The sequence below is a fragment of the Falco biarmicus genome, chromosome 5 (assembly GCF_023638135.1).
Source record: "Falco biarmicus isolate bFalBia1 chromosome 5, bFalBia1.pri, whole genome shotgun sequence".
NCBI classification, from domain to species: Eukaryota; Metazoa; Chordata; class Aves; order Falconiformes; family Falconidae; genus Falco; species Falco biarmicus.
In genome coordinates, this window is record NC_079292.1 from 50137085 (window position 1) to 50281263 (window position 144179).

Consider the following 144179-nt stretch of genomic DNA (forward strand, 5'->3'; position numbering starts at 1 on the left):
ACCAGATGTCATTCACCAGGCAACTCAAGGATAAAATAGCTCAGCTGGTACATGTGAATTGCAGCCTTTGAATTAGAAGTGCCAGAGTGTCTGTGGTCTGGAAGGGGACAGATGCAATGCCAGTGTTTAAAATGGGTTCCAGGACAGACCCAATGAGCTTGGGACTAGTAAATTTATTGTCTGTACTGGATAAACTGGTGGTAATCACAACAAAACAGAATCAGCAGACACATGAACAAGTACAATATACTGCAGAAGAGTGCAAGACATTATTGGGAAAGGAGGCTTTGCTTTACAAGTCTCCTGGCATTTTTTGAAGGCGGTAACAAGCTTGTTTGCAGGGGACATACAGCTTGTACTGGTTTTAGCTGTGGTAGAGTTAATTTTCTCCATAGTAACTAGTATGGGGCTCTGTTTTGGATTTGTGCTGGAAACGGCGTTGATAATACAGGGATATTTTCATCACTGCTGAGCAGTGCTCACAGCATCAAGGCCTTTTCTGTTTCTTACACTGCTCCACCAACAAGTAGGCTGGAGGATGTACAAGAGGTTGGGAGGAGGCACAACTGGACACCAGGTGACAAAAGGGCTATGCCATGCCATATGATGTCATGCTCAGCAATAAATCTAGGGGGAAGGTTAGCCAGGGGGCCGCTGCCCAGGGACTGGCTAAGCATGTTGGTGGTGTCCAATTCTTTTCCATTGCATCACTTGTCTTTCTTGGGTTTTATTTCTCTGTTATTTTTCTTTTCATTACTACTTCTACTACTTTATTTATTGTCATTATTATTATATTTCAATTATTAAACTGTTCTCATCTCAGTGCATGAATTTTCTTACTTTTACCCTTACAGTTCTCTTCCCCCCTGCATCCTGCTGTGGGGGAATGAGCAAGCAGCTGTGTGGTGCTTAGTTGCCAGCTGGGGTTAAACCACGACACAGCTGCTGATTCCAAACAGCATCCAACAAGCTGCTTCATCAAAAGCTTTTGTGGGGACTTAGAATGAGAGAGAAAAATTACTCATGAATTAAAGACAGGATAAAAATAGGAAGCACTGGTTAGAATTCATTTGATCCCTGGAAGAAGGTCTACCTGTACGCATGCTGGGACTGTGCTGCTCCAAATTGTAGAAAATAGCAAGGTGACAGTGCTTCCTGTGACTATTACATTATTAAAGGATAGTAAAGACAAGAATCAGCTATGAGGTGTAGAAGGAAAGCATGAGATAGATATTAAAATGGTGAATAAGATTCAGTGAAGATAAAGTGCTGCACAACAGAAAAAAAAAAAAAGCAAAAGCTAATGGACCAGTACCCCACAGGAATGAGCCCAAGGATTATAGTAGGTGTTCCTGTGCTCAGTACTCAGTAACTATCAGAGAAACAGTGTTTAAAAATTGTTAAGAAGAAAACAGATAGCATCGTTATGCCACTGTATAGACTGTACCCTCATTCTTCCAATAGAAGGAGTAGGAGTCATGAAATAAAACCGGTGATTGTCTGAGTCAAAATAAACAAGGTAACACAGCTTAATTATGACGCTTTTTGCCACAAAATTTTCAAAGAGTTAATGAAAGACAAAATGATCAAGGGCTATTATAAAAAGTCATCATTCCTGAAACAGAAAATTAGGCACTAAGCCACAAATTCCTGGAAGTCAGGAGAGTATTCTGTGTAACTAATACTGTAGGCTTTCTCTATTTCTGTATTTATTGTCACGGAGAAGACAATACTTAGGACAGACCCAGTTGAAGTCTTCCAGTACCTAAGAAGAGGCTACTGAGAAGATGAAGGTTGGACTAGAGGTCTTCTGATGTCTCCTCCAACCTGAATGATTTTGTAATTCTATGATTCATTAAGTTTCAGCACTGCTGGGGACAGGCTATTAGGGTAGCTGGTCTTTGGTCCAATCCAGTATACCAATTCTCATTTTATGCAAGGTGTGCATTAGAACATAGTTAGAACCTCAAGGTCAAATTCAAGCTCAGTAGCAGCGCACCATATCTGCAAACCAAATGATGCAAGTGTCACTTATATTTGCAGCTTCAAGTAATTGGTTTTCTGAGTTTTACTTTCATGCTTTCAAAAAGAAAAAAAACATTGAATTCCTCACGGATAATACAGATTCAAATATCATATTTGAGTCCTTTAAGAGAAAACCAGTATTAGAGAGAAACTCATTCATAAAATGAATGTTTATTGGGTTTTGGTATATAAGGAAGACAGCAGTTTAATTGGTCATTTAAAAGCCAGCCACAGGACTGACATTACTGCCAAAAATGTCAATGTTCAGGAAGACCAAGCAAGGAAAAATGGGATAAGACACTTTAAATTAAGACTGCTATACGTTGTATAGATTTACAAAATGTTAGAAGTGTATTATCTGATATATAGGAAGAGCTGAGAAGCTGAATGCAAGAATGTTCAGAAATGAAAGTAAGAGAAAAAAGAATATCTATGTTGTCAGGACATGAGACTACAATAGCTACTTCCATTTGAAAGAACTTTTTTTACCCAGACTCTCCAGTGAGATAGTGCAATACACTCAGGCATGCATTTTTATCTCGGAAGCAGAGGGAATTATTAGGGGGCTACTGCTTTAGAGGAGACTAACAGATAGAGGAAGTGGTTGAGAATATGAAAATGGACAATCATTGCACACAGCTCATCAGAAAATACTGCAGTACCACTCTAAAAGGAGCAAGGAAGGGAAGGAGTGAAAGCATCCAGATAATGACAATAAGACAGATAGAATGTGTGGGTTTGATCTCCTGGGAAGGTACAGGAAGGGGAAAGTAAAGCAGGGAAACAAGTACTTACTGAAAGAAACCTTATCAAACACACAATTAGTCTGAGAGAAAGAATGAGAGGAGGAATGGCTTTTGCTTCATTAGCTGCAATTGAAGCAGAAATGAATCATACAACGGGTGGAACACGACAAAAGGCACATCAGAAAGAACCAGTATAAAGGAACAGCATAAGTGCATGGGTTAAATCAAATGTTATTGTTAAGACGTTTAGGAGCAGCAGGTGAAGAGAGCTGGACGAGAACAGAAAGGAGTTAGCAGGAGTGCTAAAAGACAGAACAGCGTGGTGTTAAAGCAAGGTCAGCAGAGGACTGCCTGAGTTTCAATCCCATAACCCCCAATCCTACAGAAAATTGTGTGTGCAGAATTAGAGCTGGGTTGGGAAAATACTCAGAAGCTGTGTAGAAACAGCAGACCTGGGCCATATTAAGGATATGCTGCTTTTCTGCCATTTCAGGCATTTCTGCCATTTTTTCCAGAAAGAGAATCCAGTCAGACTTGATGACTATAAGGCACAGTATATTAAATAATCTGGCTAGAGTTCTGTTGAATAGTTATCTGCTGAAAGTATCTGGACTGATGAGTGCCTAGAAGGGTATGTTTGTCACAGAAATTATTGCGCTGCCTGATGAGCCTTTTGGGCCTTTCCTGGCTGAAGGCTGGAGCCCCCCGGAATGACAACAGCATAGCTACAATGATGTGATTTCCACTCACATGTTGAAGAACATATGTACTGCCACATCACAGCAGAAAGCAGACATTTCTGTACACACGTATGGCTTCTACAGGAAAGTCACACAACTCAGTTATGCAGCAGTACTGCATCTAGAGTTACTCCAGCCCAGTACAAGAACGACTCAAAATCCAGTGGCCTTTATTTTGTTTCTACCTGCAGTACTATTAATTATGGGGCTTTTTTGCAGACTGATATTCATATCCATGAATATGATTCAGTAATGTGTAGGCACATACAAGTCTTTCATTCACATTTTGTTTATGGAAGTTGAGTATTTTTTGAAATCTTGAATACCTCCTTGATATGTCTGAAGATAGCTATTGAAATGTTTCAATGTGTAAAATCTTAACTTATTGTGTAAAATCATTACTCTGCCTTCCAGGTCTTTTAAATATAAAATTTGCAGTACTGTATACACTTTTTTAGGAAAAGAAAGGCTTCTGGTCTTGTCAGCGTCAGGCGCTCTTAGTCCTTGCCTTTTCTGAGCTCTCTAATAACATTTAAAAATACAGGAATCAGAGTATTGTCAAAAACTTTGGTCAACATTTATAACTCAAGTTTGTAGCTATTTCTCTTTTTTGTAATTAATTTCATAATTAATGCTAATTATGAATAATTATCTTGCTTAAATGCTTTTTTAAAAACACTCTTGACAAAATCTATCAAATCTGAGTTTGTGTAAAAAATAATTTGATATAAAAGAACATTAAAGTATTAAGCCTTTTTACTTAGAACTTAGAAATAAAGATATACAGTTCTTTTTCTATAATGTAATTTCTCTGCAGTCTTTCTATTACTGTAGTGATAATTTAAAAAAATTAAAGAGTTGTCTTACCTCTCGGCTAGAACTCTATTGAGAATGAAAATGTGCAACAAGTAGGACTCCAGTAGTTTCACCTGCCTTAATGTGGCCCTCGTGACTGTGTATCCAGTTCTGGAAGGCATACTAATGTATGCATGTCACCAGCATCAAAGAGTGCTTCTCTTCAAAAGGAAAGTGAAATATTCACCATGACCTAAACCCAAAGCCTTATCCATAAGGAGTTTACATTGAGGGTTACACTTGCACTGAGTGGTCAAGTGATGGAGAATGTTACCAGGGAATTCACCAGCTTCTTCATAAACTCAAAAATTGCATTACTTTGGATAAATCCGCATAGTAAATGTTCAAATAGAGAAAGCAATAATGCATTGGAATACAGCTCTTCTGTTTCCAGTGAGTTAGGTGTTCATAGATAGCATTCATGTTCTCTTGCTCATTTCACAAAAAACACCAGATGCTGTCAAACACTATGAAAAACATGCAAGAGCAGTACCTCTTTTCCCCAAATGATTGACTGTTCTAGGGACACAGTGAGATTTTTCCATTGAAACAGATTACAAAAGGCTTGTGATATTCAGATCACTATGAAGTTGCTATCAAAAAGATCCATTTAGAGGAAACACAATTTGCTGGGCTATAGTCATGTCACTGGTTGAAATTTTATGCCATATGTGATACATGGCATTACAGTATGTGATTCTCTTCTCATCTGTGTGTAGATTGTAATGATGAAAATTATATAAAACATTGCCTAATTATATGCACATCATAGTGTGAGAAATAAGTGGGATGAATGTGAAAACATTTGCAATTCATTCACTGGATACAAGAGAAAATCAAAACAAACAAAAAAAAAGAAGAAAATTAAAAAGAGTAAATTTATTCTTTCCCCATCTGCGTGTCATATCTTTTTTTTTTTTTTTTTTCTTTTATGGGCTATGCAATCAAAATTTTATAAAATAATTGTAACAGAAATAATGTAAGCAAAAAATTCTATTTGCTTGTCCTGCATATGTTTAATACATTTGTATAACATTAAATATAATTACTTTCTAGATGAAGATAGAAAAATGGCATTACTCATATAACTGTTCAGGAGTGAAGCACCAGAGTTATTCAGGAACCACACAGCAGAGTCTAATTATCCAGTCAATAGAAAAATTGTCTTAGAACTTATTGTCTTTTATATTCTGTGACATTAATTTCTTCACTTCCATTGAGCTCAACCAATAAACAATATTCAAAAGGTACATAAAGTCTATGCCTCTAAGCTCTGTATTCCCACTGGCAAGTTCAAGAACTGATTAAAGTTAGAGCTCCAATTATGCAATGACGGAAGAGTGTCTAAAAATGCATCTGTTTTGTGGAGTGCTTTTTGCTTCCCAGGAAATGGTTGCATGAAGCATGCATTCCCGCCAAACAACTCTATAAAATATAAGCCTCTAGGTGTTCCCACAGACATCATCTACCACAGACTATTTAGCCTGTTCTCCTTCTAGCTCTGAGCTAGTTTCATAGAAGGTCTTAAGAGCCCATAAATCTCTCCTCATGAAGCTAAGGCTATATCTACATTAACATGCAACTCAGCAAACAAAAGCAGATTAGCAGACTGAAGCTGCTGATGCCTCTGCATTCACATTACGTGTTTCAGGGCTTGTCCTTCAGACTAGGTCTGACCTGATGCCTTAAACTGAACATCATCATGAACATAATTCATAGCTGCTCCAAGGACTAGTCAGTGGTTTGGACCCCCACTAGGGGTTAGAGCACATCTGTAATCTCCTGGATAAATGCTTCTGGTTTAATTTCACACAGGTAGAAACTAGCACAAATGCACTAAAGGTGCTCTAGAAACCAAGTCAATGTGCACTAAGTGGGAGTGACTGAGGGTTAGTTTCAAAACTACACTACTGCACTGAATCAACACATTCAGACACATGAAGCCTACGTTCAATACAGAAGTGTCAATGGTCCTTTCATCTGACTGTACACAAAGTAAAATTTCTGTTGGTAAAAACTAGCTCAAAACTTTCAGCTGTGGAAGTAAAACCAAATTCTACCTTCATCTTCAGAGCTTCACAGCAGCGAAATTTATCTTCATATGAGAAACGGACATACTCTGTTAGCACTGCCCTGCTGGGAGAGTGGAGGCTAAACCCTGCTGAAAGGGCTGGCGTGGCGCAATGCAGTCATCTGCAGGGGAGGAGAAGGGGAGAGGGATTATGAGCAGTAATCACCTGGCCTCCCACACCTCATGTTCCTCCTCCCACTGCTGGCACTCCCCACCTTTGCATGGCCTCCCCGCCGGTACAGAGAGGACAGTGTAGAAGTGAGTGATCAAACAAGTGCCAGATCATCCCTGCAAGCAGCAGGGCTATGGCTGCCTGAGACTGGAACAAGAAAAGTCACTTGGTCCTTTTTAAGGAGGACAATATCTGCAGAATCACTCCACTGTAGCAAGCCATAATACTTTTCTTCTATTAGCTAGAGCCCTAAAACCACTGGAAGGGTGTCCCCTGTTCTCCTTAACTTATTGTGTGATACAATTCTGTGCTTCTTGGACTGCAGAAGTCACCTTACAGAGAGCTGCCTATGCCAAGGAAACAAGGCACAGTCAGAATTAATCTGGGTGTCGTGGTTTAACCCCAGCCAGCAACCAAGCCCCACACAGTCGCTTGCTCACTCCCTCCACAGTGGGATGGGGAGAGGACCGGGAGAGTAAAAGTGAGAAAACTCATGGGTTGAGGTAGAAACAGTTTAATAGGTAAAGCAAAAGCCACACATGCAAGCAAAGCAAAACAAGGAATTCATTCACTGCTCCCCATCAGCAGGCAGGTGTTCAGCCATTCCCAGGGAAGCCAGGCTCCAGCACATGTAATGGTTGGGAAGACAAATGTCATAATTCTGGATGTTCCCCCCTTCTTTCTTCTTCCCCCAGCTTACATACTCAGCATTGTGTCAGAATATCCCTTTGGCTAGTTTGGGTCAGCTCTCCTGGCTATGCCCCCTCCAGCCCTCTTGCTGGCAGGGCTCGAGAAACTGAAAAGTCCTTGACTCAGTGTAAACATCACCCAGCAGCAACCAAAGCCATCTGTGTGTAAGAAAAAAATTAATTCTATCCCAGCTGAAACGAGGACACTGGGGTACAACTGATCCTAGCCAAGCAGGATTGTCTTGGAAATCAAGAGGACAATTTAAATGCTCTACAAGATAATGAAGTGAAAGCCCCAAATCTCCAAGTCAGATAACTCATCATGTGTTAATGGCCAATAAAAATTGTCAAGACACATACACTGCCACTGTCAAGGAAGACAGGCGGGTGCTAAAGGCCAGCTGTGTGATAAAATGATTATAACTGTTAGACTTGATGGAATGAAAGATAGGAGAGGGAAAGACAGCATAGTCATAGAGCAGTTCTGTTTCTCAGGGTGAGTATCGTGATTAGATAAACTTAGAATTTATCTGTGAATCTTTTTCCAGGTCAACTGCTCTAATGCTTTTTTCACTTACAGCCTTATTTAGACAGTAATAACATAAACACCAAAATGTCTTTCTCAGTATATGACTTCCTCTATTCCCCTGTGCAAAGTCAGCTTAACACTTACTTGTCTATCCTTGGCTAAAATGAAATTGGAGGAGGTCTCAGAAGAAAAAGAAAAAAGTGAGACCATTGTTACTCCAATCAAAGTGCTTAACACTGGCCTAAACTATTTTTAAAGCACTTGTTTAAATTTTAAAGCAGTAAGGGATTAAGAACAAACACAGGCATTTCTCATCTCCCTTGCATGTAAGTAAAAGGTCAAGCACAGCTTTTTTGCTTCCTGAAAAAGCTCTCTGCATTTTTGAAAGTTAGAAAACACAGGACAGATAATCAGTGAATGTAAATCAGCAGAGATCTATCACAGTCAATATAGGAGGCCAATTTACACTGGCTGAGGTTCTGGCTGCTGTTTTGTAAAATTCCAGGAGAAAAAGATTACAATGTTTTTAAAGAAATACATTCTGAAAGAGGAGATGCAGATTTCCCTGCTTGAGTCTCTGCCAGAGGGAATGAACTCCTAAGCACTATAAATCAACACAATGAAAACAGGCAGTTAAAGCCCAGTTCTTGCGATGACAGGTATACTGTTTCTTTAACTTTGGAACAGAAAGCCAGGATGTGCATGCAGGAGCTCTCTACTGAGGCACAAAGAGCACCATAGCTTGATGATGCCATTCCATTAATTCCAGTAAGCGTCTTGACAGAAGCAGCAAGTCAGCAGCTTGGAGTTCCTAAGAACTAAATCAGAAGTTTCCTAAAGCTGACTTTAGAACATGACACTAATTACACTGTTTCCATCATAGCATGTACAAAGTGTTTCTTTCAGAATATCAGAGAGGAGGTTTTTCACTTTTTAAAAAAAGTTAAAATACACCTCTGAAGTGTCTTTTTGCTGATTCTTGCCATGATGGTGAAAAAAGAGCAGAGTGGTATTCCAGAGCTCTCCTTCCAGATCTGCAGCTAGCACAGATCTGAAAGCTGCTTAAGACCTGATCCAAAGGCCAGTCAAATCAGAGACATACATGATCACTAGAGCAAGCAAAATCAGTATTATCAGCCTAATCCTGCTTCCATGGAAGTCAAGGAAGTAAATTTTCAATGGAAACAGCATCAAATACTTGGGCTTCATTTTAGTCCTTAAATGAATATTTCTAAAGTAATTTCAGTAGGAACTATTTAATTTAAAATTCCTCATGAATAAAGCATCTTGCAAGGCAGATTGAACAAAATTAGTAGCTCCTTATTATAAAATTCTGCGAATAAAATCAGGCTTTTATTCATTTTCCCAGTACTTCACAAGAATACATTTGCAGATCTATGAGAAGTATTGCTGAATCTGCCTTTTCTTCTCCACTCCCATGCTGTAATCACTGCAGAGTTTAAAGAGCATATTCATGTGAGAACACTTTATTTTCTAAATACGGACAACTGGTGTGTTCAGGTGATTATTTTCTGAGTGAATTTCTGAAAAGATATGATCCTTCTCAGAAGGTCTGATATTATAGGCTTAAGTCAAAAGAAACATGTTTTCCTTCACCTTCGCTTTCCCATCACAGTGCATGTAAATAACAGCTAGGTTGTAGTAAGTTTTTAATTTACTTCTATTCCAGAACTGACTTGTAATCACAATTCAAGGATCTAACACAATAAACACTTATGTGATTACTCTTAACATAAGCTGAATAGTAACAAAAGAGTACAAAAATATTACTCCCAATGGATAAAAGTTGAGAAGTATAGGGACAAATACCCATACCCCATTCCTGACTGTCTGAGAGGTTTCTAATTCCAAATTTAACAGCAAGCAGGGCCAAGCATTTAGCTGGCTTATACCTCACATATAATGAGTCTTTCCTAGTAGATAAGCACTCTGAGATATGCATGAGGCTGGGTACTGGAATTTAGGCCATGTGAATGTAAGCCCTGAATAGAGTTCATTAAAATGTCAGGTTTTATTATTTTACATTACATAGGATTCAAAAAACAAAGATATGAGTATCAACATACAAGCAAGACTTAAGATATATCAGTTTAATGATCTTTTGCAAAAGAGCACTCCTGTGCTCAGGATGCATTTCAAACTCCATTTGACATACAAGGCAATTAACTCCTTTCGGTGCATTTATGTTCTCATATTCTGCTCTTTGACACCCAATGTGGTAAAAATGCTGCTAGTTTCAAAATTTATAAAATTATGGAACTTAGCTTTCCTTCCTGGGGATACCTATTCTAAGGTGACTGTTTTCCTCTCCTCCTTTGTTTTCACTCTGTTCGAAACCACTAATATATCTGTGCGATAATTAACATACTTGAACTTTTTGTTTGTAGTGAGTGATACACACTTAAAGACTGGATTAAATATTATGAATACACACAGAGAGAGGCAAACTATGTTCTGGGTGAATCATCTTTATTATCTCTGCTCCCTCAAGAAACACTAATATAAAGTGTCACTATATAAGGAACCTCCAGAATTATACAGCTTGAGTTATCTTTTTAAACTATATGCAGAGATTACAGCTGTTCTGGCATACATTTTGGAGCCTATGAAATACTAAACCCAATGATATCCTGATTATATGAAAATATTTTTAGGATGCAAAAGCAAGGACTAAGAATCTGAGGAAATGCCAAATTAATGTGTAGTTGTGCACTGGTTAGTCAGGGCATTTTATCTCTTTATGAACCTGCCCCAGACATTAAATGAAAGGAGAAACAGTAGACGGACATATAATTGGACATTCAGTTTAATTAATTCATCAAATACATGTAAGTGTGCTTTTAATAGACACAGTATATGTATCATTTATTAAATTCTGGAACATTTATACAATATGGTCTAACACACTTTCTGTAGAGGATTTCCTACGTTTTTTAAAAAAGGGGGAGGGGGTAGAGATTTTTCTGATTTGCAAATTAAGTAACATGTTCAAGGAAAATCCCTAAAAATTCTTCAGTATAGAAGCAGAACTGAGCTTGAGCTGCCAAATTCCTTTGAATGGCTAGCAGCTAAGGCCAGCTTTTATTCCACAGCAGAAAATAAGCTGCCATCACCACCAGTGTTCCAGAAAGCCAAGTCTGTCCTGTTTCCATTTCTTTTGCATCAGTAGAAGCTTGTGCTTTGCTGAGTCTAGAAAGCAGAGACATTATATCTATCTTTCTCCTTCACCTTCCACTTCCACTGTCATGGCTTGGAAAGCTTTAGGGCATTTGCAGTTCTGCATGTACATCTACAGAGCAGAACAGGTTCACTCTCAGCTTGTTCACATTCAGCTAGTATTTTAGCAGATTGATAGTTTTTCTGGGGAATACAAGTCCCAGAACAGAAACTGCACTTTTTTTCAGCTTCTAATTTAGACAAACTCAGAGTTTCATAACACAAAGGAAAACATGTTTTTCTAGGCTAAATTGTTGATTTGTAGCAGCCTTTGACGAGGTATTAGAACATTTAACAGATTAAAAAAAATGCAAAATGAAAATGGAACATATTAGGCAATGAGGCTGTTTCCAGCTCCCTGTATAATTATGATAAACCTGTTTCCACTCATCCTGTAGATGTTCTGTATGTCTGGAGACAGAGCGGAGCCTCCTTCCAGTATGCAAGTTCCCCTTGTGTATGATTCCTTTTCGGTCAAGTAAGAAACCTAAAGACCTAAAGTGGTTACTGGATGCTTACGTGGGCCCAGAATTCCAGAAGTGAATGCTGCCATTTGTCTCTTCCTAATTACCATGAATTCTTCCTTTGTGCATTCAATGGAGGTTGGATTAATGCAACTATTCTGTTTAAAAATCAAACCTCAGCATCATCACTTGCAGTGCTCTAGTAGCTAAATTTATAGTATCTTATCTTGCCGAGGAATCTTTGCTGTGTTCCAGGGCCATTTGTTAATGTCAGCACAGCCATTGAAATGGCACAAGTTCATTATATTGTTATTGTACGTAAAGCATAACAAAAAACTAAACAGAAGGTCAAATTCTGATCATGTGACTATGTATATAAATCAAGAATATTTCCACTGAGTAAAATGAAATCGTTGGAATAGCTGGCCAAAGACCTAATCTATTATTGTGGCACACAAAAATAGCAATTAGAAATAAATACACAGACATACATACAGTGAATAGAATATTAATATTATCTCTCTGTACATTTAGATTTCTCTTAAAAAGCAAATGGGAAAAGATGAAGAATATGAAGGATTTTTCCACTGGTTTACCATACGTGAAAATCCAATATGGAGCCTGAACTGCTTGAAATAAGAACTTCAGTTGGCTAAAGGAATTTTTCAATAAGAGGAGTATATTTTGCTTTAACCCATTCAGTTTTGCAGCCTTTTTTCACTACTCCACTTACCTCAGGGAAACTGGCAACTGTGAAAACAGATTTCTTAAAATTGCGTGCATTCCTTTTTAATCCCATGTTTTGGCCAAGAGTTAGTGCACATTTTGTAAAATCTGTCCCATAACATTCCCCGCCCCCACCTCAGGCTTAGATGTAGGATCTGTTTCCAAGACCATTCTTAGTTCTGTTTCTAGTACCCTTCCACCCTTTCAGGGCACTGAGATAGGCAGGCCTGCCTGAGGATATCTGAACATGCCTGAAACGTCCAAAGTCTGACACGTCATATTTCCCCAAGATAAAGGGAAAGCATAGAGAGAAGGGTTTTCAAGTGCTGAGAATCTAGCTTACATCACAGCATCAGCCAAGGACCAGTCTCTCTTATTATAAATGTATGAACACATTCATACATGTTTTGACAGATCACTCCTTGTTGGAATTATTGTTTTGTAAAAAGACAAGTTTAAGATATTCCCAATTCCTTCCAACATAACATATTCCATCTGTAGCTTACCCTTCCTATGTAATGAGGTCTTTTCCCTGATTCACAGCATGGTAACACATGACTTATGAAGAACTTACAGCATCTACTTGCAACACCCTTACTGTAATGAAGAGATGTGCCACTACCTTGTGCAGGCTAGGGAAAACTCTTTTTGTCCTCATCTCCTTTGTATCACCCACTATATCCCACACAAAAATTATGTCAGGTGGTTCTATGGCTGAAAGAATAAACAGGATATTATAAAGGACATCGGTGACAATTCTTGAGAGGGAAATGTTTCTCATCATCGGAGACAGGAACTACATACCTGTCTATAGGGGCATACTTGGACATTCATTTGTTGGGAAAACCAGAGATTAAAGAATTTCATGCATTACCATTCACCAGACAGTTAGGATTACTATCCCCCTTCTGACAGGACAGCAAAAGATGGCCTTGGTCTCCAGCTCTTACTACTTGCTATTCTCTCCTACAAGCACAATGCATTATCCCCTTCATACACTGACTAAACTCCATGCATGTACTTCCCCCTTCTCCTTTCGGAAGTCTGATCCAGAATATCAGTCACGTGTGGTTTGCTCTTTTCCAGGTTAAGGTGGCTATTGGCCAGTTTATATCTACACATCCTTGTGTGAATATTACTAACTTATTGTTCCTGCCTTATCTCTTTATTTCCTTGACATCCACCAAAAAGTACATCTCAGCCTTATGCCTACCAGCCCAAGAAAACCAAGACCTTTTTATCCTTTTCCACGAAATAGACTCCATCCTCCAAAATAATCCTTCTTTCCTGGTGTTAAAAATTAATAATCTTTTCTTAAACCAGGGTTAACAGAATTCTTCATCCATTGTTACAGGTGAGAACTTGAGAAGGGTCTTGTGCCTTGACACTTCTCTATTGTGCAGGGTGTATTGTGGACCAACTACCATATCTACCTTTTCCACAGGTACAAGTGTCTCTGGAATATTAAAAAACACAGCTGATCTTGCTTTATTTCATTTGCAAAGCTTCTTTTCACTGAAGAAGCGTTATTTCAAACACTAAAGAAAACCACTGTTTTCCACATTTGTGATTTCTGCCTTTTAGAACAGGATTTACTATTTCATTTTAGAAAGAAAATGAATGTGTTGAGAAAGTTAATGTATTGGAGAAGATGAAGCAGCCAGCTTGAAGCTGTCTATTTGACACTAGTGGCAGCATACAGCTATTAGAGCTCCAGGATCACACACTGCCAGGGCAACAGCAACTAACATCAGGGCCAGGAGGCAAGAAGTTGGCAAGGATACACCCCTACTTCTCCTGCACAGACAAACAAATGTACAGGGAAGGAGAGATGGCTAAGACTCACTCTAAGAAAGGAGGGGGAAGGGCTATCTAAGCACAGAAAGCAAAGCTCCTGGGGAAAGGCTGCCATTAGACACAGCAGAATCTGCTGATGGCAATTTTTAGCAGCTGGATCCCGTCAGATTTAACCACATCATTTCCAGTACCAGCCTGAAGTGTGCTAGCCACATCACTACATAAGCTCAGCTCCTGTCCATCAGAACAAACACCGTCTTTCAATCTCTTTTTAACAGGGTGAGCTATGATAAAAGGTAGGAAGTAGAATTTATCTAAGTCTTAAGATTTTCCTATAAAAAGGCACTAAAAAAGTTAAATTATTAGCCTAGAGAAAAGACAAGCAAACATGTGTTAGATATGTAACAAATAATGAAGCACCAAAAAGTATGCTAAGTACTCTTTTGTAAATTCTACAATAATTAAAGAACACAAGTTAACCAAATCATATTGAAAGGCAGTTTGTTTAAAATAAAAAAGTATTTATATTTTACAAGATGTATAGTTAGATTGTGAAATTTATAGCAATAAAATAACTGAGGAATAACTTGAGAAATGTAAATAAGACTAGGAAAAGAGTTGTCACATAAATCTGTACTTCTAAAAACAATACTTTGAATTCATATTATTTCATAAATTAAAACAGACTGAACTACATTTCCTTTTTATATCTACTCTTTAAAGCTAGTGAATGACAATAGATTGAATATATGAAATGAAAATCACCACTGTTTACAAAATCTTGAGGAAAAAAGAACAGGAAAATACATCATCCTTTCACCGTACAGGTGGCACTTTTCTCATGTCTGGTCGAAGAGCAATGTAGTGGTTAACCCACATGAAACTGGTCTGATGAATGACTCGGGCTTATGTATGTGCCACAGCGCTCTGTTTTGGATTACTTCCAAAGCTGGGAGGCAGGGGGAAATCAAATCTTCATGTTCCTTGATTATCTATCCTGTCAGAGCTCAGGGCTTGTACATGGATTGGTACTGCCATTTTAATGAAATTGAAAATCAAAGCAAAATAGTTTAATCCTGTATTGTCTTATGCAAGTAAATGCACAGCAAAGTAAACTGAAGAGTCAGTTGGGGAATTTAAACTATCACACAAATCTATTTTCAAACATTTGTTATCATTCTAACCAGGACTCCTGTTCTGAACGGGGCCTCTCTCTACAGCTGCATTGAAAAAAACCCAGTTACACCAAGTCCTTTTCAATGGGGAAAAATAACTTTCTACCTTTTCTCTCTCTTTATCTTTAAAGTGGTATCTAAAGCAAATCCACGGTCTCCTGCAAAAGGTCTGGACTCACTGCCTGGTCTCCCCATCCTCCCCTTTTCAGCGGTTTAAAAGCTTTGGCTGAGTGTTTCTCTGCACTAATACATCGGGCTAACAAGAACAGAATTTCTCACTGCACCATGGCCTCTTGTTAATGAGATCTCACTCCCTTGGTGAACTCCAAGTGCAATGGACCTTCTAGTCAAGGAAAGAATACTTCAGCTTGAGGTAATTTCTGCATTCTACCTTTTTTTAATATTAATAGAATGCTTTGATTGAATTTCCAAACCTCCAAAGGGAGGAAATTCCAGAATTAATGTTGACTTTTACTGCGCAGGTGCTGTGGTTGGGTATTTCCTGAACACCTGTTTTATTAACACCACACCACCCCACCCCACCCCCAGTATAATTTTCAAATCCTATTTTTAGTGTGTGCATTAAAAAAGGGAATTCAAACCACAGCTTTAGGCCTGGACCCATTTTCTTGCCCCTGGGTAAGGGCAGAGGATGGTTTACATCCATGCAGCAAAACTCTCTTCCTTCCCCAGCACAGGGGGTGACTGCCTGCTGGAAGCAGGTCCTGGCTCGTACTCTTCCTCTGGCTAAGCTCAGGCCTGGAGAACACCAGTTGCCTAGACCAAAACCATGCCAAACCAAGTGCTAAAACTGAAACTCCAGAGACCATTGTATGCTAGTACTTGAGCTCTTCCTTCATCTCTTGTTTATTTTATTAGTGTACATATTGCCAGCAGGTTAGGCAGGAGGATCAAAAAGCAAAAGGGAAAGAGCTATTTATGGTAATGGATAACTTCGGCCCAGGAACAAACCTGTATAAATTAACAATGAATATATTAAGCCTCAAATTAAAAGAAGGTTTCCAGCTATGAAGTGAGCCAAATTCAAAAATTAGATTCTCACAGAAGAGCAGGAGTAAGAAACTTAACTCAGTTTATGCTGGAAATAAAGAAACCTTCAGAAGGATTGAATGATAGTTTCTGTTGATGGCAGGGTGCTCAGCTGAGGAAGTCCTTTTACCCCTATCTATGTTTTAGTCCTTTCTACACTCCTAATGCAATCAGACTTCATCAAACAAAGTGAAAAATGATGACATAATATGATTCTGTAGTCACTGTACCTGATACTGTACCTCTCCCTTTCTTCAGATTAAATGCACTATTAAAAAAAAAAAAATCACATTTTTTCATTCAACAAGAATAGTCTCAGTTTTCCCTGTAAACAGTGAATATTTATATCCAGTCCTACTTACACAGCATTTTGTTTTCAGATGAACCTGTTTTATCATGAAACTCCCTAGGGTTGTAATTACTGTGATTAGAATGACATAGACTGATGCAAATCGAGAGACAACAAATCTGGGAACAGAAATATTTATTTCTTATACATTTATCAACCCTAAATTACTGGAATCAAAATATGAACATAAGAAGAAGCTGTTTAAATATGGTAAAAATCGTAAGCTGTTATGTTCTTTGGAAATAGAATTGTACAAGCAAGATAACATGGAGGGTTTTGAGCTTCTATAGTTAATACATTAGTCTACAGAAACTGATCTCATGACAGGCAAAAAAAAATAATTTTAGACATAATAACTGGTGGTTGCTTTGTCCTGTAATAAACATCTAGTTGTACTGTAGTTGCTCAAGATGATGTGTCAGCTTGAATCTGCCTACCTTCAAAGCTGCCTGGCTTGGTGACTGTAGTGTATAATTATCTGCTTTTTCTCCCAAAGTGGAAAACTGGACAAGTGAGGAAAGTAAAAAAATCATATGAATGTTGGGGAAATAATGATTATTTAATACAGTAACTATAATACCTTGTAATGCTGTAGGCAGTGCATTTTACACTGTCTGTGAATGTGCTCCTTGGAAGCATGAGCTCTAGTACTTTTGAGTAGTCATGCCAGTGCCTCTGGTATTCCTGTTTAAGAAGTAATGAAAAATCTCCCTGTTACTTCATGACTGGAAGCCTGTGGATACTGAAATATCTCCTGGTATAAATGTGGGGATAGAATTTCATCCCTAGAAGTCATACCAACTACAGGATCTTGAAGAAAACAAGTAGGCTAAATGACTGCCCTTTTCTCATCCAACATGTCAGGCATCACTTCATAGTAGGTGACTGGTGGACTTCAGGAAAAGAGTATTCTTCAGAGTTAGGACTACTAATTGCATCTGCTGAACAGAGCGTTGAGCACTGCTCTCCAACCCTCCAACCAAACCCAGTGAAGAAACCTCTGCAAATAGGAGGAAATTGTCCTCGTGGGCTGGGTATTCCATCGCTTCAGAAGCAGGACCAAGTGTTGTTTGGACTCTGGTAAATTTAACCATGCTGAACACTGCTGAACATAACCACTAGCAACTACCACAGCATGGTAACATGCAAACTCAGGGCTTGGAGAACAGCCAAATTGTCCATCCCAATATATACTCTGGTCTCTTTCTAACTGTATGCCAAGACCAGAGTTGGATGACCACAATTTATCCCTACAACCTCCCTCACAATAGAAGGAAACAGAGGCATGCCATCAGAGTAATCACAGTGCACTCCAGCAGGTCTCCCTGATCTGGACAACCGAGTTGAAGATCACACATGTAAGTAATTCCTGCAAAGCAGACGTAGTGGTTTTGAGTACAATCCCAGATGAATCAGACCCCTCAGCACACATGAAAAAAAAGTGAGTTATGACCAAAAAACAATCTTTGAATCGCTTCTGTCCTCTGATCTTCTTAGAATCTTAGTGGCTGCAAAACATTACAGAGTTTCAAGGAGCCTCACATTTCTATTAATGTCTGTTAACATCGAGAGGGTCACCAGAAGCCAAAGGGGGATTGCCAAGACAGAACTCCAGCAGCACCAGTGCTTCCCAAGTTATGTTTTCCATGTACCGGTTTTTTCTAGCTGAGAATTCCCTCATGACAGTGAGATCTTCAGATGCTCATTTTAGATATCTTTAAAACTGTATTAATTGAAAGAATAGTAGAAAGAAGCTTTCATGTAAGTCAAGAAATGGACATTTACTTTTTAGCAGCTGTAACTATTTTTTACAGGCTCTAATCAAGGTTCAACAGCATCAGTTCAACTTCCTATTTTGGGCTTGTCTTCCTTGCCAAAAACTTTTCTTAGTAAAACAGAGTATCTTTTGCATGTTAATTATCCTGCTGTAAAATCCCAATGGAAATAAAATTGTCATTTTACTGCAAAGTAAACCAGCAAAGACACTAATAGAAGATATTTTAGGCTTTCAGTAAAAAATCTGTCATTCCTTCTCTCCATCCATATTTCGGACCAGGATGGCAGTCAGATGAACAAAGCTCACTTTGCTTCCGTGAAAACAAAGGCCACACTCTAGCTTTGTCTACTTGCTTGTCTCCATAGCTCCTTCTGGGCAAATGGATTCCACACACAACATTATAACTCTAGTCTCCTTTACTGGCACTTCTTGAACAGATTTTCAGTAGTCTGAAGCCACCTGACTCTATGCTGCACTGCTTGTTTCTTTTTCCTGTATCTCGATGGCTTTTGGAATGCACAGATTTTAAAGGGAGCATCATAATGAGTTACTGAGCTACTTCTGTTGCCATTTCAATAAATAATTGAACTTCAATTTGATTGATTTTTCTTTAATTTGGAGATATCTCTGTTCATCCAGAACATTGCGTTACCCCCAGCTGATCTGCCAATCAGTCTGCCAAATGAACTGGCCAGTTAGTGATTTTCTCACATAACAACTTTATCCCTAAAATCTCAGTCTGTGCTAACATATTACGGAGAATCAGTTACACAGAAACTACTTTTTGCAATTAATCCTTAGAGCCAGACTCTGTGAATGAAAAAACTGCACCTGAATCCTGTGTTCTTATGAAATAAAAGTGGCTCCACAGTAGTGTAGGTGTCCTTGTGGGCCTAAGTCTTGATTGAGTCATTCACTTACTTGCTGATTAGTAATACTGAATAACCACAAATATTCTCCTTGTCATTTGTATAAAGCACAAAGGATGCCTGGCGCTTAAAAGAAACCGACAGTCACTTTGGTAACAGTTAAGCATAAGAAGGCTCAATTAGAAATTCAAAATATGTACTTTGATCCAATATTAAAGAATTAATACTCAGTTGTGGTTGTGCTCCAAGATTAGAATATATGAATTCTCAATCACAAAATAACACCTAGTACATTTTGTGGTATCGAAGATAGGGAAGGCCTCTTAAGGAGATAGTTATCTCAATGTACTTTCTCAATATCAAAGTAATTAGTACAATTTTCTGTAGAACTTGCAAGCATGCAAGGTTGTGGGTTTTTTTTTTCAGAGAATTGATTCCTCTATGATCAAGTACTTTTGTAAATAAAACCTAAAGAAGCTTGAGGGCACCTTTTGAGTTTCTTGGCTCTATATATCATAATTTTAACTCTTTTATTTCTGTGTGCCTGGAGTAGGTTAAGAAACCTTGCACCTATTACTCTGTGTCCTTAGGAAGATCAGGGGGAGAGGACTTAACTAAGCGAATGCCACAGACTGGGTCTCTGTGCCATCAAAGGCCTCCACATGCTCAGAGTCTGTAAGAGATGAGGTGGAATGAGTGTGTTATCTTTCTAATATGTACACACCAGTGCTTGCCTTCACAGCTTAGAGGCTTTCATAGGAGAAATTTTAAAATTTTCCAAGCTGGTGCAGAGCACTTTTTAACCCAGGAACCTCAGTGGTTGAGGCTGGATCTCATTCTGCATATTCCCGAACCCCAGCTGTTCCAGCCAGCAGCCAAGATGTCGACATTGCTGAGTGGGGTCATTCTCCTCCCAGCTGGAGCTATAGAAAGCACAGCAGATATTCCATAAAATTCCAGAATAAACAGTAATTTTTCACCTGCAGAAGATGGTGAGACTCTTCTGTTCACACTAGACTGGAAAGATATCATTTATGCTTCAATGGTTGCTGTTTCCATATATGCAAAACAGTACTCCGTGTGAAGGACAATCCTGCTGAGTGGGTCGAACCAAATCCTGTGAACAGCTGGGATGACCAATACTATTTTCCATAGCTTCCCTGTGAAGAAACAGGTTTTCACAGAACTATGACAGGAGCCTATGTTCACCCTCAAGCATTTACAAATGCAAATGAGGTAGGCCATAAAAGACTGAATGTGGTTTGAAGTTGTGCTTTGGAAACCTATCACTCAATGCGCTAACGGTCCATGGCTAACCAGTTCTCATCTGGTAAATCAGAAGGTAGTACTATGCTAGAAATGGGCAAGACTAATAAAAACGTGCTTTCTTACAGGTTATGGACACAGTTTATTAAAGAGTTTTAAATATTAAACTCGGAATTTCATAGAAAAGACTTCCTAAACCATAGTGAGGTCAATGTCAGCAGCACTACATGTGCAAAATGCCAGTGTAAAGGAAGAGATGAAAAGGGCATTACTCCCCTACAGCTGGGCTAGCTTAAACACAAGGGCAGGTTCAAGAACTCAGATCAGGGATAGACAGAAAAGGTGCACAGTGCCAGCGTGGTAAAGAAACTTAATTAGGCCCAAGAGTCTTATCTTTTCTGCACAACTATCAGTAAGGTAACTGGACACAGGGCATCCACTAAATCTTTCCTGTCGCATCTAATGGTGGACTGTGACAGAGCTTAAGGCAAAGGAAGACCAGAAGTGTTTTCCATAAGGTAAGTAACTGCTATGACAGACTGCTCTTTCACACTTTCCTGGGCCTCTCCCCAGGAGACTAAACCTATCATCTGTTCTAAGGAGGAAATATGCCATAACATTTTAATTTCCTGGCCCTGTTTGCTAAATGGGTAGACTGTAGAAGCAGCTTTGGTTAATCACCGCTAGGTGATACACAAACTATCTTTTCAGTAAGTGTGGTCCTTGGATTTTTTTGTTGTTACAGACTTCCTCCCTTTCACTGCTTGTCTATTGCTCGAATCATAACCTGTTAGAGGAAAAGACTATGACTATATGCTTGTAAAACAGTCTGACAAAGCTCAGAGAGTAACACAAGAACTCCAAGGTAATTCAGCATGGTAATAATCAAGAAATGCAAAAATACTGCAAGGAATTCATCAGCTGTGTCATGCTGCAAAAGAAAACTATCAACCCATTTTTCTGGACTGGATGCAGAGGCACAAAAAGATTATATGTTTATCTGGCCCACACTGAAACCCAAATGTAAAGTGGAGTTGGGGATCTGTTCAAAATCTTTCTGTACCTGAACAGCTCACCTTTACTTTGGTAAAAATCTAGCCTTTCAAAAATTTACCATTAATTCTAGGTTAAAACCACACAAACTTTTCTAATGAAGTATCTTACTGTGTACTCCCAGCATATCTAATATCCCTTAGGAAATGACCGTTGACATGGACAGACTATTCTTTCTTCATTCCATGGTGACGTGCTTTTTAATTTTCATCAAAGATTGCTCTCTTGGGAAATGCTAGTTCCATAAACAGCTTTTCTTTCCATTTAATGCACACTCCAAGATTCAGTCTGTAATAACCTGACAGCTGTCTTCATTGAAGAGGACTCAAATGCTGTCACTACGGCTGGGGTGGATTTGCCAGGAGGACTCCAAGCAGTAAAAATCAAGCATCGTTTTTCTGTGCCCAAGACTAAACACGGTGTTTACACAGGATGCAAAAGGTAGTAGCGTGTTAAAAGTAAAAAACCTGCAGGATCACCTTTGCAGAAGCATTAGGAGGCACTGCTCAACAACTTTTCTGTGGCTTCAGCAGGTAAAGGCAGTTTTCAAGCTCTGGCTGAAATACAATCGCCGATTATGGAAAGGCAGCGCTGCAATGGAAACGGCAACGCCGGAGCTGCCTGCCGGGCGTGCCCGCCGCCGCCGCTGCTAGGTGCTGCGCTGAAAATACCGGGCACCGGCTGGGCGCGTTGCCAGAGCGCCGAGCCCGCTGCCTTCCCCGCCGCGGGCCCAGGCGGCGCCCCGGCCCCCCACTTCTCACCGGCGTGGGTGGGGGGACCCAACCCAAGGGCCTGGCTCAGCGCCGGCTGCCCGACCGACCTTGGCTGCCGTGGCGGCGGGAGGCGTGTGCCGACCGGCCAGAGCTCACCGCGGAGGAGGCCGGAGACCCCCGCCCCGCCGCGCCCCGGCGGGCCGGGCTCGCCTCTCTCGGTCGCGGCCGAGCCCCCGGGCACCGGGAGGGAGGAGCCCTCCGCCCCAGCCCCCCGTGGCCGGCCCCTGGCGCCCCGCATTCCCCCCCGCATCCCGGCCCGCCGCTCCCCCCGAGGCAGGCAGCGCCCGGGACGCCGCCGGCCCCGCGGCAGGAGCGGCTCCCTCCTGCGCTGGCGAGGGGCAGGCTCGGCTTGTTCCTGCCTCCAACTTCCCCGAAGTTAACTCGGGTTTCCCCCTCCCTGCGGGTCTGCCAGGGCTCCCGGTCCTCCAGGAGGGCGGGAGGGAGGGGAAAGGCGTGTCTTGCCTGGGCTGCCGCCGCCGCTGCTGGAGGCAGATCGGAGATATAAAAGACCTGGCCGGACGGCGGCTGCGGCTCCAGTCCGTGCGGGCGTTCACGCCGTGGGGAGAGAGGCGCAGCGGGGCGCGCAGGGCGGCGGTGGAAGAGGAGGGCAACCCCAATGCGTGGACTATCCGCTGCTGCATTATGCTGGAGCTACAGTTCCGCTGAAGGGGGTTTGCACACCGCCGGCTGGGCTGGACTGCAGCGCTGCCGTTCCTTATGAAGAAGGCACAAGTGAGTGAGGCGGGGCGGCGGGGGCGGCGGGCGTCCCGACCTACCTGCCGGTCAGGGCTGGATCGCGGCTCCCCGGCGGAGGGCCCGCTGCGGGCGGGGGGCTGCTGGAGCGGAGTGCGCGGGTCGGGGCCGCCGCCGGGCGGGGAGCGCGCGCCCGTGGGGATGCCCCAGAGGTGAGGGGCGCCGGGGATGGGAACCGCTGCCCTTGATGAGCCGTTCGGAGAAGCGGGAGAGGGGGGGTGGGGGCAAAAAAATCACCGCCCGGTCTCGCCCTCGGCGACCGCAGCCCGTGGAAAAGTTGCAGCGAGAGGACGGATGGGCGGCTGAGCCGTGGGAGATCTCGGGAGGCACTTGGGAAAATCGCCATAGTAAATCAGTTGCCTGCGTTACACCGACGAGCTGAGTGCGAAAACGTGAAACGATCGGGGGCAGCAGTGCCGCGGCTGCCGCGCTCAGTGGCTCCATTCAAGCCGCTCCGGCGTGCGGCGCCGGGCGGGTGTTGCGGGTCATCCCCGGCATTCCGCCCCTCGCCCTCCCTCACCCCGCCCTGCAAAGCCGCTCGGTACCGTTGCGGGGGTCCCTGCCGTTATTGCTCCAAGTTCTGTAAAGATTGCGGTCGTTGTGCAGTGCATTTTTTTGAAAGGAGGGATGGGGACAGACACGTAGGAAAATCGTCTTGTAACGAGAAGCAGCTCAGGAAAACTTTAAAGAGAGGAAGTTTAAGGCTTGCCTTTGCCAGGTGCCGGTGCCCTCCGTCCTGGCCGGGCGCCGAGGGGGCCGGGCTGCGCAGCGCCGAGGCCGGGCTTTGCGACAGCAGCGCCGGGAGGCGCGCAGCGCTGGCCCCGCGCGGGGGCTTTGCCTGCCCCTCCGCCCCTTCGTTAGAAGCAAGATACTTTTTGCCTTCGTCTGTTCCTTGGTGGTTGCCGGGTCACCCACACACCAGTAGCTTGAGGACACTTCAGCCTACACTCATTGGAGCAGCGTAAAATATATTTTTAAAAAGGGAAAGACCTTACTGAAGTCTTCTGGGCAGTTACATAGTTTTTCAGGAGATGACAGGAATTAGAAATACTCTGAAATATTTGACTCTCGGCTGGCAAAGCACTGGAGAATGTACCCATGCTTAAGAAGTTAAAGCTTGGAGACTTAATTTTTGTGATGCTGAAGTACAGTGAGGTATTAACTATCAGTTCTGAATTCTAACAGCGTCTGTCCATTGCTGTGACTCCCTTTAGATGACTGAAGATGCCTTGCACCTCAAAGCTGTTGTTTCAGACCTTATAGACAAAACTTGGTCAAATATGCTGAATAGGTTATGAGTTGGGAAGGGTCTCTTAAAGTGTAAGAGCCATATTTATGTGTGCTTTAGTTATATGCTTTAATTTTATACTGGAGTGGATAGCAATAAAGTCACAAGATGTTATTCTAGCTCATGGAAGCATACATATAAGGCTGTTTCTTCAGAGAAGCAAAAAATGTTCAGCAAACAAATGAGGATTTATGGGTGCAAGCGGTCAAGTGTTTTGCTTCATATGAACTGTAAACTTCTAAAACCAGCAGAGTACTTTCACAAATTCAGAGCAAAGCAGAACAATCCCTCTCTCCCAATAAACTGGGAAAGACAGGCAGTCTTGGCATTCAGGACCATATGGCTTGACTCAGGGGCTCATGAGCTGTAGCCTGTGGAACAACTTCTTGTCATGGTGGTGAAGCATCTGTCAGCCTTCAGGCATTTGTGCTTCCTGCTTTTTGGAGGCAGTGACAGACTCCTAGCTCTCCAAAGCATTGTTTCATATATTTTAAGGATTAGCAAACAAATGTGATCCCAAACCATTAATCATTTTGAGGGGATCAGAGAGAAGCAGATACTTCAAGAAAGATTTTTCCACTGAAACCATGAAGACCCTTGTGCAAAGAGAGAGCAAGTAAAGCGAATGCAAGAAGGAGGACTTAAGCATATTGGGGCGCTCCGTGCACTAAAGTAAATTTTAATCTATATGCTCTCCTGTGGCTACTTTTGCCATTGTCTAGACTGGTAACTGACATAGTGAAAAGGACAGGAATGGGAATCCAGGAGAGAAGTTAATGTTTCTTACAATAAAATATTCTACTATAGACATAGTACAGAAAGTGAGAACGACTACATCACTGAGCCTTGAAAACACTTGGTAATACCTGGATAGTGCTTAAAATAAATTGGGGATTTTGATGTTTGAGGTAATGTTACACAGGGATAATACATAACTAGTGCAGCTGAAGGAGTAGCTGAGTCATACGTCAGTGCAGCGGCAGTGCTGAAAAAGAAGAGTCATGCTAAACGCTAGACTCAAAGTGAGCAGGTTGGTCAGTTTATTTAAAACAGTCGTAACCTGAGAAACTACAAGAACTGTAGAAGCATGTTGCCCAACAGTGTTAATCCTAAAAGGATTGTTTCTGAAACTACAGAGTTTGATAAGTATCTAACCCCCTGTTTTAAATTTACCAACAGCTCCTGGGTATTTTTTTATTCTAAGTAATAATGCTTTTTAAAATGTGATTAAGCATTTAGGTCCAGTCATACAAATCCTTTTTCAATGGGACTATTTCCATAAATTAATCTCATCAAAGGATTACTTGTGTGAGAAGATTTGCAGGCTTATATACTTAGTAATTAAAACTGTTATCAGAAGAGAGTTTCTGTGATTTTGCATGATGATATTGCAACAAAATATCACTGATATCTGGACAGACTTTTACATTTTAAATAACAGGATGAGCAGTGCTAGTGTGATACAATCTTGCAAAAATGTAGCAGATTTCTGATTTGCTTGTTCTTTGTTTGAAGACAATCTAAACAGGATTAAGTTACTAAGAAATATGCTGCAAGGAGGGGTCACCCATGGGGTTAGCTGACAAGGCTGCTGTTAAGGTATCACAGATAGTTGGTTCAGGCACTTGATCTTCAGCAGTGGGTGAGATGCACAACCTCTTAGAAACCTCAGTATCAGGAGAGTCTTGGATCTCAGCTCAGCTTTTCACCTCTGAGCGTGCACACTATTACTGGTAGTTAAATGACCTTCTCAAGTTGTCCTATCATAGTATGTTTGTGTCACTGAAGTGGAGCCTTTGTAGAGATTATTATGGAACAGTACCTGGAAAAAGCATTAGTACAGAATTGCCCATTCCAGTCTCATATCAGAAGGCTAATTCAGAAATGCAAAGCATATCTGATACCTTGGTGCGAGCTTGCAGAGTCATTATTTTAGGGGAAACTGTGAGCTCTGATCTCCAATCTTTCTTGCTCATTCTCCAAAAAAAAAACAAAAAACCCAAACCAAAAAAACCAGAAAAACCCCCAAAACAAAAAACCAACAAAACCCAAAAACCCAAAAACAAAACACTAGGCACTTGAAGACATTTGGAGCTCATGATGAGTATACATCTGCTACTCATCAGACAGAAAAAGAGAACTTGCTGGAGCCAAAAAGATGTTGTGCTATTCACATCAAGCAATGGACTAAGGTGCCTTTCTCTTTCCCCCTGGTTCTGACTCAGCTTAGGGGAAGCCAGGTTGCAAGTACTGCAGCTGGAAAGAACACCCTGGAATGAAGTGTCATATGGAGAATAAACACAGATGACCTGGAAGACTCTAGGGTGGGGGAGCAGTTTGTAAGGCATGTTTAGTGATCTTTTTATTACTTTTTTTCCCTTTGCCTGCTTGTGTTGCGCTCCTGTAAGTCTTTATCTCTGTGAACTATGCGGCACTTGGCTTTGTAGTTTAAACTGAGGCCTCTAACCCAGTCTGCTTCTGACCCAGTTCTGTCGTCGCACTGAAATCTAGTTTCTCCTTTTGTGCACTGCATGTCAGTTGTTCAGGTACAGTTCTGCAAGCTGACAGTGCCATTCTCCAAGTTTTGTTATGTGACTTAATGGTATGCTGGCTCATGTAATCGCCATATTGTACGAAAGTTAAGAGTTGGCAAGATGCAGCCCTTGGCTTCGAGTGGGCAATGCTCAGTATGCAGTATGTAAACACAACACCCATTTATTTGAGGCAAGGCAGGAAAAATCTCCCTACGCAATTCCATTTGAGTGGTGTGGGAGCTGACAGATGAAAACGAAAGCGTTTGTTCTCGCCCTGGTCTTTGGTATGCCAAACCTGAGGTTAGTCAGCCTTTTAAACACACTGCGAATCCGCTTGTTTTTTGTTTTGCTTTGTTTTATTTTCCCCCGTGCACTTGCAGAAAAAGGAGATGGATGAACGCAAGGTGAGTGGAGGGGGGTAGTGCTCCTCTTTATTTTTGTTGATTGGCCCATGTTTGCATTGCATACTGAGTCATATGTAAAACTGCAAAACTGATGTTCGTAAATATTACCGATGCTGAAATAAGTGACTGTGGGGAGCATGCAAAATACAGATTTATTTGCTGGATGGTTTTAGTTAATGAAAAAATGTATATAACATCAGACGTTTAATAGTAGGAGAATGAAAATATGTTACAAGTGGAGAAAAAAATAGTGTTAAATATTTTATTTGATTAAAGCTGGTAGCATGCATAATATTGGAGGTCAATGGAAGTAGAATCGCTAATGAAGACATTATTTCTGCTGTATGTCTAAATAAAAGCCAGTTTAGGAGTTCAGATTAATGGACACTTTTATTCACAGTAATGTAGGAAATAAATTATCGTCTAATTTCCTATTGTTATCTAATAACCACTGCGTGAATGATTGTCTGTTGTTCCTGCTTAAACAATGTTTAAATTATACAAGTTAGGTGGATGCAATAACCATTTTGAGTCTGAATAGGTAATTTCTATGTTATTCATATTTTTGCTTTATCGTTGCTGCATGGAGCAGACCTAAGTTTGGGTGCAAGGCGAAAATAGCATAGGGTGTAAAATGTCACTGCAGGTATTGCCTGAACGAGGCCCTTGTGGTACTCACTGCTTTGCAGCCATGCTTTGGAGCACACTCTTTTGCAAAGTGGGTGAGTCCTGAGCTTCCGGCTATTCCATCACCACTTGAAGTGACACTAGTGAGACCAGGTGGTTCATGCTTGGGGGGCCAAGTGCAGGCTCCCCCCTTGGAGGGTCAATAGTTGACCACTAGCTGACAGTTGTCAATACTCCTGGAAGGATCTTTCAAGCAGGTCAGCTGCAGAACCACCTTTCAGATGCCTCCTAGCACCAAATCTTCACCGCTGTTAAAGAGCACTTGTAAGCATGCAAGGACTGCCATACTTGAGTATTTTTCTTTTCCTTCGTCATTGCTGCAAAACCTACTGGATAGAGAAGATCAGGTTCAGGAGTAACCCACAAGATCATATTTAGCCCAGCCTCAAGAGCTACCTCTTCTCCCATCTGTGACTTGACACCTGTATAAGAACCATTCACATGATATTTCTTAATGTTCCAGTGAAGAGTTTCTAGGAGTCAGACTGGGTATGTTAGTACTCCCTCACTTCCACTTGCTTCTCACTGATTTGGGGCAGCAGAGCTGGGAAGTCAGAGAATGGTGTGTGCTGGTGGTCTTGGTGTTTCGTGCCACAAGTTCAAATTCACAGATTGTGAATTGTGCCACCCTCTGAAGTTCCATTCAGAGGTGTACAAACGAGAGTCTGAAAACATCACTCTGCCAGTCCTATCTATTTGTGTACAGGGCCAATCCCACATGGCTGAACCTGGCTTCAATGCAATCATATTAACTGTTCCAGTGACAATAAAACTGCATCCAGTGTCTTTTTCAGCTGATGTCCTGCCTTTCATTTGTTCTGCTGCCATCAGCTCCAGGGACATCAGTTCACTGACAGTTAAGGCCAAGGATAAGTTTAGTCCAGTTAGCTCTACTATCTTTTCTTTAGATGTACCTTTAGGAGTTTCTGGAAGCACTCTAAATACAGCTTTAGAAATACGGTAAGTATATGCAGTCTATTTCTTGTGTGATAGGACCTACATTCTGCCTTTGATTTGGCTGGAATCTGTCTACTTGATGTAGGCAGGATCACTTGTACTGATAGCCTTCCAGTCTTTATCCTCCTAAATGAATTACACTATTTTAATTATTATTTTTTTCCCTTGCAACTAATAGACGTTGAGAAGGAATCCAAATATCTCACCCCACTGAATCAGTGTCATACATACGGAGGAATACACACCGTGCAAAACCAGCTGTGCATATCCAGTATTCTTTATCTGGATGCTAGCTTATGTTTGTGCACAGAATTGCATGCACTGAAGGTCCTAAGCATGGTGGGCAAGCTTTCTGGTTGAGAGGTTTGAAAAACTGTATGTAACATGGTCACAGCTGAGCCACGGGAATGTCCAGTTTCAGCCTCGAATAACGTGCACAGAAATATGTGCCAATGGTGTGTGTTTCCTTTACGGTAGAGACATAATCTGTGTGTGAGTTCACACCATGCTTTATCATGAAAGAATTAAGGCTGAGGCTAGCACAATAGAACCTCCTTGGAATAAAGGCTTATCTGTGTCCTGTGCAGGATGATCTTAAACCTTTCTTGTGAAATGGATCTATAGCTTTTTCTTTGTGCATTTTTGTTCTTCACTCTGAAACTCGGAATTCAGTGAAAGGTAGAGTTAATTCCTTGGTTTTTGAGGAAGAACTTAATAATGTTCAATTATTTTTTTTTGAAAGGAGTTTTATGATGATATGTGATAAGTATATATATTTTATATGAATTTGGAAATATGAGAAAAAAATATAAAATCTTCCTTGCTACCTTGTTCTTGCTTGGTAGCAGCAGACCAATATGTCTTCCATTTGTTTGCCATATGATATGTCATTGCTGGATGGATTCTCTGGTCTGTTTAGTAACACATGACCTCTAATTACTGTTGGAAAAAAAGTTATTCTGGCAATATAAGTCAGACTGTAAAACTAAGTTGTGCAAGTCCTGACAAACTATTTCTGTTTAGAAAAGAAAACTAACTCTGTGCAAATCATACAGCAACTTTTTTTTTTTTTTGTAAGAGTTGCTCCTGGACAAGAGAATGTACTTAGCTATGTCTACAGCACATACTGAAAATGTGGAGTAATAGTGATATACAAGGTTCATCATTTTTAAGTGTTATTTTTAAACAGTGCCTGTAAATGTGGAGGGCTTGAAGTGTGTAGGGAAGTTTGTTCCTCTGTTTCACGTTGATGAAATCTCCATACACAGAGAGGAATTTTTTTCATAACTGTGTATAAAATGGGAGTAGGATACCAAGGTGCAGACTTTTGTGGTCTAACTGAAGTGATGGACTGAGGTAAGGCAGTGAGGAGTCAGGCACGATACATTTAAATTAATAATATGCTGCTTATGTGCAAAATAATTCGCTAAATGAAAAGAAGTGCTTAGAAATTTAGGGAGGTTGAAATTTAAACAGGCTAATGGTTTATTGTAAAGAAGGCCTAATTTGCAGCCCTCTAATTACCAGCCTCCATTTGCTTGTTATTAAGTGAACTCAGCAAAATTTGTCTTTTGCATTAAATGGCAAGCAGACAATATTATGCATTATGTCTTTAAGCTGATATAGATCTGAATGTCAGTTCTTCCTCAGATTTGTTTTTCTTTTACTACTTTGAAGCATACAGGAATAGGAACATTAATCAGCCAAATGAATTTAGGAAGCTTGTATAACACTGCTTGGCACACTCTTTCGTTTGGATTAAAAAATATGTTCCTGAATAAACAGAGCTTTTTGGTGGTTATTTTAAAAAGGAGGAAAAAGTATATCTCAAATAGTCATAACTGCTGTCTTTTTCAAATTACTGTGGTTCTGTAGTGTGTGGATTGCATTTCCATTCTAATATCAAAAACTATCAGTGCTGTATTTGACACCAGTTTAAATGGTTGTGATGAGTATTGCTTTATTTTCAAGAAGATACGAACCTTATTTATAAACTGTAAGTTTAAATACTGTCATTGAAGCAGCTTTGATCTTCTGTATTATAATCCTTGGCAAGGAATGCGCCCTAGATTTGCCATGCAGTCTCTAAATCTATGTCCTTTAAAAATTCTGACCATAATCATAGTCTGTTCCAAACTGTTTAGACAAATTTCTTCAATATTTGTTCCTTTAATAGCATAACGCTGGGTAGTGAAAGCTCTTTTTTTCAGGCTACTAAAATCACTGAAGATCTTGCTTTTTTTTTTAAAATTAGACTCCATTCTCAAGCCAGTTGGTGTTCATAATCCCCCATCGATTTTCTTCTGCCAGGGGTGTGGGAGGATTTTGTTTCCCCCCATGTCTGTGACCAAAATTTCTGGATTTGTTTATTTTCTATCACCATGTCCCAAGCCCACATCTAAAAATGATTGTTCATCCTCCAACGTTCTCTCTCCTCTCCTGATTCAGACAGAAAACAACCTTCATTTCTTTGTGCACCTTTCCTGGCCACTAGTGTGTTTAAGTCAGCAACCTCACCTCTGACAACAAAACTTCAGCACTTTTAGCATCCAAAATACTGATTCTAGCATCCAAAGTACTGAAGGTGTGTCTGTCACCATCCTGTTGCCTGCCACACAATCTAAGCTTCATCTCTGTTGAATTTTTTCTACATTTTTTGGTAGTAGTTTTTCCAGTGGCCATTTTAATTTCCTATTACCTTTTTGAGGCCCACCTCAAATATTAATCTTGAAAAACCTGTTTTAACTGTATTTTGTCTCATTTTTAAAAACAGTGTCTCAGGATTAGAATGAATCCACTGTTCTGTGGAATGGGTTGTTTATTTATACGATGACACTCGTAAGCTTACAGTTATGAAGAGCCCTCTGAAATAGTGGTCTGCCATGTATAGAAGTGACAATACCTTCTCCTCTGTAACTTTCTTAACGCATTAAGAAATTCCTTGCTGCTTTTTTTTTTTTTTTTTTAAGGGTCAAATACTTATTTAAAACAAAAGAAATCCTTTTAGGAGTAATTGTTATTGCTTTCTCCTGTCTCTCTCAGCTTTGTTACCTAACCAAGCTAGAAATACCTGGTTTGGGGTTTCCATTTGGCCTTTACAAAACTTCTGGCCTAAAATGTTCTTAAAATCAACTGGAGTGAATTTCCTGTCTTTTTTCTATTTCTCCTCAGCAGATTAAAAAACAAATCTCTTCTCACATATAGGTTTTAGGGATTTACTAGATATTTGCCAGTAATAGTCAGGCTGTCTACAGTACTTTTGGTCATTTCCCATTGTAACAGAATGTTGTTGACATTTACAAATGGTCTGAGATGTATGTGAAGTTAATTTTATTTTAGCCTACTGATTTATTTCTATCAAAATGAGTTCCCACTTGCTTTGCATCCAAGAACATTATGTCAGTTACTGTTGAATTTGTACCTGTTTAAAGTGCTAATTGTTAAACTATGATGTGCTTTTTGGCTTTCACTATGATAGATTCTTCTTCTTAACATGCACACTCCGTTACTTATTTCAGAGTAAATGGTACAATTCTTAAAAAACTGGGAAGAATTTTTTTCCTGTACAAGTTGACAAGTATCACTTAAGTAAACATGTGAAACAACTGCATCACTTATGAAAATACCTAACTAGTCTTACTGGAATTTTAGACTGCAGACATTGAAAAGTGTATGCTCTGAGGAGATTTGGACTAATCTTCCCAATGGGTTATATTTTCTGTGAGATTAACTATGGAAGCCAAAGAAATTTCATGATAGGCCAGGAAACGTAAATGTGTCTTCTTTAAGAAGAGCAATCCTATATAAATTTTGAGAACTAGATGTAAAAATAATCCAAGAAATCATATTATATTCTGTCAATATTTGCATGAGTTTCTGTATTAGCCTACCCGTAACAAGCGTGCTGTTGAACACATACCAAAATAGTTTCACTACTGACAGCTAGGGTTCTTTCTAATTCACATGAATACTTGTGACCAAATGTGAAGCTCTATAGGGTGTAAACACATTACACATAATTTACAACCACATTTTTTAATAAGTAACTCCCATGAAAATCATCAGTAAAATTAGAGTAAAATAGATGTTCTTTTCGAAGTTTTGCGTTCTGTTGTTTCATTGCAGATATTGTGAGGATACCTAACATTTTTTATCAGTTCTTTAATAAACTCAAAGTACTGCATTACTGGTATCTTTAGAATTATATTTTGTAGGCACCTAGGCATTTGTATTTATTCCAAATTGTGCAGACTTGGGGAGCTTTTTTTCTCTAATTATTTTGCTCCCAGTTGTATCTGCATCTCCATCATACCGAGCTACAAATGAACTGACTCAATTCCTTCTTTCAGTATGTTTATCCCATAATTTCTGCAATTTTTAAGGAAAGCTGCAAGTGGACCTTTAGATTTAAGTTTAGATATTTACATAGGATGTACCCCATGTCTCTGCTTTAAGCTGAGAACACTTGCATGTTGATATATATCATGGGAATATTCCTATTCTTCCTGGAAACATAGAGGAATTATGGGGAAACACTGAAGTACTAGAAACACTTTGAGGGAGTTTGTAGTTGTTAGGCTATAGAAATCCCAATCAAACCCAAAAAACAAACAAAAAAACCACCTCACCCCCACCCCCCTAAACCCACCCACAAACAAGCAGGATATTAGAGTTACAGTTTGTGTGCACAGGACTACAGTTCAGGGCAGGATATAAACTGTAGATCAGGTTAATTTTACAATAAAGGCAACATTGTATAACTTGACAAAAATAGATGATCGTGGTGTTTCCTCTATTTTCTTAAATATATGATAAGTCTTAACACATTTACTCGTAATTCTTGTCTTTAGAGTTAATGAATATGTCCAGAGTTTAAAAAAGAATTTTTCTTAACAGCTTGCCTCTATTGTTGTGTTGTCAGCAGATCTTGCTGTCTTTAAATTGGTTGGTAGAAGGAAGGCGGGAACTCCAATGAAAGGAATAGAAAAGCCCAGCTCCTGTAAAAGAAATGCTTTCAATCTACTAAAACTCTTTGTGTTTCAAAATGGATGGATAAGGAAAAAATATTGAAATTACCTATTTAGATTAAATTAATAAAAGTATAAGAAAAAACCTAAGTAGCCCTGTATTGGATCTCCCTTATCATAACAATTTGAGGAGACAAAGTATTTAGAGACAGAAAGTGAAGTGTAGGAATAAGTCATTAATTTGTTAACACAGCAAAAACCTAAGAGGTAATGTTCTCTAATTGTCAGCAACCTCACATAGTTCAGTCTGGTAAGAGGGTTCACAGATTGATGGCAGCATGTGCAAGCTACATAAATTACTCAGGTTAATTGAAACTAAAAGAGATTCTGGGGAACTTTGTAAAGGTTTAGAGAAGATAGGAGAACAGATGGCATGATGGCAAGTGGAGTTTGTTGTGTTGAAGAGCAAGGGGGATGCATTTTGGAAGAAACGTTTTGAACTCATTGTAACTACATTAATAACAGCAGTTTTAATTAGTTATAAAAGCTACTTATAAGCTTTTTAAAAATGTTCTGGTAACAATACTTGGTCAGGAAAAATGGATGAAAGATCCCTGTATTCTACCTGTAGTAGAACAAATCAACCAACATACTGGGATGCAGTAAGAGCAGAAAGAGAAGTGTAAAAGGAGAATGCTTTTATGATGGTGATAATCAGCCATCTTGGAAAAAAGTCCTGGTTTTCCCATTGGAAAAAAGAATATAACAGAAACAGTGGTCCTAAAATAGGCAAAAAAATTATGTGGAAACAATGTGCTTATGAAGGGGGACTGAAAACGGAGGGCAAGAAACTACTGAGGGATATGCGAGAAGTAGTAGAGAGAATGATTACTGGACACTACTGATCCTTTCTTGGTAGAAGAGCAAAGAAATATTTAACACAATTGAAAGTCAGAGGATACTAAAACAGGCAACGTTCACACACAGTTACCAGTCTGGAAAGGTTTTTGACACTACGTATAATATGGCTTAAAATACAGCTTGATATATGTTAGTGTGAGCCCAAAAGGTCACTTCCACCGAAAGGGGTAGCCCTAGTCTTCTCATCCTTGCACATCTCTCCTCCACCTCCACTCATTCCTCAGGGATTAGTTTTCTGTCTCTGAGCTGAACTAGCTAGTCACTGTTTATGAATTTACTGACTTGCTGAGAGGTCAGGTGAATGTCAAAGGGAGGGAAGCTGCAGAGAAGGAAATGCTGAGATTTCTCTCTTAGCAGCAGGGAGCTGTTAGATTGCTTCAGACCATCTCGTTAACCTCGACTGAAGAAGAAAGGATTATACACGTAAGTAAGTAAAAGGCCATGGTTACTTTAGTTTACACCCTGAGCATGAAAGGTTGCTTATCTTCTGATTCATGCAATTAGGAAGAAATTTTCATATAGATGGTGTATTTTATAAGTGCGAATGATCAGCTTGCTTCAGTTTTCTGTGGCTATCAGACTGATCATGTACCGTTCTGGCACTTCTTATTTTCCAAGTCTTCATTGCCTTAATTACACAAGTCAGATTTGGCCTAATTATAAACTCAGATTCATATACAGCCATCTGCCAAAATTACCATCTGTAACAATTCAGCCTTTAGTTTTGAGAAAAGGAAAACACTTTAAAATATATTGTAGCTGAACTCCAATTACATGTGAAAGTAATGACAGCTGAGACATTTATACTGAAAGATCTTTCATTTAGCATGTGAGTATGAATGGTTAGAGTGCATAAAATTTTATGCAATGTTGACATGTTGCATAGTTCTAGCCACTGAAAGACAGTGGAGTTTCCATGGGCCACCCCTGAAACATACTCTTGTACAGTACTTCAGTATCAACAGGAAAAGGCACTTAAAAGTATGTCTTCCCCTTTTAGGGGTGCATAGGAATTCAAAATATACTTGAGTTTCTGATGTAGTTATGCAGTCTCTGGCTTTTTATGTTATGGGAAACATTCTGATCAGTCCCGTCTCATTTTTGCCATCTTCAACTTACGTTGTCCTGGAACAACCTTATACATAGCTTCAAGTTCCTAAAATGGCCATTCTGGCAATTTGCTTTCTTTTAAAACAAAATAATGCATATGTCTTGAAAATAATTTCAGAAGGAGCTTTTAAAACTAACAATGGCACAATGCATTTTAGTAAATCTTGAAAAAGGACTTGGTGTTCGTTTTCTATGGTAAAAAAATGTGCATTTGGAATAATTATAATCACTAAGGTATTTTTGACATATGAAAATGTTTTCAATTTAGATCAAAAACTTGATTAAAAATATAGTTAATTTTTTTTCTTACTCGTATACCAACATAATTGCTGTAAGACAAGGCATAATATACTTGTAATTCCAGCTTGCTGAGGTAAATGGCTTATTGCCTGCCCAGTATGTTGTCTTGCAAGCATACTTAAATGTTTTGAAGATTAGTTTCTAATTTGATGTCATTTACCTGATTTGTCTGCAGTCCCACAAGCTGTAACTTCAAGGCATTTGAAATTAATCTCATCGCTCACTCTATCACTTTGTATAAATACTCTTTCCACAAAAAAAATATAGATCCATTCTTAATGTAACTGTCTTCTAATAACAGTGTAAATCTAAGATTGTGCTATTCTTTCACAGTTCATTACCTGAAAGCTAAATTGTTCACTTTGGTTTTGAGTATGGATAAGAAGGCATGCAATTAAAATTGTGTAGGAAATAAAATGTTGTCTAAGAGCTTAGAGCATTTTTTTGGAAGTAAAATTATTCACTGGGTATCTTTCATAAATAAGTATGAGAGAACTGAGTTGAAATCAGGATCTGGAAAAAGTTGTTTGGTTTTTTCCCAGTCAGAAAACAACTTCAATCTGATTTTGTTTTACTCTGTTATTTAGAAACAGCTGACAGAAACTACCATTATTCTCGCAAACATATCTATTACATACAGCTCAGCTTGTCAGGTATGGTGATAAGAAGTACAAAATCAAGATCTAGTGAAGTCTTGAAAATTAATAGTTTCAAATAGGGTTTAGGAGAATGTAAGCCTAGCAATGTTGTTTCTGATGGGCTCATTGAAACTTCATTTGATTATTGACAAATGTCACGTATGACAAGTTTTTGAATGGTAAAGTTTAAACTCATATTTCCCAGGGAAATACTGTGACTGACCTTCTGGTCAGCATTCTAACTACTGTATGAAGAAACACTATGTGAATGAGCACAGGACAATAGAGCTTTTATTGTTACAAATAAGTCCAACGTGCTGGAAGTCCTCAGGGTTTTTCCTGCGTCTCCTGATAAAGGAAGATGAAAACCTAGTACCAAAACCATTTTTCAATTTTGTCGGGTTTTTTTAGTATTCTGGCTTTTAAATGGCTTGCCTGTAGGTGATTTTAATCTTTTCCCCTGAAAAACTGTCTTCCAGAATCCTCCTACAGTTTTTGTAAAAATTTACTATAGATTATTTTTACAATGTCTGCGGTGGCTGTTTAGGGGACCAGAAGCTGACTTTACTGCCTAACAACATGTGTTTTGTTGGAAACAGAACATGATGTGGAAAGGGCTATATATTTCTTTTAAAAATCAAACCTTCTAACAAACGAGGCACTGTTACATTAGATTTTCTTCTGAATGTTCACTTACGGCATGTACTAGGTCTTCTATTGACTTAGCATAGTGTTTTGTATACAAGATGCCTGTAAAACACTGCTTTAAATCTGTAAATCCGCATTTCTAAATCATGAATGGTATACAGGCACATCATTAATAGACATTGTTTCCTCTATAGTAAATATCTCGAAATGAAAAATAGTGAGAAGGAGCAGAAACTCAAGCTTCACTATGGAAGACCATGACCTGGGCCAGTTTCTGCAGCTACGTTGTGTAATGGCACACTTTCATCCTACAGTAGAGCAGTGTGTGAAGAATAGTTTCCATCCCTGTTACATAATCCAAGGTAATAATGTAGCTTTAGAATAGTGCTTATAACGGTATCTTTTAGATTCTGAAAGAATGAGTAACAGCTTTTATACTTATGTTCAAAATGTTAGGTGTCACTACAGATGATGGAAGGAAACCTAAAATATCCATGAAGTATTTCCAAAAGATCCAAGATTTAAAGATGCTTGAATGACCTTTCTTCAGTGTTGTAGTTCATGTTGAAAACTTTGACCATAGGCTTGGCTAAATATCTGGTTGTTTTGGTTTTTTTTAAACATCATTCTCCTGGTTTTAGTTGGGTTAGAGTTAATTTTCTTCCTAGTAGTTGTTACAGTGCTTTGGTTTGGATTTAGTATGAGAATAATGTTGATAACACACTGATGGTTTTAGTTGTTGCTAAGTAGTGTTTATACTAAGTCAAGGACTTTTCAGTTTCTTACAGCAAGAGGGCTGGAGGGGCACAGAAATTGGGAGGGGACACAGCCAGAACAGCTGACACAAACTGGCCAAATGGATATTCCATACCATATGACATCATATTTAATATATAAACTTGGGGGGAAGCTGGCTGGTGGCTGCTGCTGCTCAGGAACTGGCAGGGCAGCGGTTGGCAAGTGGTGGGTAATTACATTGTGCATCTCTTATTTTGTATATTCTAATTATTATCATTATTTTCATCCTTTTCTGGCCCATTAAACTGTCTTTATCTTATACCATGAGTTTTCTCACTTTTACTCATGCAATTCTGTCCCCCATCCCACAGCGGGTGGAGAGATGGGGGGTGGGAGTGAGCAAGCAGCTCTGTGAGACTTAGTTGCCAGCTGAGGTTAAACCATGACACTCTTCAAAATACAAAATCACTTTCCTCACCAACATTTTACATAAGGAAAATACGTGGAACAACATAATTTGAAAAGTTATCAACTGAGGTTTTGGGGGATCAGAGTGAAATCTCAGTTCTGGTGCATTGAAATTTCATGTTCAAGCCTTTTTAAGCTGATGCAATTGCTATTGTCTGGGATATATCCAGAGAAACAGCTTTTGTGAGAGCAAATTGGGAATATCTTTTATGTCAGCTGTTATTTATCAATGGAAGGAACTGCTCTGACTAATGAGGAGCCATCCCATTCAAAAGTTGCATGACTTAAAGTCTTGATTTTAAGTTGTGAGCTCTTCTTCGCTTCAAAAGCAACCACCTAGCTGGATACTGCATCCATTGTAACAGCTGCAACAATGCTCACTGAGAGGTAGGGTAATCCTCTATTTACATTTGCTGGAGAGGAGAACCTGTGTAACTAAGGTACTATAGAGGATAAATAAATACGATTTGTAATCTGAGAGGAGGTAAGAGAAAGGGAATGCTTTGTTTCTCTTCCATGAGTTTTTGGGGGTTTATGTTGTTTCTATGTCATGAAGCACTGGGAGTCAGATAGGCTTTTTAATTAGGCATAACGAAGACTCAGACAGGAGGCTTGATCTCCATAAATACATCAAGAGAACAAACCAGAAAGATGGGAGTATATCTACATAAGCAAATGAGCAGTGTTGCCATGAGAGTACATTGATATAAACTGCTATCAGTACACTTAGGCTGGACAGTACAAGAAGACTTCTAACCATCAGAACAGTGAAGATCTGTAATAATTTCCCAAGACTCCCCTTGAACGCTGTGTTCTGTTTTGGGCCCCTCAATACAAGAAAGACATTGAGGTGTTGGAGCGTGTCCGGAGATGGGCAACAAAGCTGGTGAAGGCTCTGGAGATCAAGTCTTATGAGTAGCGGCGGAGGGAACTGGGGTTGTTTAGCTTTGAGAAAAAGGCTGAAGAGGGGCCTTCTCACTCTCTGCAGCTACCTGAAAGGAGATTGTAGCTAGGCGGGTGTCAGTCTCTTCTACCAGGCAGCAAATCATAGGACAAGAGGAAATGGCCTCAAGTTGTGTCAGGGAAGGTTTAGATTTGATACAAGGAAAAACTTTTTCACCAAAAGGGTTGTCAAGTACTGGACCAGGCTGCCCAGGGAAGTGGTTAGAGGTGCCACCCTGGAGGTATTCGGAAGACGTGTAGACGTGGCACTTAGGGGTGGCTTAGTGGTGGACTTGGCAGCGTTAGATTTACTGTTGGACTTGATGATCTTAAGGATCCTTTCCAACTTAAATGATTCAACAATTATTCCCTCCATTCCCATTTATTACTTCCATTCTCACTTTTCGACTCTTTCTATTTGGTTTTATCCAGTCTCGTTACAAACGTAAGCTGTCTGTGACTTCAGAAGAGTGGGATATAACAGAACTGTTATATGGAGCCTACCTATTCCAGGGGTTACCTGAAGCCCACAGTGACTTTGAAAGCTGATACTTGCTGTGGAATAGGGCAAATAACGTCAGTCAAGAGATTTATGCTCCAGAAACACCAGTGTTTTGCCTGTTGAGGAGGACTGCCTAGATCCATCCCTGTATGATGGAATTTAGGTTATTGATATAATTTGCCTTAGTAGTAGATGATGCCACAGCTTTTCTGGGTGGACTGCAGAGTACCACATTTGCCTGATGTTGGTCATGAGATATTCACAATGGCAGAGGGACTGAGGAAAGCTGCTGAAGCTCAATCCCATGATCTTTATCATGATGCAAACCATATCGTTTATCCAATGTCTATTTTTCACCTCATCCTGGGTGCTTTTGTAAATCACCGATGCAGACAGCAGCTGTGAAAACTCAGGAAATTAATAGTCTCACAGTATATAGTACAATACCGATGTAAAAAAATATCCTTCAGCACCATTAAAGCTTCTGCTGGTGTTGGCATATCCAAGAGATCCAAACAGTGTTCTTTAATCACATCTAAGCTTGTAATTGTAAGGATGTAATACAATTAAGGTAGGTGGATGAAACACACTTAATCTCGACTGTACTGGCATCTAGTTTTAGTCTGTGTTCAGCAATTATCCTTTTGTAATTAAATCTCTCATATCGAGCAGGTCAGAAAAAAATAGTTCTGAATATATATCCCTATAAAGATAAAGGACCTAACAGGGATGTTATCAAAGAAATTCAGAGTTCAGACAGAACAGTGTTTTTCTTGAGGACTTGTCTTTGGTTTAAGACCAAATTGACCAGTCTGTGATTTATATTACAAAAATCATCCTCTGCTTGTACAAGAAAGTATAAAAGGATTGACAAGAAAAAAGAAAAGAAAAAGGTCTAAAAATCTATTAATTTGGTGTAAGAATATTTTTTCCTGATGTTCTCTTTCCAGAGGGTCAAGCAAGAACTGAAAAATCTTCAGATTTATGATACAGTTTACTTTCTAGCAAAGTTTATGTGCACAAAAGAGTAAGAATACACTTAGCCTGTTTTACTTCACACTACAAATGAATTACTAGGGAGGACAGAGACATTTCATCATGTACATGAGTTTCATTTTATGGCAAGTAGCAAAATAGCTGACGTTTTCGCTGTTCCTGATTAATTATTATTATTCTTATTAAATTTTATCAGTGCAATAGTTCTCCCAACCCAAATTCCATGTACTTTATAGTAGATGGCAAGAATTAAAGATCCAGTACAGAATTTCTGTAGCAACTCTTACTCTGTTTCCTTTACTGGTGCTTGAAGGTCTAAGATTAAAAAAGTGTGGCTCTATATACATTTTCATTATAATTCAGAGGAATATTCAACACAGTAGCTTTTTTTTTTTTTGCACAAACTTGGCAAACAAGCAAGACATCTGAAACAGATCTTTAAAAATAATCTTTAATTAAGTATTTTACTTAAGAGAATGTCTTTTCATTCCCTGAAGAAGTCAGATCATCCACCTCCATACAGTGTGAGAATCTTGTCCTCCATGGCAAGATAATCTGCCTTCCCCTTTCAATTACTTAAAAATGCCTTTGGATTTATGCTAGAAAACTCTTTTGTAAGTTCCCAGGAGGGGGTGTGGGGGGAAAAAAAAAAAAAAAAAAAAAGAGAACTTACTTCCTTTTTGGAGTTTGTGGGAGGTTTTGTTGAGTCAACTGTAGTCTAGTCTTCTGCGTATTTCCATTTTTATTGTGTAGGTATTTTAGATCTCAGTGTCTCGCTTAGCAGAACAACTAAATATTGGTCTTTGTCACTCTGGAGTGGGATAGAAAAATGTAAAATTGCAATGCCAATTCTGGATGATTGTAATGGAACTTTACAAGGAGGGGAAAAAATATCTCCTGCCAGTACAGATATCCTAAGAAGACAGTGCTAAGTGCAGGACCTCTGAAGGTCCTTGTTACCTCTGTTTATGACTGAACAGGAAGTTTTCTTTCAAAATATGTGGGGTTTTTATTTTTAACCTTTCTTCCAATTGAAATGTTTCTGTCCATAAAACTCCTGGTTCTTTGCAGAAGCTGAATGCCCCCTGATGAGTGGTTATCAGTAAATATTCATTTGGATGCCATTAACACAAGTTCCAGAGGCAACATCCATATATAATTACCTGTCTCTTGGTAACTTCACTTCCCAGCGTCTGGGAACTGAACAAACTGGCTGTCATCCAGGACAGATTTAGGATGCATGGAAACTGCCTGAATCCCTGATTGTCAAGTGAGATTAAAGAGTGGACAAAATTTATTATGGATCAGATAACATTTTTAAGAAGCCAAAGCCAAGATTTTTAGAACAGCCAAATATTATACATTGGTATCCTTACAGGGATGGAAAAAAAGACAATTCACACATTAAATCCACTTTTTTGTAGTTTACTGAATGTAACTACAAAGTACCTGCATTACATTGAGTTGCAAGGCAATCTCTATATCAATTTGCACTACTTCTTGCTTATCATGTTCATTGTGGTTCCAGCTGAAACATGCAAACCAAACACAGCAGGAGTTTGGTTAGACCTTACCAAGTGCAACAATAGCACATTGGCTGGAGCAGACTGCTGCTTCTGTATCTGTCAAGGAGAGCTGGAAGGGGTAGAGGATGATAGCAGTTGGCCTGAGGGTGCATGAAATGAAGTTGGCATATAGTCTAAGCAGCTTCTTAGTTTTCCCAAGAGCCGGATGGTGGGAAAGAATAGTATGATTCATCATTTTCTCAGCACAGTAAGACCATGTATCTCAAACTTTTCTGCCTCAGGAAAAAGATGTGCACAACTCGGCAGAACTAGAGAATGGTTTTTCCTTCCAGCTGAAGAAAAAGTAGTGAAGAAAACATAGTTCTGCATTAGCATTTAACAGGTTTGGGACTATTTCTATCCACTGACCTGAACAGAGTTATTTCTGATTGATTAACAGCATACCTTAGAAGGAAACATGGTCTATAAGCATCAGGATACAGCACAATTGGCTTTTCATTTGCACACGTGGCTTCTGGAGTCCAGCAAGTACTGTTTTAGCATTCTGCCACCAAATGGACAATTAGCTGAAAAATCCTGTTCCTGTAAGTTGTCATTAGGCATTCCAGAAGTCCCCCATGGGAAAGCAAGCAAGTGTGCAAAGGTTAGGGGGGAGAGGTTTTAGGGTTGGGATCATCATGGAAAGGCAAATACAGAATTGTCACAAAAATATCAAACAGCTGTGAAAGCAGCTTGCATGTTGAACTCATTTGAATGTAAGGGGCAACGGCACCTTTCCTTGCTTATGTTTGTAACAATAACTCAGCAATTTCCTTCCCCTTTACCCCAAGAAGTACCCTTGTATTATATATTTTAGATATTATATGCAGAACTGGGTAGAAGAGTATTCTGCATTTTGTAAATATCTGAATACATGTTCAAATAATTCATGTCTAAAGCACTCCAAATTTTAATCTGTAAGTGACCAGCATTTCTGTAGTCTTTGTTTAAATCAGAATCCAAATAAATCACTCTGATACTCCCTGACTAATTTTGTTTACTTTTATCATCCTTCTCCCTACTACTCATCATTGTTAAAAAAAAAAAAGAAGAATAGTACCAGTCACTAGAAAAGTATGCATCTGCTTTTTGTAATCATAACAAAGCATGTAGGGTGTGATCCAGAGACTTTATGTGTTTCTCCCTGGCAGGGTGACTCACTGAACTGGAGTTAGACTCCATTTTGTTCAATGGACTGCCAAAAGGTTGTTCAGGAAAACTCACATGACGACTGGGGAGCTTCCCAGAAGTTAGGGTGCCCAGATGGAGGAGCATGTGCAAGAGGAGGATACACATAAATGTTCTGATGCCTGTGCAGTGAGCATGTTGGGGTATTTTTCCTCTACATAGTGGCTCGCCAGTGTAAAATGCATAGATGTTCTGCAAAATAAGGGTCAGGAATACCAGTGTACCCCCATTTCGTCTCTTCTGGCCAGGAAGCCATCATAGATGGGAAAGTACCTCTGGTGATAATTACAAGGTTGATGTCAGAGGAACAGATCCCAAGTCCCATGAGTTGGAATTACCTTGGTTAGAGGAAATTTAACCCCTGTCTGTCACTTGTTGACGAACACCCTAGCTGATAGGCTGTTGTATTTAGTGAGACTGGTGCTAGTCTTTTGAAGGACAGTGATGGGTGTACACTGGACTTAATGCTCCCACTACGTGTTATTCAGGGTTCACACAGTGGTTCCTCCAGCTACAATGAAGTTATTTCCTGAGAGCATGTAGGGACCTTTCCATTTCCAAATGTGCTTGCCAAAATACTTCACTGCTTCCAGAACTAGGTGGTCATGGGTGGGTGACTTTTCTTCCAAACTTGACTCAAAAATTTTTTGGAACTTGAGCAATATTTAGCATTTGAGCAGTATTTAGGCACAGCCATGTGGAATACTAAAGTTAATGCTGTCATTTGCATGGGTGAAGGTATCACTAAATACCATGAAAATGGGAATTGGATTACATTCTGTACAAATGGTCTTTCATTTTAAGATTTTTCTATGCTGACGTAGGTTTTTTAATTGGCTAAAGACAATTCTTCCATGATTTTAATAATCTAGTTAGTTATTTAGCTGTGATAGAGATAATTAGACATATGAAAGAATTATTGTGCTTTTATGCTTCTCAAGGCTTTGTGGTTCAAAAAAATAATGCAAGAAATATCTTTTGTTGATACTTTTGTTTTCTTGAATCTTCTTACAAAAGACTTTTTAAAGCTTAAGTATGAACATTAAGTTAGCTATCCATGACTGTCCAGCTAATGTTGTCTATGGCAGAAGTCCACAAGCTGTGCCTCAGCAAAGCAGCATGCAAACACTGCCTGAGGAGCCAATATTGAGAGATGTTCCTATGCCAGCATTAGCAGAAGTGAAAGACAGATTTGGGAAGTCTGGCCCAGGGTGAATATTGTTCCACATTGCCAGGTAGCTCTGCTGCAGCCATGGCTTGGTTGTGGTTAATTGGATGATTTTCTCAAGAAACTGGGCTGAAAAGTTCCGTGGCTAACATGACTTGGATACAAGAAGTTTTGTAATGGAGAACTCATTCATCTGTGTAGTTACTATCTCTCCCTATGCTTGATGGCTGTTTGTGTTTTATTATTTGCCTTCCCCCACCCCCGGATAATTTCTCCCCACTTATGATTAGAATTCTTATCAGTACAATCTAGGTATTTGGAAATGTCCAGACTTTCCAATATTTGGCTTCTTTAGCAATGTGGTATTCCCCTTGCTGCTTTCCATTTGAGGAATTAGCTGCACATTAACAAACATGATAGAGTATCTTTGATAGCATACTGTGAAAAAGATGCTAAAGCATTCATTCAGCAGCCTTTGTCAACACTCCAGATCATGAAGAACATAAATGAAAAAGTTGTTGATTTACAACTGAGAGGGTGGCCTTGAGCACATTGGATTGCTAGCTAAGCCTCTAAAATGGCGATAACTGAAATTATAGATGGTGGTTTATAAGCAATAGTAAGAATCATTTGCACAATGATTAAAAGTGTATCATTGAAATCTTTAATTTGAATTGTCCTTTCCAGTTTAGTGATTATTTTTTTTCTCCCTTTCACAAAAGCAACTTAAATATTCATTATTTAAGAGACTTCAGAATATAAACCCAATTGAATAATTTCTGAGGCAAAAATAGGAAGCAGTCCTTTGCTATACAGGTCTGCCATATATCTTCAATTTAATGCTAGTAGATGGTATGTGAATAAATCCTGTGGCCAGCTTTGAAAATCCCGTTTTAGCTTTGAAGTAATTATATATGGAAATTTGTTACGAGTGCTGTGTGGGTTTTGTTTATGCTTAGTAAAGTGTAAAACTGGAATCTCTATTTATGAAGCTGTTGTTTAAGTTTCCCTTTTGTTCTGTCCTTGATTTAATTCAGTCTATTCGAGTTTTGCTCAAACAGCAGGTTTGGTCATTAATAAATAACACAAAAATAGCTTAGCTCTTTGATCTATACAGTCTTTATGTACAATGTGCCTGTAGGCTTGTGTGATATAAATATTTTGTAAGTGCAAATAATTAAAAGATTTTGGATAATAGGCATGTTGAAGCTAGCAGTATTTTAAAGATTTTCACTTCCTGTTGGATCACACAAGGAACAAATAAGCAAGAAAACCCTCACATAATTTCAAAATTTACAAATCATTTGTTTTTAATAGCAGTTATAAAACTTACTATCCTTTTAAATACCATTATTTACATAGGAAAAAGTCTAATCTTACTGATTTTCATAATTATAAAATGTGTAGTGATGTTAAGCTTCATATATGGGTTCTCTTTAGATCCAGACGTATGAAAACTGACAAGATGCATCAGAGTTCTGGTTTTATTTGGAATGTGCTTCTGCTTTTATTAATATTTACTCGGCTGGTTTGGCAAAAAAGTATTTTCAGTTAAACAGTTTTGTAACTTTTTGGATGACTAGAGTATTAGGTTAAACATTATCCTATTGACTGTGACACAAGTAGGAGAACAAGTCCCATCTTCCTTTACATACTAGTCAATATTGAGGAACCCAATGAAGAAACCAGTGGTTTCTGGTGTGGACTCCATCTCCAAAGGACACGTCAGGGAAATGTCCCTGAACCCCAATGAGTGTAATTGCTAGTATACTGTTTAACTTTGAGGTTAGAATTTTTTAATTTTTTTTTTAGTTCTTGAAAGCAGTATAATTAGTCCATTTTGGAGCTCATTGTCAACTTCTTGCCTTTTTTATAACAATTTTGTTTCAAAAATTGCAGTGGAGAAGTAGTCTGTTAACTTGAGGTCCCCTTTGATTTCCTTTGGAGCTTAAGTTAGGAGAGGGAGATGTTTTTCTGATCACTTAAAGCTAGTTCTTAAATAACTTTGAACTCTTATACACTGCAAGAAGCTCTCAAAGGTGCTTTCAGAGACCAGCAGCATCTTTGTTGCATCTCCCCAGAGCTTCATATATTTGTAACTGCAAAGCTTTTTGTGGCATAATATACAGAGGTTTTATAAGTACCTAATGTCAAGTTAAGTACTTATTCTCTGTTCTTCACACAGGTAATAAATTATTCTCAATAATTATTTGTACAAATATTAAATCAAAAGTATTTCTAAATGCTGGTTATGTTGAATCAAGAGGCATTCTCAGAAGATGTGCTGCACCTTGGATATGTACTTAGAATATTTTTGATTTCTTTTTGTGTTAGTCTACCCATCATCATGATCCTGTGGTGTCTGACAGTACAGTTTAGGGAAAGTCAAGTGCAGGCGCCACTGAATCAGGCAGTCCTGGCTTGTCCCATCTGTAATGGGACATTTCTGCTGTCTCAGAAAGCTGGTCTGCCTGAAAAATAGCACAGGAAAACAAAAATGGAGTTTATCTGCCTGGTACAGCTGACTGAACCGTCTCACCAGTGCCAGTGCAAGAGGCAGGGGAAGGAGGCTTTCAGCAGCAGCACGCACAGGTTTTACATGAATGAGTCAGGAAGACATATTCTAAGAAAGCAAATGAGCAGTTTTACTTGAAATGTAAGCTACATACAAGATTTAAGAGACAGGAGATACGAGAGAGGTTTACTTGTCATTTAACAGCTCTAGGTAGAGTGCCCAGCATTGTTCTGTCATGTTTATGTAGCTCCCAAGTGTTCTTTTTCATCATGCTTTCTTAGCCCCTCTAGGTTACTATAATGATACTTAATCTTTTAAATCTGTGATTTTTCTCTCTCTGCTTTCCTAGAGAGCTTCGTCTATGTTGTTTGATTTGCTTTGGTCTTAAATTGAAAGGTTGGATATCTTTTGAAGGCAAGGCTGGAGACAGGAGCACTCTACCTGTCACAGGGGAACAGACGGGGCTGAGATGCACCTTGATTTGTGCAAACGCAAATTCTGATCTCAGTCCCACCCTCGTGGAGGCTCAGGAGCCTGCACAGGCAAATTCCATACTTGCACTAAATGTACATTGTCATCGGCTCTTGCTGACAGTCAGCTGGCACAAGAAGCTTCACAACCCAAGGCAACTTTTGATTATCCATAACTTAAATGCTTTAACATTCTGGAAATAAAGATCTGCAGCTCAAACTTGGCACAGGGCTCTGTGGGAAACCAGTGAAGCACAAGGAACACAGAAGGCAAGGAAGTTCAGCCAAGGAGACACCCAGGTGCATCACAGCTAGTTATGTGGTGCTTTTCTGGCTGAGTCTCACAAGCCTGTGTGAGTACATTGCATTGCTGTTCCTAATGGGATTTAGGATAGGACTGTAGTGCCAAAGCCAGGCTGCTGCTCCTGAGAGGCCAGAGCAGATCACTTAGAGAAAATGTATTTTATTGCTGCTTGAGATCTCAGTGTTTGGGCAGAGTCCAGTTGTGGTTTTGCGTGCCGTTTAAGTACCCAAATTTAATGGCTGTGATTATGAAGTCTCTCCTTTTATTTTGCTGTGGTCTGGTATCATTTTGTTCCTTACCAGCCATCACCACATTGGAGGCACAGGTTTATCACAATTTTGTATCACAAATATCACAGGTGAATTACACGTATGTACTTAGCTTTATGTTGATAGTTAAGAATATTGCAGTTTGTCTCTTTCTTGTTGGTATCTGTAAACTTTGCAGAAAGTCACCTAAGCAGTATCCTGCACAAATAATCTGATGGCTCAATACCAGGCTTTTCATTATTACCCTAAAGGTACTTGCTTCCAGAAAAGATCAATTAAGTGCATTTGTGTGAATCCCTGCTGTGGAGATTATACTATAGTGGTATGAGTATGTCCTCATGAAAGATGAAGAGTATTGCTGCCCATAGAATTCATATATGAAAAACATTACTACATTAGACGTTGCTTACTTGGGGTTTCTTGTTTCTTTTTTTATCTTTTATTTTTTTTACTAAATAGACTTGGATTATCACCTGCTTTTGTCTTCAACTACTCCTACTTAATCCGCTTGTCAAAGCCCAGAATTCCTGCGGGAATCCAGTGACAGATGATGTGAATGACATTGAAAAATTGGTAAGTAGCTTTTATTTAAAATTATTCTTTATGTTAAACAATAATCAGTGGCTAATGGCACTTACATTTTTAAGCAAATTTTGCAAATCTGTATTAGAACCAGGGGAATAATTAAATAAAGAAATTAAAAAAATCCTTCAACATCTTTCATTTGAATAAAACAAAAACCTTTGTTGCAAAGACTGGGGAATAGTTTCAGAGTTCATTGGAGAGATGATCTTCTTGACCAAGCTAGAGTGTATGTACATAAATGTTTTCCTCCCTCCAGCTTCCATAAAAGCTCTCAAAAGTCTTGATTTCCTCAAACATTGTCTGGGATCAGATCGCTTCCCATGCAGATGAAAGATTATTGTCTTTTGTGTTACCAGTTTGCATGGAGCAGACTGGCAACAAACACGACTGAAATGAACCAGAAGTCTTTACCTTAGGCTTATGGGAAACCTGTGCTATATATAAAAATAGTGTGATACTAGACATCATCGTAGCAATCCAGGCAATAATAATTGAACAGCTTTTACAGTCTTTAGGTAGGAGTGGGCTAACGCTTATTATGTTTCTCTCTCTACTTGCTGTACCTAGAAGTTTGTCTGAAGGACTCTTGGCTTCATATGAGAACTGAATTCATTTAAGTACATTTTAGCTGTTACTTCATTACACACTACATTAACTTGAAAAACTGCATCTTCTTGTGTGCAGTCAGTTGGTATTTAACTCCACTGAAGTCAGTGGTTATGCTAACTTGCAGTAGTGAAGGACCTAACACCAAAGGTTTTAAGAAATAATATATACTGAACACTTAACAAACATACCTTCATTTAAGTATTGAATTCAGCTGAAGATTTTGGCTTCATTACTGAAAAATGGCTGCAATACTAGCATTAATATTATCAAACACTTAATTTGGATACCCTTGCATTTGCTGCCAGTGCAGTGTTCTCCACTTGTTTTCATAGGCATTGTTATATACATTGGCACATGGTTTAAATCTCTGGGGGTGCTCTATACTTAAGTACTTAGTGCTTCACATTAGTCCCTTTAGGCAGAATCCTGAAGTATTAGCATGTTTATTCAAGATAATATTTCATCTCTTGAAAGAGTATTAAGTTTTGATTTAAACCTGTTGAAAGCATGACAGAGCAACAGAACTCCTATAATTCCTATGAGTGCTGTTGAAACTGTCTAGCACAAGGTTAGCAGTAGCTATATGTCAAATATGTATCCTCAGAAAAACTGTTTTAACTTTCCCTTTATTACAATTTAAACTTCAAGAATGTATAAATACCTGTTACAAAACTTTTCATGCGGCTTGAGCAATCACACTTTGCTTTTGAGATAAATTATGAAAGAAACCTATTATCATAAAAATTAAGTTATTCTTTAATTTGGCTGTGACTTCACATACTATGTTCCTACATCTTCCTCCAGACTAGTCTGGCAGCTGCTGTTCTTGCACATATATTCCTGCAGTACTGTGTTTCCATACCCCCACCCTCCTCCACATCTCCTCTTAGTTCTCCACATGCAGCATCGTTGCTAGTTCCCTCCCATGCCCCATAGGCATGATGCCTACCTGAGCAATGTTTTGAGCGCTTGCTGGATTTATATCCCCTTTTGCTTGGGCTGCTGGCTGGGCAGGAAGGGCTTTGTGTGGCAGCTGTTCTAGTGTATGTACAGAAGAAAACCTCTGGCAACTGTCCAGGTTGCACTGCACCTTGCTGCGGCCAAACCTAAGCAGAGTGGGGTAGAGCTGAGCTCCTCCAGACAGTCCTCGGTGAGGATGCTGTATGGTCCTTCTCCTGACTTACACCTATACTTTTCACATTTCTCTACCAGATGCAAAATTTGGGTGAAGTTAACTAGCATGTTCAAAGATATTTTGGGTTGGAGGAATAACAGAGAGATGCAGAAAAGACAAAGCACAGACACCTGGATTCTCTCTGTTTTGAGCTGTGCATCTGAGAATGTTCTGGCGAAAGTCTGTATCCCTGTTTTGTCTGTCTGTGTTAATATTTGTGGAAATAATTTCTATAAAGCCACTTGAGGACTGAAAGGATAACATGGAAATAAGTTTATTACCTTAAATTTAGTATAAGAACCCTTGGTTTCAATTAAACAAACTATATTGCAAGCTGGCCATTCTCTTTTGAAATGCTACACTATGACAACTTGACATTGAGAACAAAATGAAAAAAAATATATATTATTAGGCTTAAATTACTTTAAAAACAAAATACCATTAGCTGACCGTGTGAATATGAGAAGGGAGAAATTCACAGAGAATACTGACTGATCACATTACTTTGCTAAAAGGTATGATTTGTTTATGCTATATGGACTCCAGCATGATGTTGCTTAAAAATATAGTTCAGGAGACCCTACAACTCTTACAAATTACTATAAAAGTTTTTGTACCACTTCTGCTTTTTGAAACATAATATACTCATTGAATTATGCAATGATATTCTGATTGCTTACAGCTTCAAAATTAGACGTAGCACCCATAGGTGGTTGGATTCTTTATTGATCCTGTTGGCCTTTAAAAGTTTTATTTCTCCTCTAATCCAAAGAGTTTGTGCCAGTAGGACATAATGTCTGTATTAAATGTCCTCCCTTTTCACAGTGAGAACAAACTGTAGCACCAAGGATTTCACAGAAGCCACTGTTATGTGTACAGTTATTGCTCATTGTGATGTTATCCACAAGCTCTATCACACTTGCTCAGAGTGGTATGACAGTTATTTTAAAGGCTTTATTCTTGACCATGCTGTCATGTTCTTTAAGCCCTTTTGTCCACAGTCATGAGGATAGTCCTGTATCTGTGTGCGATAAACTAGCCACTCAACAGTAGTACACAAGTCCCATCATTTAGCTTAGGATATTGACCTCTCTTCACAAATGCTCAGCCATCAGCTTAGATTCAATATTGCCTGAATCCTCCACTGAGGCAGATTATGATCTCTTCATTTCCCCCAAATGTTAGTCTTCCCTGGGCCTTTTCTCCTCACTGTAAAGGTATATCACCTTTTCCCCCCAGCCATTCAGGTCTATAACAAAGGTGTCCATTTTGGCTCTTGACACTTTACAGACCCTTGTAAGTTCACTTCTAAAACCTCCATATTTTTTTCCTGTGATAACAGGAAAAAATTATTTTGTAGCTCTCTGTCCATACATATTCACTTTTCTTCCAAATCCTTGGTGAATAAAAATCCAATCTACAGAAATGTCTTTTTCTGGCTTCGACTTCTATAATTTTCCATTCTGTCTATTTGCTGCTCTGACCCTGTGTATCTACTTATTTCCTGCAAGCTGTTCCTCCTTTTATTTTTTATTATCAACAGCAAGCTTCTTGGTTTTGTCTTCAAAGACACCATTGACATTGCCTGTGATATCCTAACACATGCTGAGTTTGCTCTCTTGTCCTAGCTTCTTCTCATTATTTCCATGGTATCTGTTACACTGTCTATGGCTGCAGGAAGGATGCTCTTTGATGAACTCCAGACAGATTGTCATGCTCTTCCTATCTCATGCTAAATTTTCTTTGTAGTGTGAATCCACGTCTCTTTCCTACTCTGTTCTTCCCTACCTCTACTGCAGTTCACCTACAGCTTGCAAAACAGTGCCACAATTCCCTAGCAAACTCTTTTGCCTGTAGCTTGATACAACCTAGCCTGCATTTATTTGGTTCAGGGCTTCTTGTTCCAAGTACTGTAATCACCTATATCACTGGTAGAAACCCCCTGAGCATGGTTGTGGTTGTCATCTGCTCGACTATATTGTATTCTAGGAATATGAGAATGTGCCTCCCTCAACACTTTCTGTGAATACAGACCAGGGATGTCTACTAAGCCTAAAAGCTATTGGAGAATAAATAAAGCATGCTGTGCAGTGCCTGAAAATGTGGGTCATTTGCCTAGTCAACTTTGTGCTGAGTAATAAATGGAGGACAGGTGTACGGTGTAACTCTTTTCAGTGGTGTTCATCTGGATCTTCACTAGCATCATACTAGACACGTACTGGAAGCTAGAATTGGAAGAAAAGTTTCAGTAAGGTTTCTGAGCATTAATTAACCTAAGAGAAAACCAGACTGGTATCTGTTATACAAAAATTACTTGTATTTTCTGTAAGATTAAATTTATTCAAATCTTTATAACATAAGTTTTCATATGAAGTAAAATTATTTTAAGACACAAAGAACAATTGAACAATTGTATTATGTTTGTTTTTTAATAGTGAGAACTTTAAAAGAGCATAAATTCATACCTATAGGGAACAAAAGTATTTAGAGAGTATTAATTCTGCATTACTAATCACTTGAACTCCTGCTTGTTTTTTAATGAAGATGTCTGGAGGGGAACACATTACTTGATGAACAAATGTTCCGTATTATGAAACTGTAATTGCAGCACCTGTCAATAAAGCCTGTCCCCATTGTTCTTTTCAGCACAGTAAGTCAGCAGAAAGCTGCATTGCTGTAATTGTGATTCTGATTTTGCATAAGGATTAGGACTCTCTTGTATATATGTTTGTTAAATATGAACAGCAAACCTACATATAAGTATAATTTTTACTGCACAGCTCAGTATGTAAAGAATGTAACTGCGTATTTTGGTTTCATCCATTAACAAAATCTAAGGCATTCACCTCTTGTTCCTTGTATGTACTTCTTTAAAGCAATTTTTTTTCTTTTGAATGTTGGAAGCCCAGACAATAGCCAGCACTTACTGACCAAGTTGCTAGTTCAAGACATGCTGTTTCAAACACTTTGCCTTCACATTGCATCTTTGCTGTAAATGTGTACTTTACACTCTTTGCAACATTTGATATTTATTCTTAAATGGATTTAACTCTCCTGAGAGAAAGGGTTATAAAAAATGATCCAGTGTTGTTATCCTGCAAATAATCTGCCACTATGGCTGTAAGAAGTGTGAACGGAAATCGTTAGCATGTTGTCTTAAGCCACATGATGAGGATTTTATTAACTGCTTGATTAGCAGATGAGATAGAGTAGATTGCAGAGATGATGGACAGAAAGGGGAAGCTCCTGCAGGAAAAGAAAAGCCAAGGATGTAAAGAAGAGAGATGCAGAAGTATTAAAGAGTAGGAAAAGGGGAATGACTGAGAGAAATGGGTGGTAGAAATGGTAGCCAAAAGAGAAGTATGGTTTTCCCATCATATGCCTCAGAGTAGAAGAGAAATCACTGACAATGGTAAACAGTAATTTTTTTAGTTTATTAGATTACCTCACTTTTTATCTGGGTATAAAAAATAATGATATCCATGCTTGTCTTCTTAAAATGTTCAGAAGTTACAATAAAGAGAATTTCCAAGCGCAGCAGCTCTCATTTCAGTGCACTTGGCTGCAGATTGAGGTCATCTTTATTATATTCTGCTGTTGCAATAAAAGAGTAGTTTATGGAACTCAAATCACTTTCACAAGAACCCTATTTCATCTCCCCCTCTACGTGACCATGAGCATATTTTAAAAGTATATTTGGGTTATCCAATGTTAATAGTGATGTATTAAATATTAAGACCTCTCTATGTCAAAAGGAATCTTATATTTCCCAGTTTGAGATTTTATTACAACTGGTAATATAGCACCTAATGTGGATTTTATATGGATTTGAAGACATGCATCTAGATTCAGTGTTCTTCACCTCTTCTCAGAGCCTGATAAGATTTCTACAACCACACACACCCACTAAATCAGAGAAACTTTTTTTGACATTTTAATTGCAATGCAGAGTTCTTTTAGTTCTATACATTACTTTCCAAGATTATCAGTTGACGTTCTTTATAATCATCAGAACTGCTACTTTTGTCTAAACCAAGGTAAATCATGCAGGCAGGTGTTTCGTTGCCCCAAAATAGGTCACTGTACTGAAGGAGTGGAACACAGGAACTGAAAAAGCCATTCCAGGACTCGGGGAGTTTCAAAAGACAGTCCCTTCCTATTCCACTTTGCTCAGGCAGTCTAGAGCAGTCTTGGCTGCTCCTTGTTGGGAGCCGCAGCAGTCAGGCACCCAGCACAGAGCAGGTATGCAGCGTCCTTTCTGTCCTTTCAGAATCATTTCAGCAGCTGAAAACCAAGTGGTTGGTTTGGATCATAGTCTTGGTGGTTAGCCTTCACTGAAATGTCAAGATTTGTTTCAGCAAAGCAAGAGAGTACAAAATGCACAGATTTAGTACAAACATATCCTTCACTCTTACATCAAAGGCTTTACCCTATTTTATGTGCATGAGTCGGGAAGTCCAACTGGGACACAAGTGTAACTCCCTCACTTTGACTGAGCTCCATCATTTACCATCAGCAGAGCATCTGGCATGTGGAATTTCATCAATACAAGTTTAACAAGTTATTTTGTCTTGAGGCAGGGCATATATTTTGTGTTTGACACCTCCCCCCCCCCCCCCCCCCCCCCCGGCCGTGTCTTGAGGCAGGGCATATATTTTGTGTTTGACACCTTCCCCCCCCACCCCCACCCCCCGCCCGTGATCTTCCTTTTTAGTAGTAAATTCAAAAAATCCTTAAATATCCTTTCTGATTCACAATCTGTCAAGGAGAAAAATATCTGAGGCTGAGCTGTATTCTCCAGCTTTGTTTGAGAAGCTGTAAGAACTCTTGGGCAGTTAAATTTTTTTAACTGTGCATGAAAAGTGCTTGACAGGCTCTGATGCCGGTAAAGTAGATTGTATACATAATGCATATCAACTCTTGTAGTGTTCGTTGATTTGGAACAAATTTAATCTTCCAGTGACCTTTCTTAAAGAACAGTGCTTTTGCTGACATTGCTAAGTATTGAATCCCTCTAGAGTGAGTATGGGAAACTTTGCACATACAGTAGCATCTTCACTATCCTTGCTGCTTGAAGTGCTGCTAATCCTACCTCTCTAAGCACGCAAAGGGAGCCGGAAAAGAAACTGCATTACCTATTAATGTGTCATGATGTCAGGGTGTTTTTAGAGGAAGGAAAAAAATACACAAAAAATTACAGGTGAGGATTTAGAATAATTCAGATGCTCTGAAGAAAGAACAAATGTATTGCAATATTTTTCAGTGTTTATAGCATCTTGCATTAACTCCCCAAAGTGCCAGGTAAATAGAATTGATATAGAGAATTTTAGTGCAACTTCAGCAACTACTTCTTTGAGAATGTGTAGGTATAAAAATAAAAATTAAAATTGATCAACGGAAAGGAATTTACCAGGATCATTTGTATAAAACTATTTTAAAGCTGTAGGAGAAAGGTAGATGTCACTGAACTGAAAGGTTGTGGCTCAGCCCACATTGTAAATGAAAAAAATGTTTGGAATTCACTAGTGACTGACTGTGCATAAGTATTGTCCTTGATAAACCCACAACATTTTGAAATTGCTGTTCTAATTTTTAATTGAAACTAAACTTTAATTAACAAAAAAATGTTCTGTTGCGTCAAACAAAATACTACCTAAAAACTGCACAGGGAAAAAAATATAATCCCTGTGTTGGTTGCTATAGCAACAGAATCAAAAGCAGCCATAATAGAATGATCTTTAACCCAAAGAAGTAGAAACGCTTTGCTGAACAAAGTATAGATTCTGGCTCATCAAAGGAAATATGTATGTGGTTACTGTCTTTTGACTAAATGGATTTCAAACCAAGGATGAGCAGTATCAATTGAATCTTTCACTGATACAAAAGAAAATACATTTGCTGTATCACTAAGCATCAGGGTATTGGTAAACCTTTTGAAAAAAGTACTGCAAGAGATTGGGGATCATGGCAGCATCTCCCTCTTCATCTCCCCACTCACCACATTCCCCAGCTGATCAACCACGTTTCACAGTAGTGTTGGATCCCATTTGCGGCAGATTGCATTGTATAATTCACTGAGAACCCTTCTTCTACTCCGTGCTTTTGCTTCAGCACGCCCCATACTCACCCACATCTGCAAAACCATGCTCATCTTAACATGTGGAGAAGCTCTCCTTTGCCCCAGGACATTGCTATGATATAATTACGTTGCTTATCATTAGTAAGAGGCACAGCTTCAAAGCTAAAGTTGTGCTCGAGTGTTCTGACCTGGTACAGAACTAAGCACAAGGCAGACAACTATTTCTTTAGGTTCAAATGCCTGCTGAAGTTGGAAATTATTTGAAGGAAAAGGGCTTAGAGACTACTGGGTCCTCTACTGTTGGAGTGGTTGGGGTTGCATAGGAATTGTCATGGAAACACTTCAAGGCATGTCATTAAAAGACAAAAATGCAGTGGAGGTTCTGCAGTAATGAATAACATCAGATCACTTTTTCTCACCACATTACTGACTTTAATTCTGTGGGGAAATGGTAGCATTGAACATGATCAGATTGGAGCTGGGTATGTTACAGAGGTGTGGAAAGATGCTTCACTTGTGAGCAAATAAGAGTCAACAGTAGTTCCACAGGACACTGAATATGTAAGCTTTTGCACCTGGTAGGTTACTGAAAATTTGTGTTGAATATTGAATGCAGTGATGGAAAATAAGTCTTACTTTGTGTGGTCAGTAATAACATATCATTATCTGTTCTGTTGTAGGTTGGAAATCTCCCAAATGATTATATGATAACTCTTAAATATGTCCCGAAGATGGATAGTCTGGTATGTACAACCACTTCAAGTTTATCCCAATAAAATAGCCCACTGGGACCAGTGATGGCCATATCGTTTTGTACCTAGTCCTGTGGCTTAGTCAGTTACAGTTAAATAATGGGTATTTCACTTTTGATACACTTCTCAAATATTCATTTAAAAGAAAAGTAGAGATTTCTGCAGTCACTTAGAACCTTTTTAATTACAGGAATCTTAGAAAAATGTTTCTTCATAATGAGTTTTTTAACATTTTCTCTGGAAAAAGTCAAACTATGGTATTATTTCATCAAGTCATTGGAAAATTGTTGCTTTCTTAAAGAAGCAGTTTCTTTCTAATTGTACTTTGGTATGTACTATAGCATGTCCTTTTCATTTCAGCAGTGGAAATGCCTTTAAAGCACAGCAAATACAGCGATCCCGAGAGAACCCTAAGTTCAGCAAATGGTCACATCAGTAACTAAACAAATTGGTAGAAAGTGAGGACATTATTTGATTCAAACATGCTTTGTATGATTCTTTCTATATAATCCCATAGTTAATACACAGTGATACTTTCACATACTTTCTTTAAAGTACAGAACATACTTTCTTTAGTTTTAAAACATTTTGTATTAAAAACTTTTTCATATTATCTTATTGCTTACTCTACTAAGTATTTTTGATCTTTTTCCTTAATTTTAAAAACATATTTTTAGAATGATGCATTGAAAATGCTCTCTTGGTTGTTGCATACAGTGCAAGAAAAAGGAGAGAAGGGAACAAGGTGAAAGCAGAAATTATGCTGAATGCTATACTGTACTATATTGTTTTAAGGAAACTAAAAAAGCAAGAAAAGGACTAGTTTGTCAGTTAAACTGAACAATATTGTGCCTGTCTTGAGAATGATTCATTGTATACAATCATCAGTCATTGTATTTCATCTCATAGATGTAAGAAGCTGGGTTTGTGTCTGTACAGTTTTCATTATGAAAACCCAACTTGTGTGTGATACACATATAAAAATGCATCCTATCCTAGCACTGTAACAAATCTAGCAATATTTTCTGTTAATACTGGAGAACGATGCCAGAAGCAACATTTCTCAGTCCTGAATAACAAGATGGCTGGAGAAAAAAAGAGGCTGTGGGATAGTGAAGGGCCCTGAGCTGTGAAGTTACAAGGTATTATGGCAGATCTGGCCATAATGTTTTTAAAGGTTTTGTTGGAAACTTGAGGCTTTTACTAAAAGTTAGAGTACTGTAGAAAACCCAGTTTAATCTTGATTCTTTAGACAGAAAAACTCTGCAAACAAATGCTTTGGAAGTTGGGTACTAGATCCCCTATTATATAATTAAAACTAATGGAAAATTTTCAATTTCTGAAAATAGCCAATATCCAGAGAAAAAGGAAGTGTAACCAGCTGCCACCATCCCCTGACTGTGGTGCTTTTTGAAATTCATTTATTTTGGTGCCTGATGTAATGAGATTCACGTCTGTGGAGGACAGTCGTAGCCTGAGCGCTGCTCCCCAGCCTCCAGGATGAGCGTGGCAGCTGATGGGCGAGAGCCAGACTGGATCGAGACTCTTCCCTCCACTGCACTCCTGGGGAGTCTGGCACTGCAGTTGAAGGTGGCCAGGGAGCCTGCTTGACCAATGAGTCCTGATTGTTCTCACTGCTTAACTCTGACCTCACCCTGTGGTTTAGTTTCGGCTGCCAGTACAGTTTCTTTTCTGTAGTTTAAATGCCATGCCGTCTTGCCGCATCATACCCAGAAACACAGATCCAGTTTACATTTACAACAAGCAGCCAAGAAATAAATGGTGAAGTGCAGAGCTGGGATTTCCATATTCCCTTTGCTCATACACCACTTTCAGTCATGGTGATGGAAGGTGCAGTTCTTGGCCACATGCCTTTGCAGGAGGAAGTATTCGGGGGTGTTCATATCACACTTTGCCAAATTCCTCTCTGGTGATTGCAGGTTGTGTTATACATACCACAGCAAAGGCTGACTGAATAAAGTAGGTTTTGCTCTGGGTTCTACAAGGTCCCTGCAAGCTGGAATCCCACAGCTTTGCATAAGGCGAATGCCCTTTGTTCAGCTCTGAAAGGATTGAAACGGTGCTCTGCAATTTTTTTACGATAGATTTTAATCTTTAGTGTGTGTGTGAAGTGGGAGATGTACCCAAGATAGCAAGCCTCAAATGTAGATGACTAAAGGTAGGAAGGCAGGGTGAATGCAAAGCAGACGGGAAGCCAGTGTAGTGCACCTAACAGGAACAGACTGACCCGATCCATTAAAAAGAAGAGTTGTTGCATTATGCACTAGCTCAAGACGTCTGAGTGGCTTAAAAGTAGTCTCTCATAGAGTGAACTGTGTATCTAACCTGAAGGTTAAAAGACAGAGAAGACAGCAGCAGGAGCTGAACTCAGAAGACGAGATAGATACCTTTCAAACTTTTAGATAGGTGTAGAAAGAAAAAGCTAAATGTGGACTACCTGGGAGTACAAAGGAAGTCAGGTTTGCAGTTGCCCTGAAGCGTAAACCTTGGTCAAAGTTTACACAAAAAAGCAGAGTTAAACCTCCATTTCTCCTTGCAGACAACATCACATTTCTCAATTTCAGCAGTTTCATCCCTGCATTTGGTAGGTATTGAGATAGCAAGTGATTGCACAGCTTGATATTACTGAAAAGAAAACTTAAAGCGCTCATGAAATACAGCTTTGTGGGTCAGAACGGTTCAGTCAGAGGAGACTCCCACGCACATGCTAAACCACGGGAGCAACAAAATAGACTCCCTGCTGGAATCACCAAATGCTTACTAGGAGAAGCAGCAAGCTTTTGCTAATCCCTGCCAGAAGAAAGTGCATACCCACAAAAACCTCAGAGGAAAAGGGTTTCCAGGTTTGCAGTTTGGGGAATCACAGCTGTTCTGTCTCCATGTTCCTACACCAAAGCAGAGGAAAATGCATTATCTGCCTTGTGAGGGCAAGGGGATGTGGCACAACGCGTGCTGCTAGAACGAAGTACGTTTCAACAAGCTTTCTCTGTTTTATTTGCTACTGTCTCTCCCTTTCCCTTTGTGCTTGAAGGAAAACAGGGAAATAGAATCAAGCCAAACACCATTCATTTCACATTCTGTTTAATTCTTTTTTAAGTCATTGATGAGATAATTACAAATGGTGATAATGCTGACTTGCTGCTTGTTATCGGTGTGTGAGAGTTATACACAAAAATGAAAAGCCAGGTGGAGCTGGACAATGTATTTGCATTTGGTTCTCTAAACGTGGGTGCTTGATAGTCTGGTTAGTCTTTGAAAGCGTGAAGTGTGTTTTACCTCATCAAAAACGTTTACACATTGAGACAGAACATCTATGTTGAGAAAGTCATTTGTTGCTGAGTGATGATATTGATAGTAGTGGATAAATTATTATTATTTTTTTAATAAAGAATCTGTATGCAGGTTTATTGCAGAAATTGAGTAAAATGAGACTAAACTGAGAAGCAGATACATCACCAAACATTTACTGTGCATTACAGAAGGTGGAGTGGGTGGATTCAGTGGATGCTGCCCACCCACTAGGAAACAATTGGAAACTGGTTTAGTGATACTGAGAGTACTTTGGGACTGCTGGGCCAAGATCTTCATAGCTGGCAGGCTTTAATGTTGCTGAGACATTTTTAACCATTGAAAAAATAGCTTCTCATATGGAATAAATTCTCGTAACACTTACCATTAAAAATTCAGCATTTATTAGGAAGGGATTTCCAGGTATATGTTGCAGTATGACTAACGCATTACCTGTATTTTTGCAGACCTATATATTAACTTAGGGTTTTTCCTGGACTGGGTGGCATTTTTATTTACTTGGCTACTCTTATGTAAATCTAAGTACAGGAAGTTAATGGCTGCCTCTAAGGCAGCAAGGTGAATGACGGTGTTTCAGTCACTTGAACAGCTGTACAAACTTTATCTGCAAACTAATTGCATAGTTGTTGGTGAAAGGATTTGAACTCTATTCCACTGGCGCAGATGTGGCAGATACTGTGACAAGCTGTGCAGAACCCTTTTGTTGGCAAAAGCTCAGGAAAAGAAAAACTCTTAGATCTAGAAACTGTTCTCAGGAATGGCATTTAGAGAAGGAGTTGGCTAAGCTAACTAGTTTAAAGGTGAATAAAAGCATACATGGATTTCATGCAAAATGTTTATGGAAATTTTCCTCAGAAGAGATTTAAATCAAGGATCTTTGGGGTTCACTGAGTCATGTAGGGTAACAATAATAAAATGAAAACTGCGATTGGTTTAAAGAAAGTCTGGAGAAAAATGTTAAAGCAGTAGTTATTAAAAAAAAAAAGAGTAGGTTAATGAAATCATGGACTGGGGTTCATAGTAGTATGTCCCAAGGCTCAAATTCTGAACACACTGATGCTTAGCATTCATTAAGAATTTAATGAAGGGATGGCATTTAACAGACAACCATAAATATGTTGTATCAGCGAGAATAGAAATTTTACCAAAAGGACTGAGGAGAAAGTTGGCCACACTAAAGACAAATTTTAATTTAGACTTTCAAGATAATTTAAATGGGAAAGAACAATCTAATCTACTTTTGCACATTGAGCTGCTTAACCAGTTTTTGCAAAAACTGGTTCTAATATTTAATCTGCCTCTCTGTTTCTCTTTTTATCTCCTGACAGCCTAATCACTGCTGGTTGCATTTGATGGTGCCTGAATTTTCAAGAAGTCTACATAATCTTCTCCAGAAATTTTCAGATATTTCAGATATGTCTGATGTTTTAAGCAATTATTCAATCATCAATAATCTCACAAGGATAATTAATGATCTTATGGCATGCCTAGCTTTTGATAAAAATAAGGTATTCCTATATGGAGTTTCTACTTGTACGCTGGATATTTTTATTTGAACTTCCTTTTGCACCGTACTCAGTAGTAGTTTAAAAGTTTCCAAAGCTACATTAGATTTGTTCTCATTTCTATTCCTGTATATCAGAAATCATACTTTTTTTATAAGTGCACTGGGTAAACTGTGCTAATGTTGGCTATTTGTTATCTCATATTTCAAAGGAAAGTGGCTTACAAGGGATTACAGTATATACAATGACCTGTATACAGTTATTTAAGTAGTCAAAAATGTAACTGTCATCTTTAGGGTCATTAATTCATTCTGGTTTGTTTGAAACTGGCAGAAATCTTTCTTGTGCATTCAGCTTAAATTATTCATTTTGCTAGTGATACTAATTTAAATTTAAAGATGATGTTGTTGAAGTTATTAATATATTGTTAGTATGTATCACAGTGTGTGAAGCTCTGAAAGCTTCACCATGGTTTAATGAACTCTTTTATACAAAGACACAGCAAAGACTAGAGGATACCAGCCTATTTCCATGTGTTTCTGGATTCCAACAGCAGCTGGAAGGATTCCAGGAGTCTCACTCAAGAGACGTCTGATTTTCTTGTGTGAAAATGATGGGGGAATAAAAAATTAACTTTATAATCCCTTACCCAGCTCTAACCAGTCTATCATTAATTAAAATTAAGTTTTGTAGTGAAAAGTTTGGTCCCACTAAATAAAATGGACAAAATCTATCATGTTATTTAGGGCAAGGATTTAATCTCCTGTATATGTTTATTTTTGCTAAGTAAGTCCTTAGCTATTATAATTGCACCTTTTAAACATCCAGAATTAATCAAATGAATTAAAACACTCAATCTTATTTAGAGTGGCATAACCTTGTAACCCTGCCATATATAGGCATTAGATTGCTAAGAGTTTTTAGACATTCTCTACTTTTCCATTTCAAACTGAATTCTGTCCAATCTTTATTGTATCTCTTTCTTTTCTTTCTATTCTTGTTCTGATGCTTCAAAGAACCCAGCTGGTATATGGCTGGGGAAGAAGAATTTTATTTTGTAGAATGAAGAAGTAAACGTTAAACATAAAATAATTTTTGAGCCAAAACCAGGAAGTTTTTCTTTGTACATATTTAGCATATGTTCTTACCACTGTCCTCCTTCATGGGAGTACAGAGTAACTAACCTCAGGCCAAATTCGACCCACTGGCATAAGAAACAGTTGTTAGGAAAGCCAGTCAGGTGGGAAAAAAAAAACCCACAAAAACCGAAAAGAAGATAACCATCAATGTTCTTAATACGGATCTTAATCTTGTGATTTAGTCTGGCATAACACACTTGTCTGTTAGACCTGAGTGATTTGGCTTCCTTGTTTATAGTCCTGCTCTTATTTTTAGGTACATTATCAGGCATCTCAGCCTGCTTCTGTGCTGTAACACATCCCACCTATTGTGTTCTGTTCCCTGTACTTTTATGACAATAGCTATGATTGTGTTGTGTTCCTGTGTTCAGATTAAAAGGATCATGTGGAACATTGCAAAGTGATGTGAAATCAGGGTGACTTTTTTAATGAGGGAAATAAAAAAAGTCTCTTAGTTTTCAGCAAAGGATGCAGACTGCCTTTCATTCCTTGGCATTTTTACAACGCTGGATTAATAATTTATTTCTACTTGCAAAGCTAATTTGGAATCCTTAGATCAGAGGTCTTGTATGTTTTATGAAGGTCGTATACAGCAAATCTGGTCATTTTTGGGTTAAAAATTAAAACCATTTTGTGTCATCTTTGGATATTTTCATTATCTGTTGAAGTGCTAAATGAGCCTCTCTCTTGACCTTCTTTCAAGCTGAATTCTATATTTTACCCTAGGATTTTGTAAAAGAAAATGGTCATCTTTATGAAGAAGGTCGCTTCATTCCTGAGGATTTTTTTAGGCACTTCAATAGTACCATTGAGGTCTACAAGGAGTTTGCAGACACATTGTATAAGAATGACTGCATTCTGCCTTCAACAGTAGAAACACCAGAAAATGGTAAGATGGCTGCCATTTTGGGGAACAGACTCTAAGCAGGTATAAAATGGGTGGTTTTCCTTTGATTTCAGAGATGCTAAGGTTCTGATGCTGTACCTCCATGTCTCCTTTTTACTGCCAGTTAAAATTACTACCAATACCGCAGCTTGTGTTTCTGTTCTAAGTTGAGTTCTATCTGGCAGTAAAACTAGTGCCATCATTCCTAGTGAAATCATTACTTAATATAATCCAAATAATCTCACAATACGCCTGCTCTGTTTCTTTTCATCCCAAATATATCCTGTATCATCTTTTTGCATTGTTCTTCTTATCTTCCATTAATGCTCTATTCAATTTTTATAAGGCAGTAAAGGAGCCTAAGATTGCACTACTGAAAGGATAGGAAGTTAGGACAAGTTGTAAATTGCAGCAGCTTCCACTCACCTCTGAATTCATCCCACTCCTCCTGAAAAGGGCCATGTTTAGTTCATTTAAAAATTGAACAAGTTCAAGTCAGGCTCCTGCAGATCATTCTCATCCTTCCAGTAAATGGAGGTTTTGTATTCTCTTTTCTTTTTCTCTCTCTAGTGGCAGCCATTAGCTTTTTAATTAGGGCAATGTATCCAGTTGCACAGTTACACCAGTAGTAACTAGTAGATCACTGCCATAACCTAGGAATTTCTTCAAAGCAATTGTTCTTCCAGAATAGCTACTCAGCAGCAGCTCAGTGTGTAGATATATCTGCCTCTTAATAAGACTGCTTTTTTTGGCTTAATCCACTTTGTAAACAGCCCTGTGGCCAGATTTTGAAAACAGCCCTATAGCCACATCAGAGGAGCCCTATAGCCCATCATCTTATATAAAGGGAACTGTATTTTAAGTTACATAATGCTGACACACTCATTTTCTATTTAGATTCCAGAGTCGCTGTCACAAAAACATTTTTGTTTCCTCCTGTTGCTGCCAGCTCCCTTAGGAATGACAGCATTGGCAGTAACACTAACAGTAACAGTAAGTACAAGTGATTGAATTAATATATGTGTCTCCATTTTGTTCTGGTAGCTGGCTGTTACAAGAGCGCAGAGGAAAAGAATGTCATTAATTGTGCAAATTAATGGGAAGTTACTTGTGCCTGATGGTGTACCATGTGTTTCTCAGCTGTCATACTGAAATGCAATGAACTTATCTAATCAAAATTTAGAGACGCTATCAAGTTACAGTGATGTGACAGCTCTCTACAATTTGAAGAGGGCAAGTCTCTTCGTTTTGGCTGTCATGAGGTCTCGCTAGTCATACAGCCTCAGCAGACTTGGCTGTCCCAGACACCTCGTTTGAACTCTCAGAAAAGGAAGTTGCTCCAAATGAACAGAATAGCTATCCTAAACTGAGTTGAGGGTACTCACGTGGACAAGGAGATTGTCTGTACATTGTGTTTTGTCAAACCCAAGCTTGACACCAAACCTGAAGACAGTCTCCACATTTGCTTGCTGTGGTCACAGTAGGGCCAGCTCCCGCGGTCAGCATGCTCTCAGCTGAGGTCAAGGACAAAGTCACTACACTTCTGCCAGGCTGTAATATTCTCTCTGGTGGGCCACCTCCGTGTTTCTCATCTCTCTTGGTCAGTGTGTTACCTGACTGGCCACTGACAGATAAGAGAGCCCAGAATTGTTGCTGTAAGAGCCTCAACATTTCCCGTCAGGGGGTCAGAAGGGGTATAGGAATCTGAGATGAAGAGAAACAGCTTTTTGAAGTTTCAGGGGCTTTTAGTGGCATGTGTACAACAAGGTGAATACCCTCTGGAGCTTTCCACGTGAACAAAAGAAGGGGATTTTCCTTAGAGGTTCCTTAAATGGTGATTGAAGCCTAACCGTGTTGTTATTTCCCATTTTGCTGTTTGCTGGACGCATCAGGTTGACAATATGTATCTCTTTCACAATTTCCCCCTTTCACTTCACAAGCCTCCATGTTAACTAAATGTGTGATGATGAAGTGTGAGGCTGGTACTCCTTGTGCTTAAGAAAACATGGGCAAGAAATCAGCCTGATGTAGCCTGGTGGCCACAACGGTAACTCCTGATGGTGGTACAGATACTACTAAGATTGAGGTTTTTCTCACCCTCCTTTTCTTGGAATGTGTAATCTAGTTATTCTCTGGGGTTTTATCACCACACACGTTATCTCCGAGTTGGCTCACAGCTGCTGCCAGATTTGAAGCCCTTCCTGATTGCTTTCTAATTAGGATAAGGTCTTAAGTCATCATTCCCCAGAATCATCTGAGTAGAAGGTTGGAACAAAATCCACCTTCAAGTCCTGCTGCCAGCCTGCCTCTCCAGAAAAGAAAAGTCTCACTGCCATAAATTCCTTGCCAAGAGGTCACAGAGCTGGCTGTAAATAGCCTGATGAGCCCAAGGCCAATTATGAGGCACCAGGAGGGGGCTAAAGAGTGCATACCTATCTGTCTCAGGTCTCAACATGTGATAATTTTTGCTGTCACTGCTAGAGGAAGAAAACTCAGCTGCAGCCTGAAGCAATGGGAATGGATCAAGGAGCCAAAAGAAAGACAGATGGATTACAGAAGCAGTTCAGATGAAAGGAGTTTGACCCAGTACAGTAACAGGAGGGAGGCCAGGGAGCGCAGCGAAGTGTGGCACCTGTGTCTGTACTGTGGAGGGGAGTACAGAAGTGGGTTTATTAATCTTGTTTTATAACTGGAACTGATAATCACATAGGAAAAAAGCCTAATTAAAATAATGCAGTAAGTCAAAGAAATTGCTTGGCTGGCCATATGCTGTACAGGTGTGTTTTAACTGATTAGCGTTCAGTTAAGCAATTTACTGGAAAATTGGATATCAGTTAACAGCCTTACGTACAAATGACATGAGGACTGCCTGTCTGGTGCTAAGGACAGTTTGAACTGATAATCAGATTAAATCACATTAAGTTGGACATTGGATGCTGACTGGTTGCACTTTCGTTATTTGGAGGTTTCTTTGCAGGGAGAGACTTGTGGCATCTTTATTGGCATCTCTGTCTTACTAAAAACGGTCTTCAGTACTGATTTTAGTTTTGTCTTGGCTTAATTGCTGAGAAAGTTTTCTTTTTTGCTTAATCTCCACCTTTTTGCAAGAAACAACATGGAATAAACTTTATTACTTCCTGTGTGCAGACTCCCCAGCACAGGGGACCTTGACTGGTGGCTTCAGTACTGTTCTGAAAACAGCACCCCTAGATTCAAATAGCAAAAGGAAAACATTTGGAGAAGAAGGAAAATCTGAAAAAAGCTTCTTCAAACACAAACTACTGCAATTTTTTTTTTAAATGACCCTCTTTAATTTTACACAGTTTTAAATTGAGCTATTTAAAATTAATGGTTTCTAGACCTTTTAGAAGTATTCACTGTTTGCAGAAGAACCCCTCCAGATTAATAATACATTTTGAATCTATTAATAAAGTCTGTACAGTCAGATGACTTGAACTGTGCTTAATTCTAAATTCAAATTAGGCAAACCTGAAGTACATCATCTGATAAAATAATTTGTTAAATAATTATCACAGAAATTGTGTATTAATATCAGTTAGCTAAATTACGTTTTTTTTCATGTTGTTGCTACAGCTGTTCAAAGAGTCATATTTCATGACTTCATTGTTATTACATGACAATAAAATTAAACTACTATAATAGAGTAGATCTACACCAAGGATCTTATCCCAACTAAATGTAAAAGAGAACAAGTATCTCATTCTAACTTTTCTTGAATGACAATAGTGTTGTTTTCATCCTTGTAACACTGAATATATATCTGTGGCATGTTCCCACTCCATCTTTTCCCCCATAAAATTCTCAAAACACTCCCACTCCTACCTCCAATTTATTTAGGCTGGTTTGTTTTCTTCTTTGTGTTGCATGACTGTAGTCCAATTTAAATTCCTATTAACTGTTTATGTCCCAGTCTTATTGATGTTTGTCTGGATCATTATACCATGCATAGTCTAGAGAATTCAGATGAGATGGTTCCTATGTAAATAACAAGTGTCAGGATAAGAAGTCTTGAGTCCTGATCTTTTCTTACAGTGGTTGCACCAAACAACATATAGTAGCCTCTTTTTTTCACCATGAGATGAATCTCATGTTGCTCCAATTAAAGCTTGAACTTACTAGAACTTACTATCTGTTACTAACACTTCTCACTCCATTTAATGGCATAGTATCATTTATATTTTCACAGAAAGTTGAGTGTTACTTTATTGCATTTTTGCCTATAATTTCCTCACAATAATTTAGCTTTATTATTCAGTACTGAACAGCTCAAAGAATGTGTAAACAGAGATTTCTGTAACTGTTTTTAGAAAGAAGGTCTCCTTTTTTAATTAAGCAAAGAATGCCAAGGTTTAATTTAGTAATTGCACAACAATTTGAAAATGTTCACCCATGGCTTAATGCAGTTAGCGTTCCCTTCTGTGCCTTTGTTCCTTTTTCCAACTTCATAGTTAATGGAAAACCCTAATGAATAGGTGAGAGCTGCTCTGCATTTTTTTAGATAAGATCTTGTGGTAATTGTGTTGGAGCTGAGCAGAGGTAAACTGAAAATTCTTTTGAGACATATATGGAAAAAAAAATGGAGTCAGTGCTTTGAATCATAATTGGTTGCTAAACCTACACACATGGCTCAAGGTGGAGAGCAACTCAATAACTTCATTGTGTAGCTCTGTGGCTTTTAATGTAAATATATTGTGTTCACAGTTTAACATCCCAAAGTCCACGAAGACTATACATAAATCAACATCTGATGAGCTCATTTCCTTAGAGGATCTTCCACAAGGTGCAGAGTAGAGAGTTCTGAGAGGTGCTGGCCTGCTTCCACTCCTCTTTTGCACCTTACTGGATAGAGTCTATTTTAAGTGAATAATACACTAACTGCAAAACCAGCAGTTCCTCTGGCATTGCTCAAGGAGTTCAGAAAGTTCCTGACACACCTGGTTCCTCCTATTCCTTCTACTCTGCCTTTACAACTATTGGGAGTGAGAACCTTTCTGTGTACAGCTCTAATGTTTCTAACAGAAGAAAAGGTCCTATGGAAGGCATAAAAACCTATTGGCAGCCAGGTTGCTTTCATTATCTCCCTTTTCTTTGTTAGGACATAGGTGCCCAGGAGGTTGTCCAGACTGAAAATTCTCCAACCTGTTCTATTTTAGATGTTACTATAAATAAAAGGCACAGACTTTTCAAGATACTTTTTTTCTGAACTTGAAAGTGAAATTAAATAATCTGTTGTTTACTTTTTAAGGTACCTGTGGGCTACTTAGCTTTCAAATTAATTCATACACTATCAAGTTATGAAAAAAGTCTGTTGTCATTTTTCACAAGTAGGCTAGGGGAAGTGTCACAATTTGACTATATTTAGGCTCTGTCCCTGGGTTGCGGGTCCCCACATAGAAAGCTAAATTATGCATTCCTTTCAGTTCTTCATAGATGCTGAAGAAAGCATCCACATTGGAGATACCTTCTCAGAAATCAGATTTTTCCACTTTTAGGTACCGTATTGTAAAGGGAACCCTTCTGTTGTCTAAGACTCCCTAAAGATCGTGAAAAATAACAATAAAAATGAGGGTGCTAGACTGTCACTGATCACCCTGCATATAGATCATGTCTCTAGAAGTTCATGTAAAAATCAGCATGCTTGCCATGACATGCCGCACAGCATTGCAGAGTAGGCAGAGGATTTTTGAGGTTTTACACTCCACTGTAACACGTTATCAAATAAATTATGCTCTATATGTGACCTGAAGACTTTTTAATTATTATTTTTATGTCACATTTCCATTTATTTTTGAAGTTTGCAGGGCAGAATCCAGAAAACATGATGATCCTCATAGGATGTACATAAATCAGTTGTATAACTCTGTGGTCTGTCACTGGGAAGAATGGCTAATGGTATTAGTCAAATCGATGTTGCACTTTTCCTGACTACAGCACAAGAGCAATGTAGGAATTTTCTTCTGAGAATATGCTGAGAACACAGATCAGATTAAGTAATAGCAATAATTTTTTTATTTAGATGTTCAGGCTGGCTGTACCCCACTTGAGTTTGTCCAGATTACATGAAAATAATTTCTGCAAGCAAGCCTCCTCTATGCCTAATCTGGGATGGAGAGCTGGAGAAAAAATATGCTCCTCCAGTGAATTTCTGCTCTTGGCTTTAATGTCTGAGGAGAGAGAGGCAGACTAATCAATAGCCTCTCTTTTCAGCTGATGTTCACGTCTGTAGAACTTTGCTATCTTGCCTTTATCTGTAGACAAATTTCTTTCGTGGTAAGATAGCGTCAGTTCTGCATGACCAATGTTTCCTTTTAGTGTGCTGAGTCTACCAGCTCTAAGTAAAATTCAAGCCCCTGAAGTCAGAACCTAGAGTTTGTAAACAGTGTATGAGATGCAGAGATATATGTAGTGTATGAGTATATGTTACATAATTTTTGTTTTACTTTTTAGTTCTGTCTATTGTGACTCTAGAAAACAGCTGAATTTGTGTAAAAATGTCAAACCAGAAAACCTGAGTTGAAAATGAATTGCTAGTTAATTATGAGAATGCTTCTTTCTAAAGTGTTTTCTTAGGGGCTGTTTAGTAATATACTAAATACACATTACTTGACACAGTATATCATACTGTGTGTGCTTAGACATTTGCTGTTTGCATGAGATACACAAATTTCTGATGCTATCAGTCCATTTTCATTTCTGTATCTAATCATCTACACTTTTCCAGTGCTTACTGCTGGTTCTTTTCCTGGAATCTGACATACACCCACCATTTGAGTTGCAGACACCAAATCTTGAGATGAACCAAAACTGGGTGGATGGTGTCTAAACCAGCAGTCTCCTGTGGCTCACTTTGCATTTCAGAAGGTGGATCCCAGGGCGACTCTGTAGGACTTTTCACATCCTGGTTCTGATTAAATAACTGGATTAAATAACTAAAATTAAATGCATTTTAGTCACAGCATGTGTACAGCTTCCTGTGAGCGGAATGGAATTGTTTGTGTACATAAAAGACTAGGATCGGGGCTCTTCCGTATAAAATGTAAAAAGCTAGCAAGAAATAGTTGCAACATAATAACACACAGCTAGACTGCAAGGTACAAGGATTTGATCTTACTGAAGTCAGTGCGACCTTTCCAGGCAATCATTAGAAGTGTGGTCAGGCTTATTTTGTTATAATCTCCCTCAAGAGGCCTCATAGCTAGTCGTCCGTTGATGGCAAGGCAAAGCGTCTATCTGCAGTCAGTGGGATGTCTCTCATGGAATTTAAGTGAATGCACAAAGTGACACATGTATTGTCTTCCAAAGAATTACTATGTTACAAAAGAAGACCTTCAAAAATTGATAAACGGAAAATTTTGAAGTGCAGGCAAGAAAAAAAATTCTGTAGAAATGTTGAAAAGAGAATTAGTGTTGGGGCTCTTCAACACAGCTATTTCAGAAATGGGAGGAGCTTCCCTGTAGTCAAAATTTTCCTGTGAGGTTTTGTATGAAGTGCACCTCATGTACACAGCACTTTGAAGTATCTTTTATGCTATCTACATTGCTCTTATGCAGGTAGTGCATAAAAGCGCTCTTGCTAGTAGTGTTGCCCTGAAGATAGTTTTCTGCTATAAATCTGTCTTAGCTAACAAGAACATCTGTAATTACAGAAGAGGCACTTGGCTTCATTAGCAGCTCCAGCCTGCAAGGGATCAGCATAGCACTGACATCATTGCTGTCTCTTCTTATTGGCTTTATTTTGGGAGCCATATACTGGAAGGTAAGAATTACATTTGTTTACATAGGGATAGTACATTTTGTAGCTATGGGGAGGCAGGGAAAACAGAACCATTCTGCATTTGAAAGCGAGATGTCTCTTTTGATCTTCACTGAACTGTGGCATGCAAACGTAAATTTTATATTGTCACATGCTTGAATTCCACCACCAAAGTGCAAATTCTGTCTAATCAGCATGATAGCTGTCTAATTGGAAATTAAAAACATAGGATTGCCCCAATTTGCCAGTTCTCCTATTGTATCTTGAGAAGAGGATTATTTTGGTTTTGCCCCTTGTGCCCCTGCCTACAATACAAAGGCTTTGATAGTAAAATTATACCAGTAGTAAATGTATGTTGGAGGACAAGATTTGGCCTACATGTTGCAAGATGATTTTGATACTGAAAATCTGAAGCAAACTGAAATATACAACATATGTTTAGGGAGTTCTTAATGCAGGCTTTACAGTATTTATATGTAATGCATTTTCTTCCTAGAAAACACATCCCAAATCCAGACCAGAAAGTGATGAAACTACACAGTGTCATGACTGTCAAGAGGAAAATGAGATAAGGTATATTGTTTCACTTCATATTCTTATGTACAAGTGTATCTTTGAGAGCTACTTCCTGAAGGTTTCTCTCTAGCTCTGAGACAAACAGAAAAACTCAAACACAAGGTCATCCTGTAGATGTCAAATTATTGCTTAAGGTGTGTCCTTTAAATAAGCTTCTAGTTTGAGTATAAAAATTTATATGGAGGAGATTTCTGTGTACAAAATGTGATTAAAGAGCCATTACCTTTGCTTTGTCTGTCCTTACTCCCACTATGAGAAAGGATTGCTGAGTCCTTTAGGGGAAGCAACAAAAAAAAGTTAATTTTGGTATTTGCTGTATGGTGTAAAGCTAGGCTGATATTATGTTAATAAATAGAAAACAGTGTCTTCCTGGCTGTGCTCCTAAATCCTTCTAAATATTTTCTACATTGATATTTTTTATGTTCTTTCACTTTTTTACATTCCCCAGGGTATGTGTATATAAGCATCTGTTTTCTGGGCCTTTTTTAATGTTCATAGAAAGTTAATGAGAACTCATTCAAATTCTAATAACTTCTTAAGGTAGTCCTGATATGATTCACCACTCACTGCATACTTAAACACTACTTTATCTGATTTTTACACAGAAAAAATTCTGGGTAACTCAGTCAATCAAATATACCTTAGAAATTGTTGAAGACATTCAAAGTTTCTTGGACATGACTTGGGCAAAGTCTGAAATTCAGAAAAGCACTTCAGCATATTTTAAGACAGAATAATTCATGCTAAAGCATTTGAGAGTATTATTTAACCTTACATTTCAGGGTGTTTGGTCAAATTTTAACTGTGAGGGATTAAGGGAAAGATCTGATGCAGATGGCAGAAGGACACATCTTACTCTATAGGCTTCTCACACTGTGAAATGCCTGGTGCTGCCTGCTGTTGAAGGCAGAAATAGGTGACTCTGACCCATCAGTTTGGTCACAGGACCTGAAATGTTCTGTATTTAAACCTTCTAGAATAATACTTTCTTTAAAAGAAATTTTCTTGTACAGTACATAGAATGGAAGACACTGTATTCACCAAGTATAAGTTGCTACAAATAACTCATCCTGCACCTCATCCTCACAGGTATTAAATTAAAACTTGTGAAATGGAACATACATCTTCCTTTTAACTTCACAGGACATATAAAACATTGCCATATAGGAAGAAAAATAGGAAAGAGGGAAGAGGAAACAGTTAAATGCAGGAGATGGCCTTTAACAGGAAATTTAAACAGGTTACGTTCTCCATCAGACATCTTCTTAAATATATGGCGTAGGCTTTTTTTTGCCCTCCTCCCTGAGAAATTTGTAATATTCTTCTTTAACTAGAAAGGCCTAATAGCAAACATAAAATCTAATACTTTGAGTTTCCCTTTATTGTAACTAACTGATAAACCCTTCCATTCTATTTCTTTGAAACACTAGCATTGTAGTAATAAAGACTTTTTTTTTTTTTTTTTTTTTTCCCCCAGTATGTTGCAGCAAAAAGAAAAGGAACATCTACAAGTGTAGCTGTTGCTTTTTCTCCCTCAACACTGTTACTGTTTCATGTATTGGTAAGTTGTTACAGTTGAGGGTCTTACCAGATGCTTAATAACTTTTGGCTGCTGAAATAAAAAGTGATTCAGGGTCCTTATGATGGAAAAAAATTAAAACTTTTCAGTGGGCTTAATTTGTACTTAAGGTCTTCAGTAGTTAATGTAATTAATCCTGTATCATTAATTTAAGCATTTGACTTTTAACCTGAATGTTACAAAATGAAATATGCCAGAATTTCAAAATGAAGGGCAGCTACTGCTTCTCCTTTTTGGCATGAGAGCTGATGCAGAGAAGTCTTCAGCTGTTGTCCTACAACTGCTTCAATGCAGAGTGACCTAAAAAACACAATCCTTAAACTAATGAGTGTAAGAGAACAGGCCAAGTAAAGCTGAGCTTCTATAAATTGTTGCTTACTCAGCACAGTCTGCAGTCTCTGTAGCCTTATCAGATACATCATTCTTGCTTTAGTATGTAAGAGTGAGCAGCAAAGGCAAGTGAGCTTTCTCGGTCCCAGCTGTCCTCTACAGAATGGTGCATGTCTCTGGCAAGGGAGTTCATACCACAGGAGTTGTGTTGTACTTAACTCACAGCATCTCTGGCAAGGGTCTGGAAGATTCAGGCATCACTGAATGCTTCATTTTATATCAAGGGTCCTCAAACTATGGCCCACGGGCTGGACACGACCCCCCAGGGTCCTCAGTCAGGCCCCCGGTATTTACAGAACCCCCCTGCCCGGGGTTGGGGGGGAAACCAAGCAGCCGCAGATGACTGCCTGCCACTGCATCCGCGCGCCGGGCCCCTGGTTAAAACGTTTGAGGACCCCTGTTTTATATCATGAGGGGAAAAAGCAGCATAAGAGTATAACAGGCAATCTGGGTTTTGCAGTTCATCCTGTAGCAGTCACTCTCAGGTGTATTCCAGGCTGTCCATTGTGATCAAGTTAGCTACAGCTTGAGAGATTTCCAGTCTCCTTAACTGCTTTGTTCTGCTCAATGAGAAAGAAAATCATCACTGCACTGGACAAGTCATTTGATTTTTCCAAAGATATAAACTCAGTGTGATATTGGTATGTCCAGACGACTTCAATGGGAAGTTTCCTGCCAGAGATTGCCCAGATACCAAAATGCACAAACATAACAGTTCTGTAAAACCATGAGAGTTGTTTCATCACCACAGATTACATCAATGAACTTTTGCAGGCAAGTGTGTTCTTGGACAGGAAAGCACATCTTGTAAAAATATTTTTTTCTTTCAGAATAAAGGAGTGTCTATGCAAGTGTTGTTGAACTTAACTATTGCCAGAAACATAAGGAAAAATATCTATGTTTTATGTTTGTGAAAAGTTCTAGTGTTTAGTAATACAGAGAGGAAAACTAATCAGCAAAATTATAATTTATGTTTTTCTCTTCAGGCAGGTAACAGTTCCATGTTCGCTTCATAAATGAAGCACCTTTAAACACATTCGTATTCCTTCTGGAGTGACAGACTGAGTCTGCATCTGTTGTTGCTGCCCATGACTCCATAGACATGATACAGAAATGAGGACAATTTGTCACTGTGAAACCAACACTGAATTGAACAACAAGAAGAGTGTGTGCTTAGCAGGACTGTATCTTATGTGAATACCTACCTTGTGTGGCATTTGAGGAGTTTTAGTTGCGTTAGTACTTGCAGCTGACTCTGGCAAACAAAGTACATATCCTGAACAAAAAGCATCTTTCAAATGTCTCCATATGTAATCACTAAAAGTCATAAATACCTGTACATCCTTAATTTAAGTTCTGTGTCCTCTACCTTACCTTGGTGTCTTCAGATGGAGTTCTCTGAACTGACAGAAAATGCAGAAATGGATACAGCTAACATACTCTTCAATATTGTATATAAAACTTGAAAGCAAAGTCATGCCATGGACCTATGTTCTAGCCTTTTACTTATAGGGAGCTGTGTTTATACCTGGCAAAGGTCGTGTGTACAGCAACATGTGGTCTCTGTCACGTGCCAGGTGGCTGGATGCCCACCCTAGAAAGCCTCAAGAATTCATCAGCGTTGGTGGTCGCTGTTCAGGAGAAGCAAATACTGGGTGAAGACAAAGTAAACAGGAGGTGAATGTACCTCATGGAGCTTCAAAGCATAAAGAGTAACTGCTGGGTGTGTGAACACAGGTGAAATTTCCAGCCATGCCAAGGGAAGGGCGAGTAAAGAGTCTGAATTGCGTTCAAACATCAGAATAAGGACAGACCCACAAAATGCATTTTAAATGCTGAAGATTCATGCCATTGATAACTTGTCTTTAAATGTACAGCATAGAAAATCTGAAAGATCCTGAGAGTGTATTTAGCTTTTACTTACATCAGCTGTGATTAATGTTTGCATTGTGTTTTAAGTGATCACTAAACATTAATAATCTGGATCTCCACTCTTAAAGTTAATTCTCTCAAAAGAGAAAGGCTTTGTTTCCCACTTGTCTTCTGCTGTTATAGCATCCAGGAATCCTTACAGGACTGATGTGCAGACATGCATTTTCAAGTAAATCCTAAAAATACCATGGTAAAAATTACAAGTGTAGTTGTGCATGTTTTCATCTTGGCTCTTTCCAAATAATGGGTATGAATTATTAATCTGTATTAGGGTATTGTACTGCAGAAGGTAAAGGTGACTCACTTCAGATGACAAACTGTTGTCTGTCATCAAACTAACCAGATCAGCAAGAGTTTTCATTTAAGTAACTTGAAAACTTAAAAAAAGCCCCACCACCCTTTTAATATTTTACATAAAGTTGAAGTTCTCTTTAAATTATATAGTTACTTAATTTTTTTAGGAATTCTTGTGGAAATTTTAACCATCTGCTGAATTTGTTGAGAACCACTCATAAAAAGAATACGACATACATATAATATATACTTGTGTGTGTGTGCGTGCGTGTGTGTGTGTGTAGTAATGGTAAAACTGATTTTTCTTTCATACTCACCAAAAAGAAAAAAACTCAGAACCTTACTGTGTTTGATGACAGAGCTTATATGTGCATGTAGCCACGCCACGTAGATTTTTTACCGTACTGAAATCAGTGTCAAAACTTCTCATGAATTCACTTATACAAGGATTTGATCACATGGAACTATTTTTATTTATACTGAGGCCTTTTTGCACTTCTTGGTTGTAAGAAAAGGGCCTTCAAGTCCTGCTCAGCTAGTTACATTTACATTAAGAGAGCTTTGGGGTTTGCATCATCTGAGGAACTTCTCTTAGACTAGATCAAAAGAAGCTTAGTGCAATAATTTAGCCTTCATTTTTTTTCAGAAAATCTTGAAGCACTCACCAGTTAATAAGAAATAATCAAGGTTGCTCATCACTTCCGAAATGCAAGTGCATTGCAAATTTTACCTCTGCGAAAATCAAGACAGCAGAATTTCCCATCTGCAGCTCAGTCTCATTTGATACTGCGTAGTTCTTTACTCACAAGGCCCTCAGACTTTGTGTTTTAGACTTGTTTAAGAGTAACCCTGGAAGAAATGTCAGCATGACCCAACTGATGGGAAATTTGTACCTTATTGGTAATGTGGAGAATAACTGGGTATTGGTTTTTGACAGCGGAAAAGTATCCACAGTAAATGGAAGCAATTATCCTTACACAGTCTACAAAAACCTTAATACTTCATATTGCTATACAATACATTCTCAAAGCAAGCTTATACATTTGAAGTTTTACAGTATTTTTCCTACATTCAATTAAGCAAAAATCTTTTATTTATTAATGGTTTTTCATAAGAATGTTCATTTTCCTTAACATGTTTTTTCCAGAAAATCAAGTAATGTTGGACATTGGTATGCCCCAAATTATACTTTGATATTTAAAATGCACAATGTTTTAGGCTCCTTAGTCTAGTGTTTGATACTATAGAAAATATCAGTCTTAAATTGAAAAATACATTAAACCCAGATAGACTGCTGCAAAATGTTCGCTTTCAAGAGTAACATTTTGAAATAGTAACTAAGTCACTTTCAAATAATGTCAGCTACTCCAATCTTTCCCATGGAGCAAGGCAAATTTAAGGCTACATGAGAACAGAAAGAAAAATCATGTATAAACCTTCCAGCTTCACATCACAAACATTGTTCTTTGAATATGCACCAAAGTAGTATGACACAGGGAGTAGCAGACCTGTTGTTGGAGCCCGTGGTTTTCCTCTTCTCTGCACCCCCTTTAGAGAGATCTGAAAAAAACATCGGTTGCTCTCAATCATTTTGCAAAGCATAAGGACCCTTCTAGACATCAGTGGATAGAGTGGATGGCATGGCACTTGGGAATGCGATCATGAAATAATTGAAGGTTTCTGTGCCTAATTTGTCTACTCACTGAGGAGGCTCTTACTTTGAACATAGCGAAAGTCTGATAGACTACTGACTTGTAATCTTTGAAGTCAATGGAAATAGAATAAGTTACTTTTCAGTGGGAGTAGAGATGGCAGAAAAAGTCCCTCAATTGCTTGTTTACCTGGCTGTAAGCTATTTAACTTCTCAAGAGTGATCAATTTCTCAGTCTTCTTTTTGGGTAGATGGAACCCAATGCATTAGATGCATTAACACAATTAGAAAATGAACACCCTTTCGCTTAAAATGTAACTGGGGAAAAGTGAGTGTTGTATTTTTTATACAGAAGTTAACCAAATTTGGTTTTCAGATACCTGTGGTTTTGTGAGAAACTAATATTTTTAGGTTTCCTTTGGAGTAGTTGAACTTTGCATGCAATTAATAGTGGCCTTGTGAGAATAGAAAGCAGATAGTGATATACTGAGTAACTCAATGTGCTACTTTAGATGTTTGTTTACTTGAAGAAATTAATGGTACTTATTTCATCACAAGGTCATTTTATAAGTAAGCTTATGAAACGTGCTATACTATGGAGTATGTGTACAACCTGCACATTTTTTAGAATCTGATCTCCACCAGCTCTGTTTTCTCTGTTGCTCTCTCTTTGGAATATGCTGAAACTGTTCAGTACACACAATACAACTATTAAATTGAAAAGCTAACTATGTGCATAAAATGCAGGTATTTTGAGTTAGATTTACATTTAAGAACTATCCAACATTCTTCAATTCAGGAATCTGATTCAACTCTATTAAATGCAGATCTACAGTAATGGTGGCATGTTGCTATTATGTTATCAAATTGATGGAACGCAGAAACTTCAGACTCTTTAGTGATAGAGACACAGACGTTTGCTGGTTGTATCATGGGCAAATTCATTTATTTTAATGTAAATGTCAGCACAGTCTTGCATAGTTACATTCTGACTGAAGGTAATCAACAAAGTTTATAAAATGTGATGTGTATGTATATATGTGTCCTCTTAAAGATAGATGTTTTCCCAGATCCTTTTTTATACTAGTTCAAATTTGGAATTTACATTATATACATATACTTTATTGTTCTAAATAAAGATATTATGCACTGCCAAATAATTAGTATATTGTATTGTGTCAGTCCCATTTAAGACTTTTTTTAAGTCCTGCCATCTCCTGGAAGAATTTTCTGCTGGAATGTACGCTACTAGATGCAGACTTCTTCATAATACATTCTATTTCTTAATCATGCATTTTTGAAGTCTTGTGCCACCAAAGTACATGTCCTCATTATCAGCCTTCAGTGCTGATCCATAGTGTATATGTGATTTTGAAAATTATTCCAACCTTAGAACTAAAAGCTTCCTGTAGCTCCCTAATAAGTGCCTTTTTTTTTTTTTTTTTTTTTTTTTTTGGTGGTGCCTCACTTTAGGCAGTTTTCCACATCCCATTCTTGCTCTTAGGCACATATTGGGATTTTAATTTAATTTACCACTAAAAAGTCTGAATGTTGTTGATGCCCTTCTTTTGCAGTGAGTGGCATTTACCAACTCAAACATTTATTACAAATAACAGGGTTTTTTCAGCTGAGACCAGAGTTTATCCTGTAAGGATGGCATCCTTCCTTTCAGGTTTCAGCAACAGTTTATTGTGGCTTTTCAGTAAGAAGCAGGGGACAAGCCTGAGAGGAAAAAATGAACTGATCAGGGAGCTCTGACATCTCTCCACTGCTGAGAGAGAATGGAAGAACACCAGCTGAAGAGGAAGAGGTAAACCTGCTTTAACCTACCTCAGAGAGAGGTAAGGAGCCTTGGAAGAAAGAGAGGTGAAGCCACAGTAGGGAGATACCAGGGGGCTTACAAATCGGAGCAAGGTACAGTCAGGATGGGTGAGAAAGAGCAGAGAGCAGGGTTAATGGGCTGGGAGACAGGGGAACAGGACTCGGGGATGGCAGTATTTAGGGCATGGGCAAGAATGAGAGCTGTGACTCTTGGTCTGGACACAGCAAGAAATGCAGAGCTGATGGGCTTGAAGGCGGCTACGGAGCAGGTGAGCTCTGCGCTGATGATGCAGCAGAAGCCATGTCCTGCCAAGCAGCACCAATGGCTCAGGTGGGTTGGAGGTATGATGGGCGCTCAGTTCAGCTAGGGCTGGGTGAGCACCATGTAGCTGCAGAGGCTGGACATGAGCATGCGTTGTGTGGAAAGCAGCACCAATGTAACAAAGAGGAGGCAGGATTGACCTGGAAGTTCAGGAAGGCAGAACTAACAGCAGGGTACCTGGAAATGAGATGTGAGAGTTCCTAGCTAACAAATCAACTCTCACTGAAGTCAAGAGCTGGTAATTGGTAATTTGGTTCCATGTCCAGGTGGAGGCTGGTGACAAGTGGTGCCCTCAGGGATCTGTATTGGGACCAGAACTTGTTTAATATCTTCATCAATGACAGCGGCATCAAGTGTACCCTTGGCAAGTTTTCAGATGACACCAAGCTGAGTGGTGAGGTGGCCACACCTGAGGGACAGAATGCCATCCAGAGGGACCTGGACAAACTTGAGAAGTGGGCACATGTGAACCTCAAAAGGTTCAACAAGGCCAAGTGAAAGGTCCTGTGCTCAGGTTGGGGCAACCCCAATACTGATACTGGCTGAGGGATGAAGGGGTTGGGAGCAGCCATGTGGAGAAGAACCGGGGGGTACTGGTGGATGAAAAGCTGGACGTGAGCGGCAATGTGCGCTCACAGCCCAGAAAGCCAACTGTATCCTGGGCTGCATAAAAATCATGGCCAGCAGGTCAAAGGAGGTGATTTTACCCCTCTACTCCGCTCTGGTGAGATTCCACCTGGAGTACTGCATTCAGCTCTGGAGCCCTCAGCACAGGAAAGACATGGACCTGTGGGAGCTGGTCCAGAGGAGGGCCACAAAAGTGATCACAGGGATGAAACATCTCTCCTATGAAGAAAGGCTGAGAGAGTTGGGGTTGTTCATCCTGGAGAAAAGAAGCCTCCAGGGGGGATCTCATTGCATCCTTTCAATAATTAAAAGGGGGTTATAAGAACGATGGGGACAGACTTTTTAATAGGGCCTGTTGCAATAGGTAATGGTTGAAACTAATAAGAGAGGGTAGCTTCAGACTAGATAGAAGGAAGAATTTTTTTACGTTGAGGGTGGTGAAACACTGGAACATGTTGCTCAGAGAGATGGTAGATGCCCCATCTCTGGAAACATTCAAGGTCAGGTTGGACAGGACTCTGAGCAACCTGATCTAGTGGAAGATGTCCCAGCTCATTGAAGGGGGTTAGACTAGATGACCTTTAAAGGTCCCTTCCAACCCAAACTGTTCTATGAATCTATGATTCTATGAATTGAAACATACATAGGTGGAGTAAAGGGTAAGACTGAAAGTTTGGGACAACAGATGTAACCCTTCAGCCAAAGAGACATCACCATAAATGTTTTTGGTAGCCTAACTTACAGGTTTTAGTGCCTTACGTAATGCTGACTAATTATTTCCCACCATCACCACCACTTAATCTCAAAGCTGGAGTCTTAAATGTGCTAAAGAGTCAAGAGAAGTACTTACGTTCGTTTTTCAATGTCTGTGTCTCCAAGACAATGACTATAAATGTCTCATTCAGTGGATGAAAACAAAGGCAATCTTTGTCCAAGACATGGAGAGCATTAATAATGGCATTTTCCTACTTCTGTCATGCAGAAAAACAATGCTTATTATAATAAACTACTATTTCCTGATAGCAATACATTTGAACAATAAACGCTTCTGTGAAATGACAGTATTGTAGATCAGCTGGACATATGCCCACTCCACATACGTTCCAGATTACACTCCAGCGTAATTTTATTCCATGTTAACAAATGTGTGTTCCTAAACATATTTTTGCCCAAAATTTCTGAATGGTTATACATAAATTGTTTTTAGTTTTAAAACTAAAACAGGATGGGTTGTTTCAGGATTTCACCCTACATTAACAACTTATAGAACCACTTCCTTACTACTCTTCATGTAGCCCTTAATGATAAATTTTCTTCCAAAGTTCAAATGTTTCTAAAATAGATTAAGTTTCTCAGTAACTACACTGTAGCATGTGCTAACACAGTCAAGTTTTTTTTGTTATATGCCTAAATGGAATTATTATGTGCTGGTGTATAGCAGAAAATAATGCTAAATTAAAGCAGACTGCCAAAATTGTGAAGAGTCAGGGAATGGAAGTTTAGCCCTCTTTTTCCTCCACCATATCCTGAGGAAAGTTTTTTCAACATGTAACAGGAAAAATCCCAAATGCAATTATAGTTCCCCTGAATCGTGGCCTTTTCTGCAAGATCCCACGATAAGGAAGCAGGATCTAAAAATATAGATTAGACTTTTTCCAGACAGGCACGAACCTTGGGCTTCTGGCCAGTCACAAAATACAGGGACAATTTTCATTCTTTTTTGGCTAATAAGATACTTTCTTGAGCTCATGGAAAAATATTCGACTGAGATCACAAAAGCCTCTTTGTTTGTCACTAGTTCTGCCATGCAGGGTAATAACATGATAGTAAAATTGGCCCAATTAGAGTAAAGAAGCTGCAGAGAAGAATGTATAGCTATTGTCAGTTTAAGTGACTACCCCAAGTGACAAAATGTCATCTTAGAAATTTCACCTTGTCATCTCCCACATTGTGAATGATGATTATTAGGACCCCACAGGTTATTTAATCTGTCATGTTCTTAAAGTTAAATATTTTAGACCTTCCTTTTTCTCAGCAATGCTGTCATCACTAACAAAACACAGAACAGCCTTCACCTTTAGAAATGACAAAAATGGGGATGTGTCTCAAAACCAATTAATAGCATCAGTGAATGCAAAGACATAGCATCTAAATCTTTTGAATCGCATCCCTGAAAATAATGCAATGAGCTTTTTGGGGCAACTACCCCTTTGCCAGAAGCTGAGAAGGAAGTATCCCATCTACATGGTGGTATCACTTGGCAGTTTGTTGTTAAGTCCTGCTTCATACTTTTCCAGTTCTCTTGATTTTGTTTAAAATGTTTTAACCTTTTGATCAAACAAAGAGTTGTGCACACGAATGATGCTGTTACATGCTATAATTAGATGCTCAACTACATTTCAAAGAGAATCACTGACACACAGCGAAGTTTTAAGCAGGCATACTAATGTACCTGTAATGTAGTGTGTGCATGTGTGTGGTGTGGAGGGTGCTGGTGGGGATGAAGGAGGAGGGCAGTGCTTGGATTTAGCAAACTTTACAGGTAACTACCACTGCTTCAGTCATACACCCTGAAGGAATGGTTGCGCGTTACAGAATCACTTCACAAATTCAGCCTTTGGCAAGAGTGAGCCACAGGAGTGCCAAGTCCCATGTGCTGATCAAAAGGCTCACTGGGCACCCCACTCTGCACTGTACTCCCCAGCCATCGGCAGCACAGCACCATCAGCCTTCCTGCTCCGTGGCTGCACACGCCAAACCGCATGCACCCACCATGTCCCTGGGGGCAACTAAAATGAATCCTTCTGTATTTCTACATAGGCCACCAAGGTTATTTCACTGAGAGTCAAAATCTGGCTCCAGGTTTCATGACTCGAACAGGTCTTCTGCATTCCAACCTGGATGATAACTGGAAACTCCTCAAAGCTCCATGTTTCCTCTCTTGCATACACACGCCTTTGTATTCTGTCACTGTTCAGTCCCTCCTACAGCCCCTACCCCAACTCCCAGTGCTCTCCTGCTGAGTCATACACCGCAATTAAAGCCTCATGTATCCCAGTTGCACTTAGCAGCCCTGACATTAGCAGGTTTTATGTAGACAGTAAACATTTGTGTTAGTATTCAGGAAGAAAACACTCAAATTGTTTAACAAAAGATTGGACTTCTGAAATTTTCCCAGATGGCCAAATCTCAAAAGTTGCTATATTTGTAACTCAGATGAAGGGTGAAGTCACCAGGACCACCAGATATGCACATGGTACAGCTGTAACTGGGGTGCTGCTAGTCTGACTGTGAAGTGTACTGCACTGCTGTATGCGTACAGGCTGCAAGCACAGAAAGTCCCCAAGATTTTTTCCTCAGAGGAAAAATAAAAAAAAGGCTATGCTGCATAAATATGTTAACCTTGTTTTCCCCTAAAAATATCTGCCTATTAGATTTAAGATAGCAACAGCTGGTCAAGTTAATCAGATGCTTGTTTGTGCAATCGGTTCTCATAGGGTTCCTGTTGATAAAACTGCCTGAACAGACTGACTGAAGTCCAGCCTCTCCTTCTGATGAATCTCTTGTTTCTCAGACCCATTATAGCCTGAGCTCATTTTGCTGCCTTTCATCTTGCTGTATCCCCACCGCCTCCTGCGACCCTTGCCTCTCCAACTGCAAGTCGACTCAAGCCCCATGCTCTTCCCACCTCTGACTCTGTCCGCTACCAAACCTTGCTGTGCTGACCAAGGCTGAGGAGCAGTGCATGTTTCCTGACCCAACACAGGCAGCGCACCCAGCCCAGCACCATCTGTACCTTCTTACGTCTGTACCTTCTTACGGCTGTCCAGTAGCCAGGTTTGCATGCTGTGACCAGTCAGACTCCAAAAGAGGTGCATATGGCCCTTGGGGGGGCAAACAGTGCCCATTACCTCTTCACCCTGCACCAGCAGTGCTGCTCCACAGGCTGTGGGCAGCCACGCCGTGCCTGTCTTTAGCTTCCCTCTGCCCTGGTCCCAGGAGCACTGCACCATATTTTACATAGCAACTCAGATTCAAAGGGAGAGAGGAGTGTGGCCATGCTCCCAGCCTGGTGAGCAGGTGGTTGGGAAGCCCTTTATTTCGTTTACCCTCCTTCCCAAACAAACTCTTTAATGATTGAGATACTGGGTAACAGAAGGAATATCCATCATTGTCATCATGTGCAGTGACAGGGAGGTGGGTGTCTGATCCCTTATATTAAAAAAAAAAAAAAAAAAAAAAGGAAAAAAAAGCAACATTGCTGAAGAAAATTAAAGATAAGCAACAATGCAGGGAGTCAGTATAACTGAAGACAGCCTGAGATAGTTGTCAAATTTCTTGATGGTTTTGTAAATATCATGACAGTGACTTAAAAATAAACTGCAAAATTTGACTTTTCTACATTTCTGAGATTAGAAAAATGTGATAACTCTGAGAAACTGTACAGCATCAAAAAAGATAAATACCCTTCACAAAAATGGTAATGTTTTAAGTTCTACTAAATCCGCCTAGCTCTCTATATACTGACAGTGAGCAACCCAAAAAATTAAGAAAGCAACGTCAAAAAATAAGTCATGTTGCACAGTAGCTCTACACTGAAAAGATCAGGTTTTAGAGGTTTGGAGGTAATTTATTTTTTAGAAAATTTTTTTCCAGGTCCTAGAACTCTATAACATCTTTGGAAGGCCAGAATAACCATAAAAGAACAGGAGAACATAGCAATTCATTAATTCATGTTTACCACTTAATTATATGAAACTCTTGCATATAAACCAAAGAATTTCACACAGGGATTACTGAATTTAATCTGCTGATTTATATGGACTTTGTACATTGCAAAAATCCATTTACTCTGAAGGGAGAGAGATATGAAAGCAAATTTACTATGCAGAAAATTGTCATTATGTTAAAAGTAATTTTATTTCCACTTCAGATTTTTCTGTGTGGTTTCATAAAGCAATAGCAGTGCTTTAATAAAGGAAAAGTTCAACTGCAGGGGACAGCGGCAGCCATCATATGATTCTGGCAATTAAATAAAGCATTTGAAGTATGAGAACACGACACCTACTTGATAAGACATTATTCTTCTTGGATATCTAAAAATCTGTTCAAGGAGGAAGCAGCAAAACAAGAAAACACAAGGCTTTTTCTTTGAAGAATATAAGATACCTTTCAGTTCACAGCCATTTTTATGACCTTAAATACTTCTCTGCCCTATTGGTAAGGTATGAAACTCGCTTTAGAGTCACTGGATATGATTGAAATGAATGGTTTCATTTCTGAACATGACTGATTCTTCATTAATTGTTTACAGTCTCATTACAAATTTCTTTCTGTTTCAACAAGTTTTAGTTGTTAGCACATCTGGAAATCAACCAAAACTACAACTCTAGAAAAAAATTATCTGCAGAGAAGTCTCTAGAGGTTGTGTGTTATGATTTTCCACCATTCATCACAGCTCCTCTGCCTGAGGTTAATGCTTTCAAAGCAAAGCTAGCAGAACAGCTCAGGTAAGCATTTCTTGCCCATTTTGTTACAACATCAACCAGGCCAACTTGAAACACTTCAAAAAACAATGTTATTTAAAAAATGAAGTTGAGATAGGTGATACAGCACTGCAAGGGTTGAGGTCTTCTTTCATCATATATTCTGCCAGCTCTGGAGGGAGAGACAACACCCAGCAAAGGACTGCTAACGGACACCTGCAAATGTGAAAAATCACACCATAGCCAGTGGCAATCATCTGACTGCAGTCTGCTACTAAACATAAGCAAACAAACATGCCAACAGAGTGAGCTGGCAAATCATCTATCCAGAGAACAAACACGTTGACTGAGCATAGCAACACAGAAGCTGATACTTGGTGGTACCATATGAGCTTCAGAAACATCAAAGCACAAACTCCAGTTTTGAAGTTATTCCCTAGAAACTTACATTTACAATAATCAGGAAGATGAAACCCTCCCTTCTTGCCTTATTTCCAGTTATATGAGGCACATATTCATTCCAGGCAGTGTTTCTCAACAACTGCCAGGACCTCAGAGCACTAGTGGGGCAAAAATAACCAAATCCACTGGCTGTTTCAGCTAGAGTATGGGAAGGAAGGGAGTTTGAAAGTGCAATTTCTAAAACATTACTTCTCTGGGCTCCAAAAAAGTTTTTGAGTCACTCTGCTGGAAGCACTGATGCACAAAATTTACTTTCCGCTGTAACCTTGAGGACAAAGATTCAAGTTTGCGCCCTAGAAAAGTAAAGCCAGTTACATTTTACCAGTCTATTGGGAATATTTACTTTACCATGTACAAAACTGATTAGTGTCTACAAAAATTTTCCATTTAGAGTTCAGCCAAGCATAGTATCTGCATCATTTATTCCAAGGACTATTGTACTTCTTATTTTTCTTTTATTTCTTCACAAACATTTGCAATCTTTTTCTCTTAAATTTAAGCCACTTCTGGTTGTTTCTCTCTTCAACTCTTACTTGATTTTTTTTGACTACCCCTAGGAACAACAAACTAGAACATTTTGTGAAATGGAAGCTTTAAAAAAAATACTAAAGCATTTTCAGCAAAAAAACTGTTAACCCATTTTTTGAAAGACCCAGTATTTCATCTTATATGGATCTAACTCAGGGTTAGCATGCTAAGGTGGATCTAGATAAACATCATTATATTAAGTAGGTAGCAGGACAAAGATACAAAAGATGAATAAGCCTCATAGCAATAAAAGGCAGGCATTCCAGCTTGATCATGTGGTTTCTTCCCCCTACTTACAGCTATCTGTAAGTTCTCCTCTCCAATGGGTCTAGAAATATGAACTATTTTCTCAGAAGTTCCTACTATGTTGTAAAGCTTTACAATTGATCGGTTTCTGACTCTGGTACTTTAGGAAAACAGGATGGAAGAATAACTCATCCTTCTATCCAGTACAGAGGCAGCAGTTTCTTTGTCAGTCCTGAAGCAAGTCACTTTTACCTGCCAGTAAGAAAGAGCCCATGGTCTCCCTGGGTCTACTTAACTGATCATCAGTCTTTACTCATGAAATAATGTCCTTTAGTGTCTCTCTTACAGCTGCACTGTGTTGCTTACTTCCCTAAAGAATGCAGAACAGACTATTCCCTTTCTTTCTTCAAAAGTTTTCTATACATTTGAAGTCTATCAACTTGGGTCTTTTCATCCTTTTCCAGACTAAACAACCCTGCTTCAGTTCTTCACAGCCCATGTTTCCAGCAATCTCCACTTGCTGCTGTCCTCTGGACTCTCCAACTTATTCAAATTTATCCAGAAGGTGTTGTCCATAAATTAGCAGTACATTCTTGAAGCAGCTGCTATTTGAAATAGGACGAAAGGATTTATTACTCCTCTGGACTTGATCGGTAGATGCCAAAACACTAGAAGAGAATACATCAGGGATTTTACTTTTCTCTGATACAACATAGATATGAGTTAGCTCCTGTTCCTGATATATTTTCTGGGCCAGACTACTTTCTGTGAACTCTATCACCTTTTGAAGAACACAGCAGTAGGTTTTCCCGTTTATTGTTATTATATGAAGTACTCTTACCCAAAATACTGAAACTTTTTTTCTTACAACTAGCAGTGTTCCAGAACAAAACAAGTTGGGAACTTTGCACATGAGAAAATAGTAAATCAGCAGTCAACAAGTGAGTTTAGCTATATAGTGGTTTCAATCAACAAAATTGTTTTATATTGAGAAGCTCTCTTTTTTTGAGTGTGTTATGATGAAATTAGACATAGCCATTTCAGATTTGGTTTTCAGCTAGGAAGTCACTGTGAGCCTCAGCAGCCGTATTGCAGCTTCTCCAAATATTGAACAGTTGATGTGCTACTGAAGTTTCTGATAAGAACCCATCATACCTACTGAACAGAAATGTTCACAAGTTTTCCTTAGACTTTCTAAAAAGTGGTAATTGCATGTGACTTTAAAACCTAAGCATCTTTTGGATAGTACAGCATTTACCTTAAGAAAGAAATTCCAGCTGTCTCTGAAGGAGGATGAAAGTTTCCCTACATGGGAATTGTTCCAGAATAACTACTTCTGATTAAATGCAGGAGTGGGTCTTCTAAATGTGAGCTAATACTGTCTGCTTCCAAATATGTTAACCCATTTTGAAAAGGGATTAAATTAATTTAGTACAAACAGTCTTATTTTCAGTCAGCATGTCCAATGCCATGTACAAATTAACTGCATAATGGAGGTAAAGAGGAAAAGGGCGGGGGGGGGGTTGCTTTAATTTAAACCTTGCTTTGATAGAAATTAATTTTGCTGATAAACAAGTCACCAACTGAACCACATTTCTGGTGCAATATAAATGCCAGCAATGGAAAAGTGTCAAAACCCATTAGACAAATGAGTTGTGCAAAGCTAGAACATGCACATTGTCTGGGAACTAATTATTCACCCAACTTTTAATTATATTTTATTATTACAGGACTTTCTCAAAGTATTAGTAAATATTATTCCACCACCTTCAATAAATGTGCATATTATAAGTTATATTGCAATTCTGTCTCTAAATATCTGTTCATTTAAGTAAAAATGCCACCAACTTCTGGGCTCCAGTCATTACAGCCATTCTAAGGCATCAAGTTTTATCTTTTTGGGCAAAAAATAAAAACAATTAAGAGCATTCTAAGTAATTTTGGAATGAGATCAATAGGTGCTGCTGTTTCAGCAGCAGACATAGGTTTTACACTGTTTCTCTCTTGCTTAGACAAAGAGTCACTCACTAAGAAATGATAGCATCAGTCTAACACCCTTTGAAGCACTAGCCTATACAAAGTATATTAGAACCATCTGCAAAAAACATGGCTTGTATTACCAACTGACATGCATACGATAAGGTTTGCTCTTCAGATAAAACATCTCTAGCCAATTCTGTGTCACTGGCCAAAACCACAAAAGCAGTTACTTTTGAGCAGAATTTAAATCACACCTAAGTATCATTACGTATTTTAATGGTCTCCTTTTTTTTGGGAAGCCACTGAAGTTCAAAGAGGGGATAGAATGTTTCAGACTCTTGTATTTGCTTACCTGCCACCAGGCACCTAAAGCTGATTCAAGACATGGGTGCGGGCAGTGTGGCAATAGAAGAACTGGCGGATAGGCTGGTGAGCTTTCTAGCTGTATGAAGTTCTCCACTGCCAGTCACAAGAGTTAGATGCTACTTTTTCCCCTCAGAGATTATGCAAAAGTGCTGCCCAGCCCAGACACTGAGAAGACCTGCAGTTTCCACTTATCTATGACTTCTCCTCAAGAACCTGGATGTTCTTTTTTTTCTCCTCCATAGACCCACCCATTTGCCAGGAAAGGCTGGGAAACAGGTAAATACATCAAACAACAGGAACTAGTGAAACAGACTCTGCCTTAGCACAGATCATCACCTTCACTGTGAAGTCCTACCTGTGATGGTCTCTTGTAAAGGCATCCCCAGTGGTGACGTATTTACCCTTGTGCATGGTGGGGACATTTACGGGAGGAATACTTCATCCTTCCCACCACTGTCTGAAACCCAGCTTTCTGTGAATTTGCTTGCAGCCTGCTCTAGCTGTTCCTTTTTCATCTCAACTAGCTAGGATCTGCTACCTGTAGCAGTGACACAAGAACAATACTTTATGTAAATAACTTCCAAGTGGAAGTAGTCATTAATGCAGACAGTTCTGAAGGCAAGTGAAACAGCCTTTGGCAGCAAGCACTGTTAATAAGACAGTCTCTTAGGACTGTACTCTGATTCAGAACATGCCTTTCTGACTTCCTTATTTTTCACATTTTTTCCAGGAACACAATCCCCCAAACTGTAGGGCTTTCTCTTATTGCAGCGAAGATTATTTGGGAAGCTGTTGTTAGCTCCATTGCAGAGAGGAGATAAGGAATGAGCAAGTTCAGGTCTGAATGGCAACACAGGAAGGTGGGAGGTGTTTCAAATCCATCATTAGTCTATAGTCTGTAGGTTGCCAGCCTATGCAACAGCAAACTCAAGCTTAAAGCCATGTGTACACAGCTTCCAGTGTCCAAAGCTCAGGTAGCATAGTGTGGTAGCTAGACCGTGGCTGAACACCAGCTGCCCACCAAACCACTCTATCACTCCCCTCCTCAGCAGGATGTGCAGGGGAGAAAAAAAGATGGAAAAAACCTCATGGTTCAAGATAAAGGCAGTTTAATAAAGCAAAAGCAAAGGCCGCGAAAGGAAGCAAAGGAAAACAAGAGATTTAGTCTCTACTTCCCATCAGCAGGTGATGTTCAGCCACTTTCCAGGAAGCAGAGCTTCAGTACATGTGGTTGCTCTGGAAGACAAACGCCATAATAACAACTGCCGCCCCTCCCCCCCCCCCCCCCCCCCTTTTTTTTTTTCTCTTAGCTTTTATTGCTGAGTAGACGTCATATGGTATGGAGCATGCCTTTGGTCACTTTGGGTCAGCTGTCCTGGCTATGTGTTATCAACACCTTTCTAGCTACCCAACACCATGAGGGCTGCTATGACTAGAATTAACTCAGTTTCAACCAGACTCAGTGCAGTTAGGTAACTACCAGCTTGCCTTTTGTGAGTGCCTTGCTCCTCTCCTCCTGCCCCAGCACATGCTCACCCAGACACACAAGCACAGCAGAGCACAGTGGAGCATATTTCAGCTGAACACGCACAGCCCCATAAAATATTCTTGTGCAGATGCCAGCTTCCAGTGGCTGGACACAATGGACTGATCTCAACTGAAGGCAAAAAAAAGGCAAAGCTGAGTGTCTCATGTGAAGGATTTTAGGGGAGGATGAAAGAACAAGTTGTCCATTGTTGGCAGAGGCGCTGCAGAGTGCTTGGGATGTGGATTATTTTGCTTTTGATTTTTTTCCTATAGCACATTACAAAATCTGAAAGATTAGCAGGGAAGGAAGTTAACATCTATTTTCTCAGGCATGCTTTACCACACATTAAAAAAATACAGAGCCAGTAGTTGTCCCATAAAAGGTGCATCTGGTCCCCAGAGTGGGAGAATTTGCTGGTACATGCTCCCTTGTCCATGCTTAAACCCCAGTATCAAATAAAAAACATAGGATAAAAATCTAGGTTGGAAGGGATGCCTGGAGATTGTCTGGTCTAACACTTGCCAACATTTAGCACCTCCACCACTGAAGTGATAGAAGTATTCTAACGTTTCAGAGAAGGTTAGAGTACTTTTTGGTGTTGGAAGTGGGAGCTGTAAGTATAGCACCTGACTTACATCAACAGGATGACTACAAGGGGAAGGCACACCTAAATGATGTGAAGAAGAACAAATGAAAAATACAGAGGTGAAAGGAAGCTAGAAATGGAAAGAGATGGAGGAAAAAATACAGAACAATACTCACACTTTCTGAAGGATATGTTACCCACATTATGTGTTTTCTTTAGGACCTGTTGCTCTTTGCTGCATACTGTGTGGCCCTGTGCCCTTCATTAAATGTGGAATAATGAAATAAATACACTCAGTATTTACATTCCTCCAGTTTAATAGGAAATTTGTTGGAATATGATGCACTAAATTAAATACTTTTGCTTCACCCTTCAGAACAGCTGGGAGGCTCAGAACCAATGTGTGATCTGCTTTATCCTGAAGTCAGTTTTCTGGGGTTTGTGTTTTTGCTTTTGCATAGGCACTGAGATATACAATATTTTTTTGTAATTTAATAGGGATACTGAGAAAAGAAAGGGCTTTCAATCTTTTAAGAGAGTGAGGTACTGTGGCATTGTGGCAGTTATGCTGGTTCTATGACCAGTGAGTGGCCACGCAATGAATCAGAAACCTAAGCCTAGAGAGCCTGTATTTTTTTCCAGATATTACCTTAATTTTCCCAAGAAGCAAACATTCCTTTCTGGTCCATTGCAGTGTAGAAAACATAGGAAAGTTTAGCTCTGTATCCTTACAACAATAATATATGTTCTGCCTTACTCCAAAGTTACTTACATACTATGATTTCAATGTATTAATCTCTGTGGAACTCGGATTGCATTCCTTATTAGTTACTGCACCGTGAAAAAGCCCTCACAACCCCCCCCAAAAAAAATTATGCACAAACACTATGATAGGTGATGTGGAAGGAAAAGGAGAAGCTAAGTGAAATTGTTTACTGGTTTCCAAGTAGCAAGAAAGACTAAAATTGCCTGGGCTGAGAGATGCCTAATGAAGAAAAAATGAGAAAATTTATAGCTCATGTGGAGTGGAATTTTCCTAGAATAATCACTGGAGAATTCTCTTTTCTCTATCAGCAATTCCATATGTCCTATATAAAAGTGAATGTCCTGCCTCCTCAGTGGAAACTATTGGAGTTTCCAGTATTCAGAATGTCTGTATAGAAAGCCATTTTAGGACAGGCACCATGGAAGACCTCATACCAAAGTTCATATTGTGATCAATCTTACTATGTTACACAAGATTCAGATCAGTATTTCCAGGGCTACATTTATTTACAAAGTCTTGTTTTGCAGAAGGGAGGAAATGGCTGCAATATGATACGAGTCTTGAACCGAAAGGAACAATTCATACAGCCAGCGAGTTTCCCAGCCACACATCATCAGGCTTGACAAAAGATCAACTAAGCTCTTCTGAATATTAAAACAACAACTAATTTGGAAGGAAATGCCAGAATACTGAGAGGTTAGGCATTAACACTCAGATGAAGATTTTCATGTCTCCATTTAGTTTGGTATTCCATCATGACTGTATAACAAGCCCAGAATAAAATAAGCTGCAGACAAAAAGGGCTACTGTTCAAGCTTCTAATCATGAGCTTTTTCCAAATCTAATCTAGGACTCAGTGTAGGGGTGATGATATCAACACCAGCTGTGGGTTTCTGGGAGAGCAAAGTGGCAGATACAGTTAAAGCATGATGCTAGGAAGAAGGAAAGAAGCCAAAGCTTTTTCAGCAAGAAGTTTACTCAGGTGACATAACTGAGTATTTCTGAGCAATAAAAGTACTTGATTGCTGTTTATTTCTCTGGTTAGGCAAGCAAGACACTGTGTTTATATTGTGAATAGATTTTACTAAAAACATTGTTGTTTCGTGTAATAAACATTTTGTCCTAATTGAAAAAAAAAAGTAACAGGTCACCATTTCAGGCTTTAATAATGTAAACATATTTTTAAAACATTAACTTGTGTTAGAACCAAAAGTTTCAGCAAAGTTTTCAGATGCAATGTTATTTTGCAAAAAAAAAAAAATAATTAATCTATTTTATTCAGTACTGAAGTGAACTAGAAGCACATTTATAGATACAGTTTAACTATAGATACAGACATAGGGAATTAAAATATCTGGGTTAAAAGGTGATTAAACTTGCCACATCCTAACTGCCAAACTTGATCACAAGACCCATCCTTTAGATACTTAAACCCCTATTTAATTACTGACTATCAAAAACACCCACTGAAGACCATAGATAGCATCCTTCTACATAACTTCTGAAAAGCAGACCCTGACACAACGCAGAGGTTACAGATTTTGAGCTGTGTACTTTAACTCCTATTCACATTTCAAGGTATTTATAAGCATGTAAGCCACCTGTCACTTACAGTTAGAACCTTTTCAGACAAGAAGTGTATTTTGATTGAAATAAAAAATATGTACAAATCACCTGTTGCTAGAAGCCACAACAAGCACTGAAGTAGGGCAAACTCTGAAATGGCAGTACATTTATAGGTGAGATAGGTTGCAGACCAGGGAATCTACAAATTTGTGATCTACTTAGTGAGGTAACACCCAAGTATCAAGAGAAAATCAAGGCCTTTCTGTAATCCTGCCCTGTCTCCTGCCTCCACTAAGCTTGCAGGATCAAAAGTACATTTCAGACAGCTTAGTAGTTAGTAGACTTCAAACAGAAAGAGAGAAATATCCATTCAGCTGATATTCAGGCTTTCACTGATCTCAGTGAGAGCTGGGAGAAAATGAAGCCTTTCCACAGCAATCAGGTCATTGGAGTGGGTAGAAAAGAGCTGGCACAGTTCTTGGCTGATGGGGACATCAGGCAGCATCACAGTGTGCCCCAGGCTCCCAGTATCACTCCTTCCACAAGCAACACTGAAAGAGTCTCCACAGCAATACTGAAAGAATCTCAGAAAGTTTCTGGCAGGCTTTCAGTGACCATTGTCTGCCCCATCCTCAGTGGTGGTGTGCCCAGCCCTCGCCCCTCATCCCTATCTCCTACTCGCCCCAGGTCCTGCACATCTCCACTCCTCCCCTTGCCCTTCTCCTTTGCTCATCCCCACCAAGCTGTTTAACATTCAATGTCTCCATTATGTTTTTCCACTTAACTCTTTCTAGCTCCCAGAAAGTTTCTCCTCTCCACAGTGGTGGAGCAGCCAGGTCAGTAAGTGGAATGGTGCTAGGAGGAGCCAGTAAATCCCACAGGCAGCAGCACAAGGGCTCTTCCCAGGCAGGGCTGGGTGTGAGGAGCTGAGAACGATGAGGGCTGGGTGAGGCAGGAGCCAGCGTCCATCTGCTCTGGCAGGCTGCTAGAATGTACTCAGCTGCTTGCAGACATACAGCTTCTGCCTATGGGCATGCAGGTGTAAGGTCCAAGTGTGGGTTTTTACAAAACTTCCTATAGACTGCAAGAGGTGTGTGATATCAACAGGTCAGCAGGGTAAATTTCTGAGAAAAAGAGCCATGAGAGGTTAGGTGAAAGAGGAATACCCAGGTCCTTTAACTGAGATCGTGACACATAGCCTTCTGTTAAGAATCAAATCAAACTTTTTTGCAGTAGAATTTAAATTGAATTAAGATATGCTGTTAGTGCAAATAATAATTATTTGTAGGAGATTTTTCACGTATGGAATTACCCAGTTATTTATAAGCTCTCTATATAAATGTTAAATCTATATTCTTCCAGTGGAGAAATTATTCAAAGTAAATAAATAAATAAATAAAGATGAAGGAAAAAACTCACACACAATAGTATTTATTCTTCAAAAATCTTGTTGTTAAAGACTGATTTAACATTTTTTATTATTCTGACTGATGGCCTTTTCTCATATCTAAGACTAATAATATTACTGTTATCTCTATTTCTTCCCTACTGTCCCTCCCTAGGAAATTTACTTTTTCTCTTGGCAGACTAGTTCTCAGACCTGAGGGACCAAATGCTTCTAATTACGATAGAAGATTCTCCATCTATTTTCATCTTCTCGTTGTTTTGTTCCTTCTTGAAAAAAACTTATCAGATCTGATTCCTTCCATATGGAACATTTCTGAAATACTGTGAGAAACAGCCAACAGTAGACACTTCGGATATATTTAGCTTGTTAACTCATTTTTCCCTTGCTCAACTCAAGGATAAGGTATGTCAACACAAATAAAAGCATTTATATATATATAAAAAAGTAGCCAGCTTTCATAATTGGATCCTTTTTAAAATCAAAATTGTTCTATGAATCCATAATGTGTTAAACTGACAAATACAGCTAGTGTATAAATATCTTGCACAGTCAGAAAGGAAGCCCACAAATGACTAACATTGTTCCTACCCTCCTGTTCCCATCCCCCTCAGAAAAACCTTTAAGAACTTTGCTTGAGTGAATGAAGCTGTATAAACTTAGAGTGCAGGCAGACTAAAAATAACTACATCTCAAATGCAAGTAACTTATTTTATTCAAGCATTACTTGCTAACAAGCTAGATAAGATCATTTTCATTAGAACGAGTATAAGTGTTCTGTTGAAGCTCTTAATTTTCACAGGATCTTATCTGATTAAAAAAATATCTCCACATTATACTAATCAAAAATTACACCCTCTTTCACTAAATGAAACTTAGCATTGAAATATACAGAAATACAATTTGATATGAACTCAGCCTATGAAGTTAGCAATATTTCACTCATTGCTTGAGCAGTTCTGCATTTGACATGTGAAATGTACTTCCTGTTAAAGTATATTGGCTATTAGTTTGAGGATGCCAGATGGAAATAATTCCCTCATAATCTTAGGAAAACTCAGAACTCTCATCAAGTATTCACATACACATTGAGTTAAATCTAAGAAACAGACATTCATAGAAGTTTTATAAGGTTAAATTTCACATCAGTGATATTGAAAATGAAAGAGAAAAGAGAACAGGCTGGCCCAAATCCATTTCATTAATGCCCAGGGAAGGGACTATTAAAGGCAATTATTCACCTTAGCCGAAGGGATATGTTTCACTGAACAAAATTGTCTCTCTCATGCCTTTATTTTGTTCAGTCAGAACTAACTTTCCCTCTTTCTGTCTCTCTGTCTGTCTCTCCTTTGTGTGAGATCAAAAGATTATTAAAATCTGTAGGAAAACATGGGGGAGTTTGGAGAATTCCGTGCCTTGCCTTGGTTAATTCAGCCACACTTAATACAGGGTTTGTGCTTACTAGAGATTAGGTGGTCGTAAAAATTAGTCATCCCAGGTTCAGTCTTCAAATATCTGTGTTTGTGTTTGAGGCTTAGGGGTTGTTGTCCATTGCAGCAACTGGCTTCTGTAACCTGTGACTTTGGCATTTTGAGCTGTGCTATAGTGTGCACGCAACCCCAACCCTTATCAGCTGAAACTCTGAAGCTGCCCATGAAACAGCACCCAACTTTTGAAGGAGTAGTTTTTACTGAGAGAACACATTACGAGATTGTAACCATGTCTATGATGCCTGTGACATTGTCCCCTGGGAGCATTCCCTGAAGTACAGGCCAAGTTGCGCAGCATGGGTCACGTTCTCACTGCTGATGGTGATGTTCTTTGAAGCACAGAAGCTGTGTGCACACTGAGTAACACTTGGCCCAAATCCCTCCTCTGAATGTCCTCTGAATCTCACGTGGTACCCATCTGAAGCATGAAAAAGGTATGATTTTGTAGTGGTCTTTCTGTTGAAAGTACTTAAAATAATATAGAGAATGCTGCAAAGCCCAACAGGATGGTAGGACATTGACGGTAGACACTGCACATCTTGAAATGTGGAGTAAAGGTGAGGAGAGTTAGCTGAGGACTCTCAACCTGCTGGGGCAGTGTTAAAGGCAGTGCAAAGCAGGGAGACTCATCTTGTCCAGAGCAACTTTTGAGAAATCATTACTGGAGCAAAGCACTCCCTGAGCTGTGCCACAGAGGGAGAACTGACTAGTTTGTTCTGAACAAGAATTTAGGAGAGAACTAACATATTTATTATGCGCTAAAGAAGATGGGACCTGAGGAGAAACCGGAGTGAAACTACTGTCAGCTTGTCTTCTCCCCTGATGGCTATCTGCTCGATCTGAGCTAGAGCCCAAATTCCAAAGATTTGCGAACCTGTCTCTCGCCTTGCCAAAACCTAGCATTGTGTAACACAGTCTGCACCATTTGTCATAATTCCTGTTTATGTTTCTAATTTTAACATTATATTTATATATAAAACCCAAACTTTGCAGAAAGGCTTCTGCTGTCTACTATTATGCTTTCTTTCAGGGAACTTTTTACAAGTCATCTTCTGATACTGACCAAAGAGAATATGAAAACCAGTTTTCCCTTTAAATAGGAAAATTGTTTTTAATTAATAATTACTGAGCACACTTGGACAATGAAAAAGGTGATTGTTTCAACTCAGTTTAGTCTTATTTAATGATGTCTTTTACTCCCTAGGAAGGGAGTAAAAGCTATCCAAAAGGATTTGGACAAAAATAGGATGAATAAAACCACCATCAGCCATACCACAGCCTGGCTCGGTACATTCAGAAGGCTTCTGTGGGCCAGGCAAGGAGTGTCAAGCCAGCTGGCTTTCAGGAGAGCACTGGCATTTTTTATGGCATGGGTCCTTAAATCGTATTCCTGGACCAGTTTTCTTATCTCAATTCTTGCACAAAGCAGGGGTGATGCTGTGCCCAGGCCCCTGAAACCTTCTAAATATCCTTTGATCTCAGCTTAGTTCTTCTTGTAAATGCTTAGATTGTCAGTGTTTAAGGCTGGGCAGAATCAATCCTATTTGCACAAGCCCTTAGACTATGTGGTAAAGGCACATAATGCTGCCTCCTGCTCGGTCTCCAGAGCTCTTGGCTGGGTAAATCATGTCCCTCTGACCCACACCCCACCTTTGACAAGGTCTGTGCCTGCTCTGCAAAAATGATCTGGCATTTGTGCCTAAAGAATCAGCCTTGCCTCTCTTTTTGAGCCATGTTTTTTGTCATTGCTTTCCCCATGATAGACTGTGGGTTTGATGTCTTTTTAATAAGTTGACATTTCTCCTAATGCAGGCAATCCTCAAGAAGCAGCGTAGGTCCTTCTAGGTTTCATAGCTGCATGTGCTCTGGTGGTGGTGTTTTTATGCATTTATTTTCAAAGGTGAATACAGAAAAGACATAAAGAATGTGGTCTGTGAAAAAATGCAGTATTTTTTCTTGGTCTTTCTTCTTCTGCATGATTTTCTAGTAAATGAAACAATTTGCATTCTGAAAGACCGTATGTATGTATCCTGAAATAATCTAAAACCTTTAAAAAACAGGTTTCTTCTCACCAGCCCTAATAACCACAACCAGAAGGGAAAGACATGAGGTGGAGGATCTTTTTCAAAGTTCCTTTTTCTTCCATCCACATCTGTATAATACACAGCCTCTCAGTCTGCTTTAGTAAGTACTTGTAAGCTGACTCAGAATCCTGATGTGAAAAATTCTACTGGAATATAAAATGTCATTAGCTTTAAATGATGTGTTCTTAAGTGGGCAACTTGAATTAGAACTGCTTTATTAAAGAAGGTTGATACTAAGAGAAGTACCAGAAGGCCACTCAAAAATTTTTTTAAAGAGAGGGGTTGTTGACCTCTTCACAATGAATTGGGACAGTTTGGTATCATTTCTCTTTAGAGAAAGCAATCTCATTTTTGGCCAGTTGCAACTGCCTGCAATAAGATTTGGATAGTTTTTATTCATGTACGTTACTCATAATACATAGAGATTAAATAACATAATTACAATGATACATGTTTCTTTAAAAAGAAAGGAAGAGACTTATTTGTTTGCTTTTTTTGGTCTGCTGGACAATACAATGGTGGGAGCCAGTTTATTACAACTTTTCCCACAGGCCTGCCCTTGGGAATAGCTCTCTATAAAATCCCATTCTTGTGGCCTGACAGAAATAGAATGTAGTGCCTTTTTTTATGTAAAATTATTACACCAGGCACCCTACTGCAAATGAGCTAGAGCAAAGCTGTGTCCTGTAGTGTGATACTAATTTCTCTGAATACGACTATACGCTTTCATAATGGAATATTTAGGGAAAGTGGCACAGCTGCAAAGTGGATAAACAAAGAATAAGTAGATGTGGCATTCTCAGCATTTTTTTTAGTGTCCTAGATGGAACTGAATTTTAAAATGTAAGCGGTTGTTTTAACTTGGCCTTTCTCATAAGGTCTGTCACAATCACCCTAGTTGAGACATGGAATACCTATTCTCCACCTGTAATGTTTATTATATTGCAAAAAAGTAAGAAAATATTTATATAATGTCAGAAAACATCCATCAACACACTGGCACGAAGTGTATACAATCCCCAGAGCAGTCTGCAAGGAACACAAAACCCAGCCAAACCCCAGAGATGCTAATGTAGATTCCTTGGGATTCTGTAGATCATCTCCTGAAGCTGCAGAAACACTAGTGGCTTTAGATAATATAAAGAGCCTACCAGAATTTAGCAGGGGGACAAAAGAGAAAAACATCTTTTCACACAAGAAGGTTAGATGATATATTCAAAGTGACTTTTATCAGGGTAAGGTTTTTACAGCCTCCTAAGATATTCTGGGTAATCCCCGCAGATCACAGATTTTCTCAGCATTTAACTAAGAGAGATAATTGAATTGCAGCTCCCTCTCTGCAATGTCATTCTGTTTGCACTTGCAAATGCAAATTGCTTTCTGCCTGAAGTTCTGCAGAATGTGCTAGGACCCTGTAAGGAAGGAAAAAGACACAAAATAGAAGAAAAGCAGATGGAAAAGTAGATGCAAGTTTTGCATAAGTTGCCACTTCTCACTTCTAAGCAACATATTTATGCATAAGCTGCTAAGCCCAGGGTTGCAGCCAAGTATTCATGCATACTGTGATGGATGTGGAGATCAATTGTTTGTGAAGGCAGAAAGGGTTGTAACCCAAGCTGATACTTTTAAGTTAAACAAATGATGTCACCTTCTTTTGCATAACCAAAATGTTTACAAATATTACCTGCTTATATGTTACAGTCCTTTCTTTTTCACAGAGGCATAGTCTAAAGTAGGCTAATGTTGTTTACTATGAAAATCCAGGGCTGTAATCAACATACACCTCTTTTAAAAAATTCACTGACAATGTTACAAAAAATGCCTCCCATAGCCTGCATGAACAATTGAACCATAACTTTTAAAAGTTGTATATACACAACCAGAAATGAAGAATGAGGCACAAATTATTACTCAGTAGAAACTCATTTATTAACATAACTTGTCATTGTGTGTAGTTTATTCTGGTGTTACACTGTTACTCAAAGAAACCCATTTGAAATCCACAGTCATCTAAAGTGATCCATCAACGTCATGTCCATTGAAACTGCCTTACGATCAAAAGTCTGAAAAAAAGTCATAATATTAGTACAATGTATATGTCAGTATAACATGTGGTTGTCCAGTTATATGCTTCTAGAAAATATCAGAGTCAATGTGAAGAGATAATGTTCATTGACTCAGGAAGGAGGAAATGCTTTTGCCCTACAGTAAAGGACTTAGCTACTCATTCAGCTTACCTTGAAAATAATCTTTCATTTGCAGTATGGAAAAATAAGGTTAGCCCTGGATCACACCCAAAAGACATTAACTTTTCCAGGTTAGATAAAGAAGACACTTTTCTGGTGGCAGGAAAGATGAAATTTTGCCCCAAATCCTGAATCTTGCAGAAGGAACTTTAATTCTGTTAAACCTCAGCCGGAAAACTATGATGTTTGGTGAAGTAGGAACAGCAAATCCAGGATCTACTTCCATGAATGCAATTGGACAAAATCAGGTTTCTTACAAAACAGGCTTCAGGCAGGAAGGCTGTGAAGCATCTGTCAGCTAGCTGACCCCTGCAGGGGTGGAATGGACCTTGAAAGCTAAAATGCTAGGTAGATATATGATACTTCTTTTTATTTCTGAATGTTTGCAGTGTCATATATTTATATATGGTAAATAAATACTACTTTTGTTTGTTCTTACGTAGTCTGGTTCAAGATAAAAGCTGGTTTAAGTGTGTTTAAGTGACCTCACAGCATTCCATGCTTACGGACATAGAGAGTTTAAAAGCAGGTTTGAGTCCAGGCTGACAGTGTTCATTTTCCCAGTGAATTTCATTAAAGGATCCAAGAGTAGTAAGAGTATGATTCCATTTAAGCTGAACAAGTTGATTTTAAAGATGTTAATGCAGATGACAGAAAAAAAGAGACTCTTCTGGTGAGATGCTAATATAATTTGATTTCTACCGAAAGACAATTTCTTTCATGAATTACACCTCAGCTTAGTTGTGATGAACATGAATATTGAGTGCAGTGTTAGCCTATCAATGCAAGTTAGTCCATCAATGCAGTTTAACAAAAGTGCCATCAATAGTAATTGCATTATATTTAATTTCAGTTTCCCTTTATCACTTGCATACTTTAATATCCCATATTATTACTATAGATAGAATTATTAAAAACCCCGTACATTCCACTTCTATTATATCTGGCTGAAGAAAGCCCCAGTTGGTATTACCGGAATTGTCATAATCACAAACAACTGTTACGTCTCGTTTTACAGATATATGGTCAAGATAACATAGTAACTTTAGGAATATGCTTTCCACATGTATATATTTTATTGCAAAACCACTCTGGGAATGCTCCTCAGTGACAAAGGTCCTATGAAAGTGCCTCTAGTTATCATCCTGGATGCTCAACAAACATAGTGTGCTTTGATACTGAGAGAAAACCATTGCTTAATGCGCTTGTAAGAATAGGAGACACATGACCTCTGCATGTATGTGGGGTTTTTTAAACAAAATAATTCTGGTTTTGGTCAAACAGGAAAGACAAGCAAAGACTGGCACAGAACACTTCTCTAGCAATGAAATAACCACACAGCGAAGACCTCTGTCCCTAATTTGAAGAAGTTTGTGTAAAACATAATTTTTTAAAAAGACTTACGAAGTATTGTGGCTGAAAAAAACAGATGCTTCAAGTGTCACAAAAATTAACTACTTATTTTAAGAGTTACAGAAAGACCTTTAAGATCATCAAGTCCAACCATTAACCTAGCGCTGCCAAGTCCACCACTAAACCATGTCCCTAAGTGCCACATCTACACATCTTCTAAATACCTCCAGGGATGGTGACTCAACCAGATGACACAGGTTCTCACACACCAAAACTTAAGTGCCTGAGGAGTCATCTTTTCCAAAAGAAGACAGATTCCCTGCCCTGTTGGCATGATCCTGACACCACTGCCAGAGGCCTGGGCCCTAGCAAAGGGAGTGCCTTGCTCTGGTGGGAGCCCTGCAGCTGGCAGTGCATTTCAGTCATCCTGCCAGTAGCACTGTCCTCTTTATCAGAAAACAACAGGGGAGGAGGATCTGCCTTTGGAGGCTGGGAGATGGAGGATTTTTTTCAGTTTATCTCTGATTCTTTGCTAAAGAAATGTGGTGTCTGAGTTGGCTTGCAATTAAGTTGTGTGCATGAGACACAAAACCAACATCTTCAAATTTAAAGCTTGGTTAAAAAAGTTTAATGTAAAATTTTTGTATCATCCTTGTTATTAATCCCAGACAATATAAAAGGATGCTAGGTACATATAGCTAGATAGCTCTGAAGAAAATATACACACTCATTCGCTTTAAAGTTCTTTCAGTGCTAACATAAGACAGCGTTTATAATCATGAAATAACATAGCTTTCATATGACATATTTAGCTACTTTCTCAGGTGAGTAACTAAAAGTATACACCAGAACTTGGAAGTAAGGTTTTGCAGTTTACTCAATGTGCAGGGTTACATTTGTCTGTCCTCCAGCACGTCCACACCTGAGCTGCTCTGCTTGACTGCTACAATGTGCTGCTGCTGCTCCCGGCAATCCAGCAGACCTGCAGGTCGCTCCCCCCCCAAGCTTGCTATGGCCTGGCTTACTCCATGCTCTCCTTGGGGGCACCAGCACTCATCCCAGTGCATGCATGGGCACTGGGCACACCCCGTAATCCTCCGCAACTCTCCCAAACACCTCTGCTTTCTCATTCTGACACAGTTTTGCCTTTCCCTTCGCTGCCTTGTTTGCCTAGGGAGGTTTTACCATCAAATTTTTTTAAGGCTGCTCAGCCCACGCAGGTCTTTCCTGTTCTTTATCAACCCCCCCCACCACCACCACCACCTCTTTGTAAGTGACTAAAATACAGCATTCCACCTACTTTCTTTTGAATTTTTTTACTCTTTGGTTGCCATGGTACCAATGGCTAGCATTCTGTCCCTTGGTGCTCGCTGCCCAGACCCACGTATTTCTGCACTGTCCTCGCTCTCCCAAGCACATGACTTGAGGGTCATATGAAATGCTCCCCAGCTGGAGCAGAGCTCCTTCTTGCCCAGATCAAGGCACAGGTCAGTGGCTCTTGCACTCACCAAGAGTAGGGAGGAGAGGTGGAAGGAGAGGAGCTAAAAGCTCTCTGAACTCAAGAGAACATACACAAAGTTCTCAAGTTCAGAATTTTTTTCTTGTCAAATGTTAAAATATTTTTCTTTTGACAAGTACAAACTGTGTTGGACCTGAAAACCAGCCCATACATAACAGAACTTCAAGGACCGACTGCCCTCTTGGAAAACTAAAAGAAAACAACAGAATATTTACATCTAGGCCAGGCATTCTTACTGGCCAGGACACATCAGTCAAAGTGCAACAAGAATATATCACGAAAAGCCACCCTTTCCTACTAAGGCCATATGGAGTCTTTCAAAGCCTTTAAGATTTATGCACCCATAGGTGCTCTTCAGGCTATGGTCTGGGGACACTGCTCAGAGGAAGTCATACACACAGAGGCAATGCTTCTGCTTGGCATTTCAAGGAAAGGAAGGAATAAAATTTCACCTACAACAGTAACCTGTGGCCAAAGAGCAGTTAATAAAAATAAGAGTTGTTTCTCCTCTATGAGAAGTGCAGTCTCTGTGAAAGCCATCAAGAAAAATTGTCCATTGGGAGAGGACAGAAAAACCTGGTGGCCATTCACTGTCCTGTAGACCCATCCTGCCAGGCACCATTCCCAAACACTCCCTTGTCTCTTCCTGTCTGTTACAAGAGCCGTTTCTTTAGGTCAGAAATCCTCTGCCAGCATCACTCCCCTTCTGACTGCAGGCCAAGGCCCACGCAGATGTGAGCACGTATGGAGTTAACCATTTATTAGATCTGCGAGATTGCTTCTTGTACGATAGGAGTAAAGAGGAAAACTGCTCTTGTCTGGCTGGATTGCCAAATATTTGGAACCTATGGAGTTCTGAAGCCCTCTAAATCCCAGACCTAGTGCCTTTTGGCAGTATGAGACAAGGTCATCATTCTTTTACCAAGTCCTGTGGCATGGCTTTGTCATGTCCTAGTCATAAGAAATGATTGTGGGATGATGCCAAGTGGTATGCCTTTAGAAAAAGGCATCTTGTTGTTATCAGATGATGGTCCTACTCAGGGTAGTGGATGTTCCAATTGGCTTGGTGTAACAAAAATATGAGGCCTATGCATGTTTTCCTTTTCCACATCAGTCAAACCTTAAGTTTTATCCTTTTGCCTCATTGTTTCATCCTTGCAATGAGACAGACTTTCTTTTATCTTCCCAAACTTCTGAGAAGCATAAACGCATTGCCACAGACCTACCTTCTATGGACGTTTTACCCTCAGAACTTCTACTATGGGTCTACTTGACCTTGTCCTGTTTGAGACAGAAGAGTTTCATCTTTGTTCTTCCTCTGTATCTGTTCTCTCTCACTTCCAAGCAGTTGTTGCCAACTTTGATCTTGCTGTAAAAGTGCTTTCACTTTTATCCACTGCTGATCTCCTACCCTCATATAACACAGCTCACCATCTGATCAGAGATGTAAATAGCTGTAAAGAGTCTTTCAGTCATTTATATCCTTCCTTTTCCACAGAAAGAAACATATGTGCCTCCTTGAAGATTCAGAACACACTGTGTGCACTTTTGAGACAAATTCTATCAGATTTAAGTGGGGTCATTCAAAATTGTGTATCCATCATGCAGACTGTTTCTAAAAATACTGTGGAGGGCATGATATCTAAGAGGTCCTAGTGTTTTACCCTTAGCGATGTTTTATCCCTCAACATATTATGGAAGGCATTCCAAGAGCTAGGAAGTAGGAATGGTCAAGGAGTTCAATCTTTAGGATGAATATGCTGCCATTGTATAAAAGTGTAGAACAAGCCACTGATGTCTGGCTGATTTTTTAAAATGGATTATATAAATATGACACTAATGTCAAGAGTTTAGAAGTCTGCAGCCTTCCCATTTGTGCTACTTATTAATCTGACATCGTTCATGCTGTAGCACCGTTCTCAGTCTGGTAGCATGTATCTCGCTCACATTCACAGCTACTCTGTCACTTCCATGAGCCAGACAGTTTGATCTGCAGGACTGTGATACACAGGAGAAATCAAGGCTTTGCACTTCAGATGAGGAGCATATCACATAGTGGATTTCTGAGCTTGCAACAGCCCTGTTGGAAGAAACCTGAGCAGAGCTTAGTGCCAGATCCTTCATGGCATAAACTGATCCAGCACATACTCCTGATCACAGAGTAGAGAAGTGGCAGTTTGCTATTTATGTTGCAACAGCAGCTGGTACTGCAGCATATACCGTAGCTAATGGCAGACTTCTTGAATAATACATCACAAAAAGCTTAGATTGCATATAGATTCTGTATGCAATCCAGTGCTTTGCTGAAGTCAAAGGAGGTAAATAAGATGACTGTGTTGTTTTAATTTGAAGATTAAAGGAAGTCTTTATAGATATGGTCAATCCATATACTTTTAATAAGGTAAGACATTGTGAAGTTGAACAACTGACATGTCTTTCAGTTCATTAGTATATCTAAACAGGAGCACTGTTTGTACTTGAAGGGCTATGTCTATGTTCTTATCAGATGCATAGAAGCTAGGATTTAAAAGATTGACTTAGTAATAAGCTTAGCTGCAAATGAATACAGCTAATCTTCTAAAACACGATTAAAATATGTTCCTTTCCAAAATGCGTTAGAGAAAAAAATCATCTACTTTGCCTCTTTAAAGAGCAGTTGAGCCATTAAAATATTATATAGCATTTTATTTCTCAATAGACTGGGTATGCAAATAATCTTATGGATAACTGACAGCTTGAGTGTATCAGGTCATATCCAGGACAATACATAATACAACTATCAGATGTCCTGTTGAGAAACACTGGTTATAATGGGAAGTAACAATTCCATAGCTAATATTTACAAAAGCTTTCCAAAATAATAAAATAACTCACTTACAGTATACAGTAGAATGTCTAAAGATATTTTGAGACTTTCCAGGACCTGATCAGCTGGGCTAGAAGGCAAAAGATTTGTTTATATTTCCAATGATTTTAGGTACCAACCGAAGACTTGTAAATGGTAATTACGGAGAATATATCACCCTACATTTGAAATTCATACTAGTTAGACTGATAGAAAGAGTTAGAAAGAATTTCCAGGGACTTAAATTAAAACTAAACATAAAAGTGAGGGAAATTTTGGGTCAAATGTGTTTAATTGAGACTGATAATGCTGGCAATTAATTTTTTAATGGGCTTCTTAGAGTAAAGAAGATAACAGTAGGACTTTTAGTCTGATTAGAGTAAATATCTCGTTAATAATCTTGTCTGATTGCTTTATAGTTAGTTAGAAATGTAAGTTAAAACTCTGAGTAGAAATGTTGATAAGATTATCTCCTGGTAGTGCATATGATTCACTTCGAAAAAAAACCCTGGAAAATCAGAAATACTCACCTAAAATTCCTTGGCAAACATGCTGCCTTTTTAAGGACAGACCTGTGACTAGATCTAACAAGGAACTTCTGCTCAAAGAGTGGAGGAAGATGCTTCTCCTGGAAACTGTGAGAAGTGACCTCCCTCAAGTGGGAGAGAGAATCAAACTTTTAACTTCTCACTTCCTCTGCAAGTATTTTAATCATATGAGAAAGAAAACTTTTCCTAGCATTGTATTTTGAGGGGGAGAAAAATAAATTAAAAGAAATAATATTAATAAGCTTATTTTGAGAAGTATCCAAGATTAGCAAAGCACAGTAGTTGCACACACCTACTAGGTTGGCTCATCACTGTATTCCTTTTAAAGAGTTTTTGGAAGCCCATTACAGAAGGCATCTGCTCAATTTTCTTAGTAAAGACAATACAGTATGTTCACAACACAATTCTGTTAAATATGCCTTGATGTCCTGGTTTCAGCTGGGACAGAATTAATTTTCATCTTAGTAGCTGGTGCAGTGCTGTGTTTGGGATTTGGTGTGAGAACAGTGCTGATGGCACACTGATGGCTTTGGTTGCTGCTGGGTGATGTTTACACTCAGTCAAGGACTGCGGATGGGAAATGGTGAATTAATTCCTTGCTTTGCTTTGTTTGTGTGCACAGCTTTTGCTTTACCTATTAAACTGTCTTTATCTCAGTCCTCGAGTTTTACCTTCTTTTCCGATTCTCCTCCCCATCCCTTTGGGTGAGGAGTGAGTGAGTGAGAGGCTGTGTGGTGCTTGGTTGACAGCCAGGGTTAAACCACAACACTAGGGAATTGTCAGATCAAAATGGGAGAGAGAACACGCATTTAGCCACTTTCATGGTTGGGTTGCTGTTGAGTATTTCAGATGATAATTTGGGAATTGGGCACCTATGGCCTTTAGTTGATCTGCCTCATGATTTTGCCACTTCCTGAAATGCTACAGTCCTGAAATAGTGTGTTAATGTACAGGGTAATTTTAAAATATAATAGTAACGGTACACATTTTACAACATGGGGAATAAACTTGATTGGACGGGGATGAATGTGGGAAGAAGAAGTTGGGAGGAACACACCTTTAGCCATGACAGAAAAGCCAAACAGCCTTTATGTTTAGGTATTCCTTTGGCACACTCTTTTAGCCGGACTATGAATCAGATTAACACCAGACAAGCTAAGGTGTTATATTTCTGCCAAATATGACAGGGAATTCTCAGAATCCTAAGGTGCCTTGCTTTTAACAAATGAGTTTTATAAATCTATTTAAAAAGTGAAGGGCTTGGCTCCTTGTTGCTGTAACTTGGCACAGTTCCACTGATTTCAAAAGTGGTTAGCTGAATTACACCAGAAGAGAGTGTGGACCAATGAACAATGCCACAAATATGAAATGATCATAAAAAAACCCAAAAAAAACCAAAAAACCCCCCCAAAAAACAGGCTTGAGTCCACAGCTAGGAAAGCCATTATCCTAGTTTTTTCTTTGAAATACCTGCACTCAGGGCTTCCATAATATTTTGAAAGACTTCAGAGTGCCTGAGGCCTTCCTGCTATTTTAAGACCTGAGGATAGTTCCCAAGAGCTCACAAAGAAGACTACTGCAGCCAAGACTGTTGAAATCGGGAGAGCCTGTATTTTAAGCTTCACCCAGCAATGGAGGCTTGCACGGATGAGTGGAGGCTATGTCAATAGTCCAAGTGATGTAAAAAGTGTGGCTGAGAATATCTAGATATTGTATTTGTAGAAGGGATGTGCTGCTGGGCTTCAGCCTTAAGCAATGGGATGAGATTTGTCTACTGGGTTGTATTCGGTAGGAATACAACTGTCTATTCTCAGGCATTGCTACCTAGACATGCCAGTCTTTCAAATGAGTATTCTGCCTAAGAGGAGGAGATAATAGAAGTACATCAATGATAACCTCACTCATCCCCATAACGCGATAAAGTATAGATGTCATGTTATGCAATGCTACCAGGGATGCTGTATTTCCATTAGCATTTCTTTGCTAAATCTAAGTTTACTTTTGCTGGCTCAATAGGTGAAAACATTAAACCAGGGAATCCATCCTTTCAGCAGCCATGAGCCAACCCCAGAAAGGAAGAGTATTGCCAGAGAGAGACATTTACTTGCCAGCTTCCCACATCAACCCACTAGCTTCTGGTCAGATGTCCCTACTGGGCTCCAACAGAAAGGCTGCAAAACTGTGCATGGTTCCCACATGGGATCCTATAGCAGGCTGAGACTGCACTTGCAATTTTGGCAATCTGTAAGTGACTCTGATTGTATTTTGGAAGGGCAGTGTTTGAAGGCAAGTCTGAATGTTTCTGTAGAGTGCTTTTCTGTTTTTTTTCTGATCTTTTTGGCCCAGAAAGTGAATATAAAGTAAATCCCACCCTCGTCCTGTAAATACTTGGATCATGTTGAATGTGTGATGGGTTCCAGAAGTCAGAGAGACTGTGTACAAATGTACGCATTACTGCACTGCACAGCAGGGATGAGTGACTGTATGCAGAGGTTAATTTCAGACAAGTCTTGCTACATTTTTTTTCTAGTTAATGGAAAGAGATGAGCTACTGCAGGGGGCAATTCAGAACATCTGAGAGTTTCTGAATTGTCATCTGAAATAACTTCTTCCTATTATCTTCTCTTTATATCTCTTTCTAGGAATCTCCAGTTTGCTGTACGGAGAATCCACAAGTATATCACTAGACTTCAGGCCTGTTTGCTTTCTCCCTTGAAAAAAAAAAAACATTCACAGTAAATGTAGACTCTTTTTTAGTCACTCCTCTTGGGAAATTAAATTTCAGCTTTACCTACCAATCCATACTTCATCTAGAACTGATGCCAAAGTTACTTTTATTATTATTATTATTATTGTAATTATCTTTCTCTTTCATTCTTCTTTTTCTTTCCTTCCATCTTTCCATCCTTCCTTCCTTTTCTTTCTTCCTTCCTTCCTTTCTCTTTTCTTTCTTCCTTCCTTTTTCCTTTCTTTCCTTCCTTTTTCTTTCTTCTTTATTTTTTTCTTTCTTTCTTTCTTCTTCCTTCCTTCTTTTCTTCCTTCCTTTCCCACCCCCCACCCCCCTCCACCCCCCTTCGCTCCCTCCCTTCTTCCCTTCTCTCCTTGTCTTGGACTGTCATGTACTTTGCCCAAACTTGCATAAACATCCTGTAGCTTATTATCCTACAGATAATCAGGGGCAGAGTTTGAAACTCTACCAAACGTAGTGATTTATTTCACTTAGTCAACCAAATAAGTATCACACATTAGCAGACTTAATCTGTCATAATTAAAATTTATACAGGAATTTTCCTGTGAAATAACTTTTGTGGAAAGATGCAGATTGACTGAAGCCAAAATTTTTGTGAAGTTACTCAGTTCTGGGATGAGATAGCCGACGACAACTAGTCCAGCTAGAATGGATCAGGCCTGTAGCAGGCCTATAGGGGCTATAGCAGCTCAGAATAAAACTGTGAAACTACAGACTCTGGCAGTTCTTATATTTAGTCATCTGTTCTATCTGTGTTTTCTATAAACTAAAACTGGTAATTGGATCTGCTTCACTTTCATGACTGGTTGCTTCACATACACAAAAAGTTTCATTAACTAGTGGCAAGGCCACTCCTTCAGTCTGTGGGAGATACAGCTTCAAGTTCTGCTTCTAAATTAGACACATATGGGAATTAAACTTGGCCATAACACAGTTTATATGAATGGTTTGGCTACTCAGTGGTTTCCCTTCTTGTGGAGGTGTGAGAAATTTCAGGAACATCAGTTTCAGCTCTACAGAATACAACCAAATTCCCTTAAGCCACATTTAAACATGACACAGCCTGACTTTCACCAAGCAACTTAAAATTGTAGGCTCTGATGCTCCAAAACCTCTGTTGCATTTTCTTTTATGCAAAAGAAGGATCAAATGTGCTTCTAGTCCTTACTGGCCCTTTTCCCAAAGTAGGGCATGAGAAGCAGGCCTAGAAGGAAAGAGAGATTTGGGCAAATTATTTCATATAACTCCTATTTATAAATTGTTTGAAGTGAAAATTGTTGCCAACTGGTCCTCAAGCTAATAAGAAAACTGTATCTTTTTTTTTTTTTCCTTGTCCTTTCACTTTATAACAGAAATGTTTTGGAGGAAAAAAAAAAGTTTCTTGTAGAATGATGGTATCTGTCTTATCAAAGCTATGCAAAATATTATGGTTGTTAATGATATTCAGTATGATCAGCACATGTCAGAACACAACTGTCAAAACAGTTTTTGGTATAACAATAACGTTTTTTGAAATATTTTCAGATTTCTTAATTTTCTACCCTATAAATATAGCAACAAAATAATTACATAACAAGCCAGATATGTTTCTGATTTTCACTGCACTTTGGCCTTACAATTGGTTTAACTGAATGCCACTTATCAAAAACCCTCAGGAGCAGGGTGCTTCAAGAAGTTTGCATTTGGTGCTCCTCTTGAAAATATATTACAGGCATACAGACAGAAATGTTGACTCTTTTGAGCTGAAGAAGAGGAAAACACACAGTGTAGTCCCAGGATTATATCCACAAAAGACACAAATGGCAAAAGTTTGAACATCCAGGTCAAGATCCTCAGAATCACTTTTCAGTTATTGCCCAACTCTCAGGGCAATAAAATATGGACGACACTTAGTTTCTGCAAATAAGAAACCTGAATATGACCAGGAGTGATGTATCTCACCTGCTAGATCTCTGCCTCACATCTAAGCCTGATCAGAATTCAAAGGCAGGACATCTGTCTTCTCCCTTGTATATCCTATAGGCAGTCTCACTATACCTGGATAGATCCAACGGGAGAAAGTACACCCAGGAACTTCAGTATTGCTGGAGATCCAAGAGATTAGGCTGCTCCTTTGTCTGTTACGTGTCAATCACTATCTCCCAGAGAGATCACCAAACAAGCAAATCTCAAGCCTTTTGTAGCCAAGCATCACATGACAAAACTGGTATTGCTCTGTGCTCCATCCAGTGTTATACCAGAGTGGCCATCTCTGTTTCTTTACTGCCCTGCGCCTTGCCCAGGGCTGCTTCCTGCTCCTTTCCCTCACTGCTCTGTTGACTTACCTATTAAAATATACATTTTCATCTTCTGCACTTTCAGAACACCCATTTCTAAGAGAACCCATTTGCTTGGATTGTGTCTACCATCTTGGGTGAAAACCATGTTATTATATGTTCAGGAATTAGGTTTCTCATTATCACCTATTCAAGATCCTCCAATTTACATAGTAAAATTAAATATTCAATGAGACAAGAGAATGTAAGAAAGAGTGAGATCCTGAGGGCATTCACCTGGGAAGGGGAAGAACTGGACTCCAAAGTCTGCTACAATTAATATTTTTTTACTTAATTTTTCTCTGGTACAATGAATATTTTCCTGCAAAGCTGAACAGCTCCCTCCAATGCATTTGAGAAAATTACAGCCAAGAATACTTCTAGCAAAGATGAGAAGCCATTCAGCCAAGGCGTACCATGTCACTTCTTATGTAGGAAACAGGCAGTTGTTTCTGTTTCCCTAGCCCTCTTCCCATCTGCGACTGTGACTGCACATGCCACAAAGCCAAAATTAACATTAAAAAGACTATATACATAGCTCCAGGTGCTAAGGGAACAGTAGGTCAGAAGCATTTGTATCTCTCATCTTCAGTTTCCTGTTATCTGCCTATCAAGTTAATTTCATTAACTGCACCTAAAAGGCAACTGGGATTACAACAGCCAAAAAGGTTAAAGTTAGAATTATTATAAAATTGCCTGCTTCTTTAGCATTACTATTTACTAGAATGTTTAGGGGGAGCCTGGTGACCTCAATAAGTCCTCTTTAGACTGATATCCCATTTATCCTATGCTTATCTAAAAACAACCTTTAAGAAGTCAAATCAAAGCTCGGAGAGAAAATACCAACTATCACAAATTTGTAGTTAGATCTTACAATTTATTTTGTATTTAAATCCTTTCAGGCAGTAGGATATTCTGTACTCAAACTGTTTCTCTTTCAGTCTTTAAGTGTTTGCAGAGTATTTCTCTGCTTTCATGGGCCAGGGGAAATACCTGCAATATTATTGCACAAAATTGGTTCAATTAGTGAGAAACTGAAAATACTTTGATTTGTTTATTAGTGTATGGGGTTTGTCTTTTGTATAAAAATATGAGAGATTTACCTCATTCTCAGCATGTTTTACTATAAATGTATATTCTGCTCTGATTTATTTGCACATCATTCCTCAAGCTGTATTTGTACAGCCAAATATTTCTCTGTAAAGACAGATCTTTGCAATTATTCTACTATACAAGTGCAGCATGTTTTTATTAGACCATTTCTTTGATTTGTCAAGATGATCTTGAACTCTAAATTTGCCTCAAAGATGTGTGCAGCCATTCATCCAAGTCACTAACAGAAGTTCACCTAAACAAACATCAAAGAGGGAAGGGAGGAATTACCAAAGGCTTAAACAAGTTTTGGTGCTCTGTTTGCACTAAAAGGAAACTAGAAAACCTCCAGGTACAACTTAGGAGTCAGAAAGCCACAAACCAACATTGGAGTCAAAGTGCTGCAGAGTCAGTCTCTTAGTTCCCACAGCTGAACTACAATCACAAATGTCTCTAAACCAATGAACTGCCAAGCAAATAGTCTCTGGAGCAATGGAACAAAGAACTGCAAGGAGAAGAATTGGCTGTCAAGCAAGTTCCTCCATTTATTGTCTGTGAGCCTTACGTGGTGTTTCTCTGGAAAGAAAAGGCTAGATTAGGCATCATTATGCAATCCTTTGGATTGTCTCCATTAATGACAACATACATTAAAATAAATACTACATGAAATTATCCAAGTATAGAGGTCACCTTGAAAGAAAAAATCAACGTTTTTCTGGAGTTTCCCCTACTTTCTCCACCAGATGGAATAAAAAAGCAGAAAGCACTGGAGATGAGCCAGCAGCTTCATGATGGGTGAGAAAGAAATTTCCTGTTAGGTGGAACACTCAGCCATAGTTCTATGGGACGGGTAAACAGCTTTGCCAGCATTTCATAGGTTCTGAGGAGCAATGTCTGCGGATGAGTTGCTGTGTGAATGTGAGTTCTTGCCAACTCTCTGTACCTGGTTTAGACTTAGCAAAAGCTACATGTTACAGTAATCTTTTCTGTTTCCTGGAAAACCTGATCCAAATAACTATTTGATTAAAAAAAAAAAAAAAAAAAAAAAAAGAGCCAAAATATCAGTTACTTTTCCAACTACAAGCTTAAAATTAATCAGAGCTGTTCCAAGTGTTCCAAGTAACCTTCCCACCAGCTAGTCTCAATTTTATCTGTACACTCTTGGAAATGCAACTTACTGCAAACTTGCAAACCTCATTTTCAACATTTTTTTTTTTCAGTGGTGGTTTCACGTCCTTTGGTGGTCAAGAAAATCTCTTTCTTTTGAGAGTCACCCTTCCCCAGCTAATTCCATCCAGACATCAAAGCTTCTGAGTTCTACAGCATTCCCCATGCTCTTTAGCTTTTGTAACGACCCTGCTGTTACAACTCCTGTTTCAGTCCCAATAGTTATCTTTTCTGGTCCTCACCTTTTTCCCCAAATGTCATTTTTTTGTACTGTACAGAATTTAGGTTACTTATGCTGGACTTCTGGGTTTAATATGATTGAATTTCAGAAAACAGGTGGAGCCCATGTCACTGAAGTGACTATTCTGCCAAGTTGTTCTGTGTGACAGACAGGTTTTGACTGATTCTTGTTGCTCATCTCCGAGAGTTACCATCACATCCTTCACACTGTTATAAACTCCTTGTGATAGTTAAAGACTAATTCTTGAACCAGGACTTGTGCTGTAAGAAAAAAAGTCATCACAAATTGACTTTTTTTGATACAGTAAAACAGTAGCATCTCGACAAGTAATGCATATACTTAGTTCTTCAAAAAGGTTAATTTTACAAAGGTAAGTGAATTTTCAGATTAAATTGTCTTGAAGGAAAATTAAACAAAAAGTTGTGAATTCCTTAGACGTAGTTTGGTAGTAGACAAACCCGGAGTTCATGTGATATCAGCAATGAAACCAGATGTACCAGAGTAGATTTGGGATTATAACAATTATATTCTGCTTTATAAATCCTGAACATCTGTCAGTACACTTCCATGGAAAATAGCATAAATACATAAATTAACACTGCAAATAAAGTGTATTTTATACCTGTATATATCCTTATTGAGGTGCTGAGATACTCTTTATGGCTTTAGTCTGTATTTTTTAAGTTGTTAGAACATCTCTTCAGGGAAGATGCAGACAAAACCAATCCAAGTACTTTAAAAAGCATAATAGGAAGGATAATAAAAAGCTCATTCTGTCCAGTTTTTTAAAAGATGATTAAGAGGTTACTGTGCACAAATATCTTTAGAGAGAGGAAAAAAACCTAGTCAAGTGGTTTTTATTTTAATGAAGATGACATAACAAAAGCAAGTGTTTGAAAGCTCATCAGAAATCCAAATGAGAAACAAAATGTATTTTCAGCAGTTTCAGTAAAACTTATCCAAAAGGTGTCTTCATATCAGCATTGCATAACTTTCTGAAAAATCAGTTTTACTGTAAAATGGTATGGCTTAGTGAAATAAAAATTACTACATCAAAAGGGGGATATCTAAGGAAAATGTAACTATATATGACTTTCAAGTTAGATTATGAACTATAAAGGAGTTACTTGCTGAAAGCTATATGCTTGAGTATCTTCTTTATAATTTGCATATTCTTACAGAAATTTATGAAAATAGATGATAATAGAAGGATAGACCCATTGGAAAATCTCTACCCAAAGGTCAATCAACTTTGGAAGCAGTTGGGACTTCAGCTACTGTTTACCCATCAAGTTAAGTGTCTCATAAACCAATTATTCATATTGTCACATTTTAGCTACACAAACTTAATTAAAGCACTAAAAAACATCTCCCACTTCTGAATGGTTTTGCATCTTTTCTGTGGTAACAGCCTGTTCCAAGTATTCTACCAAGGAGGAAACTTAGAATGGTATTAGTAGAGCGAAGTTTTTTTTCGTAGAGCACGTATGCTATTGTTCCTTTGAAGAGCTTGCCATTTTCATGCATATTAGGAATAGGACCTTTTTGTTCTCAAGCAGAAGCCTGTTTTGATTATTTGACACTGATATTACTGTAGGTTTGTTTTCATTGATTACAAGGGTTTTTTAATGATCTTTTTCTTCATGTGCACCAAACAGCAAAAATTTGTAGTTACCTTACACAATTCCAGCAGTAATGAGCTATCAACTGGTTGATATCATGCAGGTAATTGTAGATTGCTCAAACCATAAACTAACCTTTCAAGTACTTCTATCATTATATTTTCACCTGTATCTTATTTTAATTTTTTATCATCTGAAAAGAGCCATATTTCAACTCACTGATGCTTTTAAATGAAAAGATGAGCGTGTCCTTATCACTGGCCTAGATGCAACTTCCTATTGTGCTGCAAAATGTAACCAATGAATATTTATAAATATCTATAGGCATAAAAATACACATGATATTCAGTTTCTCATTTTTTGTTACGAAGCACACACCTGCACACAGATAGATATATACACAAATAGACTTAATTTTTCAGCTTTCTATACTGGAATTCACCACACATACAGAGAACATGCTGTTACATGGCTTGAATCAGCATTGTGCACATCCAAAATATTTCTAGCACAGATTGATGAAAACCTTTCTGCAAAACAAGAAATCATAAGCAACATATGCCTATATCTTTAGCATCTAAACCCCATTCATATAGTCCTAAAAGATGTATTTTAACCATTTGTTCCATCAGAGTCAAAGAAATCTTAGTAAACCTTTGCAATCTAAATACACTGAATTGCAAATTTTTTTTGTCTCCCAAGTTGGAAATTATAGAGAAAGGGAGAAAATAAACAAAATACTAGCTAATATAAACAAGCAAATGAAGGCTGCAGCCAGAACATATTTCCTGTTTTAAACTTCCTCCCACACCAGTCATAATGCCAAAGACATTTTTAAAAGAATTTTAAACATTGTTGAAAATAACTCAGAGTTTAAGATGGCTTTCACATATAGAGTCAGAGAATCACAGAATGGTTGAGGTTGGAAAGGACCTCTGGAGATCATCTTGTCCCATCCCCCTGCTCAAGCAGGGTCAGCTAGAAAAGGTTGCCCAGAACTGTGTCCAGTCCAGTTTTGAGTAGTTCCAAGGATGGAAACTCCATAACTTCTGTGTGACACCTGGTTTAGCATTTGACCACATACGCAGTAAAAAAAGCGTTTTCATGTCTTCAGATGGAATTTTGTGCCTTTTAATTTGTGCCCATTGTCTCTTGTCCCATCAGTGGGCCCCACTTAAAGAAGTCTTAGAGAGAAGACCCCTCTTCTTCATTACCTTCTGTCGTGGTTTAACCCCAGCCGGCAACCAAGCACCACGCAGACACTTGCTCACTCCCCCCACCCAAAGGGATGGGAAGGAGGATTGGAAAGGAATGTAAAACTCAAGGGTTGAGATAAGAACAATTTAATAGGTAAAGCAGAAGTCATGCATGCAAGCAAAGCAAAGGAAAGAATTCATTCACCACTTCCCATGGGCAGGCAGGGGTTCAGCCATCCCCAGGGAAGCAGGGCTGCAGCACACATAACAGTTACTCAGAAAGACAAATGCCATAATGCCAGGTGTCCCCCCTTCCTTCTTCTTCTCCCAGTATATATACTCAGCATGACGTCATATCGTATGGAATATCCCTTTGGCTAGCTTGGGTCACCTGCCCTGGCTGTGCCCCCTCCCAGTTTCGTCTGGCTGGCAGGGTCCAAGGAACTGAAATGTCCTTGATTTAGTATAAACATCACCCAGCAACAGCTAAAAACATCAGTGTCCTATCAACATTGTTCTCACATCATAGCCAAAACACAGCACTGTACTAACTATTAAGAAGAAAATTAACTCTATCCCAGCTGAAACCAGGACACCTCCTCTCATATTTGTACACATGGGTAAAATCCCCCTGAGCCTTCTCTTCCCCAGGCTGAACACTCCCAACAATCCCAGCCTCTCATATGTCAGGTGCTCCAATCCTTTAGCCGTCTTCATGGCCCTATATTAATCTCACTCCAATAAGTCCATATCTTTCTTGTACTGGGGAACCCAGCGCTGGACAAAGCTCTCCAGATGTGGCCTTACTGGTGCTGAATAGAGGGGAAGGTTGACCTTTCTTGACCTGCCGGCAACACTCATCCTAATGCAGCCCAGGAGGCTTTTGGCATTCTTTTCTGCAAAGACACATTGCCACTTCATGGTTTGTTTGTTATCCACAAGGACACCAAATTCCTTCTCTGGAGAGCTGCCTTCTAGCTGCTCCCTAGATCCTGGTTTGTTCTGATGTCTGGGGTTACTCCTCCCAAGGTGCAGAACTTTGCACTCGCCCTTGTTGAACTGCATGGGGTTCCTATTGGCCCATTTCACCAGCCTGCCCAAGTGCCTCTGGATAGCAGCATGACTCGCTGCTGTAGTAGCCACTCGTCCCAGTTTTGTGCACCTGCAAATCTGATACACTCTATTCCATCAACCAGGTCATAAATGAAGTTGTTAAACACAATTTGTTCCAATATTGATTCCTGGGGGACACCATTAGTCACTGTCTTCCAACTGGACTTTGCACTGCTGATAACAGTCCTATGATCCCAGCAGTACAATTAGTTTCCAGCCCACCTTACTGACCATTTGCCTAGCCTGTATTCTACTAGTTTTTCTACACCGATGTTAATGGACACAGCGTCAAAAGACTTGCTAAGGTTGAGATAAACTACATCCACTGCCCTCCCCTCATCCACCAAGCCAGTCATGTCATCACAGAAGTCTGCCAGGTTGGTCAGGCATGATTTCCCCTTCATAATTGTGTGATGATTAGTCCCCATTACCTTTCTGTCCTTCTGGTTTGGAAATGGTTTCCAGAAGGCTTTATCTCCATTACCTTCTCTGGTAGATACTGAGGTGAGGCTCCCCAGTCTGTGGTTCCCTGAATCCTCCTTCTTGCCTTTCCTAAAGATAAAAGTGATATAAAATGATCAAAAGCAACATCACAGAGAAATCAGCCAGCTCCCTCAGCACTTATGGGTACGTCCCATCAGGTGCCACAGATCAGAGTATGTCCAGTTTGCTATACATTCTTTAATCTGAACACCCTCTACAAAGGGTATGTCTTCCTTGCTTCAGATTTTCCTATGTGTCTCAGGGACCTGGGATTGCTGAAGACAGGTCTAACCAGTGAAGACTGAGGCAAAGAAGACATTGTGTACATTAGCTTTGTCCATTTCTTTTGCCACCATCGCCCCACGCCCATGTAGCAATGGGTGTGCATTCCCCTGCTTTTAACTTCTTTGTCTTCTGTATACCTTAAGTACATATAACTGCTATCTTCCTGTTAATACAGACACTAAAGCTATTATTTGTTTAGAACAACTTGAAACAATGAAACATGGCTAGTTATACCAAGATTTAGTATCCAACCAGTCTCAAAGCCTTAGGATTTGGTTAAATTGGGCTATTTTTATCCTGAATTCTATAAAATCACACTTTCCTCCTGTTTAATTTAACCAAAAGTTGAAATGACAACCTATATGAAACAAACAAGCATTGACTATCTGCCGATTAAGCAATTTTTAAAGCAATCTAGCTATTGTTTTCAGCTGAAAAGCAACATTAGGGAAAACTTAAGGATCAGGGAAAAAGTATTTAAAGTCGGCCACTGTGGCAGCTAACATTGCTAAATGAAGCTCAGATTTAAACTACTCTCTTCTGGGAGTCTCCCTTTTTTGCTTTAAGGGTGTGTGGAGAAACGTGCAAGAAGGTTTTTAATTTCATAACAATATAAAAGAAAAGACATGATAACTAAAATCTGCACATGGTTTTCAACTAAATTACTATCCTTACCAAAATTTAATATTTACCAGTAATTTTTTCTTCATATTCAGTCTTCATAGTACTTTGTAGGGTTAAGTTTGTGTCAGGATTCAAGCTCTGATGAAATGAGGATTACATAACAAAGAAATATTTTTTTAATCTGTCAAATTAATCTCGTTAATGCAGTCTCAGCATAGTAATTGCTTAAAAAACAGGCGTTATAATATGTAACATATTTAAAAGAGTTCACTATATTCAAACTCATGTCGTGTGTCTTTGACTACCATTCTTATTCCATATTTATTTCTGACAAAGTAGAAATAGTAGAACACAGTACAGAATAAAAGATCACCAAGAAAATGTGGAAACACAAAATTAACAAATGGAATTTCTAGCATTTAGTTATCTTTCTTTTCAGCAGGTTTTAATACCAAATTGTTAAAGTTTGTCCTTTTGAAATGTCTTAAATAATTATAATTATGTGGATCAATCTGATGGCTATGTCTTGCAATATCTATGTGGTGACATCTGATAATAGAATGCCTTTGATGATGTACTTGTCATATTGTTGCAGTAGGTCCATATAAGTTGTGCCAGAAACACTTCCCTTTCAAAAAATGAAAGAACCAAATAGACACTGAATGGAAAGTATATTCAAGCTATTTACAATCTGCAACTCCATTGATGCCAGGAGACAAGTATTTAGAAGGATGTAAACCCACCCTGGGGGACATCCAGACACCTGTTGATTAGATTAAAGGGTGGACTTTCCAGCATCAAGAAAAGTAACGCAAATTCTCTTGTGAGCAAAACTAGTCAGTTCTGATATAGAAAACAGAACTGATTTGGCTAAATGTGAGATTTATTACTTAAAGCAGTCATCAGTACTGGTTCCTGTCATCAAGGGGTAGTATATGTCAGTACAAACCACTTTTCAGATGAGCTGATCTATATGGTAAAGCCTTTTTAATAGCAATGCCCAACATGACTGTGTTTATGCCATTAGCCACACCTATTCCGCAGTAAAAATAATGGAGTGATGGTGAATTTTCTCTGAGTCCTTTCCAAAGTAGAGCTGGAAGTTACAGGAGACACCTCAATCCATTGAGCTAGGTATGGAAAAGTAGCTCTTCTTTCTTCTTCATTGACTGTGGGAAGGTGGCTTTTCAGAAGCACCAATGAAATGAAACTGGTTTCTTCTTCCGAGTCTTGGCATTTCAAACAGCTGCCTACTGTTTGAGTAAATTCAATGGATTGCGTCAAGTCACAGACAGTACATCTGTCATGGTTTAACCCCAGCTGGTGACAAAGCACCACGCAGCTACTCACTCACTCCCCTCACCTCAGTGGGATGGGGGAGAGGGTCAGAAGAGTAAAAGGGAGAAAACTCGTAGGTTGAGATAGAGACAGTTCAATAGGTAAAGCAAAAGCTGTGCACACAAGCAAAGGAAAACAAGGAATTCATTCACCACTTCCCATCGGCAGGCAGCCACCTCCAGGGAAGCAGGGCTCCAGCACACTTAACAGTTACTCAGGAGGAAAAATGCTGTAATGCCAGGTGTCCCCCCTTTCCTTCTTCTTCCCCCAGCTTATAGACTCAGCATGACATCATATGGTATGGAATATCCCTTTGGCCAGTTCAGGTCAGCTGCCCTGGCTGTGCCCCTCCCAGTTTCCCGTGCCCCTCCAGCCTTCTCGCTGGCAGGGCCCGAGAAACTGAAAGTCCTTGACTGAGTGTAAACATCACCCAGCAGAAACCAAAGCCACCAGTGCGCCATCGGCACTGTTCTCCCACCAAATCTGAAACAGAGCGCTGCACCAGCTATTAAGATGAAAACTAATTCTATCCCAGCTGAAACCAAGACAACATCTTTAGAGGAAAGGAAAAATATTGCTTTAACCTGTAAGATCCTGCTGCTGGCCGTCTGGGAAATTACCCAGTGAGATGCTGGCTGTTGAGAATTTTGATACTTCTAGCGAGTGGATGATTTGACTTTTACTATAACTGAGAGACGTAATGGTCTTAATATTCATTCTGAAAAAATATGGTTTATAAAATGGTTTGCAGAAGGTCCCCCATATGACAACCTATTTTCTTAAGAAGTCTTCCTCACAAAACAAAATAAAACTCCAAAAGCTTTGACTTCTCCCAACAACATGAAGCCTTGTTTGGAAGACACGAAGGCTAACTAACTTATTTATGGAAAAATTTAAATTATTGACTAATCTGAGGAGATGCTTCTGTAATATTTGATGACAAAATAAAATAGTTAATATACAAAATAAAATGGTTTACATAGAAAGTATATTGCATATCTCAAAGGGGATTGGGAAACTAAGAATACTGCTACAAAGATCCTGTTTTTAAAGCCACTGGGATGTAAGCTTGTAAGTAGAAGTGGAAGTTGCTACATAAGAAGTCTCAAACTGTATGAAATACTGTTTTCAGGATAGTCTGACTAAAGTATGTTCAGTATGGTTTATAAAGCTGAGGTATGAAAGTGATTTTTATCTTTCCTATATTTTTATATCTACCAAGACAGACAGACAAATTCTTGTATATGCTGCCTAAAGTAAGAAGTTATATTTAAAATATTTTAAAACTCTATTGAGTTCCTTTTACATTCGTACAACTTTGCAGGGTTAAACTGTGATCAGATGGTTTACTTAAAAGGAGGTCTAGAAGAAGTGTGATTAAGCTAACATTGTCCTAGAAAGACCCTTTTTTTTGAGAAGGAATATCAGGCAGAGTATTTCCAGAGATAGCAGGAACTTAGCAAATGACCCTGAGGAGTTCAGGGACATACACCCAAGAGGATACACTGGGGTGAAGAATGCCATTTTTAATCATCCTAATGGCCTGGTTTTTGTTTATGATAAACACAGTCTTGTGTTGCTCAAAGGGAAAGAAGCAAAATGCTAATTCAAAAATAATGTCCTTAGTCGGTTTCTCTGTTCTTTTCACATCTCTGTATCCTTCTGCCTGCTTACTCTTCCTTTTCTTATGAAAGGTAGCTCTTTATATAAAAATACAAGTTAAGACCATGACTGCCTATACCCTTCCTCTTATCTTGTCTCCTTTGACCTTAGAAGATCAATTCTTATCTTCATTCAGCCCAGTAAGGCCAGCTTGGGGTCTCTGTAAATGCACACAAAGCTACATTCTTGTTCCCTTTTAAATTCTTCTTTAAAAATCTCCTTTGCATTGATGCCTACATCACCACTCATTTGTCAATGTTGATCTCACATCTCTACTCCTATGCCTATAGGCACTGCCTTCAGAAATTGCCAATATTTTTTCCTGTATTTATAGAGTATTTAAACAGTCAATACTGATCTTTCACTAAGTGTTCCTCAGCTATATGCTATGAAAGTAATCAGTAATAACTATGTTAGTCTAGTTCCAGAAGTTTAGAGAAGGATCAGCATTTGACAGTATTTGAGGATTTGGAGACTGATAGTGTGTGGCTGAGTGATGACCACCTAAACTCGATGTGTTGTTATATCCAGCAGAGGGAACAACAAATATGGCTGAAGAGGCTGGTGACAATTAGAAATTTCTAAAAGAGAGCTATTTCTTTCTAGCTTATTATTTCCATTATTTTTGAGTGTTAATATCTAAGACATTAAGGGACAGAGCCTGTCAAGGTTTATACCCCAAGGTAGAGCTGCATACAAACAGTCCCATCAACACCAAATATCTTAGTTACTTATAGTTAAAATACATCAAAAAAAGAAAACAATTATGTTAAATCAATCAAAATGTCCCTTTCATATGCACTTAGAATTGTTTTATTTCTCAGTTATTATAAACCAAAAGTAAACAGAAAGAAATGACAGCAGCTCATTTACAGGTTGCTGGGATCATCCTCATGTTATGCACCAGATGGGTTTTGTCGTAAGTGAAAGCTCAGAAGCTAAACACGGAAAAGTACACTTAAAACAAAGAGTATTTATCTGTGGCTGTGTATCTGACCCACAGCATTTTGCATTCCAGGCAGTGGAATTATATGAATCAAATTCTTGTAAAGGTCTTTTCTATACCTTGTTCACTTGTGATAATAATAAATTTATTTTTTCAAAGAGAAAGTCTTGATATACTAACAAAATATGACTTTAATGAAATACTGATTTTTCTCATCACAGCTAATTCAGTTGGGCAGATACTTACACTGATGTGTTCAAGCAGTATTAAACTGCATCCCACTGCCATGGAAGATCTGTTTGCACCTGACTGTATCAGGTTGCCAGAGGTGCAATCAAGCTAACTGTGGAAACAGGAACCAGTGTCAGACCCTTTAAGGTGCTGCAAGCAGATGATTTTTTTGAATTGTTAAGAAATGTAGAACACATATGCTAGAAGCAACCCTAGCTTACATCTTTTGAGGGGGTTCATATTTAATTGAAAATCTGAAAACAGGCTCAGATTAACACCATCATTTGTTTTTTTCTATGGCTCAGCACTATGCAGTTTTACACCTTTCAAGTGTTAACTTGTATGTGATCAAGTTAAACCATCACTGAAACATCTTTTCCCTAATTAATTCACTTCCTATTAAAAAAAAAAAAATAATCCTTCCTCTATGCTTCATATCACTAGCACATGCTGGAGGGAGGGGATGTCATCCAGAAGGACCTTGACAGGCTTGAGGGGTGGGCACATGTGAACCTCATGAGGTTCAACAAGGCGAAGTGCAAGGTCCTGAATGGGGACTGGGGCAATCCCAAACACAAATAAGGCTGGGCAGAGAATGGATTGAGAGCAGCCCTGAGGAGAAGGACTTGGGGGTGTTGGCAGGTGAAAGGGCACAGATGGCCTGACAATGTGTGCTTGAAGCCCAGAAAGCCAACGGTATCCTGGGCTGCATCAAAAGAAGCATGGCCAGCAGACCAAAGGAGGTGATTTTTCCCCTCTGCTTCACTCTCATGAGACCCCCACCTAGAGTACTGCATTCAGCTCTGGGGCCCCCAACATAAGAAGGACAAGGACCTGTTGAAGCAAGTCCAGAGGAGGGCTACAATGATGATCAGAGGGCTGGAGCCCCTCTCCTATGAAGACAGGATGAGAGAGTTGGCATTGTTCAGCCTGGAGAAGAGAAGGCTCTGAGACCTTATAGCAGCCTTCTGGTATCTAGCTGGAGAGGGACTTTTTACAAGGGCATGTAGTGATAGGACAAGGGGGAAAAGCTTTAAACTGAAAGAGGGTAGATTTAGAATACATATAAGGAAGAAATTCTTTGCTGTGAAGGTGGCAAGACAATGGAACAGGTTGACTAGAGAAGCTGTGGATGCTCGATCCCTGGAAGTCTTCAAAGACAGGTTGGATGGAGCTTTGAGCAACATAATTTAGTGGAAGGTGTCCCTGACTATAGCAGGGGGAGGGTGGAACTAGATGATCTTTAATGTCCTTTCTAACCCACACCATTCTATGATTCTATGCTTATCCACCATTGTTACCAAGATATATTATTGTCCACTTCTGTCTCAGGCAGAACATGATCATATCCTGACAGATAAACAATTTTAGGCAAAGGACAAAAAAAAAAAAGTTCTTCCTAGGAATCAGAGATATTTATTTAGCATATTTACCATTTAACTTTTTACCATTATTCTGAAAATGACATTAGAATGATTTCTTTTCATTAGTCAAATAACTTAGTCATAATTAAGTTAAGCAATTCAAATTAATCTATTTGTGCTTTATTTTCTACATGACCAGAAGGTGAAGTGGGCATGTTCAAAACTAGGAACAATCATTTAAACCAGGTCTATCAGTACACAATTATTTTGGATGTATTATGAAGAATTTCTGGCCAAAATATCCCAGCTGACAACTATAACTAATCAATTAGGAACATCGGCTAAAAAAGAGAAAATCCAGTTTTGTTGTTATGGATATAATTTAGTAAGTTGAGGAAGTAGTAATCTGAAGATATCTTAAATACTTTAAAGCATTCTGAATTAATTTCATAGAACTTGTATATCCTTTAAAAAGGACAGAAGAGTGGGCCTTGGAAGCACGTACACATATCTGCTCTGCATGTTCATCTTGATGCTGCAACAAGCAGTCATGCTTGTATGCCATGTTCAAGGCACACTAAATAAGAATCAAATATGGGAGATACACAAAGAGACACTATAGTGACCTGCTTGTGTTGCACCATCACTTCTTGTAGTGAGATCCAAGAGGTCTCTGCGATGATTCAGTAGCCTAAGGCTGTAAAATCCATGCCATTGGAAGCATTGAATTAGCTTGATTCAACATCAAAGATTTCACAAAACAAGAAAAGCTTTGCCCCCTTTCAGATCCAGATCCTGTATCCTCTGCTTCCAGAGACAAGGCGCTAGATATCAGTTTTAATCTAATGTCCCCCCAAAATTATTCTTGAATCAGCGTGATCTGTGCTCCTGGATTCTGTTACGTAAATAGTTTTTCAGTAAGTACAGTACAGTAGGGGACTTGTAAATCTCATTTCATACCTAATTCTTAAGAATAAAATCCTGGCAATATATACTGTAGGAACCCTTTCAATGTATCCTTACTTTTATAGGAAAGTTTCATGTTATAAATTTTTTCTTTCGCATATAAATACACATCTACTTTACTAAAAAAATCCATTTAGTAGAACCCTGCATTGACATACTCTTCCTTTTTACAATGAAATAAGGAAGGAGGAAAAAGGACACGGCAGAAATAAAAACCAATGGGTAGTTTAACTTTTTAAATATAGACTACAATGAGGTAGAAGAAATTGTTTTCTTTTGTAGCATTTTCATACTGACAGCTGTACTTATTTTCTTGTTTCCTGAGTGTACAGTCCATGTTGCCAAGAGCTTCATGATACTGAGAATAAATTAAAGGTGAGATATTTCTGTATCAAGTTTGGTTCAAGACAATATATGAGGACAATAATATAACACCTATAGCAGGTATTGAGGTTTTATTTATTTCTATGGGATTTGTACCTAGATCTCAATGAAATTAGCTTTTCAATATCTGTTTATACTTTTTTTTTTGTTTGTTTGTTTGTTTTTTAATGCAGTGCAAATCACTACAAAATAGATAATGGACTCTTTAAAAGACCACCAATATGCAGTTGTTGTGCAATACATGAAGACAGGGTCTAAAATGACATTGTCACGCTTTCCTGGAGTGATTTCTTTAAAATCTTTTTTCTGTTTTCAAAGTGACAGGGAGAATTCAGTGTTCTATTTTTCAAAGGTACTATTAGTACTATATAGTAGTAAAGGTACTATTTTCAAAGGAATAACTAAAAATCACAGGAATATCAAGAAAACTTGCAGGTTTTTTCTCCTCATGAAAACCTTACCATAGCATGTCCTCTATATACTTATGCAAACCCCACAGATGTCTACATTTTATAATACAGAGATATTTTCAGCCAATCCAGTCATCCATGCTTGACACAGGCTACCACTTGCATGAAACCTTTAGGAAATCTAACACCTGAATCATCACAAGTGTTAATATTTACATTCACAATCTCCTTTGCCTTCAGCACTTTGCAGATGGTACTGCTAAAATGTAGGATATCCAAAGATGTAACATGTTAGCACCTGAAAAATAGTTACACAAACCAAAGATATTATTTGTGAAGTTGTTTATTAGAGGGTATGTTTAAGTACTGCAAGACAGAACTATATGAAGACATGTAAGCTAACTCTAAAAACATTGTCACTAAGGTTATGGCATAGTCGTTCTAATGTAATATTCAGCCTTGGCCCTGGCATGTCATTCCTAAGCCAAACTAATTTCCTTGGATGTAATTGGGTGTAATTCCACAGAGATGTGCACAGCTGTCTAGCACTGACTGAATGAGACTGCTCCGCACTAGCCTGGCTATGTTGTGATGTTCTGCTTTCCTGTGTAGACTGACACATAGATGAATTTTGGAGGTTTGGTCCACTGTTTGACTTTCCATGGGAAATGACAATTCACAGCTCTTACGTGAACTAACAAGGACTCTAATTATGCAGCTCTGAAAACTAAGAACTCGACAACCCTTCAGTCACAAAGAGGATGAGAATGCTAGAGGGGTTTGTGGCAATATTTTGGGGACCTTTTCTGAAGAATCCTGTGTATATTACGAATACCAAATTTATATTTGAGAAACTAAATAGAACTGTGCAGATGAATTTGAAATCCTCTGTCATGGGATGAAGAAATTATTAACATGTTAAACTGAAAAGCTGAGTAAAAGGTTTATTTCCTTAATTGGTCTGGCTTCATTTGGACGGGAGAAATTAGGCACTTACACAATTCAGAGGGGGATGACAAATGTTAATCCTTATCCAACAGCTGATCTATCTTGGATTTGTTTTACATAAGGGGTCTCCTCCCTCTAAAGGATGCTTACTGAACTGTTCACATATCTAGGGATGGTGAAAATTGCCCTACAATGACTAAATAGGCCAATTCTTATTTGTAGTATACTTTAAGAATCACTGTAGTTTTCTTTCTTAACTAAAAGTATACAAATAAAAAAACCAGATAAGAAAAACAATTTATAACAGCTTTCAGACACTAAGTTTATGTAGAGATATGGCTTAGACAATTTCCTTTTAATAGTGATTTAAAAGAATTAAATGTGTAGAAGCCCTAAAGAACTGCAAAGATTGAGGTGTGTATAAAAAGGATCGCACAAGAAAAACTAGAACTAGGGAAAAGTTCATTTATCCTATCTAACCAAGCTGCTAAAAAAGAAAGTATTTTTTCAGTATGCAAGTTTCACATGAGAATGGTAAAACATTTCACATGAAACTGAAACAGATTCATTTTTTACACTATTCGGAAGTCTAACTGCCTATTAGATTGGTAAGGTGAATGTAAAATTATTATGTGTAATATTTTACTCATAGACTTGAATTCTCAGTTGTCTCTTTGGGCTAGGACAAAAATGGCAAGAAAATGTTCCAGTATTTTAGATGACAGAAACAACTTTTGACACTGTGTGGCTTTAGGCATGACTTGTTTGTTTTTCCTGTTGTTCTTCCTCAAGTTCTCCACATCTTGTTGCAATAACCCAAAACATTTAATACCTCAAAGTATATATATCACTATTTTTTTTTGGCTCTCCCTATGCAAATTCCAGCCCATAGGTTTTTATTAGTGCTGGTTCTTGTGAGGTCTTCTAGGCTGCAAATAAAAAGGATTTGGACATGCTATGGGATTCTATCTAACCCCTGTCTTGAGGTTAATCCAATTAATCTTATTTTAGCCTTATATGATTTTGACCAACTCTTACACAAGCCATGAATTGTAAATACTTGTTTTTATAAAGTTTTCTGGACCTAAATAGTGCTGCTTCACCAGCCAGAGGTTTTCTGCTTTGGATGCAATCCTCAAAAAGACAATCCATAAAAATATTTTGCAAAGGTGTCAATAATGTGTTTACACAATTTTTACAGGGAACAAAGCATCCATCAGGGACCATGGACATATATCCTGTCCATGGCCTTTTTCCAGACTTCCTAGACACATTAGAAACTTAGGTAATATCTGGATGACTGTCCTTTCATTTTATTTGTATGTTATTAATTTAGACTTACTATTTAACTATGTCTTCACTTCACCTTCACCTAGAGCTCTTGTGCTTTTTTTATTTCCCACTAAAACATTTGCAATTACTAGAACACTGCCAGATTTTGCCTTTTTTTTATTGATAATTGAAGGATGGTTTAAATGTAAATTCTGTACCATAACCTTTTATCCTTACTTTGATAGAATAAAAAGAAACACGTTTTCACAGATGTTCCCACAGTTTCTCTCAGGCTAAATGAATTTACAAAAATAAGTAGGGATTAGCAATGCTGATCTTTGCTGCAAGTAACATTTGTACTCAGATCAAACATAACATTTTGTCCTCTAGTTGTACATATCCCAAAATGCAGTATCTCAGAATATGGGAAAACTTCTAAGTGTTCAAGTTTCTGGTTTTGTATTTCAGCCTGGCTGCATAATGATTTAGGGAAGTCATGTTCAGTCGTTCTGTAAAATATTCTGTATTTGACAGTATCTATCCATATCGTTAAGTGGGAAAGAAATGTTTGATTGAATAGCATAACAAGTCTACAGACTGTACTTAGATGAAAATTCCTCATTTTGTTCTGTGAAAGCTCTCAAAAAACAGCCTTCCTTCAGCTCAAGCATTTTTCACTGGGCTGCTCTGTTAGACATCACTAAGCCATAATACAGTCTTCTTATCAGACAGAGGCATTAAAGGTCTGCCACACGTCTTATTCTAGTGACAGAAGAAGATCCCAGTGTGGAGGAGGCTATAGTCAAATGCTTAATTTAGTTATAAATAAAAGATTCAAAAAGCAGTTCTCCATTCTTGACAGATCCATTGATTTCCTGAATTTTTGGCAGGTTTGTTGTGGCAGATGTGCTCAGTAGAACTGTAGGGTATGCTTATAGCTACTTACAGATTTTTGGAAGCTGCTGTTTCTGCTAAGTTATTCAGTTTAGATCTGGAAACCCACATTTTATAATAAAACTTGGTGATATCTGTCACAGCTTGATTACTTATATTGAGGTAGTACCTTAAGTCCTTTAGCATGAATAAATAACAGTGTGATAGTTTATGTGTAATGCTGTCATCTATCCAAAGGCTAAAATCAGTTTTCTATCAAATCCTGAAACAAAGAAGGCTCCAAATGGGTATGAGGACAAAGCTTTTCACCATAAGGACAGTCAAGCATTGGATTAAGTTTCCCAGGCAAGTTTGTGCAGTCTCATTACCGGAGATTTTCAACCTAGACTGGTTAAAGCCCTCAACAATGTGGTCTAACACTGCTTTGAGAAGAACCTCTTGAGGTCCCTTCCAACCTTCCAACTCTTTCATTCCCAATTTGGAAGAATTGGTGTATTATTTTTGCTCCATGGAAGTTAACTGTACATCATCTTAATCACATACTAGTTAATATAGCACATCCAATCAACAACTCTATAAGTTTAATTGTCAAAGTCCTATCTTTTAGGTTAAATACCAGAATACATTTAAAAATTCAAATAAAAAGTTTGGATTACTTTCCCCTAATCTGCAACTCTTAAACTTTGGCAATAGATGCACCAATAAAACTTAAATTGCTTGATATATGATGAGGAAGGAAGTACGCTGAAATAGCAGAGTTTTACTGATGATCTAGTTTCAGTCTACAATTTTATGGACTTTCCAACGCTAATCCAAAGGAACAATTACTTAGTATTCTTTTTATCATAGTTAGTAATTCAATGCACTAAGAAGATAAATTAATCACAGAAAGACAAGGTCAAAGTGCAACAGCCATGACTACAAAAAAATATCCACATGACTTTTGATGTCTCCAGAAACAAGACAATGCAGACACAGTTGAATAACTGAGAAGGGAGAGAAAATCTTGTTTTTCTTGAAGATAATTTTCAATAGCAACACTGATAGAAAGGCACCACTGAAATTCCAAAAGTTATTGCATTACTGTGTACTGCAAAGGAAAAGGGATAAAAATACTTTTGTAGCAGTTCTTCAGAGACAGAAACCGCAGAGCGCTACATATAACATAATTTGTAACAGTTCTGCTTTCATCTACCAGCTTTACCTGTAAATTGCCCAAAGCTGTCATCTACCTGAGAAATAAACAGAGCATTTTACAGAAGTGGCACAGGAAGGCTAGGACTTAGGGGGGATTGTGGGAGTTCAAATGACTTTGTAGTGTCAGGGAATCAAACACTAGTTTTGTATTCATCATGTGACCAAAAGCCTTAGAGACTGAATTTTTCAAATAATGATGGAGTCAATTAAAACTTACTAGAATATGAAAAGACTAGACTAGGGCTTTAGGAGGAAATTACTTTAGTTCATGTAAAAAGTAAATTGGACTTATTCAAGAATTTTGTTTTTAATTAAGACAGAACAAAAGGGAAATAAATACCAAACATTCACATTGTTAACCTGTTTCATTTTTCATAGTTTAATATGAAATAAAAATGAATCAGGCAGTGATCATTATCTTTGGCTAGCTTGAGGGAAATTACCTTTGTAATCCTAAAATTGGGTAATTTCTGAGTACTTCATGTAGAATTACACTTGTTCTGCTGAATTAAAAAATTATACTTTCAATGCCAGTAGTAATTCAGGATATATTTTATGGAAATATTGGCATGTGTCCAATGCAGCTAAGTATCTAGTCAATTTTATAGGAGCCCTCTCACAGCTAACATTCCTTACAAACTCCATTTGTGGGTACCTGTTTGTCATACTTGACTGCCAGCAGATGCATCTAACATTAGCATCTAACAGTAACTAGTTTGGCAAATGTAATAATTTTTCTGGGCATGCCCACAGGTAAGCTACACCCAGGTTCACTGGGCTTCAAGGTTTAAGTATAACGCAACTAAATAAAAATAGCAATTCTCCTGAAAGATCGGCAGCTTAGACACAGCTGGGAACAAGGGCTAAAGCTTTCAACAGCCAAAGTCTCTACCAACTGCCTCATGCAACAGATATACTCTAAAAGTGTAGGTGTGAAAAGTGTATTTTTGGTATCCTTTAAAAGAAAGCAGACAGCTTAACAAAAACACCCCATATAGGAATGATTCAAATCAGAAGTCTTGCTTCTCTCAAAGCCCATATTGAACTTTGGGGGACAACAGCTGATAAGGTAATCAATGCTATGAACATAATTGCCTACAATTACTCTGAAAGAAATTATAAGATTTGGCAAATACACTGACTACAGTGTCCAGGAGAACTAATCCATTTGCACTTGATCACCTGAACTGTACCTTTTTGAAGGGCAGGTAATATTTTTAACTCTTCTTTGTCTTAAGGGGTGTTATACATCATCAAGGCAATGATTGTTCTATGGTTTCCAGAGAGTACGAAGACTGTTCTCAGTCTGTGGGTTTATGACGCCTGCCTGCACTGTGTGTTGCTGTGCCTCACGGTGCACCCTCAGTGCTGATACAAGGGGCTCCTCCTGGGGCACTCTGTGACTGCCACCCTGTGAGACACAGTGGGACTAGAACCACCAGGTACACCTCAGCCTGCATGCCTCTGTAGTCTTGCCATGAATTCAGCTGGTAACAAGGCAGAAGGAAACTTCTCAGTCTGCAGCAAAACTGGCAAAATAAAACAACCTGTGAGGGTGTGGTTGTTTAGAAGACAAACTGCTCAGTAGGGTGGGCCTGAATTTATGAGGTTTTAGGGAAACCGGTGGTTGTCCCCTGGTTCTTCTCCTCTCTTTCCCCAGCAAGCTGGCTTTCTCTTTCTGCTCAGACATACCAGAATGCTGAAACTGCCCTCAAAATGTTCCCAATGCCAGAACCCCAATAAGAGAAAGCCATGAGTTAACCCCTTTCTTGAAGTCATTGGATAAGTTGTATCTGAACTGGGCTAAACTGAGCTTCCCTACTGCTGCTGGGTCTACTGGATCTGCCAGGTGGATTGCTCCCCTCCAGGAAAGCTGAGGTGGAGTAAAAGCTTCAGTGCAGCATCTAGACAACAGGCATCACTGTATCTTTTGGATCCAGGGATCGCACTCCACACTCTCATTTCCTGGATGTAGATGTGCAGGGGAGGGTACAGTATACAGGTTAATACATCTAAATTTATGTGATCTTGGTATAATTGCTGGAGATGATCCCACTATGAAAATAACTACACCAATGTAAAAATCTTCCTGGAGGAAGACCATAATGGGGATATCTACATTCCCTGGCACTCTGTATGTCAGCATCACCAATGATACTATCAGAAATAGCAGGTTTGAGACTATGTTTAGCAGGACAAAAAGTTCTAGTATGCTTATAATTAAAATAGCTGTCAGTAGAGGAGAAAAACTCGAGACTAACTTGCTGTTACTACTCCAAGATGATTCAGTTCAAAGTTGCTGTCAGTGAGCCAAGAACCTGCACGTCAGCTCTAACAGAGTCATCAGCTCCTGACTCCCAGCACAGGCTCTTAGGCTACATCTGTATCACAACATTAAACAGCACCAAGTCACAGGCTCCAGCCCAGGTGGAAATCATCCATGTACCACATCTCCTGGCACGCTTTGCCCCACTGTAACTATCACTCCACGGCTTGGGTACTGTTCTCAGTTAGCAGTACACATAAAGGCAAATTATTTTGCACAAGAAGATGGATGTGAACCCTTTTGTGATACTTACTCTCCAGGAAAGAGAAAACATCCCTGTCAGGGCCCTGTGGGCACTAGTAGGCCTTAATGGCCCTGACCAGTCTCACATGGGGCCTGTACCCACACTCAAGGGGCCAGAAGTTCTATTTAAGCTCGGACCTGGGCCTGAGTTGGGGGAGTGGTGGTGTTTGGTTTAGCTGTGGTTATGGTTGGTGGTGGGCCTTGTTGGTGCCGGCGGCAACCTGCAGGCTGATTCCCTGCTTTTACCTTAGTCCTGCCTCATCATTATGGGCATGCCAGGTGACTGCTGGACCTGATCCTGACCTGCAGGCTGACTTCCAGGTTTGACTTCAGATGTACCTCATCACTGTGCTACTGCTCTGGACTGACGGTTAGACCTGGCTGCTACCTATGATCCTGGCCTGCTCCCTGGCTGCCCCACAGGAGCCCTTGCTGCTCCCAGCCCTTGTCCCAGAGGAAGAAGCCAGCCTGTGCTGTTTCCTGACATCCCAGGTATGTTTTATTTACTAGTGTGAATTTAGGTCTGCAGTGCCTGTGCTGGCAGGGTGTCAGATGCCTAGCTCCGGAGCTAATGTTCAGAGCAGTTCCTCAGGGAACTGGTCTCCAAGGAGGGGTCCCCTTGGGCATGCCATGCCACTAAACCAGGTAGGGGCACCAGTGCTTGTAGATTCTGGCCCAGCAATGATTTTGGAGAAGTGGCTTCAAAAACACTTTTACTGTTGGTTTTTGGTTGCTTGCTTTTTGTTAGTGTTTTTTGACACTGAGTTTTTGTGAGGACTCTTGCCAATCTGTTCTGGTTTAAAAAAAAGAGCTCATGACACTTCTGATGGATTTGGCCAATGTCAAGACTTGATATGCGATCTTCCCTTGAACAGACTGTTTTTAATTCAGTGCTGCAGGGGGTTGGTACACCTGCTGTATTTCTGTAGTCACATTAAGGAAAATAATTCCATGGTATAAGCAGAGATGGAGCAAGGGCAGAAACACTATGCTATAGAGGCATCAGCTGGAGCTTGCAGTGCGTATGAACAGATGATCTCAGCCACTGCTGCTATGTTTGACTAAAACATTTAACAGGTGATTTTCTTACTCAATCTTTCTATTAGAGCTATGTAAGACAGCACAAGTTTTTTTTTGCCTGAGAGCTGTATTAAAAAATAACCTTACAAATGCAAGCGGCTTGAATATACAGTGCTGATTTATCTTTTTTACGTAACTCCGCCATGTATCACTTGCAGATCTGCCCAGAGAAAGCTTTTCTTAGTATAATAGGTATCTGCTTCAAGAGTGGTCTGTGACAAGCCCTCTGGATTTACTTGGTAATTACAGTAAAGGCTTCAGCATTAAGAATATCCTAAAATACAAAGCAAGATTTTTTTTATCACTTAAGGTACTCTCTTTTAGTAACTACTGCAATTCATAAGCAAATAACTTCTTGGATAATTCACATCTGTAAATCTTCAGTGTGATCCAATATTTGCAAATTGATGGATTTTACTGGATATTGTAATCTGTGTATTTATGCAGCCTAAATTTGTGTGGTGAATTACAAACTTAGTGTCTGGTGCCTGTAAGATGAAAAATTTTCTCTCCAGGAAACTAGAAGACTGCAAATCATTGTGCTGTGGGGAAGCCAGTATGGGTTACTCATGTCATGTTGTCCTTTTGCCCTTACAGTGTTGTCTTTTTAAGTCAATTGAGTCATACTCCTGAGCAGGGCATGTTAATTCAGTGGGTGTTAGGCCACCTTTCTTTTTCCCTGATAACTAAATAGGACTTGAGATTGTTTATTATTGATCCTAAAACTTGAACTCAGCCATTTTTCCTATGAAACAAAGCCTAGCAGTAGATCTTCCATAATGAAACTAAAGCCAAAGAAGTATTAATGTGACTAGGAAGCCCTTTACTATCTTCAGAATAGTCACATGTTAAAAAAAGGTCATCTTTTGTCAGCAAAGGCTTTTATTTGGTAGGCCCGAACACCTCTGCCCTTTGGGTACTTGATTATCTTCATGCTACTCTCTTAATTAGGAATGCAGAAAAATGATGGCATTCCTTACTAGACTTGCTCTCTAGTGTGAAAATGGATTTTTTTTCCCCCATTGTATTCACACTTTTGAGGTCAAGAAGTGAGTTTACAATTTTTTTTACAATATTTATAAATGAAATCACAGTTGTGATGGTATTATCTTAATGGTGATTTTAGAGAAATACCTTCTAAATTATTAGCTTTTGTTCCCAGTTTGAGACTCTTAACAAAACCAACCATAAATATGCATAATATGAGTGGTTTAGGGGTGTTTTAGGAGGTCAACCATGTAAGGGCAAAGATGATGTTAAAACTAATAAGATTCAAGTAGTAAGCCTCAGTTTCTTGCTGCAGATGGTAAGTGGTATCACTTGGAGCTTTGTGTCCTTTTTTTACCTCTTCTGTCCCCTCCACACTAGGTTTATTAGGGTCACTTTTTGCCTAGAGTTTTAGTACCTGACACTAGCTTATACATCCTGTTATTTTCTAGTCAATTAGTAGTTCCATTTGAATCACTAAACAGCCATATAAATGTCTATTTTGAGCTGTGGTCAGTATAAAAATACAAGTCAATACCCTCCATAAGAGTTTTTCTTGCAAACACATAAGATATTATACACATAACCTTAGGTTGCAAATTCTTCAAAGCAAGGATTACAAGTTACTTTGCTTGCATACCTCCTACAGCCCAATAATATACCTAAACACTAAGGTGTTCTGAAAAAGTTGGAAACTAGTGCTAAGAAACACCTGCAGAAAGCCATAGTAAATAAGAGGGCTATTGATTTATAATTGAGTAATGATAAAGTGACTTATATTCATCTAAGTAGACAGTGCTAGTTTAATTTCTGGTGAATGTTACCAAAAACGTCTGATGAGCATACTTTAATTTTCTTTTTTAATACTTGCGGAGGCAAAAAATAGTGCTCAACCTTTGGAAAATAAATATTTCTTCATGTGATGAGATATAATTATGTGAAATAGAGAGAGGGATATCTTAGATCAACTCCAATATTGTAAATACTGAAAAATGAGGGAAAAACCCAATTTATTACAACATAAATACTATTACAGCATGTGAGCATCTAATCCCTTCCTCTTCTTGATCCCATTAGTCCCAGGGTATTTAGCCACTATTGTATTTGAGGTCCGAACATATTGTTGCAAAACCCTATTAGAGTGTGTTACTGAAACTTAAACGTTAAGTGCTGGGTTCAGTTCTGGGCTCCTCAGTACAAGAATGATATAGACTTACTGGAGTGAGTTGAACGTGAACACCTTTACTGTGCAGGCTATCAAATGCTGGACCAGGTATCCCAGAGAGGTTATAGAGTTTTGATCCTTGGAGATACTTGAAACTGGACTGGATGTGGTCCTGGGCAACCTGCTCTAGCTGACCCTGATTGAGCAGGAGGATTGGACAAGATGATCTCCAGAGGTCTTTTCCAACCTCAACCATTCTGTGATTTCCGAAGTTAAATGATGTATTAAGATCAGCAAAGGTATATAACTAAGTAATGCCCTACCAGTGTTTTGTAACAATTCCCACCAGGACTTGCTTTAAGCCAGAGTCCTCATCATACTCAATTAGAACTCTATAACCACAGCATGGTGCTTCAATGCATAATTACCCTTGCACTGAGAGTTCAGTTTCTGGTACCATAACAATAAGCCTGAAGAAAATAAGTCTCATCTTTGTGCCTCTCCATTAAATTCCCACACATACATGCATGTCTTTGCATCCTGTTTCCTCCCCATTCCAGCTGGCCAGGTCATTATTCAACATATGCAGCATATTGAGGAAGGTGCTAGCAGCCACTTCTCCCCTAGTGAGTCAGCAGAGTCCCAGGAGAACTTCAATGTCTGAGAACAAGAGACCATATTTTTCATGATACTCATATGCTGTGTTGCATAACTCAGCTGCTGAATCCTAAGAAATTAAACAACATGACAGCTACCTCGACACAAAATTGTTTTGGGGAAATTGCAGCTCAAGTATGGTGGAAAGTATAATATTCCCCCATGGCAAATACTCCTGAAAAATTGAGAGAGTGAAAACAGTCCTTGAAAGCGCTCACAGCTGCAGACAGGCTTAGAGAATAATAGCTCTTTGATCTTGTGTATGATGGGAAGAGCACTACTGGGAGCTTAACATGATCACTTTATGCAAATGCCATGGAAGGAGACTCCACATAGTTAAATTGTTCCCTCTCAAATACATTTATGAAAGCCATCACCTTCATTAGTATCCAGGTGGATATGATAGATCACTATATAATAAAATTAAATCTAAATCTTCTCTTTGAGTTTGAAGAACTAGAAGATGTTTTGAGAGAGAACTGCCTGTGATGTTTATAAGCCTCTTTCCAAAAAAGCTACTGTTGAGAAATGTTGACTGTAACTAATAATGCAAATGTTACAATATCTTAAGCAAAACCCCATATAAACTAGCAACTGAATATGTACAAAGACAAAACCTGGTCATTTTAACAAGAAAAATGGGAAACAATTTCTATTTAGTATATGCAATCCTATTGTGGCTGAAATCAAAAAAGATTTTTTTCAAAAAGGGCTTGGCAAATATTTTTGAAAACATTGTTAGCAATGATATTACACAATGGCTTTAAATTAAAGAATAGGATTTCTCCTACCTTATCCTGGAAAAATGTTGAAGTACTGACTTTTGACCCTGCTCTAAATTCAGCCTTTTATTGAGGGGGTTCAAGGATGTTTTTATCTTTTTTTTTATTATTATTTAGATAAAAAGTTACTTGTTTGGTTTTAACTTTCTGGTCCTTTACCAGGTGAGTTAATTTTAAAACCCAGTGAAAACATACATGATTGTCTGAGAGAAGTCTGTCTTGCAGCAAATGTTTCTAAAGTACAGACTGAATTCTTTTTTACTCTAAAAGAAAATTATGGGAACAATATTCAGAACTGTTAATGAAAAAAATGCATCCAAAAATCACAGAACTAAGTGGTACATCTGTATAAAATGTTTATTCAAAGTAATGCCAAGACAAAAGAAAAAAGTTAACTACAGAGAAAGACATACACTATGAAATGCATCATGAGAAATTCTAGGAGAAAAACTTTAGAGGATACATATTCTAAATTGTTTGCTAGTAAAAATAAAGTAAATCAACTTCTGCATAACATTCCTTGGTTAAAAACAACTGAGTGAGAACATTTTTGGTTCAGTGCTATTCAGCCATAAACCAAAGCCAATTAAAATATGAAAATTAAGGGTCAATCCTTATCCTGGACTCAAGAAGGTTACTAGCTTTTGTTTTTTCTCTTGCTCTTATTGTTACAAGTTACTGGCTTTGATTTAAATTTTAAAAATGAGTCAATAATATTGAAATCTAAGACTTCCACTTTAAATGAAAGGATTTGACAGTTATAGATGGTAACTAAGAGTTACTTCCAATATGGATTGGTCCTGTGTTTTTTAATGACAGGCAATGTAGTGAATACAGGCAATTCAAAGAGTAGGATCCACTTGTTACAGTAATTGCAAAGGTTTAGATCATACTGCAATTAACTAGTGTTATCACTTCAGAAATAAGTATTGTTAGTTTTTTTATACTGCAATAGTTTTTAATTTACTTGTTTGTTTTTGTAGTAGCAGTAATAGTCTTAACAGTAGTAGTATTAGCAATAGTAAATTCTCCCTTTTGTGGTTATCTTACATTAATAAATATAGAAATGAGGTCTGGTGGTAGGAAACAAGAATTTGTAAATTGAACTCTACTCCAGTGGGTCTATTAATGACCTACAAAGCCTTATTCCTATACCATTTATGATCATGTCAGTGTTGGCCCTACCACAAGAAGCAACCAGCTCTGCACATGAGCCATTCTGCAGGACCCCCAACTCCTTTGCTATGTTTTCCTTTCACGCTTTGAGCTACCACATGCTATCACTGGTGCCACATCCAGTTAGGCTGCTGACTGTATGAACAGTGGTGTGCTGGAGTGATCTGTTTCATGTGCCAGAGCACTTCAGAGCACAGTAAAACCCTCCTTTGGCTCTTCTTCAGAAACTTTTCCTAAAAAGGAAAGAAAAAATATCTTTCAACAACCCAACTTTAAATTTTTACAAAGTTTATAGGAACCTGGTATAATTTTGATACCTCTGCCCCTTTGAAAAATTTGGTTGTAATTAGACAGCAAGTTCAAGAACTACTGAGAAAGTATTATGAGAGAGAAACATACTATTTCCATCATATAATTGAATTATATCTGCCAAATTTAATGTATTGGGGGAAAAATCATTAAATCATTGTTCGGGTTTCAAAAATTTGTACCAGGAAACATAATTTATTAGTCACTATTAGATCAAGTAGTCTTCTCATAGAATAAGTAACAGGTAGTACACCTTACGTTTACTAACATTAGAAATGTTTGTGAAAAGCATATGGGGTTTTTTGCAAGAATAGTCACTTAGAAATTTTTTTTTCAATTTTTCCCAAGACAAAGGATTAATCTGCTACAGAAAGATGTAATGTACGATCCCCTTTTTACATCATGCTGATGAGCACAGTTGGTTTGCTAAGGTAGTGCCTAATAAAAATTCAGTTTGAAAGCCAATCCCTGGCAATGCTGGCATGCTGTTACAACAGATGTTTCTTACTTTAAGATAGCTGAAATGGCTCTTATATATATCCTAGAACTGAAAAGCACAAGGGGCAGAACTTGGCAAGAACAAGGCATTGTGATTCATAAAAATTAGGCTTCATAGACTCCTGAGAAAATGCAATTGTTTCCTTAGCTCAGGGAAGTCCTTTATCATGGACTGACTCTGCTCTCTTCCTCTCATATGAGAAAAGCATTTTAGTGGGATTTATAGTAGTTTACCCTGCATCTTCTTTTCAATAGTTAATGTTATTTCATAAACCAAGGATCTCTGCTTTATGTTCTGGTGTCAGAACCATACAACTTAATATCATTTTTGACCCTGAACCCTGCTCCAACAATGGGTTGAAATATTTACTGAGCCATAGATCAAGATTCAGATTTTCCCCATAGGTAATCCTGCTATCCATAGATGCAGCTCTATCACTTTTGGGTCTTGATCAGGAAGACATACCCTACAGCTCTGAGCAACCCTGAGGTCTGATGTGGTGTTGTTGAGCCCTGTACAGTTTTAGCTATCCAATCTGAATGCAAATTTCTGAGGAATTTCTGGCATCCCTGTCAGGGCAGATGATACGAGTTACTCCATTTCTATACTGCTTGGCACAGTGGAGCTCTGTTCTTGGATGTCCCCAGGATGCCACCCTAATACAAACAATAGTATTCTCTTCTGTTCTCTGATCATCTGAATTTCTCAAAAATCCAGCAGAGCAGGATACTGATGGCATTACAGACAGAAAAGTCAAAAATTTCTTTTGAATTTTACTTCTTGACACCCTTCTCAAAATTAAAGGACTACCTTAAATGTCATGGGGCATTTCTACTAGTCATGTGTTATACTAGTTTTCACAGGGTTTTCTTTGCGGATCCACCAGGAAAGAAAGTATGAAAAGATTCATTATAGATTGCATTTTGCTTCCCTTTCAGTAAAAGGAGGAGAAGTCATGAGTAACTGTTGGCAAATACTAGCTTAGTTTTCTCACATTAAAATACCTTTCACCTAAAACCTGAACAAGGTATATCAAATTACTGCACAGTAATCACTTTCCACTCAACACTCAAGGTGATTCTTCCTCTATTAGTCATTTATTTTCCTTTATAAAATGTATAATTAACTGACCAAGATGAAATACAGAGGTGGTTGCAAGTTCTGAGCTTTATGTGAACTAGTGTGTCCTCAAAACTCTGTAAGACTTCCTGGTTTTCTTATTAATTTTCCTAAACTGAAATGCAAACACTTACAAGATTGAATAGTTAATGAAAACAAGCTTACTTTTTGATTTGAAGAAACCACATGTCAATGCCTTAACATTTTTATATGGGTTGCTGTCCCTAACAAAGCTGACTATGTTTTGGCCCCACACCCATAAGTTTAACACACATCTTACAAGATAATTCTTTCTATGTTAGGTAAATATTACAGGAAAAAGAGAAGCATTTGAGTTTTTGCTGTGTTTTATGAGTACACTGTAGATGATTATTCCTAACTAGGGCAGAAGTCCCTGTCACATGTTCTTTAAAAGAGGAACCACAGAATTAAAGGAAGGTGACCACTGTGGACATAAGGTGTGGCTGGATGTGACCATGCCAATATGCTGTATGTACAAAGCAGAGGGAAAGAAGCAAGGAAACGCCACTGGGCCAAGAAACCTGAGGTGCTTAAACTTCTACAAAAAAACGTAGCTTGGGAAAGAAAAAGCATGAATTAAGAAGTAACTTTT

The 144179-nt window shown here is 38.8% G+C and overlaps 1 protein-coding gene across 2 annotated transcripts; it reads left to right on the top strand.

Moving 5' to 3' along the window:
- The first annotated feature begins 22709 nt into the window (after nucleotides 1-22709).
- Nucleotides 22710-77834, top strand: KITLG (KIT ligand). Of its 2 annotated transcripts, XM_056341341.1 has the most exons (10): nucleotides 22713-23095; nucleotides 49155-49268; nucleotides 57823-57885; nucleotides 62553-62732; nucleotides 64595-64757; nucleotides 65652-65747; nucleotides 72422-72531; nucleotides 73025-73101; nucleotides 74582-74665; nucleotides 76060-77834. In XM_056341341.1, exons 1-9 carry the CDS (start codon nucleotides 23081-23083, stop codon nucleotides 74619-74621), a joined length of 858 nt encoding a protein of 285 aa, XP_056197316.1. In that variant the 5' UTR covers nucleotides 22713-23080; the 3' UTR covers nucleotides 74622-74665; nucleotides 76060-77834. The 2 variants fall into 2 exon arrangements, with proteins under 2 accessions (XP_056197317.1, XP_056197316.1); XM_056341342.1 differs by lacking the exon at nucleotides 65652-65747 and having other exon boundaries at nucleotides 22710-23095.
- Nucleotides 77835-144179: the final 66345 nt, after the last annotated feature.

Excerpts from the sequence above, each read along its gene's own strand:
- KITLG (XM_056341341.1), top strand. Across the intron at positions 62,733-64,594 it reads TAGCTTTTGATAAAAATAAG|GATTTTGTAAAAGAAAATGG; the intron begins GTATTCCTATAT and ends ATTTTACCCTAG. Across the intron at positions 64,758-65,651 it reads AGTAGAAACACCAGAAAATG|ATTCCAGAGTCGCTGTCACA; the intron begins GTAAGATGGCTG and ends TTTTCTATTTAG.